A 122924-nucleotide genomic window follows, 5' to 3' on the forward strand; every position below is an offset into this window, starting at 1 on the left:
CTGCCACAGCAAGAACCTCGGGTTGAAGGCAGAGCAGGGGGCCATACCTGGATGCAGCCCAGGTGTCCATACTGGGCTGCCACATGCACTGCACTGTTTCCCTGCTGGTCCAGCTCGTCCAGGGAGATTGCCTGCTCCTGCATGAACTGCAGCAGCCACAGGAGAATCTTTTCCTGAGGGGGACACAAGGTTGGATAACTGGCAGCGACGGGTTTGTCTGGGTGATGACCTGCGTCAGTAGCCACGCCTTGTGCTCTGGTTTCACACAGTGCTGTCTGTCACACTCAGAACCAGCACCTCGTGGAGTTTGCCAAACAAACAAACCACACATAAATGAAACGAATGCAGGAAAAGCAGGCAGGGCCCACAGGGAGTAAAACGAAAACAAACAAACAGACCTGCAAACCATCGTTATTTATACTGAGAATGCAGCAGCATCCAGTCATTTCACAAGGCCAGTATCTTCAGTGTATTTTCAGTGCCGCAGTCTCAGGGCCTGTGTGCACCCTGCAGTTAATGGCCAACTGCAGGGCACTGCTCCAGAAAACTCCTTTGTTGTGTATTTGTTTATTTGATCGGGACCAATGTGTCACTTTCTACAGTTTAAACGTTTCATAAACCTAATGATCCTTTAGTGCAGCCTTTCCCATTGTTGGCCCCTGAGACCCATCGACAGTCCACATTTTTGCAGCCTGGCAGAGAGCTCGGAGGGAGCAAAAACATGGACCAGCTGTGGGTCCCTGGGGAACGGGTTGGGAAACACTGCTTTAGTGAAATGATCACCAGCAGTCATGAGCCTGAGACCCGACCTCAACACCAACAGGCTTACCTGGCCGTAACGTGCGGCATAGTGGATCAGGCTGGGGTGGTCCCGGCTACAGCTGAGCTCAGCGATGGCTTCCGTTTCGCTCACCATCCAGCGCACACACTCCAGATGTCCGTTCTATAGGAAGTTAACCGTTAGCCAAAATTTACAAGGCGCCACAACAGCTGCCTACTGGGTAGGACACCCAGACTCCCCCCACTGTGCCTTGTACCCTTTGGCGCCACCTTGCACTGAACTGACTGGCTACTTTTCATTCAGGCTCCACCCATAAAACTGACCCCACACTCTCTTTAGCTACATCGCACATAAGCCCCACCTCCTTGGCTGACTCCTCCCAACCCATTTGGCTACCTTGATGCCAAGGCCAGCTGGTGTGAGCTGTTCACTGTTGCGCTCACTCAGACAGTCCTCCCCCATGAGCGAGGTCAGGTGTTGCAGGCACTCCGCGTGGCCCCGTGAAGCGGAGATGTGCAGCAGGTTGTTCCCCTCCTCGTCCCGAATGAGCTCCAGGTTATCAGCTGCCAGATGAGGCTGCGGTGCACATGAGGGAATAAAACAACCAGGTACAATCAGGTACCTTATACTTGCACTTATTCACAATCTACAGCTACCCAAAGTGGACCCAATAAAACCACATTAAAGACCTGCTAGAACCACTGGACTGGTGACCAGGTGGTTAAACTGACCAGAAGAGAGATCTGTCCTCCTCGGATGATGCTGATGATGTTCTGGGCCTTTTTGGCATCTTCGTCGCACTCTCCATGAGCCCTGGGGCTGCCCCAGGCACCGCCGCAGTCCGGCAGGGGGAACATCTTAGGCTGACTGCCAGGCACCACGGGTGCTGGCTTGTGTGCTCTGGGTTCCAGGTAGGTCCGGCTAGGCAAGAGCTTCTCCAGCTCGGAGGTGGCGGTGCTCAGCTGGGAGTGGTTGTGCCGAGCTACAGACTGCCGGAGGTGCTCAGGCTCCATGGACTTGGACTTGCGCATCTCTGGACACTTGACAGGCGACAGCACGCAGTATGGGGGCATGAACCCTAAGGTCTCTGAATGTGGTAGGGTAGCGGCTCTACATGCTTGATTTCGGTCGCTGGTCACTGGTGTCCTCTTCTCCGGGGTGACCCTGGGAAGGGTTCCCATTTGCTGGCTGGATTTGATGTAAGGCACGTCCAGGATCTCATCCATGTCCAGGTCATAGTGCTCCAGCTCCCCAAATAGTTCCTCCCCTCCCACGTTCTTGCCCTTGAACCCTTGCTCATCCACTCGGGACACGTTCGCCTGGGACGCCTTGTCAGGGCTATCTTCCTTGCCGCCATCTTCACTCTGACCCTTGCAGTCCGTCTCTGTGTCGGGGACTTCCGGCTGGTGCTTGAGAGGGGACACTCGTTTGACGGGTCGAAACTTGCTGTGCACGTCGGCAATGCCTGTGGGTTTGATTCCATTCCCACCGTGTGAGTTGATCCCACGACTCCAGTTTATGGCCGGAACTGAAAAAAATCACATCAGGCAAAATCGGTGATCCATAAGTATAGTAGTCAGGTTATTTGCATATTCTACATGGAAGGTATTATGGTGAAAAACAATTGTGGTGTACGACTGATATCCTTGCCTTGTCTTTCTTCGCTCTGAGACTCGCCTCTACGACAAAGCTCAGGAATATTCTTCAGAGACGTCACAGAATACTGCAAGGAAAAAAGTGATTTACCGTCTAGGTCAAACCGAACCTGGCAAGCTTTACAAACTCACAGATGTTCTTCAGAAATGTCACAGAACACTGCAAGGGAAAAAACGATTTTTCACCCAGGTCAAACTCAACACTGCAAGCCTGACAAACTCACGCAAGTCAATAAACCAGATGCCCTCACAACCCACTTCCTGCATTTTATACACAATCACTTCCATTTAACTACATGGTCCAAAGGATCAAACCCCATCCAAGATGCCTGGACTTGTATTTCAAGCCTGGAGTTGTAATTCAAGCCTTTATTAAATCCCTCATGGAACCTGAATACAGTTATTTATTCATGCAGAGGCCTCACGTTAAACCCCGATCTCCCTCTATCTAATTGCTGCTTGTGCTCCTTTCAACACGAGGTTCTCTTCCACTCACCGCTAGGTCATCAGTGAAGTCGATCTCATCCAGATCCAGGTATTCAGGGGCGTCCATCCTCTGCCAGCATAATGGCCCGCAAGGTCCTAAGGAGACACAGTCCTGGGTGAGCACAAGCCCACGGCTTGAAGAGAGTCATTTCCGAGCATCTTTGAGAAGGCCTGCCTGAACAAAAGCGAGGCTCGATACACAAGGGTCACCGTCGCACACTGTGAAATCACACTCTGGATAAAACCACCTGCTGAAGACAGAAGGGCTTCTTCCTTTCTGTACAGTCCTGAATTTTGAGGGAAACAGATGTGCGGATTCTGCATTAGTCACTTAAAACATGGTTTTAAAGGCTGAGTTTAAACACAACATTAATAAGGCAGAATCTAAACATGAAGGAAACGCCTTGGGCCTGTAACTATGCGCTACTCTGAGCTTTTTATTACAGCCAATAAATGAGGCCATTTCCTTTTTTTGTAGTCGCAGCGGTGTGGTTGACACGCCCCAAAAGCCTGCAGTCTTTTCCGTCGTCTTCTTATTGCAGCATTATTCAGCTGCTTAGGGAAGACTTTTATTCATGGTGATTTACACAGTTTCAAACCTTAGGCATGTATACAGATGGCGATTTCACCCAAGCTAGCAAGATTAAGTACCTTCTCAAAGGGTACAACAGCTGGCTTCTCTTGGGAACCTTTTGATAAGATACAGAGCCCTGAGCACTATAAGACTGGTAGCTGGTGGAAGGAATGTTTTCTTGGCAATGAGGATAATTCTAAGCTGGGAACATCATTACATTCTATGCCATCAATTGGCACAGCATTATCTGCCGTCAGCCAAGCATAAGCTACACCAACCTGGCCGGGTGGTACTGGAACAGAGGCGATCGAGTGGACCCAGAGCCGGTCTCCTTGAGGATTATATTTTTCCACAGAACCGCTAACTGCTAGATAAGTTAGCAGGAACCAGACCGCCTGCTTCAGACTAACGGGATCACAAATCAATTCAAACTCACACAAGCTTCACCTTGTTCAGCTTTAATATCCCAATCTCGAATTTCTCCAAAAAAAATATGATGTGTGCACATTGTCTGCAAAGTTTTTATGAGACCAGCTAAAAGAAAAGCTGGAATATCACAAACAAACACAAGCTTTTTTAAACCCAAATTTGCTTCATTTGGCTTCACACGTCCATAAAAAAATGAAACAGGGCGGTGAAGCCACGCATTTCCTGTGGAAACTGTATCACTGCCAGCATTGTGTGGCTGCTGAAAACAGGGCATTTCAACAAAAAGAAATTTAACAATATTTATGCCTCAGCACCTGCAATGGGCAGCACTGCCACTCAGCTGGGAATAAAAAGTTTGACGCTACAGTTGGATGAGACTGAGAAAATTGACAGGCGTCCATCTGCTATCAACATGCTCCTCAGGTTAGGCAGAGAAATCCCTAAAACTAGGCCACGGTGGCTCAGTAGGTGGCGCTGTGGCCTCACAACTCTGCTCCATCTTGAGTTTGCATGTTCTCCCAGTGTAGTGTAGGCTAGCTGGTATCTCTGAATTGCCCATGGTGTCCTGTAATATACTGGCATCCTGTCCCGAGTCTTGTGCCCTATTATGCCTGGAATACCGGAATAACTTCCAAGTCCCCCAGTGACCCTGCCCAGGACAAGAGGTCAGAAGAAGGGTGGATGGATGAATTCAATGTGCCCACTGCAATGACATAGATCACGTTGGATTTATGGGCAAAGGCTTTGGGCACACACAAAACAAAAAAAAAGCACAAGTGAAACACTGCAGTGACAGATTAGGGCCCTAACCCTATATAATGCTATACGCACATGCAGATATGTCCTGACATGGTGTCATGTCTATCCCTCATTGTACTGACGAGATGCTTCTTATTACACACCATGAAATTCTGATATACACTCTGTGTAACGTGTCAAGTGTGTGCTGTGTCCCATACAAACTAAATACCAGCAAGGGAGCCATTGTCACGTGTGTGTGTCTTTTTTCCCATAATTCACTTCATCCTTTAAAAATAAGTCCTGGTTTCACTGTCCAACAAAAATTAAACATGTATGCTTTCTTTTTTAGCTCCATTTTAGTGTAGAAGTACCTTGCACTTAATCTGGCTTAAATGGAAATCCAGACTGGTGGTGTCCTCTAGTTAATCTGGTTTAAATGGACAGCACCACAAGAGGTTTACTGCAGTTCACAGAGTTTACATGAATATCCACTCAAGGGGAAACTGCAGTTTAATTTATATGAAATTAATATCCCTGTTACAATGACTAGCTAGTTAACTACACATCCACTAGTTGGTTAACATTTTCAGGTGAGAAATGGCGTTTCCAAAATGGAATATGAAACCTCATTAATCAACACCGCGACCAGACAGTAGTAACTGGACAAGTATTACATTAATTAATTAATTATATAAGCGTGTAATCCTATAACAGACCACAAAATAGACAGTATGGGCGGACAGAGGATGCAATTTACAGCATCATGTATATTCATTTTCGCATATCTGGATACGCACTGCGAATATATAGCATGTATGTATTACACATGTTATATATAAAGTGTGATATACAGAAATACTGCGCTTTATAATATGCGTAGATTTGTGGTGTGTAATATACAGAGACGTGTACTGTACAATAGGCGGAGATCTGTAGTGCAGAATATAGCCCACTGTATATATTCCCTTTTTCTGTCACTGCATTTACTAGCGGTCCAGATGTCCGATACAGCGCTAGCCGAACCCGGGCGATATATTGCTGCACTAGTTAAGCAGCTGGTTAAGGTTAGTTTAACATGCCGAGAGATCAAAAGGAAAGCCGACGGAGACGCAGCCGGGCCTGTGAATACCCCCCACCCCCATCCTTTTTTTAAAGCCCCGTTTCCCAGTAATACTCATAACAGTATAAATGATAATAATAATGGTATTAAGGACGCCGAAATCCCCATCAGCCCCGGCAATAAGGATAATGATGGAGATGGTAGTGAAAAGCGGCCGTGCCCCGGCGGGATGGCCGATCCCCTGCCCGGTGCCTTTGTCTCACCGCTGCCCGTTATCTCAAGAACGGCGCCCGTTTTATTCCTTACAAAAAGCGGAATAAAGCCGCTCCGGCGGCCAAAAGAGCGAAAGCGACTCCGGGCCGGCTTTACCTGCGGTGAAACGCCGATAGTCCGGGTCCCAAGGCGGCCGATGTGCGCCCCCGACGCTGGGCTGGGAGAGTACGGCTCGGTCCCAGTCCGTCCGACCGGAAATCCAGCTGCCGGGACCGCGGTCCGGGAGAGGGTGGGAGAGCGGCGCAGTCAGCTTCCCTACGCCAGTCACCCTGTCGGCCGCTCTAATCTGCGCACCGAGAAAGCGAAACCAGCGCAAAGGCGGCCAGCACACCGTAACGCAAAGTCAGGCAGGCACACAGGCGATTTCCCCCCCTAAATGACATCCCCAGAGCTCAGACTAATCCAGCGTAACCAGTCTATATATATCCTACTTAAGTGCCGCTCTCCATGTTCAAAGTGAGCTATTGCTTTAGGAAAGGGATGTTCAGCCAAGCGTATATGCTTATTAACAGATAACTTGTGTTTTTGGGCTGGTAATCTCACATACTCAGAATCATCCTTCAATTCACCGGCCAAGCCCGACAACTGTGATTTTCACGCAACAGGGAATGCTAAGGCACTTGGCGGTGGGATGATGTTTGATTCTCCTGCGCAGGAATGAGAAGAGGTGCCCGGGCTGGTAAATGCCAAGAGCATTCCCACTTTACGAGTTAAGCATAATATTAACGCATTAAGAGCCAGGTCTGAAAATTTTTCCTTTAAACCTACCCCTACAGTGAGTTTGGAATTAAGTAGGGCTACAGTCAGAGCAAGCACACAGAGCCCCTTAAGTTTCTCAAACCAAATAGGCCTAACATAATTGCACTGTAACACCCAGAGACCCTGAACAGGACAAGCGGTTTCAGAAAATGGATGAATGGATGTACAGTAACATTTCAAATGGATTTCTAATTTATGGAAATCAAAATCAAAAAAGTGTCACTACTGATCTGGGTATTCCAGGTGCAGGAAAGATCACCAGAATGCCTCTTGAAATGCTCAGAATTCTGAGTCCTCAGTAACTTAATGTATCCTGTCCGTCCACATTTGTCTATAGCGGATTGTTTATCACTTGTTTACTGTTTTTTATTACCGTTTTTATAGTCTTACATTTATAGGCACTTGTCTGAAGGATGCATGTAAATAAAAATTTTATTGTACTCTGCACACATAACAATAAAACTTTGAAACTTGATATTAGAGGTCTCCTTATATCTTGTTGATTTTGAGGTAGAAAACTCAAGTGTGCCCCCTACCGATGTAAATGAAACAGTATCATGAGCTTGAATGAGGCCTGATAGCTGAAACCTGGTACATCCAAGTGGAAACAAACACATTTGCTACTTTAGAAACTGAATGCAAACTAAATGCAAAATCAGTTTGTTTCATTCTAAGAAGTGAATGACTCAGTGTTTTATTTGGAAAGGTATCTATGTGGCATTTAATGGTTAAATGTGTGGGATTCTGAGCCACATCGTATACAAGTAAAAGGAGTAAAGAATAATGAACAAAAGATACAAAGTAAACTAGGCCACCTACTGCTACTAAGTCAGACCAAGACTCCTTTCGTAATTAAGCACACAGAGAAAATGCATTCATGAGATTGTAAAGATGTATAATTATCACTGCATATTTATCTGAACACATTTCGAACCAGTGACAGGCGTGAAGCATCCACGTGACACATTACTGGTAGTTTCCATTTTTCTGGCTGGTAATGGCTGAGCTCTGATTCATGTGTTACCTTGGTCACCTAAAGCCAAAAGCAGAAGCGATATATAATCTGACCATGCTGGAGGGTGTGACAGGTGCCACACGGAGAGTTGGCAATCAGGACAGATAATGCAGATTTCTCCCCAATGTACCCAAGTACCTGTGACCACTCCTGACAGAGTATTTAGACAGAAATATACACATCAGCCTCCATTTTACCCTGGCGCTGGACAGCCATCCTGTATAGAGTACACATTTCTCTTTGTTCATTTGACCTTTGTAACACCACAGGTCATATAAAAACTGATACTGTAGTGTAGTGAATTGTTATGGGACTGGCACACCTGATTGGGCCACCCACACTATGATTTCTGCCTCCGCTATTTGGTCTAAATAACCACTAAGCGAATAAAAACAAATTACTGTAGGTGACATACAGATATAAGGAACACAAGTTGAGAGATTGTTTCAAGTTTACTCAGTTTTTCCTAACAGATTGAGATACACAGTAATATATTCAAATGAAGAAAAAGGATCAGTAAGAATGTGGACATAAGACACATTAACATACCATCACGTCCCTCCACTGTGAAATTCACAATCAGCACTATGATAATATTAACATAATACATATTGCGTTGATATGGCTCCAATATTCTACAGCTAACCCTTATTTCTAACTATACAGCCTAAATATGAGGACGATCTACACTATATGCCAATGACTCTGCTCATACCTCTTTTAAAGCGACAATGTACCACAAAATAATGTTTTTACAATTTACCTGACAGAGGAAATCAGTGACTGTGTTACACGTCTACAGATACCTATATGCTGCTAGCGGTCTACAAGCTAAGGATAAAAGAAAGCAGAAAACAGGAAATTTGACTATACAGAGGCTGGAAGTTTCCCCCGGGGTATGACCCCCGTCTCCCCTCACGCCGGCATCCTCATGTTTAGCGGGACAAGCAGAGTCTGGCCCTCCATCCTCCAAGACCAGATTTCAGAGCGTGGTTCACATTTTAGTACCTGAAAGATAAAGAGGACACATCAGAAAGCAGAGGACTGTTCCTGACTGGTCACATGCTCAGCAGACTCAAAACACATGGTAAAGCACTAAGCATATTTGTTCTGAAAGCGAAAGATAAATTAGCTCAATTAGGGCTCCAATTCACCCGGCTGAGCACGAATACATCACATATGAGAGAAAGGCTGATTCATTAAGAACGTCGAATGACGGACTTCGGAGAACTGAGCTCTGTTCTCCGTATATGTGTTGATCACAGCAGGTCAGGGTGGCAGAGGGTAAAGTCATGTGACACAGAGCAGATACTGAGACGGGAGGTGGGGGGATAGAAAGGGACACATGGGAAGGTAGAAAAGGCTCACGGGGAGACGTGACATCCTGAGGTACTGGCATAATTGCCCGTGTAGTAGACCTCGCAGCGCACAACGTTGTTGGAGAAGTCCGACTCCGGGACTTGGAACTCAGGATTGGCTGTGATCTGTAACAGAAGCGGATATGAGGGCAGACTGCCAATCAGCATGTAACCACTTACTCTGGTAGGGGCCATGATGTCATTTATAAGATTTGGAAATATTTTTAAGCTCAGGAAGCAACCCACTTGCCTTATGTAGGGTCATGGGGGTTCAGAGCCAATCCCACAATAACAGGTACCAATAACAATTTGGTAACTCCAATTCTCCTAATCATGTTTTTGAACTGTAGGAGGAAACCCCATGGCAGCACAGGAGTACATGCAAACTCCACACACATGGAGCCATGGCAGAAACTCGAACCCTGAGGCATTAGTGCTAACTGCCATGCCACCCTGATGAGAATAAAAGACATTTATATGTAAAATCCAAAGGCATTTTGATTGTTTCATATTGTGAAGAGATGGAAGGGTTTAAAACTGCCCATGTTCTACAAATTTTACACACTACATAACTCAAGGTGTAAGTGTGTGAGTATATGTAGTATGTGACACACAACAGTGTGAATGGGACCAATGGCCACTGATATTGTGTCAAGACAGTGTAAGGAAGCAGGTGCCTGTGTAACGACGGCTCGTCTGACGGTGCGTGTTGGTCCTTATTTACAAAGGGCCACACTTTCGGCAAGTACGACGAGAACAGGCTGTTTGTACAGGTGACTGGCCTTGAGGATGTAGGTCCCAGGCTTCACGTCTGTGATGTCGATCCACTGACAGTCGATGTCTGCGTTGTAGGTGTCGTAACATCCAGGGCTGAGGCCCTTTAAAGACACAACAACCAATCAGTGAGGGACATGTCAGCTGACCTGGAATCACATGGTGGCCACAGGAACTAGGAGCGTCGTGCATGCAATGCGTCAGACTCTGACACTTTGTCATCTGCGTTCACTACAGATTCATATTCAGTATAACTTCACATTGATTTCTATGTCTTTATGTAGCCAGCTGGTTACTGAGTTTGTCATAAACATTGGTTACCGGTTCAGTCTCGTATCAAATTCAAAATATTGCTTCTCACTTATAAAGCTCTGCATAACCTTGCTCCTTGCTACCTCAGTGAACTCTTGACTCCCCACTAACCCTCTCGCTCTCAGATCCTCTAATAATAATCTCCTTGCTGTTTCACGCACTACACTATCCACCATGAGGATCTGAGGTCCTTCAGAACCATGGCCCCCAGACTATGGAACTCTCTCCCACAATCACTCCATGACTGTTCTCCTTTCTCTTCCTTCAAATCCGAATTAAAGACATTTCTTTTCTTTGAACATTTCTGTACTGTCTCTTCCTCCTATACCGATTACTGATTTTTTTATTTTTTTTTGTGTAAAGCGACCTTGGGATTGTGAAAGGCGCTATATAAATGGAACTTATTATTATTAAACTCTCTACCTGGGTGTGTGCTGTGCAGGCGAAGCGTCTGTAATAGCCTGGGTCACACGACGTGTCCTCCAGGCAGAAGCTGGCCTTGTGTCCTTCAGCTACCTTCCTCTGGGAGCCCCTCTCCAGCAGGTCGTAGCGGCTGAATTGGTCCATGCTGTGAAAGTGCCTGTGAGGTCAGAAACAGCTTTGCATAAATGCTTGGGTGAGTTCGGTGTCTGGGGCTCGTGGGAGTTTTACTTACACGAAAATGTTCTGAGGGCAGAACAAAAAATGATGGGCTCAGAGGGAAGACAAATCAGATTGTACAGGAGGTGGGTCCAAGCAACTAGAGGAGGTGGGACCAACCAATCAAATGTCTCCCACGAGGGTCTAGGGCCCTCTCATGGCTCCACAGTACAACCTGCTGGAGGCAGGGCATCTACAGGTCTCTCCCTGAGTGTGTCAGTGAAGTTCATAGCCAGGGTGTTAAAGGCACATGAGTTTTGATAGCAGACATGGAGGAGGAGGTATGTACTGGTCTTGGGTGTGGAGTGTTGGGGGAGAACTACAATGTGATAAACAAGCCACGTACTGTACAAGAAAATGCGGCTTTTTTCTGAGCCACGAGTTTAAAATATTCTGTTCAGATTTATCATCTCTGACCTCTGTACGTTGCTCTGGAATACAAAAAGTAACAAAAATTCCAGGGAGATTCATGTAACGTGTCTGTGCATAGGAGCCAGGATAGACCACACTGATGTGTCATGTGGCATCGCACAGGGAATCCCGGCTGCCTTTGTCAGAACGCTTCCAGCCTGATCCTGATCCTGATCCTGATCCTGATCCTCAGCACAGCTCCTCCAAGCTCCTGGCATTGAAATGTATCCACCTCTCCGGTAATAAAAGAGCCCCTTAGCCTCAAAGACCCATGGGAGTCTTATCACTTTGTACCCAGCGGCTCACAAACAAATCAACGTGAAGGACAGTAAACCGTCTGCTGGCTCAGGCTTCACTGTCTGTGATCAGAAGGCCACCAGTTCAAATCCTGTCCTTAGCAGAATAGTCACATGTCTATGGCCCCCTTGAGCAAAGCCCTTACCCGCCCCCCCCCCCCCTCCAAAATGCTCCAGGGGTGTTGGATAAATGACTGATCTTGCACTTGGACCCCAAGCATCACTCTCAACTCTGTGTGTGTGTGTGTGTGTGGTGTATATATGAGTATGTATGTCTCAAAGGAGAGAGGAAATTGAAGAATTCCTGTACTTATGCAAATAGAAAATAAACCGTAATTTCATTTTCACCTCATTACACTGAATCAGGGTTTGACCTGAAGCACCGGGACTCACCGGTGACAGCTGTGCCACTCCCAGGCGTAGCGTGGCCGGCTGGGCAGGAAGTCTGCCGTCCCCTGGTTCTTCACACGCTGCGGAAACCGCAACAGCACACGCGTGTCCCAGTCCCTCACGCTGGACCTGTATGCTGTACTGTTAGGTTGCAGAGCGGTCAGTATTCTTCACTACCATCATGGGTGCAGTCTTCAGACGAGATTTACTTTCCCAGTTTTCCTTGTACAATTCCATACCTCCATCAGAAGAGCACCCTGATATGTCCCACGGCAGTTCGATGGGTGGAATGGATTCTGTCACTAAGAAAAGACTTCAGCAAATTGTCACTAAGGCCTCAAAGATCTCTGGTGCTGACCATCCTCTACCTGAATGCCTCTAAATTCAATGCACCATAAAGGTGTCCAAAGGGATATGGAGACCCCCTCAAACCCAGTTCATGGTCTGTTTCAGGCAGACAGCTCATACTGCTCATCACATAAACAACAGCTTCCTCCCCTCTGCTATCAGATTCCTTAACAGTTCCCCCGCTTGTAATCAAACAACAATGCAACATTTGCACCATTTAAACGTTTACATCTGCATCACTAGAGACCCCTGACAACCAGTTTGCACATTATAACTGCATACTTGATGTGATGCATGTTATGTATGATATGTATGTATATGCCTGACATTTCGCTACATGAATTTGCACAACCTGCTGTATTTTTGCATTTACTTATTTCCGTTGCGTAACTTGTGTCTTGTGTTTATTCTCTGTTATGCCCTAATTGTTAGTTTTCTATTGTCCTGGTGTCTCCAGCAGTATAGGAAGCTGAGCCAGCAAAAATTTCCACTGGCCACAGTCATGTGGCAGTTTAGAGTTAGAGGCTGATTGTACAAAAGGAAATAGGACCTTTTCACAAAGGCAGCTCCCGAGTCTGTAAAAACCTGTGTGCTTTAACCCTTTCAATCCCCCAACCCCTACTATTTGTCTTAGGGGACCATTAAGGAAAGGAGATGTGAAGTATGAGTTTACTAAATCCAGGAAAATAAATAAATCACCCCCTCTGTTTTCTTTTGCAATTTTTTTTGTGTCTGTGTACCATGTTGGCTTTAATTACAGCTACAAAATAAATTTAGTAGCGAATATAAAACACGTCACGTAAACCCGGCTCTCTGGACTGATGATAAAAATACATTCGTGCGACTGTTAATTTAAAACTAGAAACAGAGAAGACAGTAACAAAACTAATCAAACTGCAATCAAATGGTTTCTGCTGGCATCCCTCAGAATTACACGCAGAAAACAGACCGTGCGTCACTCTCTCTCCGCTGAAATTTTACTGCTTTTGCACGTTTGCACTTCATAAAATTGTCGTAGAAATGTATCTAATTCATAAACTGTAATTTTATAGATCTATTAAAATATCTAGAAATACTAAAGCAAATGAAAAATAAGACTTTCGAAAACTGCTTAAGTAAACATACGGCGTCACCTCATAACCTTATTTCCTAGGTGCTTCGTTGCCATGATGGAATTCTGGGCAGATAGATCTTATTTATCATCGCATGTAACATCTGACGCACCTTGCCAAGCAGTTCTCCTCTGCTGCGCACCTCAGGTTATACATGGGGACCCTCTGGATGTACGTGGTGGTCTGGATGTAATAAGGATCTGGAACCAGGTCTGGCAAACCTGTGGATCACGCACATACGGAGATCCCGCAGTAAAGTACACTGCATGTTAGTCAGGCGTATTGTTCATATCCCGAAACGCCAATGAAACTTACCGTTTTGAAAAAGTCGCGTACCGTACCCCGGTCTCTGTCTGCCATCAGGTCTTTGTCTGTTATAGGTGTCATGTGTGTTATAATACGGGTTGTTTTCGTCAAGGGATTTGTAGGGGTCGTATGGGTCGTCCGCCACCATTGTATTCTCCGGTCTTAAATTGCTAAACTGGGGGGTATTTTCTCTGCTGGAATCGCTGGTCTCTGGTGATCTCTCGGCATCGGGTCTGCGCTGCTGGGATCTTCTCGCAGCTCCAGCTTGGAACCATTGGCGGCCGCGCACTTGCCCCCTTGCTCTCTGCGGATCTCCGCGACCGACTTGAGAATTTTCTTCGGTTTCATTACTGCTCTGGATGATGACGACGGGATTTGACCGGACCGACCCCGTACTATCTTCCCTTCGCCTCGGTGCCTGTAACTGTGATGCACGACTCAGCAGACTGTGAACCCTGCCGTTGACCTCCCATCTAAACCTTCGCAAAAAGCCGCCGGATTGTGGGTCGCTACGCCGCTCATCTTGTGCATGAACTATTTGTAAAATGCAACTCCATAGACATAAGTGTGCACATGAGAATACAACAACGTCAAAGACAAAGGTTCTCATTTTAAACTTTCACAGAATAAAACAGTGTTCCGTGAAAATTGCTGAATAAATTGTAAATTATAAACAATTAACTTGCATTGTTCAGAGAGCACACACGATAACATAAACTGAAATGAAAATATTTATAAGGTCTGCATATAATAATTAAAAAGTTATAAAAATGCCTTACATCAAAGGTTTCTGTGTTGTCCAAGCAAATTCACATCTAGACCTCCCTAGCTGGCGTGTTGAGCGTGACCAGGAGAAGGGACTGGGTTTTAAAGTTCTGGAACCGGTACAAAGTTATACAAGCGGTTCTGGCAAAAAATGTACCTACGTAACACGCTAAAACGTGAGCACAGCCACTTACTCACTGCGCTTAACCTTGCAAGAGTTCACAGATGGGTACAAATAACGGAGAGCTACAGAAAGTCGCACTGTAATCATGTTAATGGAGGAGTGTGAGCAGGACTGCCTGTCATGTAGCCGCAGTCCACGACGGCAAGCTTCCTGTCACCAAAGGCTTAGACTGCAAAGTGTCATCCATAGATCACAGGTCTAAATTTACACGATATTCATGAGAGGTGGTGCACTGAGAATCATAACAAGTGTAAGTAAGTGAATAAAACAATGATCTTGAAAATATTTATCACTTGGGAAATTAGCCCTGCATGGCCATGCTGTACAGTATATTGATCCTTCATGTACCACATGAAAGACTTGCCTGGGGGGGGAGTTTTCAGTGTAACAGCCTCAGGTGCAGAAATTAAGTGATTAATTCCCATAATTCGGTTTGTGGTCTGCTGTGCCAGGCAGCAGAAGGGGAAACTGCTGTCTATGCGATATACTGAACACACATGGTCCCTTATAACTTGACTTTTAACTTCCACGGTCTGTGAGGTGCAAAAAACTTCTATATTTAAACAAATATCTGCTTGGTTGCTTGGCTACATCAGCCTATATCTAAAAAGCTTAATTTAGCTCCCTGTAAAAACAGGCTTTTAAACCACTTGAGATGGTGATCTTGTTATATTGTGTTGATGGTGATCAGTGTTATACTGATTATGTTCAAATGAAGGAAACTTAAATCATTTGAAATGTCATGATAAAAATCTAGGTATTGCGTATCAGTTAGATTTATTTATTTGCCAGAAGCTTTTGCCCAAAGCGACATACAAGTGAGGCACAAGCACACAGGTGTGAGGAGTCATCTAGGAACAAATGGTGCAAAGCTGATCTTCCAGTGAGTAACCAGAATCAAGTGCGAGGTGTTTGTGGGGATAACAGTGATGGAACCGCTCCTTTAAACCTTGCGTCATAAACAAATGTTACCTAGGAGAGAATGCAGTAAGAAACTCAAGTCTAAGCGCAATATACAGCAACGCAGAAGAGCATCAGTGTCTGTTGGCCTAGTTATGTTATACGGTCAACCCTTCCACATCTGGGGGGTTAGGGGCACAGGCCCCTCGCGATCTGGAAAAAACGTGGAATTTTTTTTTGTCCCCTCGGCAAGCGAAGCACATTGAAAAGATGAGGAATCACTGCAAGATATCACGTGAGAGGCTGCAGTAAACACGCGTGACATCTTACAAACCAGCACTGTACATATATTTTATGCATTTTAGTCACTGAACTTTTTGTGTTTCGTCTGCTGGCCTTTATGTGATGTCTATGGCTTTCACGAAACTTCAAAAAATTCCCATTTAATTTCTTATTGCAACCCCATGATATTTCAAAACCGTGATGGGGAAAGTCCAGGGTCAACTGTACATGCATATCTTAATGACTGCATCTTACTTGATGCTCCTCTCTGTTGTCTTTGTCATAAACACTGAGTACTTGCACAGAGTAACCTTCTCATTTAGTTCATTCTGTCAGGTCACTTTGCATCACAGTTAAACCTACAAAAATCCACACTGTTGTGACTCATCTGATGATTGGTCAATGTTTCTTCTGGGGGCGGGTCCAAGTGCAACGAGTTGACATGTGACTGTATACAGCCCAGGCCTTTTACAGGAACAAGTGGTTTATGCTGAAATGTTGTTTTGCTCTAAACTTTGTTATGTGGTTTAACCTTCGAAAATGTGTGAATAATCATCACAGTTGTGCTTTTGTACAGTGACCCTGAGAGCCCAGAGTTAACGCAACGCAAAAACGTTAATGTAAAACAAAAAGACAACACTAAAACATCAAGACAAAAAAATAAGCTAATTTAATTTTAACAACATCAAACCGACTCACTTAACCATGTCCACCAACAGACTTATTTTTGTCTGTTTATGACATTGGGCCCTCAAGTCTCCTGTTGCGCCTTGGTGCAGGTCCTGCAGTCCGCCATCAGTGGTTTTCTCCCTGGCAGTTCATCCTTTTGGCTTCTGTGATTTTGTGAAACTTGATACCAAACAATTGGACATCTTACACCTAGTGGCCACTTTTTGTTACACCTGCTCCCTAAAGCAGGGGTGGCCAGTCTTATCCGCAAAGGGCCGCTGTGTATGCAGGTTTTCACTGCAGCTCCCTAATTAGATTACTAATCAGAGGACTGATTGGCTGAAGAGTCCTCACACCTGGGTTTGAACAGCTGACTGGCTGGATACATGAATACAAACAGCAGTCAGGGTAAACAAAAAGTACACTTAGTGCTTGACTTGGCAGTATAATAGCGATGGCGAACAGCAAAGATCAATATGACTTCAAATATGCAGTTTTTGTTAGTGTCGTATCTGGCAGATTCAGCCACACTCCTGGGATTTTCACCTCTATCCTGTTTGTACTGCAATTTCTACATTTTACAGAGTATGATGCGATAAACAGACAAACATCCAGTCAGCAGCAGTTCTGCTAATGAGAGAGGTCAGAGCAGAATGGCCAGACTCATTAAAGATAATGGGAAGTGCTCAGTGTAACAATGGTGTGCAGAAAGGCATCTCTGAACATACAGCTCACCAACTACTGAAGTGATTCTGGCAACAAGAGGGAATCCAGCCTGGTACTATGTAGGGGTGCTTAATAAAGTGTGTGTATATGTGTGTGTGTGTATGTTTGTGCAAGCGGGTTTACCTATCCTTATGGGGACATAATGTCACCCTAACGTGATAAATATCTGTTTTTTTCCCTTATGGGGACTGGTTTCCTGGTCCCCATAAGGGAAAACTCTATTTTATAAAAATCGGTGACTGCTATGAAAAAACTAAAAACTCTTGTATTTTGTTAGGTTACTTATGGTTATGGTTAGGGCAGGGTAGGGGACAAGGTTGTCATAGTTAGCATTAGCATTTTTCCCATTGAAATGAATGAGCGGTCCCCATAAGGATATGTTTACCCTACATGTGCGCACATGTGTGTGCACGTTCGTGTGTGTTTGTGTGTGTGTGCCCGTGTGTGGTTGTTACTCTACCTTCCTTGCCAAAAACTGTATTTTATTCATATTTTTACGCCTTAACAGCACTTCCTTGTGAAGTCCCAGCTATATGCTTAACCCTATCACAGAAGGTCCCATATGACCTGCCTGGACCACATCCATCCTGATGTGGTACAGGCCTGTTGTTCTGGAATTAAAAGCATTTAGAGGCCTGCATTTGATGCAGCACCACGGCTTCTGATGCTGATCTACATCCATCCATCCATCCATCCACAACGCGTATTCAGTACAGGCTCAGTGTGTGTTGATCTACATCCATCCATCCATCCACCTTCTACACTGTGTATTCAGTACAGGCTCACTGTGTGTTGATCTACATGCATCCATCCATCCACCTTCTACACTGTGTATTCAGTACAGGCTCACTGTGTGTTGATCTACATGCATCCATCCATCCACCTTCTACACTGTGTATTCAGTACAGGCTCACTGTGTGTTGATCTACATGCATCCATCCATCCACTTTCTACACTGTGTATTCAGTACAGGCTCACTGTGTGTTGATCTACATCCATCCATCCATCCATCCACCTTCTACACTGTGTATTCAGTACAGGCTCACTGCGTGTTGATATACATCACTGTGTGTTGCTCCTACCTACACCTTCCATGCTGCTTGCCCTTTTCATGATGCCTACACACATTCACACGCAGCCTTTCGTCTGACTGCCTGCTTTTGAAAGCCTGAGTGCCGCACGCGAGAGGAGCACACACACACACACACACACACCGCGGCTGCTTCCGTCAAAGTGCGACTCATTTCCCACCTTTTCCCTCTCTGTTCCATCCGCCCTGTTGGGCTCAGTTACATTTTTCTCTGCAGCATTTTCATTTTAAGCAGTGCTCAGGATACATTTCTACACTTTATAATTCTATTGTAATTTCATGTTTTTAGTCTCTTGCTTGATTAATTAACTTTAAAGCCCCCCCCCCAATTAAGAAGCGTGGGCTAAATGCTATATGCTTTCTACACTATCGGCCGACTCCACAGTCATTATGAAGTTGTGACTTGATCTCTGAAATTCATAAGTTTTCACGGTGATATCACCTATTTGACAGTGAATGAAAACATGTATTTGTTCATGGAAGACCATTTAGGAGAATTAATCCTGTAACAGTGTGAATATAGAGGTGCTGAAATACTGCCCTCTATTGGTGGTGCTGTGGTTAAAAAGGCTGGATGTCTTGCCCCATAGAGTTCACTAGGCACACCACCTCATAGCTCTGTTTGTTATTTTTTCATATTTAGGTGTTAGTCTTGACTGATAAACACAAGGCGATGACTTAATGAAGATTAAATGAAGGTAGATTCAACAGTAAAGGAACATTATAAGAAGTACAAGTACTGTAGATGCTCGGTTGGTCAGCTGGCATGCCACATCGTTACTCTCTACTCTTCCAGCAATGGCTGCCCCACCATCCCTGTGAGGGGATTCCCTGGCCAAAGCGACGTCTTTCACGCCTCGCTCTGCGCCCTGACGCATGGCCGTGACCCCGGGGGTCTCCGAAACCCCGGCTCGCTCCTCCCCATGTTTGCGATTCCAAACTGTGTTTCTGAGATGTTTGTTGTTCCATTTCTGGTGCATCATATTTTTACCTTTAAATTTCCCTGCAAACAAATCAACAGGATCATTATTTTGAGAGCGAAATGAAAATAAAAAGTGGTGAAAAACACTCGGCCTTTTAACATACCAATCATGGGAAAGGCAGGGCTTCTAAGGCTGTGCTTTCGGAAATCTGAATCACATCTTCTGTTCTTACTGCAGTTTTCTGCTGCCACGTATCTCCTCTTTCTATCCGACTCTGCCTGATCCAGAGTTGTTTTTTGTGTATCTGAGACTGAGCAAACAGAAGCCTGGGTAACGAGGAGCTGAAGACTGAGCTGCAGTTAGGGCGAGTTTACAGACGGAATCCAGGGGACACCTCGCTACCTGTTTCACAATGTGCCATTTACTATAACGACGGGTTTCATCGGTCACCAGGACTACATGGACTCTTGTACGCTGACAGTCATGCGCCCACTGTCACACTCACATGCTGTCATAGACCATGGGAAGTTACAGATCAGTAATCTTACGGAAGTGCTGCCTTTGAACGGCAAGAGGAAACAGATCAACACGATAAAAAAGCACGCAAGCTTGAAGAGAAGAGACCACTGTGCAGGCTGGTGGTGGTGGTGTAATGGTGTGGGGGATGTTTTCTTGGCACACTTTAGGCCCCTTAGTGCCAATTGGGCATCGTTTAAATGCCATGGCCTACCTGAGCATTGTTTCTGACCATGTCCATCCCTTTATGACCACCATGTACCCATCCTCTGATGGCTACTTCCAGCAGGATAATGCACCATGTCACAAAGCTCTAATCATTTCAAATTGGTTTCTTGAACATGACAATGAGTTCACTGTGCTAAAATGGCCCCCACAATCACCAGATCTCAACCCAATAGAGCATCTTTGGGATGTGGTGGAACGGGAGCTTCGTGCCCTGGATGTGCATCCCACAAATCTCCATCAACTGCAAGATGCTATCCTATCAATATGGGCCAACATTTCTAAAGAATGCTTTCAGCACCTTGTTGAATCAATGCCACGTAGAATTAAGGCAGTTCTGAAGGCGAAAGGGGGTCAAACACCGTATTAGTATGGTGTTCCTAATAATCCTTTAGGTGAGTGTATATAGTGATTCTAGCACATATGTCGCCCTTGCCAAACCCCCCAAATGTGTTTTATTTATCACCCCCCACCCCCCTGGCCAAAGATAAATAAATAAATAAATAAATAAGCACCATTCAGCTCTATCTTTCATTTTTATTACGAAATTTGGAACGATACAAATAATGATAAATGTAAAGCTGATTTTACTAATTGCACTGGTACTGCAAAAAGTCAGAGGTGCGCTGTGTGATAGATTCCCCCGCTCCCCCCACCTTGGGCTTCCAGTGGGGTGAGCCCAGCCCTGCCCCCTCCCCATCTCCTACTCCTGAGAGGTAGCCTGCCTAACTCAAAAACTAAAATCAGGGCGCCCCCTCCAACAAGGTTTATTGACCCACACAGTGATATGACACCATTGGCGCGACATGCAGAAGAGCCATATAAAACCGATGGTGCAAACGTTTCTCGTGCGGGGGGCCCGGACTCCGGCGGCTGCTCGTGTCGTCCTTACCTAAATCTGCCAGTGATATATATATATATAGGGAGGGGAGTGTATAAACTGGCATATCCAGGGAGCCCAGCATTGTATATGTGTGTGTAAACAGACACTCCTCTACTTACAAACTTTCAACTTTACGAACTTTCAGACATACGAACGAAGAGGACCAAATTGTGTTCCTCGGGCTCCCGTTTCCTGTCCGCAACATCATTTTTTTTCTTCTGAGTGCCAATTCCGCCTAGCACAGCAGTGTAGCGTGCGTACTCCCGGCATCGTAGCTCTTTATACTTGCGTATACGCTTAAAATGATGTTGAATAATGACTTACGAACATTTCAAGTTATATCTCGTTCGCAAATAGAGGAGCGGCTGTATATATGTGCGTGTGTGTGTATTAGGTTTAAATGACATTGTAGAGACCAATTCTTCAGGTCCTCACAAAGATTTGTGAATGCAATCAAAAAACTAAAAATGCCGAACGTCTCGTATTTTGTTTGGTTACTTATGGGCAAGGTTAGGACTGGGTAGGGGTTACGGTCGTCATATTGGGATTGAGAATGAATGGATAGTCACCACAAAGATATAATTACAAACCAGTGTGTATGTGAGTGTATGTGTGTGGCATAAAGTGATATATTCAGTGAATATTATTCTACTATTCCATTTTCCATCCTTATCATCTCAGGTCTTTCACCTCCATCACATGCAGGCCTTTATTTGCAGGATCACCTTGTCACCCAGTCGCTTGTGTTGCCTTGATGTGGTTCATATACAGAGAAGCTGACAGTCAAGCTGCTTGTTATTGTTCAATAACAGCTCAGCTTTGAAATATAAGGACAAATTAAAGCACATCTCCGGAGTAGGAAAGCGAGTATCGTGTAAAGATCTGAGAAAAAGGCAGCGACCTGTTTGAGTGTCACTAGGCCCGTTAAAGAAATAGAGGTAGAGAAACACCTGCAATGTGATAAAGGGAAAGAAACACATTTCAATGCAGCCGGAATGGCGGAAATAGATAGTAAAGAGTCTCGTATGAGCTGAGACATTTTCCCTCATCTCTGGTCTCTGGACACTTAGTGTGCTTACCTCCTCTCTCCACTTTCTCTGCGTATGCAGACGGAGTTAGTAGGAAATGCTATTGTGTAAGAATCTAACACATTGGTATTTTGCAGAATATTAAAGTGCTATTGTTCAATAAGTCAGTTTATATTTGTGTTGCTTTTTGGGGTGATATCAACCCCGCCCCCCCAACCCCAACAGCCTTAGTTTATAAACCATGTCAACAACAGTAATTTAATGCAATCCAATTATGAAGTTCTGTCTGGACGATTTTCATTTAAAGAACAGGGAAACTACAAGGGTGTTTTTTTTCCAACAGGGGATTTATGCTCGTGATTCTGCAAGCAATTATATCTGACCTCCATATATTTATATCTGAAAAACCGAAGTCAGCTGGTCCATGACCAGCATTGTTTTCACTTCACATCTGACGGAGTTTGATTTGGGGCCAGGCAGTCGTCCTTCAGGGAGCCACATCTGCTACCGATTAGCTGCGTTTCTTCGTCCGTGTTGCTGGGGCGCTCCACCCCTGGCTCTGCGCATGCATAGCCTGCATATCTGCAGCGGCCCATCCGAGAGGCACGTCGATTATTTCCATGAAGCGCGGCTGCTCACGTAAACACCAATTACAGAGGATGAGGATGAGGATGAGGAGGAGCCAAACTGCCGCTGAGGACGGGAACGGTATTCCAAGCGTGTGAAATCGCTCCAAGTTCCATGATCTTTCTCCAGATGCTCTGGTTTGGACTCTGAAACGTGTGTTTACTTCCTTCAGGTCTTGGTTTTGTTTGAGATGCTACCTCCATGATCCTCAACCCACAGTCACGGCTCCAACCTTCTGCATTGTCTTTCTGCTCTCCTCTTACCGCTGTGGAATCCGTCCCGATCATTCTTGCGGCCCGGTAACACCCCCGAAACCCACTGGCTCTGGCAAACGTCAGCCCAGAACCACGACGGTGCATGTCAACAAGAACAAGGGACAGTGGGCTAAACATAGACGAGAAGTCGGTCTTCAAGAGAAGCACCCAAAGTCACATCTGTTTCAGGAAACTGCCTGCAGATGTCTGATAAAACATCATTAAGCAGGAAAGCCAGACCATGATCTTTACTGAAAAGACGAGCACAGCTTCATCTGCTGCTACGTCATCATTCTATGCCATTGTATTTGGCTGAGGCTCTCAGAACCAAACTTTGACTACTTCATTCAAGGATTCAAAGCCTTTTATTTGTCATAAGGTATACAGTCAGACATTAACCTGCAGTTAAATGAAAGGTGATCAAATCCGCCATAATAAAAATAGTATGGATGGCAGGACTGAGGGCCTATTATTACAGACACCCCCACATCATTCCCACATCACCTTTCGTCTTCGTTACATCACCTTCAATAATAATACATTAAAAATAGAGTATTTTCTTCCATTGATGAGTATAGAAAAAGATCCATCCAAGCTTACTGAGGTGTTAAAGATTTTACTGAACTGGATTTCAATTTGGTATTTTGGTATTCATTTATATAACCCTTCAGCGCACAAAACATATGACCTCCAGTGGATAAATAAACCCGGGGGCAATTCACTGGACACTTTCTGAGGAGGAGCAAAGGCAATTTCAGCCTGCTGGGAAACAGACCCTGCCAGAAATGATGGGAGAGTTTACCGGAGGGGTGACAGGTAAACCCTGACAAGATGGCAGCCCTTATGCTCGAACAAGGGGGCTACAGCTTTCTGACAACATTGCATAAAGCAACCAGAGACCAGGGGTTGGTTTCACGAAGCATGGTTTCTTGCTGTGCCGGATAACTTGTAAGTAAGTGAAAGAAGATGAAGTCAATTTAGGCCAGACTACCTCAAATCCGACAAGTTAGCTGGCTAAGCAAAAAAAAATAAAAAACTTTGTGATCCAGGCCCCCGCATAGTGCCTGATGTTATCAATGGCTGCTCAGGTCTGAATTCAAGAAACCATCATTTACCAGTGCAGAAAGAATTTGTGGTGCATTATATGGGCTGGTCCACTGGCTTTTTGGCTGCCAGGTCATTACTGGGTCCCATTGTGCAGCTTTCCAACCATGGTTCGAATTACGGGGGGTATCGGGGGGTACTGTACCCCCCCAATCAAGACCCAGACCCCCCAAAGAGACAAAAATAGCAGTTGGGGGGGGGGGGGGTACTAACATTTTTCGTTTATTGTAAAAAAGAAAAAAGATAACCTCACCTTGTAGGAAAATTTTATGTAAAACGATTTCAAACACCCCTAATGTGGACCGTACCATTTAAACCACCTCGGCGCTAAAGGAAGTCGGTTGCGTCATTCATTCTAATTGAATGACCTGTTGTCGTGCATTGGTAATTGTAATTAAGTAGCCTGTTGAAGATGTGTTATTTTACAACCTTCATTTATTCGTTTAAGTGTTTCATCTACTAATGCAAGCTGACGTCTTTATAAGTTGAATTACTTACCATTGTCCTTCTGAGGCCGGTACAGTAAACGTTAGTTACGTTAACTAGCAAGATAAGTTACGTTCTCTATTTAAACCAGGCGTATTCGGTGAGGTAAAATCGATCATGGTCATTTTCCAAGGAGATGAACTCCCTATGTTTTCATTCTCATTTTATCATGAATAAATTGTGCCATTCTGAAATTATTTCGCCACTTAGCCTGTGTGGTTTGTTATTAGGCTAATTTTAATGCATAAGAAGATCTAACGTTATGCTCTGAAAAAACATTACTATCAGTGAAACCTATAGGGGCAACGTAAAAAAAACTAGCTAGCTAATAATAAGCCCTATTATTTGAATTTTAGTGGTATTGATTCTGCATTCCACAATTTCATATTTATGGACATTTTTAGAAGCTTCATCTGATAGTCCAGATACTGTTTTGTTAAACATATATTAGATTATTAACATTATATGTTAAACATATATATATATCTTTATATATATATATATTCCCCCCACATCTGGGAGGGCGGCGCCCGAACGCCCCCTATGTTCCAGTCGCCACTGTGGTCATAGAAGTGTTATGAAGGCAGTACCCACCAATTATGGAGGGGTAATTCACACTCTGTTTCCAACCACATGGAAATCCAAACACACCAGTCTGAAATGTACTTTAACACCGAATATGTGGACCTTGTCTAACCTGGTCACACCTTTGTCCTCTTCCGGAAGCTCATCTTAATTTAACGATGAACAAGCACAGATTGAAAGGCTGAGCTTCATCGTAGCATCATGGGATGTTAAGTAACCTGAGGAGAGAGACTGGGCTAGTGGTACAGCCCCCCCCCCCCCACTGTCCACACCCCCTGAGATGTTACCAGGGCCTGCGGAGCACACAGATATACAACCCAGACAATACTGCAAGCCATTCTGCAGTCGTCGTGTTTTTGTGAATCATTCATCATGGAAACTATTCCCTTTGAAACTTTTAAAGATGATGCAGGGAAAAGGCTGAACCATATGATAACAGTTTGAAAATGCAATAATGGCTATGATAAGGAAGTTTAGACTCTCTCTAGTGACTTAATCCCTGGATTTTAAGTGTTCTGCTTGTCTTTCAGCATACAAACAGTACTGTTTCTCTCTTGTTTGAGAGTAAAGAATTTAATCCTTTTCTTGACTGCCAAGTTCAATAAACACTTACAGGATGAAACCCAGGGACTGATATAACTGTATAACTGTCCAATAAAATATGATTAAGATTTAACCACAGTTCCATTTAGCTAAGGGTGATTCGGATATTAATATCCATAGTTTTCAATTTTTAAAGTTTTTTTTTGTGATGCAAAATCTAGTTATCTTTTTGCTGATTCTGACCAAGATAACCACATTCAGCATCTGACATGAAACAACACCCTTCTGTGGCTGCGAGATGAGGTCCTTTCTTCATTCATGGCCATTTGCTTCAGATGACTTTGAAGTAAGAATGTTCACGTGTGGGATTCACTGATTAGAAAAATCATTAGAATGAGACGAGTCACAAAAGAGGCTTTTTTTCTTCTTTTCCTTCCTCGACTCAGATCTCTTATTTCAGTCGCTCTGGGCTCTCATAAAAAGGTAAGACAGTAGAAGACAGAAAGGTTATGTAAAGGAACCTCTTATATCCTTTCTCAAGCTGCATTTTCCCTTGTTCGAAATTAATAGTCCATCATCATGTCTTCATGAAGGACATGGAAAGGATGGAGACCTTCTCCTCAAGCATTTTCTAAAATAAAAACCAGAGGTATTTTGTGACAAAGCTGTGCTGTGGCCAAACAAGTGTCACTGACATCCACTGCAGCCAAAAAAAAAGAAGCAGGAGGTCTTTGGGAACCACAAACCACCACAAGTAGGAGCGAGGTCTCCAAGTCCGTGAGATTTGGGGACGCTTTTGATTTCACGCCAGCCTTAAAAGCTGTTCTTGAAATGTGCTAAATGTACAGAACTTCTGGATGAAAAAAAAACCTGCAGAAAGTGGTTTGAGACTTTTGAGTCACAAATATGAGCTGATGTGTTTGTTTCTTTATATATAGTTTGTATGTATCTGTAGTCAGTAACCTTGACTCAGAAATCAAACCTCAAAATGTTCCTAAAGGCTTGTCTGCATTTCTTCTAACTTTAGCTTGAGGTTCATCTGTAAAGGATTTAGCATAAAGCTCAAAGCAGGCAGTAACCATGCAGACGGTGCTGTTGACTTTAGATAAAATGACACCTGTGTCTTGGCTGAAGGCCTGAAGAGGCTGAGAGCGCCACCTGCTGAGATGTTTGTCCTGCCCCCTTTTGTACCATAACCACATCTCCACCCATCCAAATCAGCAGAACAGCGCCACACTCTGGTCCCACTGGGATGTGCCACCCCTGCTCACCCATGTGGTCAGATCTGGATTATTTCCTGCTGGCTGTTTGCTTTATGCTGTTCGCACGCGTTCCTGCACCATGCATGACCACCAGAAAAATAATCAATTGCAGTTCTGATATTTATATACTGTACGCATTATCTTTCTTTCTTAAATGACTTACCGTGTTAAAAGTAGGGATGCAGGTTGTCTCGTTAAGTTCGGTATGACTTTAGCGTGGAAGCTAAAGGACTTTGCTGGATGGCGGAAGAGGGGATGGAATATAAGCTGTATCTTAACTGTGGATTTGCACACCTGTTGCGGGACTGACTGGGCGATGCAGTCTTGCGTTTGCTGCATTAGACTGTCAAAGCTGCTAATTCTACATCCCATTTCCTTTATTCCGCTCAGAGACCTACAGATGTAATGCTGAAAATGTACAGCTGGATGAAGTTGTTTGCCATAGATATAGGGAAAGAAACAGACAAGAACTGAAGCTCTGGAAAAGGATACCTGTTTAGACAATGCTGAATCTGCGGCTGCTCTAGTGCCTCAGCAGCTGCCATCTGCTCTATATTCATCTAGATCTTTGACTGTAATTATTAGCATCTCTCCCCTATAAGTTTCCAGGTCTGTTGGTGGTCCTGGTAAGGCTTAAACGTTCATCCATCTGTCCATATTTTTGGTCAGGGTGGCGACGGCACCTGGAGTCAATCACAGGCAGCAGTGGGCCTAAATGTTCAATGGATACTGAGACCAAAGGCAGCAGAAGCCAGTTAATTTGTAGTTATTCAATTATGTTCATTTAGTTTGTTCATTTATAGCTTTCATATTTCTTATTTTCATATTTCTTTCTGTCCTTGCTACTTGCTCATCATGTTCTTTGTCTATCTCATATAACTTACTCTCACCAAGGCCATCTGACCCCCCGGCTCCGGGAGTCTATGAAGACCATAGATAAAGGGTCTGCTTCCCTCAGGGGGGGCAGAGACAGACACAGACAGACACTGAACCGGCCGTGCGAAACATCTTTCTGTAACATCTTCATTCTGTCTTAATAAACTGCTTAAGCTTAAGGAACTTCCCTCATCATTCAAATAAAAGAACCTGAGGTTTCACTGAAGAAATCTATCAGTTGGCGTCATGAACAGGATCGGTGAGAGACAAGGCTGAGAGACTAATTAATGCTGAAAGACTGAGGACAACAGTAAAGCACATGTCAACAGAGGTAAGATCTTCTTCCTGTCTTTGGCTGAAGGTTAAATAGCCTCTCTCCTGCTCAAACACCCGATCAGAGAGTTGTTTGATGAAGAAGAAGTAAATGTAACTAATTGTGAGATTTCTCTATTTGTTGTGAGCTCAAAAAAGATAAGTTGACTATAAGGAAGTTTTTCCGTGGCTGTATCGGGATAGAAACAGCATTCTCTTGCATGAGTTTTCCGTTTTACTGTTCGGGAAAATAAAAAACAGCTGTTTACTGTTCGGGAAAAAACAGAAGAACGAAACTGTTTTTTATTTTCCCGAACAGTAAAATAGCTGTTTGACTGAGGGTTTATAGCTTACTGCTGACAGCATGGGTAGTATAACAAAGTTCTGCCGCTCTCAGGTGATTTATCACACAGAGGGTGATGAATTTTTATTGCACTGCTGTGTCAATGTTACGTACAGATATAACATATGAATATGTCTGGATCTCCATAGGATGACCTATCTGTACCTGAAGCTGTCTGTAGGATGATCTCTCTGTACGGGGGGCTGTCTGTAGGATGATCTCTCTGTACGGGGGGCTGTCTGTAGGATGATCTCTGTACGGGGGGCTGTCTGTAGGATGATCTCTCTGTACGGGGGGCTGTCTGTAGGATGATCTCTCTGTACGGGGGGCTGTCTGTAGGATGATCTCTGTACGGGGGGCTGTCTGTAGGATGATCTCTCTGTACGGGGGGCTGTCTGTAGGATGATCTCTCTGTACGGGGGGCTGTCTGTAGGATGATCTCTCTGTACGGGGGGCTGTCTGTAGGATGATCTCTCTGTACGGGGGGCTGTCTGTAGGATGATCTCTGTACGGGGGGCTGTCTGTAGGATGATCTCTCTGTACGGGGGGCTGTCTGTAGGATGATCTCTCTGTACGGGGGGCTGTCTGTAGGATGATCTCTCTGTACGGGGGGCTGTCTGTAGGATGATCTCTCTGTACGGGGGGCTGTCTGTAGGATGATCTCTCTGTACGGGAGGCTGTCTGTAGGATGATCTCTCTGTACGGGGGGCTGTCTGTAGGATGATCTCTCTGTACGGGGGGCTGTCTGTAGGATGATCTCTCTGTACGGGGGGCTGTCTGTAGGATGATCTCTCTGTATGGGGGGCTGTCTGTAGGATGATCACTCTGTCCGTGATGCTGTCTGTAGGATGATCTCTCTGTACGGGGGGCTGTCTGTAGGATGATCTCTCTGTACGGGGGGCTGTCTGTAGGATGATCTCTGTACGGGGGGCTGTCTGTAGGATGATCTCTCTGTATGGGGGGCTGTCTGTAGGATGATCCCAGAGGCCTTGTTTTAGCTTGCAAATGTGCTGCCAGGTGGAACAAAGCTGCCATTTTCTTAAATAATAAATGGCTAATCAGCACATAAGCAAAGTTTAAGCATTTCTTTTAATGAATTGTATGGCAGCCCTTTGAAATAACCAGAGCATTGCACAGTGCCTTGCCGGAGAGGGACACTCAAGATATAATGACTTTTCTAGCCGGTTGCAAGGGAACACCGGCCCAGGCTGCTCCTGTCTATCCCAGCATCTGTAATCACTCAGCTCAGAGGCAGTTCCCAAGGCCCCAAGACCACATTCACAGTTTTGCTATTTATTTTTAATAAAACGTTTTCTTATTCATTTTCAGCCTTTCCATACATTTCAGGCACAAATAGCCTCCTCAAGTGTATTTCGCAGTTTGGTTCATCGACAGCAAAGCCATCAAGCTGAGCTTCATTCCTTGCAAACCAATTGAGTTTGAGATGTGAATCTGTCTTGCATCAGCCAAGCATCAGTGATATGAATAGACTTCGCATGTTGACAAGTTTTCTGGCCAGTCTGTACGAACCTCATCTCCAGGTGATGTGATGCAGATGAACTGCAGCGACACCAAGCACACTCATCCTCCCTCATTCCACAAGTGTTCATGAGCGGGAGAAAGAGACGCTGGCATTGAATATGCTAATTAGCATTAGCGCTTAGCAAAGCAAGGCTATCATGCTATCTGTCTCAAAGAGCAGGGCCTGGCTACATTTTTAATGATAAGGCAATGGTTTCTTGGCAACTAAGGTTACATTTAGCCTGAAAATATGTCCCCCCACCATGCCGAAGTGGATGGATTCAGACATGTGAACATGTTTAAACCTGCCCATTCATAGTGTGCTGATCATTCAGCCATCTGAGCTACAAACAAGGCATCTAAAAGCTCCAGACTTTCATTGACTGACCTCATCCAGCCTGTGTCACCAGTGACAGTCAAGTCTGTCCTGAACAACACCTCTGAAATTGGAACTTCAGATGGGGAACTTGACGTACCAGTCAACCCTTAGGCAGACTCACCGTCATGTAAAAAAGTAAAGGGAGATACAGTACTGTACAAAGGTCTAAGGCAGCCACAGAAAATAATGTTTAGATGATCTTTATGTTGGCATTATGTTGGTTATTATGTCTGTCAAAGTGTCAGCTTAGCCATTTCAAAACTCCTGCTAAAATCACCCCAGTATTTACAGCAACCATACGATACACCACTAGCACACCTCGTACAGCTAATCAATATCTCATTGACTTTTTACACTAATTTAATTAATTAATTAAGGGAGCTGATGGTGAAATTTAATTAATACATGGAGTGGCTGAGGTGGCTCCGTAGAGAGGTCTGGGAACTGAAGCGATGTTCATCTAGCCATCCAATACAGAATAGAAGAAATTTTTCCCTGTTTTTATTGTATTATACTTAATTTGCATATATTCTAATGTTAAACTGTGTTTTTTTTGTTCTGAGCAAAAGTTCACTTACTACTCAGACAAAAAGCTTTAAACATTTCTTTGGCCAGTCTAAGACTTCTACACAGTACAGTATATGAGGAACCTGATTGGTCCCAAAAAGAAACAGAGGATGTCTGGGCATTACTGAACAATTTTGTAAGGTCTTATGTTTTTACAGCAAAACATAAGCGTTTTTTACAGCGTTTTTTTTTTACAGCTTTTACAGCAAAGTCCTGTTTTTACAGCCTTCACCACCCCATGCCAAATTTGGTGCTTAAACATCTATGGCTCTGCGAATAGTTATATTCAGTGATGTGTATATAGAATATGTGTTTATTACTTTACATCAGTGTTTCCCAATGAGGTCCTTAGGGACCCACAAATGGTCCACAATTTTGCTCCCTCCCAGTCTATGGACTGGGAAACATTGCTATAGATCAGGGGTCTCAAACCACTGGCCTACAGGCCAAATTGGACCCATGATGTGTTTTTCTGTGACCCTTTGCTCCTTTTTGCATCAAAGTAGCGACACCACCAGGGTCACGTCTCTCACAGAGCTCTGTTTCATTTATCCACCGGAGTACTGGTTAGGGCCCTGAAAGAAGAACATTATATAAATGGCTCTGGATTACTCATTATCCACTTTGAAAGGCTGCTTGATCCAAGAAAGTCTTTCCAGACAGGAACAGATTGTAAAGTAAGAGCAAGCAAGCTTCACTCTACCAGAACTGGTGTCAAATTATAAACCTACAGGTAAAACACAGCATCGCCGCTGGCTTTTGGAGATAAGGTGTAAAAATTCTACAATTAGCACTAAATCCTAAAGTATCAGCCTAAATCTTCCATCACCTTACTGATATACAATATGAATGTCAAGTAACTATTATCGAAAACCAGCAGAGACACCTAATTGGCTATTTATGCATCAATTACATGTAAAATTACATCAGCTTGCAGAGACAGACATCTCCACTGGGTAAGATGAGGCAAGCAGCAGAACGCTTTGCACAAAATAGTAGCACTTTGGCGATTCAGCGGGAAAGCGCTGCTTGGCGTGAGGGTGTGTGCAGAACGCGAGGCTTGATTTTCGGGAGGTGGGGACAGAGCTGTCAGAGACACGCTGTTCCTCCAAGAAATTCTTTTGCACGTTTTTTTCAGAGCCGATCCGTCTCTTACATCCAGCACTCATCCGAATTTCCATGTATTTTCCAGGTGCCTCTTCATGGGCCGATTGGGAGGAAGCCTATACATTAGTTTTAAAAACACCAAAATGAAAAACATCATGAGTAGCTGTTTCCGAGCTTCACCATGACTTTCAAATGTTATTAAATTTTGATATGTTACTGTAGATCTAAATTTTTTTTTTCACAGCAGATGCTGAAAAAAAGGCACAAAGGAAATGGAAAAGCGATTATCCTAGATGTACTTAACCTGAATTATTCCAGTAAAATATTCTGCATGTGGCATAAAGGTAATCTATGCACAGCCCTCTGGGGGGAGGTAGCAGAGGAGTGAGATCGCACTCTCCTTTAGGAGTGGGAGGATAAAAGTGAGGTCTCACTCCATGATGTGGCCAAGCAATTCCTTTGCATTTTTCCCATGCTTGAAAAAAATCTGCCATTTGAGATTTTCACTGGGGTAGCCGTGTCAATCTGGGGATGGGGGTATCCACTGGGGAGTGTCATGGCAATGGTTAGATCTGTTGACTGGGGGGGCATTGGGCCCATCCATAGCTGCACCCCTGGCTAACAGGCTAATCTTTTTAGCATCATTCTTATCCCACAATGTTACTATTCTGACTATTTAATTGCCAGTGGCTGGGACTCCACACAGTGCAGCTGTGATACAGAGAAATGTGGCCTGTATTTTCTGACACGGACAAGTCTGACAGTCCTGCACAGACGTTACAGTCGTCCTTATAAATCCCGGCAAGCCTGTCAGGTTTTCTGGCTGATAACATGAACCGCTTCTGTAAGGAGACCAGGCTGCCGTATTAATGGCTGATGTTAATGGAAATACTGGTGTGAAGGTAACATAAAGTGATGGTTTATAATCTGTGGTATTTAGTTAAAAACGTGGCATTAATTAATTATTCATAAGGAAAGCTGCGTCTTCATGCTGACTGAAATTTACACAAAGTCCTACTCAAATATGAATTTTGGGAAAAGCAGGTGTTCAACAGAAAAGCTACTTTACTATGATTTAGAGCTGAGATGCTTTTAACCCAGTGTACATGAGCAGATGGTGTTCATTTAAGGAACACGCATGTTGGCTGTGGTCATATTAGAAGCATGTGTGCAAACTGTGTTCATTTTAGAAGCACACGTCTGAACTGTGGTCATTTTACACTGTATTCATTTTTAAAGAACACTTATGGACTGCGGTCCTATTAGAAGCACACGTGTGGACTGTGTGAACACACTACGGTCATGTAAGAAGCACGCATGTGAACTGTGGTGATTTTAGCAGCACACGTGTGGATTGTGTTCATTTAAGTAGTGAATTCGTGGATCATACACACCGGATAAAACCCTACACGACTGTTAAATATTTGAAGGTCCCTCACATTTAAAGTGTTCTGCTATTTCCCTGCAGATCATTATTATAACATAAGGCTTTTTGATCAAAGCGCAGTTTCTGAGGGGAACCTTCTGGGACCCTTTTGAAGTTAGAAGGAGATGTTTAAGCCCTTAAAGTTGGGTCTTCAGACGCCACACCGTGCACAGACTCTCTCTGTCTCTCTCTCTCTCACACACACACCCACGGCAAGGAACATTAAAAGGAGTCGCACGCACTGAAATCACCATTTTACACACAGGCTGAAAATCGATCTGTATTAGAGTGACGTATTAAAGGGGACGGCACACCAATAAAAAAACAAGGGAGTGCAAAGTGGTTGGTAACCGTTAAGTTCTTGTGAGGTTCATCAATCCCTGTTGTCGGTATCTTCAGTTCAAGTTCCTTCAAGGCAGGCTGGTGCTATCTGTGGCCTACAGGAAGGTGACCACTGTGTGGGCCGAGGTGACGGATAGTTGACAGAGCTCCGCGACCGCGGAGCCGCGGATCCAGCCTGGAACAGCTGTCCACGCGCTCCATGGCGGGAGCACGGATGGGATCACACTTCCCATCTTCCCAGGTTCTTCCTGGCAGAGTTTTTCACGGATCACGTATTTGGTTTATTCTCCTTCCTCGTGCAGTTCCTCTATGACTGTCCTCCATAATAATTAATGACATCTTTATATGAAAGTCATATCGTTGAACCATGTTTGTATCAACACGGACCAGCCTGAGATCCATCGGCAGCTCGGACATGGCCAAGGTTACCGTCTCCTAAATACCCCTCTGATTCCCTCGATAAATTCTGTGAAATATCAAAAATACTTCTCATTTCTATTTTAAAATCTCATAAAAACACTCTAAATATATATATATAGAAATAAAATCTGATGCAAATTATTTTAAGAAGTGTTTAAAGCTGTATGTTTCTAATGGAAGTTATCCCACAATCGAACATTCATTTGAAAAGTATAGTGTAAGGGGTTATAGGAAACACTGTGATCCTGTGCTGGATAAGTGAGTATCAGAGACAGATGGATGGTCACATTCAGCTGAGGGTATTAGCTTATGTTAGGGCTTCTCCTGTGGAGAAAAGATTCATGACCTTTGGGGTTTTTTTCTTGGTTATATTGGTATTTATAACGCCTTCTGCGTCCCGACTCGGACCTCAAGTTGCTCCCAAAATACCCTTTGTTACTTTCACAGGCTCAGTGTTAAATGCTATTTAGCCATTTTCGTGCTGGTGTCACACCCGACATGCCTTGGGGGTGGAAGCCAGAAGGGACCACGTGCGGTTTAATCTGCATCCGTCTGTGTGGGGTGGGGGTGGGGGTGGGGCCGGGGGGGCTGCTCTGAGCTGGGCCGCATGCCTGCTGGACGGGAGTCTGCCTAATCCAGACTGCTTCTACTGTACCCGTGCTTAACCCGTGCTGCCAGCAGATAGATGAGGGAAGCCTGGCCGCTCGAGGCAGAAAGCGCCACGCGCACAGCCGGAATATTCCGGGGCTGTGCCACCAACACATGGGGTTTTGACCGTTTAGCTGATTTTTTTCCCCAAATAACCAGGAAGTGAAGTCTCGCTTTATTAACTATTTTGTTAATGCCTGCTCTTGCAGATAAATCATGAGCGGTGCCTTGCCGGATTGTGCACAGGCAGGCCTATCTTATCTGACCGGGCGTGATTATGCCGTTGCTCAGGGTAACAGACGCCCGTCCACGTGGCCAGCGGGTCACAAACGCCAAGGAGGGTAAGAATGGCTACCAGGATCTACCTGGAGAGGCCAGTCAGGGATTTGCTCCCAGAAAGACTGTTCTCCATCTGGGGGTGACAAAGACAGCCAGACAGACTTAAAGTTGACCGGACTCAAACGCGACCTTTCTGGTCGAGCGGGACGGAAGCAGCTGGCAGAGCTGCCAGGCGTGATGCCGTAACGCTGAAAGACTCGCCTTGGAAAGGGAGCACTTCCTGTTCGCAGTTTCAGAACAGGAAGTCGGGAGCCAAGCTCAGAGCAGAGTGACGACTCCACAGGAAGATACATCTCACCTGTGGTCCTGGGCCAAGCAGATCGGATGGAAAATTATATTTATAGGCCTATGAAATGCACTATATAGATTTGAACTTGACAGAGACCTACGAGCAAGTTTTTAAAGGATAAGAAGCAGTCAGTGCTTGGGAGGTTAGCCGTGAATGAATAACAGACCTTGTGTTCTTTTTTTGTGGTAATAATCTGGTTTGTCTGAGTGTTCTCCACGGTCTTTCGGTGAACACGCGAGACGCAGGCTCCCTCGAGCTCTGACAGAAGGCATCTTTTAAAGACGGTTAACCGATTGACGTGCGAGCTCGTCCCACACTTCATCCAGGGTCATCTTACACTCCACAGTCCAAACGCTGTCATACTTCGGCTGTGGATGGGGCTCTGCATGTCAGACCTGGACTTTGCCGTCTCTGGCTGTGAATCGTTCGCTGGTTGCCCCACCCCAGAGGGCCGGTGTCGGGGCACAGGGCCGGCCAACGCTTACTGGCTGTGAGTGGCACTTTCACTATGGACCAGGAGGACCTGCAGGGACAAGATGGAAACACATTAACGAGAGCAGTGTGAGAGAGGACTGCTGGGAAAGCAGCTTGCCTGCCGCAGTCACCGAACGACAAGGTTTGAAGGGAGCAGATTAATGCAGATACACCTGGAGGAATGAGGGCCGTCTCCCCAGATAGGAGACGTGACTCCGTCCTCCAACATTCAGAGATCAGAAGGCTTCATGCATTTCAAATCTGCACGTTTAAATGCGACATCTTTCCACTTGTGCAATTTACTCATAAACGCTGTTACACCAAATGTCTGCCTCCAGAGCATGTAACCAGTGTGAAAGACACGTTTAGGGTGCTGTGTGACATCACTGAGCCAGAATCACACATTTTCCACATTGAGTAGACTCAAGCTTTCCTAAAACATTTCCTAATGATTAATAAATTAAATTAAATTAAAAGAACAAAAAAGGCACATGTCTTAATAATATCTGATTAAGATGTAAGAGAATAGATACACACTTAAAAATACCAGGACTTTCCTACGATAAAAAGCGTACGATCAAACAGATCCTGTTGTAGTGCTGACTGAACATTTTCCCGGCCAATGTCCTCCTCTCGTTACTGGAGTGTCCTTAATTATGAAGTGTCTTTTCTTTTTTACCTTCTGCTTTTTGATTGGCCAGCACTTCCTGTCTCCTTGCCCCTAACCCCGCCGAGCTAGCAGGTGTCACGTTGTGATGGACGAACGACTCGAGGGCTGGTATCAGGAAAACAAAATGGCCTTTATTAACATGAGCGGGGAAACAAATAGGACCACAAGGGGTGAAAATGGGAAGACTGACTCGGGGATGGGCACAGGCAACAGGAGGACTGACGTTAATGATCAGACTGGGGATGGCGAGACAAACAGATACGTCATTATCAAGACTACCGAGGGACAACAAGCAACAGGCACAGCTCATCAGGGTCACACAAGGGAGGAGACAGAAGTGTCACATGGACATGGTGGGCAGGGCATAACAACAGGACACTAACTCATCTCTTTGACTCATCGCTGCCCTGTTCCACCTGTACTAAATTACTCACCCTCCATGTTTTCAGACACATTTACACCTCACGTGTACCACCTGCACTGTCCTACACGCGTCCTGGTTCTTTATTCATTCATTATTTACTTGCTTCTTCGGGAGGGAATGCTGTGTTGGACTTGTTTATTTTTGTAAGTCGGCTGCCCTGGGGGATCAGAAAAGCTCTATCTTATCTTATTAAACACGGATGTTCACTCGAGCGCAGCCCCTAGGACTCCAGGGCTGCTAAGAATGACGTCACAGCGAGACTCATGTTTACCGCCTCCCCAGGCATGGGCAGCGTGTCACGGGCAGCACAGGAAGTCTGCCGAAATCCTTCCTGTGCAGCCTGGGGGGGGTCAGTCTGCCAGGGGCAACAGGAAGGAAGGACAGAGTCAAACCTGATCAGATGTGCCGGGAATACAGGAGCCTGAGACTGAACGTGGCAGCACATTACAGAGCTTCACATAACAGGATTACTGTTCAATGACTACCATGACCCTCAGCAGGTAAAGAGAGATATATGGATGGATGGATGGATGGACAGAGACAGTGTATCCATATTTGGTGACATAGCCAGTTGTGAAGAAGGTTCTAAATGCACGTTCTTGTAGATTGTGCAGGTCCTTTGATGTTGTTTTTCACTAAGAATGATGGTGGAGTGGAGAGACATATAAGGACACAATACATCTAATTGAAATCACCATTCCTATTTACCTCAGAGGTGCTCTGCTATGGTTTTGGGGTTGCAAGGTGTTCCAGATTTTAAGTTCTCTTTAAACTGCTAATAGCCAAAACACAAAGGGTAAGAAAAATAAATTAGACCTATGGGCATAATTAATAGTGAAACTGAGTGTGTTTTATTGCTGGGCCAGATGGCAGTAGCTTCACAGCTGGTATAGCAGCAAGTACTAGAGAACGTAGAGCCCAACTGCAGGTAAATCATAGCAATTGCTTTTAATGGGAGTCATATTAAGATTAATAAACTGGTAAAATGCACCCACCGAAGACAGCAAGGTGCCTGAGTTCCCTGATCTGCCTGAGTAGGTGGCAGGCTCACCATGGTGCAGTAATGGGTAAGAGCTTATGGAGATTAATAGGTGGACTGATGCACCCAACATTAAGTCCGGGACATTGAGGACCTGCGCAGGTGATATCTGGTGACAGATATTAAGGTAAATGTCTTCAGAAACCCATCAAATATGGCTACCCAACTGAAGAGAACAGGGGTAAAATAGGAGCCAATGGCATCTCAACAACCTCTTCTAAAATCATTTCTCTTTGTCATTGGACCGCTAGCTTAACTGACCTTCAATCATCTCACCATTTTGGTACTTTAGTAGTAGATTTAGATCTTCTCCAGGTGCTGTGATCAATCTGGGTCTTGGTAACATGTTATCTGGGGCTTGCTGACCTTCTGCACTATAACTAGGATTAATGTTGGGTGAAGAATCCTACAAGCAGTCAGTGAGAACAAGCTGATTATGAATCATCCCCTTTGCTTTTAGCCAAGGCTGCTGCTGCAGGAGATGTTCTACATGATGAGTATCAGAGAGAATAGATTCTATCTCGCCATACTATGGGGCCTCCTTGGTTCTTGTGTCACCCTGATTTTCACTTTCAGCACCTCACTGACCCGCACACACACCACTTCTTAACAGGGCAGCTTCCACAGAACAGCCCAAAACCAAATCCAGCCTGATTACCTGTCTTCTGGCCCAACACGAGCTGACAACAGCCTCTTTTATCCAAATAAATGCTTTTCAATTCAGCCCATTACAAACCCAGCTGATTATACAGAGATGCAAGTGAGTAAAATTAAACCAAATGCAACTCCCCAATCCCTCAAGTTGTGACTATACAGCTCTGGAAAAAGACCACAGGACATTTTTTTGTTTCACTCATTTCTTAATTTATGGTTATGCGTCTGTGAATAATATATACATTTCTTTTGTAAACTCAAACCTGGCTCTTCTCTGTTTCTCATTGATGAAGGGCTTCTTCCTTGCTTTATGGGACTTCAGTCCTGCTTCTAGCTCTAATATAAACTAGCAGTGCACTTCACACCTGCACTTAATGTTTCCCATTCTTTTTGTAGGTCACTTGATGTCATCCTACGATTAATGAGGCACTGCCGGATAAGTCGACAGTCATTTCTGACATCAGAAAGTCACTTCCTCCCTCTACCTGGCTGGTTTCTGGTCATTCCCAGTGTCTCCTGCTTCACCTTGTTCTTGTGTACTAAAGACTTAGAAATTTTGAGCCTCGAAGCCACCTGCTGCTCAGCGTAGCCTTCCGCCCGCAGAACCACGATTAAACCAGGATTAAAAAATACAGATTTAAAAAAAATATAAAGGTACTTTTTTCCAGAACTTTATTCTGTATGCCTAACCAACAATGATAAACCTGTGCTTAAAGGCAGGGCTCATTCTCAGTGCCTGAGGAAACTACCGTGGATGGACTGCAGTGAGGTGTTTGCTCCATAAGTACCAACACACCTAGGAGACATATGAGATGCATGAAACTGATTGGCTGAACAGAGTGGATCTGAATCAGTAATGAGGCAAAGTTTAACCCACCTCTGGTGGACTGGCTGTGTTCAATACCACTTCAATAATCTGGTTACCCATAATGCACTGTAGCACAATGCCTATCAACAGGTTATAGCACGTTAACTTAACAGCACAGTCTATGTGTCGTGTGGGAGATGGTCTAACTTACACATGTAAGCCAGATTTATAACAAGGTATAAGGCAGAACGTGCTTCACTGAGTTTGAAAGGTACCACTGACATGTCAGACTGTGTGGAATAGAGAACTGCAGTGTTTAACAATATGCATCAGCAGCTCCTCGGAAACCAGCTTCACGCCCCCCCGCTCTGTGCCGTTAATGACATGCATGCCGGCCATCTAACCCTCTATTACTGCAGATGACTAACATCAGTGACGATTCTGAGGCATTCTGCTGAATAAAAAATGATTTACACTATTAAATCGAACACGAACAGAGCCTTCAAATGTTCATTCTTAGCTCATGCACCAAGCGACACTTGAGACTGCTTGCTGATTACTGTTCTTACTGATTATGTGATTGCAGTGGCACTTTGTGTCTGTTTATCACCCTTATTATGTGCATTGACCTGACGTTCACTTTCTCTGGCTGCTAAACATACGGAAACCTGAACAAATAGGGCTTTTGGTCACCAAAACGATGCTGGATGGTTGGCAGGAATATTGTCACCGTGGCTTGTTAGTCACCCACATTAGGAAGTGAAATTAAGTTAAAATTAACACACAAAAGGCAGCTGTGTGTTATAGTGTGCAGGTGTGTCACCTACGCCAAGCTGCCCGAACACGACTCAGATGCTCTCTTGCTCTGAAGGGTTCTCCCGTTGTCTCTCCAGGAGAGGTTCCCCGTGATCTAAAAGAACGTGACGGTTTCTGTACTCGCACACGCACACACACACACACACACACACACACAGGCACGCCTCTCAGCACATGCAGATAACTCAGCAGATAACTCACAGGTTTACGGAGCTCCTGCCCTAAGAGCCTGCAAGTGTTACTACGCAGAAGTATTGAAGGTGGGAGGGACAGAGGGAGAGGATGAACGCAGAATGTTAGCACTGATGTACATTAGATCTTTTTGGCAAGGTTCTGTTTGCTGTTTTGTGCGTACGACTATCACTCTGCTGGATTTCATTCATTGCTGACCGGACTGGCTTCTTCTTCCTGAGAGGAGGTCTACCCTGTCACGGATTCTGGGGGCATATTTTTTCCCAGCATACTTGTCTGTTTGCTATGCACTGCTCAGGTGTCATGTGACCTCAAGGAATGTCCCTGGACAAAGCTGTGCATCCTGATTTGATACGCGTCCCAATGAATGGGATGAAAACACAGCTCCCAGTCGGTCTCCAGATTGGGTGGACGTGAGGAGTCTGGTTGGCGATGAAAGGGCTGGGCTCCCTACGGTGCGCTGAGGTGTCACAGTACCACAGAGTCGAGGCGGTGCTCTTGAATGTCTTTTCTGCATCACTATGGCGTCAACAAGCCCCATCTCGCTAGCGTGAACTCCCCCTCAGCCTCTGTGACTCTCTCGACGCCCCAACATTCCCTGCCTTGCTCTGAATCTCTCACTCTTCATCTTCTCTGCCCCCTCTATTTTACCTCCATCCCTTTTCTCTCTGTCTCCACCTTGTAGTCCTGCTCCAGATTACCCTTCCGTTCTCGTTGTTCATTCCACGTTTCTTTTTTTAACTTTTTTTTCTACGTTTCTAAGATGTAGCTCCAGTTATGACGAATCAAACTAGCTGGGCTTCTGAATCCCCTTCGCGGTTTCACGCAAAATCAATAAATACACAGGATCTGATTATCATATACTGATGCATCATACATCTATATCTGCAACTCTGTTTTAGTCCCTCTCTATCTATTATTTCTGCAATTTGTCTACATTGGACTGGATCCAATAAAATCAGTTCAACTTCTCTACAGTAAATGTATAAACCATGCAAACTATCTAGAAATGATCACTTCCTGCTTCCTGTAATCAGCGTATAAAAATGACCGGATGGCAGCTCTGAAAGGACGAAATTCCCCTTCGTCTTTTCACACAAATTCAAGAACAAAGACTTCTAGCACGAGTATGGCGGGTACTTACCAAGTCTCCCCACGTTCGCTCTTTTATTACTGATGATGACTTATGTCCCTTTCTTTCACCCTTTTTTCTTGGAGAATAAATGAAAAAAAGCTAATCTATCAGTACGAGAATATATCTGCTGTGGCACTGCTGACATTAAACGGTGGTGGTCGTTGTCTTCCGGAGAATGGTTTTCTGTGGTTTGGGGTTGATGGAATGAGGCACGTATGGTGGTTTTGTGGGGGGGTAACCGTGAGCGACGCCAGGACCCCCGTTCTCCAGCGTCCGGCCCGAGCAGGTGTGGGAGGGGCTCAGGTGCGTGTCGGCCAGTTCACACTCCAGAGACAGGTCCTCATTTTGGACGTCGTACTGAAGGTCGCAGTCCGGACAGTAGCCGTGATACTGGACCTTCTCGCTGAAGCGAACCCGCTCCCGCGTGACCTGGGGGCACCTGCTTTTCTCGTGCCGAAGCAGGGGCGTGAGCTCCGCCCCCGCGCTGGACTTCTTCTCCGTGATTTTGGGCACGTGACACTGCAAGTCTCTATTCATCTGTATCCCTGGGAAGATGCCGTTCTGGAGGGGAGCCCCCGCAGCTTTGCCTGAGATCCCTGATAGCTGGCCCTGGCCGTGGTCCTCCACTTTCACGGGGGTCAGGCGTGGTGGGGGCAGAGGGGGGTGTGGCTTCTTCAGCACCGTCAGGACAGTGGGGTAAATGGAGGCGGGCCTCGGGGAGAGGTCGCCGTGTCGCAGCTTGATCTTGTCGATGCTGGAGGCCGTGGTGTTGGTGGTGGTGGTGCTGCTGGAGCTGCTGTTGAGTGTGTCCGTCTTGGAGCTGTCTGTCATGTCCTCCTCCAGCTGCAGGTCCGAGGTCAGGGTGTCGATCTCCTGCACCACCTGCGGGCCACGGTATTCGGTCAATTACACCAGAAAGCTTTTCTTTCATTGTTTCTTTGTTTCCCTTGGGCCTGTCAGGCAAATCCAAGAACATGAACTGAAATAACTTTAACAACAACAACAACAACAACAACAAAAACACTGAATTATTAAAACTGCAAGACTTTTCAACCGTGAATGAGAACTGAAATACTCCATTGAGGATCTCCGGAGTGGAAAATGACCATAAACACAATTTTTGGTACAAAAACAGCCCCAGAGGCATCATTCAACTGACGCAGCTCCACTCCAAGGCTGATGCTCAGCAAGCAGAGCCCTGAATACTTAAAGCTCATCTCCAGCTCCTCCACCAGTTAAAACCAAATATAGCCTCATGTACGGAAGGTGCTAAGTGTGGTAGAAACGAGGCTGACTATATGTGGAACAAGAGGCCATCACCTGGACGTCCAAACCTATGGCGGACGGCAGAACCTGACTCAGGCAAATAACAGGATCGTGGCATTTCAGGAAAGGCATGACTGAAATGTCGCTCCCCTAAGCTACTGCTGAGCATCACACTGAAATGTTGCATCCTTGTCAGGAGAAATACAGGGTAACCCCTGTCTAACCCCCCCTCCCCCCCCCAAAAAAAGTAACTCCCAGGTGACGCGTGTGTAAAGGATTCCTCCTGAGTGGTGATGCTTCCGGAAACCAACGTCGTTCCCCTCCTCCTCCAGAACTCTTCCAGCTGGTTCACACCCACAAGTTATTTGCTCTCACCAGGACGGCCTCACTACTGACCGTGCAAAGAGAAAGAGTGTATGTGGCCGAATGTGGGCACGTGTGTAAAGGAAACGGCCGCCGCTCACCACGAGACCATGTGACCCGCCTACATCGGAACATGTGATCCACACGTATGTCACGTGGACAAGGAACCACATTTGTTAAATTCAGCAAGACAAAAGTCCCTTGGATGTATTAAACAACTCTGTCCCTCAAAAAGATATGCAGAAAAATGAATGTGCAACTGGACGGGAGTGTACAGCGAGCCCCGAGAACAACATATTCCTCAGATTACAAAAACAGGTTAGAGCACATTAACTTATAAAGAGAATTGGGCCCAAAATTATTGTAATAACACAATTCAAATGTGAGTGGCCAGGATGCAGCGTAAATAATGGGCTTGTATCCTTCACACCCAAATATGGTTTAAATTACCCTGCAGCAAACAGTTCTGTATATTTGTGTTAGCAGAACTGCAGCTACAGACATGGTCTGTTTTCAAACACCTGAGTAAATTCTCTAAAAACAGGTTACTTCACAAAAATGAGTGGCTGGACCTCTGACCACAGATGTTATTAACTTAAATGTTGTCTGTGAAAAGGACTTCTAAGAGATTCAAACCTACTCTTTGCAATTATTATAAAGCTCTGGGTTGTCTTCAAATAACTTATTCAGAAACAAAAAAGAAGCATTTGAGTTGATGCTCTGTCATGTTTTCACCTGGAAATTAGTGAAATTGTTGTTATGTATAAATGTCAGTCAAGGTGGCCCATTCACAATGCTCTGATGGACTGAGCGGCGGAATGGAGGCCCAGCGCTACACGCTCCCGGCAACGCGGGGGCGCGCATTTCAGCACTGAACACCGCAAAACCATCGTTCACATTCATTATCCAAGGATAAACGAACATCTTTCTGTTTAAATACAAGTTAAGGTTAAAAATAAGATATCATCTGAACAGATGGCTCAATGAACGGATAAACATGTGACTAGTGACGATTTACCTCCACTCTCAGCGCACTGTACAGCATGTCCAGATTTTATTTTATAGTCCGAATAAACCCGTGAGCTAGATATGTGCTTCCAAATATATAAAGCATGCACAACAACTGTGTCCGGTGTATTCCCTAAATCCGCTTTCTAATAGTTAAAAGGAAAAATAGTGGCTTTCTGTATTGGAGATTTCTAAAAACTCTTATCGTAGGCTATAAAAAGACCACAGGGTTTATTCAACAACGGGCATCCTATTGAAAAGCATTAAAAGCAGCCCTAAGCTTATTCAGTTACTCCTGGACGCAAATTAAACGCGCAAAACGTAACAGCGTCGCCGCACAAACCTCCTTAATTTCTTTTGCCACATCCTTTAAGTCCCCCAGGATGGTTTCTAGATCCTCCACGATGGTCTTGATCTGCCGTTTCACTTTAACTTTGGAGACTGCTCCTTCTGACGTCTTGTTCGCCTTGCCTGACATGCTTCGATGCGGCACGATAAACGCTCAGCGACCGGATCGCAGCGCCGATGCTGCCATGGCGAGGCGGTGGACGCGCATGCTGGCCGAGGCTGTGTCTCCTCCACTTGCACACATTGCAGATGAATGTAGCGAAGCACGGCACCGGACTGCACGCCTGCGCCACAGTCCGTATCAGCATCAATGTTTTTTCTTTCTTTCTTTTTTTTTTTTAACGAAACGTCACCCAAGTGGCGGAGCGGGGTGCGAGGGCATCCCTGTGCGCGCCTCCTCCGTGCGTCCCCAAGGTCCGATGACGATCTTAATGTGCAGATCTCCGGGGCAAAACCCCCGCATTTTTCCTGTTTGTTTATAAATCCGCTTCTTCACATCACCGCTTTCTGAAACTCTAATGTATCAGAGTCAGACGCAGGGGAAGAAAGCTGGACCATCCCTTTATCGCACGATAATGACAGCGCTGAAGCAGGTTAAAGTCCGGACAGTAAAACATTGACATTCTCATCTGTTATAATCACTAAGCCCCACGAAGATGCCGGATTCTCGTTTTATAGTATTTCATAATTCCCACAAATCGCGCCGCATATGTGTTTCATTCTCTGAAGGCAGTGCCAGGAAGAACAATGTCCAAACCAGCAGGCTTCTTGCGTTCATGAGTCAGCGAGGACCACCGCTACTGCGGAAACGGGCGCATCCAGCATCCGATGGCGTCTGCACGCATCGGCCAGATTCGCTCGGTGTATGAATGGCGACGCGGTTCGGAGGTGGACGCACACAGATCCGGAGTAACAAAATTGCGAAGCGTGCACTGATTATAAAGTGGATAAAATCATAAAATAAATAAAATAATCTAAAAACTCACTTCAAGTGACACGTATTCGAGCTGACTTTAAAAAGCTAATGAAAGTTAAAGTTTTCTCCCGTAAACATTTGAGCAAATCTCAAGAAAACATGATAAAACCTAGATTAAGTGTTCATGGTTTATCATTACATGTTCAGTTCTTTTTCTACTAGCATTATGTATTTAGTCAAGAGTAAGTCTGTAATATGGTTGAGAAATAAAACTAAACAGTCATTCACATGCAGAAATTTTAAAATTTTTAAATAATCAAAATAATATTTCATTGTAATTGTGTTCATTGTACAGGCAGTGAAGTTAAAGTGAAACAAAACACCAGTTTTGATATGTGCAAATTCTGTTTCTGGTGTAGATGTGGTCAGCCTAGTATTTTTCTATGAAAAAGGTTTTATGCTGGGCCCACATTGATATAATCAGGTCTCAAGAGGACATCCAATTATGTGCCTTATAAGCATAACCAAGTGAAATTCTCATGGCTCAGGGTTTAAAATGACATTGGAATATCAAGTGAACTGCTTTCGTGAAACAGAATATACTGCATACAAAGTAATGGTGAGTTTTTAACATCCACCAATTGCATGCAAACAAGGTGCACATGCCCTGCTGCTCATATTTTTAGCCTCTCTGCTTGAAGACTTTGTGGACTGACATTCCAACCCCGGTGTATCCCTGCCTTATGTCCAGTGCTGCCAGGAACAGACTCTCATCTCCCATGCAACCCTGACCAAGATGTGTCTGGAAGATCGAGGAATTAGGAATTTAATATGTAAAATTGTACTTGTGGTGGGAAGTGTTTTATGTCATATCTGGTGCATATCTCACAGATTAGCTACCCTAAGTGTGGTCAAACACCACAGCCACACCCACCTAAAGATGAGTACCCTGAGAAATCAATAACCTGGAGAAACTCTAGCTATCTATTACTCTATTTAAACTAAATCTGCTCTATCCTTTCCCAGTTTTGGTTATCTATTCGCTAAGGCTGGCTTTCTGGATCATCAGTTTTTGATCTTGCAGTTTCTTGATTCTGTCTATTTTGGTTTTGACTTCGAGGATGTTCTCTGGTTTCTGTTTACTGGCCACCTAACCCTGCTTGATCTATGATCTCATCCTTGGCTATCTCCATTTCATCTCAGCACTCAGCGTCTAACCCATCTCATCCCCATCTTTCACAGCTAGTGTCCCAAAATCTGTCAACACAAGGTACCCGGAGACCAATCTATCAAAGAGGTAAAGCTCATTGTGTGGAAGACCTGGCACCATGTGGCAGACTGACATCTGCCAGTGTTTCTCTTCTAGATTTAAAATAATTAATTAATCTCTAATTTAAAAAAATCCTTTAGCTATGATGCTGTAAAGACAAACTTTTCTGAATTCTGCTCATTCAAAGCATTTAACAAGCATATCATATTGAAATCCTAGGTTCACAAGGATATGGTGTGTGATCATATGCATTCGAGTATGTGAATTGGGAGGCGAGCGGTTGATATCCTTGGGTGTCCCAGCCAACTCGACCGATTCCATTCAGTGAGAAGGAGCACCGGCTCTATGTCAAGGTCCCCCTGGTGCTCTGAACATCCTATCTTGGAGAATCCTGTAGAGAAACAGCATTTCAGCCGCTTGTACTTGTGACCTTGTTCTTTTTCTTTTCATTACCCAGGACTCACAACTGTAGGTGGGGACAGGCATGAAGGTTGACCACTGAAGTGCGTGCCGAATCCAAGGACTTCATTTCATCACTATGGATCTCCTCAGAGCTCGCAAGACTGCAGTCACCGAGCGCCAGCCTATCCGTCTCACCTTCCATCTTATCATCACTCATGAGTAAGATTCCAAAGTGCTTAAACTCCTTCTCTAAGGTCAGACATACCTGAAAGGACCAATCTGCTGTTTACTGAGACAGTGCCACGGCCTCAGATTTAGAGGTGCTCATTCTCATCTCTGTCACCTCACACTCAACGTTGAACTGCTCAAGTACGTGCAGGTGGTCCTGGATGGATTCGAACAAAAGCAGTCTGTGACTATTTTCTATTCCTGCTACTTCTCCCTGGTGCTGTCTGTTTTCATCTGACACCATTGGTGCATTCCTCTAAAATATGGGACTAATTTTCTGTTGTAATTACGGGTAATCATGCCTGCTGCTGGAATCTGACCGGACGCTGCCTGTTGGAAATGCTACCTTTGCACAATCTTTGGCTATTTTCATTGCACACCTTAAAGGGCAAAATGTTAGAATCGTCTGCCTAACACACTGGACGTGTTTTCCATGCATGCTGTTTGGAGTTGCTGTGGATGCTGGTTCCTGAGGCTAAAGTTATGGCCAGAGTTGGAGTTTCCTGCTTGCACACTTTCCCACCTTCTGCGAGCCTCTCCCTGCCCTTTCAGCATAGTTAGCCAGGACTCTTACCAACCTCACGCTTTGAGCTTTCATCCTCTTTTGTTGGCAGACTCTTGAGAAATGCGCAAGACAATTTGGAATTGTTGGATTTCCAGGTGGTAAACTTAAACTCCCTGACACATCTGGCTATAGACACAGAAGATGCTCTGTTACTCTACAACCCAATTTTGCACCATGAAGGTAAGTGGACAAGGCTATATTCCTTTTTAGAGTCAATTTGTATTTGCATTATGTTTTGTGCATCGTTTGCTGCATGTATGTCTCCCCCTCCTGGCTCTCCCTTGATAATTTGCATAAGTAGTAAGTTTGGAGTTCAAGAAAGTAGGAGCTCGAGTGAGATGAGGGACATCGTATAGCCTTTTGGCCACACACACAAACAGAGAAAAATAAGTGCAAAGCATGCCGAAACAAATACATGCGTTCACACCCACAAACATGCTTTGAGAAAATTATTGCTTAAGTTTATTTTTGAAAGATCTATTGGTTACAGCTAAAAGGAGAAGTCCCTGCTTTCGTTGTAATTATTTTGGTTGGATCAGCAAAAATGGATTTTGCTGTAGAAATTGTGAATCAGAATATCCCCCATCCAAACCTGTGCAGCAATCTTGAAACATTCTTCAAAGTCTTTGCATAAAAAAATCTCAAAATGCTTATACTTAAATCCTGATAAATATTCAAAGCCTTGTCCAGACGTATGCAGGTTTTTTTTTTTTTAAATGTAGCATTTTCTATGTGTTTTGGCCCCTCGTCCAAATGCAAACGGAGCTTTGTGTCAGTGAAAATGGAGCTTTTGTAAAACCCCGTCCAGGGCGAAAGATATTCAGAAACTCCGTTTTTTGTGTCTTAGTGTAGACAGGGAAAACTCTTTTTTTTTTTTTTGGCTTGTAACGTCAGATTGTGCGTCGTTCACTCTTTAGCAGAGCTGGTAGGCTTCTGATTGGCCAACATGGCTTTAAGGTTAGCGTTATATCGCCGCCTGTTGGTTTTGCATGCTCTTGACAGTGCGTTGTAGCGTTTTCATATGGACAGATTTTTTTTTTATATATAATGCAGGAGGAAAAAACACCCTTTTTAAAAATATCCGTGTACGTATGGACGAGGTCTACGTCACATAAAGTCACATCAAGCAGTGGATGAACTCTATCGACTTAATACTGATAAAATTGAGCTCTGCTTATCAGATCTAAGACTCTTGTTGCCAACCTACCTGACGCAGCTAAGCACTGATGTTGATGAAGTTCCTTTTAAACCCACACTCGCAGTTGGTCGGTGTTATTTTTGATCACTGACTCAACTTCCAAATCTAGATTAGTTCCCTTGTCCTGACTGCATTTCCTCTGCCTTCTCTGCGGATACTGAACTCCTACTTTAATTCAGACCCTCATCATCTCCCCTCTAGACTACATGCAATGTCCTGCTTATTGGTGTGCTTTCCAAAATTGTCTAGATTACAGTATGCGAAAAACTCTGCAGTACAGGCCCTCAGACGTAAGCACCCATTCTCTGGCACAACTGTGCAAGAGAGAGGAGTTGACCATTATCATAAAAATCGTGCAATAATATTAATAGATCATATATACAATTTGCAGAAGAAGACTAATTTGTATATATTTACAGTTTCGATTAGTAGAAAAATCGCAGCAATAAGTCGTAAAAAATACTGGATTTTTTAAATCTAAGTAAAACTGGAAAAAAGTGGGAAAATAGTCCTGCTTTTGCAGGACAATACGCATCTGTCTGACGTCCAAAATTGCTGGGAGACAGGCTGGAATACATCACTTCCGGTAAAATAGGGCTCGCGGGGATTTAATTGGGCAAATCTTCTGAAATAGGCCACGCTGATTTAATAAAACTGCTGTCGATTATCTAGAATTTCCCGCCCCTCAAGAAGAAAAAGCGGAAGCAAAACGGAAGTGTAGGTTGGTTGTCAACAGCTTCCTCAGAGTACCGGGTTGCGTCAGTGCGCGTAGCTGTCGTTTGTGAGGTCGATAACCAGCGATTAATTTAGTCATGGCTCCACTGAGGTTTGATGGGAAAGTTGTACTGGTTACAGGAGCTGGAGGAGGTGAGTAATGCGGATAGTCTTTATTCAGTTCAGCAAGATGACGCATACATATTTGATTAGATTGATCCAGTAAAGCTAAAAAGTAATTTGCATTGAGGTGGCAGGTTGTCAGAATGCACCTGCAATTCGGCTTTGAGCAGAGCCTTCAAGAACAAAATCTAAGGAAAACCCGAAGCGTGGTGTTTGGGGAAGTAAGAAGTTACATGAGGATGCACTCTCATTTCAGCCGAATTGCTGCGTCCATGTGGGACAAAGGGCGCCGTGTGTGCAAACTGCAGGCACAGTGTTAAAGTTCGATCGTTATGTAGAGGTGACAGCCCGAGCCAGGAACGCGGGCTAGCATAAATTACCCCCCATAAGTAAATAAAGTTATTAACGTTAGTGTTCAAAGTACGGGCTTTTCTTATTACTGTGTCTTCTCTGCAGGACTTGGAAGAGAGTATGCATTGGCCTTTGCTGATCGAGGTGCCCTTGTTGTTGGTGAGTCACAGTGACTTTTGGGCTGAACTGGGCTTTCAGGTTGGGCACCTGTGCGCAAAAACCGGAAACACGATCGTGTTGTGTTCAGGTGTCAGCAACGCGATGCGTGGTTTCACGTGTCGGCTTCATCCCTGGGACAACTTATGTTTTTATCAGTCCCCATTTGTGTCAGAGTGAATACCGGGGATCATGGTGAATTCTGATGGACCTTTTAATCAGGAGATTTTTTTTTCTTAGCCAAAATATTTCGCTGCGGACACAGGCAAGTGTTACCACAGACACGTGTGTCCGTGCATGGATAAGCTGACCAGCCGTGGTGAATACGTTGGCCCTTCCAATAATAATTCTGATAATGATGATTACTGGTTTTCGTTTCACCCAGTGAATGACCTTGGCGGTGACATCAAAGGGGATGGCAAGAGCTCCAGTGCTGCGGACAAAGTGGTGGCTGAAATCAAAGGAAGTGGAGGCCAAGCTGTAGCGAATTACGGTGTGTAGTGTGATCAGATTCCCGTATCTCTACAGCAATAAAGTGCTGCACCAGGCATTAATAAATTTGGGTGCAGAGTGCTTGTTAAGCAGTAACCACACTTTTATAAAAAATAAAAAATAAAAAAAAATAAATAAAAAATTAATGGTGTTATAAAAAAAAATAAATGGTGTTAAAATAGAATTGACTGATTAGATGTTGCACAATACCATAGTAACTCTGCCTGAAAGTTTGTCCTTTCGAATTACTTCCTCGGAAAGGTATTTATCCAGAGTGTGTCTGGTGTGCGGATTCCTCTCATGAATCACAGAGATGCGGCTGTCTCTAATTGTACTCCTTCTCTTAATCATGCTGTGATTGTAGCTGCCAGCTGTCAGTCTCTGAACAAATAGTTTATTAACAAACGCTGGTTAACTTGCTTTACGCTGTATTTGACGTTTGGCCTGGCCAGGCCTCTATAGGACTTGTGCTATTGCAGTGTATTGTAGCTAAGTCACACTCGGCGGATGATGCAGTCCGTCATGCCTGTATGGTCACGTATAACAGAGAGAGTTAGGGGTGTGGCACATGACCTGTTCAAGAGTGCAAAGATGACAGACTCCCGGCTTGCCGTTTCATTTCCAGACTCTGTGGAAAATGGGGAGAAGCTGATCCAGGCTGCTCTGGACGCTTTTGGGAGGATAGGTACAGTAACAAGAGGGAACCATACAACTACGTTCAATTAAGCTGCAGTTAAATTCTTCGATTTGACTGCATGACTATATGGCTACATTGCTAACTGGTAATACTGTCTTTGGGAGTCTAGTTAGCATATAGTTAACTATTTTTAATACTTTTTTTTTTTTCCAGATATTGTCATCAACAATGCTGGGTAAGTACACATTTGAACTGCCGTTGCACTGAAATGTACAAATACTAAAACAGCTCAAATCTTATTTAGAGCTAATATTCCTAAAAAAAATCTATATTGGATTTTCACCAATGCTAGGATACTGCGAGATCGCTCCTTTGCTAGAACGAGTGACCTGGACTGGGGTAAGGAAGTCTGCTTGTTTTCCCACCACGGGTACTGGGCTTCTGGGGTTGCAGGCATGCGTTACAGGCTGTAGCCATTCCCAACGGCAGGTGGCTACAGTGAGGATTGTCACCCTGACTTCCTCGCCTGTCTCCCCTCTGTCGCTTTCTGGCAGACCTCATCCACAGAGTGCACCTGAGGGGTTCCTTCCAAGTCACCAGGGCTGCCTGGAACCACATGAGGAAGCAGAAGTTTGGCAGGTGTGGTTAAATCGGCCTAAGCTACACGGAAGCCCTCGATGATCGCAGTGACGGTGCCTGTTCATCTGTTAGGGTCCACAATGCATTTCCTTCAGTGTGTGGTCCTGTACAGTCAGGATCTGTGGGAATCTATGGTGCATCTTCTGCTCTTGTTTTGCCCAGATGTGGAGGCTGACCAGCACTGCTTCTCTTGGCAGGATCATCATGACCACGTCGACTGCCGGCATCTACGGGAACTTTGGGCAGGCAAACTACAGCGCGGCTAAGCTGGGGCTCCTGGGCCTGTCCAACACGCTGGCCATAGAGGGTCAGAAGTACAACATCCACTGCAACAGCATCGCCCCCACGGCCAGCTCCCGCCTCACGCAGACAGTCATGCCCCCAGGTCTGCTCCCGTCTCACTCAGCGCTTGCTGTAACTTTATTGCTTTCTCTGCTCAGTTCTGTGAAAGGTCTCCATGACGCCAGCCTGCGGTGTTGGGATAATCCCATGGGGGTGGGGGGATCCCCTTGGAGGTGGCATGATCCCATGGGGTGGGGTCCCCTTGGAGGTGGCATGATCTCCTGGGGGGTGGGTGTGTGGGGGGGGTCCCCTTGGCATGTCTGTCGGGCGCTAAGTGCCTGAGTGACCTGTGCGCTGCATGTTGATTCCATGCAGCCGGCTTGGCAGCTTTTGGAATGTACTGCACAGCTGTTCAGCCTGCAAATCAGGATGGGGGGCCCCCCTGTGGGGGGATGGGCGGAGGTCATTTTTATGCTTTATTCCTGGGGGACGATGCTTCGAGCTGCAGTTTGTACCCAGACCCCTGTAGGGCTGCGCAGTGGAGCATCTCCAGCAGTGCTGCATGCCTGCACTGTCTCAGTCAGTTTCAGCGTGATGCCGTCTGTCTGTGCTTTTTATTCACCATCACATGATGGGGTATTTTTTATTATTTTTTTATTTTTATTTTTTTAAACCCTAGATTTGCTGGAAGCCCTTAAGCCCGAGTATGTTGCTCCTCTGGTCCTCTGGTTGTGTCATGACCAGTGTCAGGAGAATGGGGGTGTATTTGAGGTGAGAGAACGGCACCCCCACCCACCTCCCCACAGAAATTTAATAGGAACATTAAAACCATTACATAAAGGTGATATTCCCATAAATCTGACTGCTGCTTGTTGTTCTCAGGTTGGAGCTGGCTGGGTTGGAAAATGTGAGTGATATCGACAAACTGCAGTATGAGTTACTAGACACGGTAGCTTTTTGGAGTACTGGAGTGTATGAGACTTACCACTGGGAGCAGGTTTCGGGGCCCCAGCTGCTCCAGAACACTCCGGAAGGTGCCTGCTGCAATCTCTCATGTGCGTGCGCCCTTGTGCTCTCGCAGTGCGGTGGGAGCGCACCCCTGGGGCTGTTCTGCAGAGCCGCAGTCAGCCCATGACCCCCGAGGCTGTACGGGACCGCTGGGACCAGATCTGTGATTTCCGGAATGCCGTCAAACCTACCAGCATTCAAGGTGCATATTTGGCAGCTGCTCACCCAAGCACCCCCCCCCCCCTTCCCATGGAATATGCTGAATTGAGTCTTTTTTTTCTCTTTTCCACTGTCATTCCCTTCATAGAGGCCCTCAATACTGTGATAGAGGCACTGTCTGACAAAAATTCTGAGAACCTGGTTTCCAATCCAACCAGCGCTTTCACCTCCACTACTCCAGGGGGCAGCAGTCCTGTGAGTACAGTGGGCTGCACCATGGCCCAGCCACATTACAGCTAAAATGGCTTAGAACACCACTGGTTCAGAAATGGGTTTGAAATGAAGAATAATTTAGCCTGTCCCAGTTTACAAAATATCATTTAAACTCAGGTGAAAATTTGTAAATCAGAGACATTGTTCTAGTTGTTTCTACTTGCTGAAACGATTCACTCTGTCTACAGACAGTCCCCGGGTGAAAAACATCTGACTTAAGGACAACTTGCACTTCTGTACGGACTGCTATAAAACCGATTTAGCCAGAATTCTTAACATAAATGGTTTGTGATAAACAAACACACACACACACACACACACAACTTCGTGATGCTCTTGAAAACAATGTGCGATTTCAGCAGTTCATTGGCTCGGGGTACAGTACTGTATGAGGTTAATTCTATTATTCCTATTACTATTTATAAATGTAAATCATTATCACAGACATTAACTTGATCAAGCTCGGCTGTGAAAATGTGAAACGAAGTGGTGTCTGTCCCCCAGAGATGTTACAAAAGGGCATTGTCGTAAAGTATAATTCCTGCAAATGTACAGACATGCAAGGTACAACCCCATTTCCAAAAAATGTTGGGATGTTGTGTAAAATGTAACAGAATGCAATGATTGCATATATATATAAATATAGTGAATTGAAAATAGAACAAAGACTACATATCAAATGTTGACACTGAGAAATTGTATCGTTTTATGACAAACAGATGCTCTAATTGAATTTCCCAGCAACATGTTTCCAGTCTTGACTTTAGAAACATCGTGTAACCCGTTCGCCCCTCCCATCAGCTGGCAGCCATCGGGCAGAAGTTGCCGGACATATCCTTCAGCTACTCCAACATGCACTGCATCCTGTATGCCCTGGGCGTGGGCATGTCCACCAAGGAGCCCGACCACCTCAGGTTCCTGTACGAGGGCCACGAGGACTTCTGCTGCCTGCCCACGTTTGGGGTGATCCCGTCCCAGGCCTCCATGATGGAGGGGGGGCTCAGCTCCATCCCGGACCTCAACATCGACCTGACTCAGGTGAGACGGCCTGCATCGGGGCGAAACGCAGCCCACACGCACACAGAAGGATTCTGGGTCAAATCCCCCTGATTGGGAGAGTGATTTTGCCATTGGGCCTCTGAGCAATACCTAATTGCTCGAAGGACTATGTGACCCTGCTTTGCCAAAAGAAATGTCTGCCAGATAAATAAAAAATGTAAATGAACTCTTCAAATTGATTTGCAATATGTAGTCTGCATGCAGCCATGCAGTCTGAATCCTGCTGAGACACGCATCGCATTCATGCTTTTCTGTCTCTTCTCCATCCCGTGACGTGAATCCCCCTCCGTCCCTGTCAGCTGTTGCACGGAGAGCAGTACCTGGAGCTCTACAGGCCCTTGCCCATCTCAGGTAAGCTGTGCTCACGCTCCCTGCCGTCTGTCTGCGACATTACCCAGAATTCATGGGGGTCCCCTTTACTGCTGCCCTTCACTTGCAGGGACGCTGACCTCGCGGTCCACCGTGGCTGATGTGCTGGACAAAGGCTCTGGTGCCGTCATCCTCCTGGATGGTGACTTGCCGGCCGTCTCCTAAACGCATCCTCAGATGTCGGGGTGAGCCGCATCTTCTCATACTCCTGCTGGGTCTCCCCTCTCTCTCCATCTGCAGTTCATACGTACCATGGTGAAGAGCTGGTGTGTTTCAATCAGTTCAGCTTGTTCATCATGGGAATGGGTGGCTTTGGGGGAAAGAGGAGTTCAAGCAAGGCAAAGGTAACATCAGACTGCCCCCCCCCATAGCTGCGGCACACACACACTGCCCTGCTGATGCTTGTGTTTTCGCTCACCCCACCCCTCTCCTCCTCCACAGGAGACAGTGCCCCCTCCAACCAGAGCCCCGGACGCAGTGCTGTCTGATGTGACCTCCAGGGATCAGGTACTATTCCACCCACTTCCGTTTGCTTCTTTCGTTGGGTACACGGCTTCTCCGCATCAAGGACGGACAAACGCGTGTGGTAGAATGGTCTCCCGTTAAGGGTGGAGCAGATCTCTACGACTCGCCAGTGCTGACCTTATGACTGAAACGTGTGTGCACACACACACACACAACTCACTGGTGAACCAGTAACGATAACCTCCTGTCTGGTGACAGTGAGACGAAATGCTCTGTTCTGTTACTTGTGTAACTGTGCATGAAGTTTAAAGGTGGGATCACCTAAGTCATGTGCGCTCATTTCCTTGGGAATTGTCCAAAATAAACCCGGGAGATGAGAGCTTTTTTTTTCTTCATACATCGGTGAATCCATATCTGCAGTGTCAGACTCTGTGTTTAATTGTTCCTTCAGTGCCTCCCAGACCACAGGAGTTGAACACATCATTGATTTTGGTTTTGCTTTGAGCTCCAGTTTTGTCCTTTTCCTTAAAGTACAGTTTTAGTGAGCTGGAGCTGATGTTCTGACTGTCCTGTTAATGGTCCTGTATAGAACCTGGCTGTGACAGAATTCTGTCTTCCAGGCTGCCCTGTACCGCCTGAGCGGGGACTGGAACCCACTGCACATAGATCCCAGCTTCGCAGCCATGGGAGGTCCGTGCCTGTCTCTGTCTGTCGGCACTTACCCACTGCCACCAACCACTGAGCCATACTGCGAAATGGCAAGCTGTATCTGAGTCGAACCTGTACCTGTGCCGTCATTCAGTGGGAGTTTCACCACCGTCTGGTCGAGATGCTAGTGTTCAGTGCATGGATTCTCTGAGGGAGAAAAAGTCCATATTCCATTACTCGTCATTAGTTTTGCACATCACGATGTATCAATGCATTTCTGATTACTCAGAACTTTAACCTCCCTCCTATAGAACAGCTTGAACAGAATGGATTTGTAATGCAAATTCATGCAAGCAAATGCTAATTCCACTAGTGTTTGATGCAACACAACGTAGCGATTCTCACAGATGATAGAAATTTAGGAAATTGCACGCAGTACATCATGGTGTACACTGTGTAAACAGTAGATAAGCATCTCTTCAGTTTTACTTCACTGCCTCTCTCCAAACCCGACAATGCCTTTAATGAGCAGACCCTTCTGCAGTGGAAAATCAAAGCAAGCTGGAACTACTTCTATATCTATTGTATAGACATAGAAACACGGTGATTGATCGATTCATTGTGGTTTTTGTTAAAAGAAGACTCTGGGGATTTTCCCAGATAACTTGCTGTGCCAGCGGATTACTTCTATAAGGATGGGGCATCTGATCCAGAACTTATCCATGCAGGTTTCAAAACTCCCATTCTGCATGGACTGTGCTCCTTTGGCTTTGCCGCACGCCACGTCCTGAAGCAGTACGCCAAGAACGACGTGTCCAAGTTCAAGGCCATCAAGGTGAAGCCGCTTTCCACGCCATGACCGCTGTTCTGAGCTACTGGATCACAGATATCAGGGCAAAGAGAAACTTGTAGTGGCAGTAAGAACATGTCATTGTAGAAATCGGCACTAGATCCATCAAATAGTATATTTAGCCATAATGTCTGGGTCTGTGCTGCTCAGCACAAATTTGACATCCTTTGGATTTCAACCAATAATCACAGCTGGTGTACCTGCCATAGAGATTTATGCTGATCTTTCGGGTGGTACTCTGCTGCATCCTTTTAAGGGTAGAACGATGTCAAACGACGAGGCTGCGAGCTGTATCCATAACGTCTGTGTAGATGTGATGACGTGACCTTGTCTTGCTTCCACAGGTACGTTTCGTGAAGCCGGTGCTGCCTGGTCAGACAATCCAGACAGAGATGTGGAAAGACGGCAGCCGGATCCATCTGCAGTGCAAGGTGAGGAGCTCCCGTAGTGCTCACCCAGAGAAGGTAGAGAGGGAAGGCCTTCACATCTCCTCTGGACACTAACCTGCCATCTTGCATGATGCATCCAGGTCAAGGAGACTGGAGATGTGGTCCTAGCGGGAGCATACGTGGATCTCCAGAACGTGGTTGACGTCAAGGTGGACAAGGTGCCAGAGGTGAGGCCTTGGTAAAGTTCTGTTGAGCTGGTGGAAGAGGAGAATTGGCTGGAGTGTACGTCTTTCATTAAACCTATAGGTGGGGAAGCTCCAGAGCGACCTAGTGTTTGCAGAGATCGGGCGTCGCATCAAGGACATGGGGGCAGAGCTAGTGAAGAAGATCAACGCCGTGTTTGAATGGGAGATCATCCAGGGAGGGCAGACCGCCGCCCGCTGGAGTAAGTTCATACATGAATCTAGAGAGCATAGCTCAGGAGAACATGGAGAAAACACGCATGTGGGGCGCTGCATGGCATGTGGGAGGGTGTTTTTGGCAGTCGCAGAGCGAGAATGTGATTGACTGACAGACTATTCTACACCGAAGCTCGGGGCCAAGAGCCTCTACTTAATGATTAACTGCCCGTTGGGTCAGTCACCTTCAGCCGTCTTTCTTCTTTTGGTGCTCAGCCATCGATCTGAAGAGCGGCACAGGTTCCCTGCAGAAGGGTCCCTACAGTGGCAAGCCGGACGTAACCTTCACGCTGTCTGATGAGGACTTCATGGATGTGGTTCAGGGCAAGCTCAACCCACAGAAGGTACTGGGTCCCGCATGTGATGGAGAGCGGCAGTGTCACAATGTCCGGGCACTTTGGTTTGTATGCATCCCTGTGCTTCCTGTTTACACCACCTACCCCAAGGACTCCCCTGGAGACCTGTGTGGGCAGGCCAGGGTACGGCGATTCACAGGCCCCTCCGGGAGCTGCTTCCATACCTGCTTGATAACTCTGCCACAAGCTCTCCTCCCTAAAGGGTGTGCAGAATGGTGGCAGAAGGGTTAGCGAGATGAGGGGCTTAACTGGTGTACACAGGAGCAGGGAGCCCAAACCCTGTGCTGAGTGAATGAATCTGAGACCTTTCAGTGATGGCTGCTGTCTTCATTCTCACAGGCCTTCTTTACCGGGAAGCTCAAACTACGTGGGAACATCGTGCTCAGTCAGAAGCTGGAGGTGATCCTCAAAGACTATGCCAAGCTGTGAGGTCTGCATCCGGCTCGGCCAGCTCCGTCTGTCTGGTGGCCACCGTCTAGCCAGATGGGAGACCATGCACTGCTCCCGCTCGGCTGTACCACGGCTCCTTGGTGCGTTTCGAACCCGGCGAGAGTCTGCTCCCTTTCTGAAGATGATGAAAACTAATCAAATCTAATCAGCAGTTTGTGTTCAGACTTCAAACATGGTTGCCCGCTGTGAAAATTAACTTTTGCCTGAAACTGTAAATTGTATATTAGGACTGTACATTTAACCTGTAATATTTTCAAATTAAAAGCCTGAAGCATTTGAGTGAAGGACAGTGAAGCACCCACCCATGGTTCACAAAACGTCAACTTGCCGTGTTTGTTACATCAAAGCGATTTATTATAATATTACTTTCCTTAATACATTTTGATTTACAACGTTTCCATATTAATTATAAAAATGACTCCCCTCTCCTTCACAGCTCGAGGGCTAAAAGCACTGGAAATGAAACAATCGTTTGGTTTTATTCCGGTTCTTGCCGTGACTCCTTCCTTCCCCGTCTCGGGAAATGGCACCATAGTAAGCAAGGCGGTCTGTCGGATCCCTCGGCAAAGCAAACAGCCAGCAATCTATACATGGTTAAGGTTCATGAAATTAAACCCAGAATCTCACATCCTATGCGTGTCTGGATTTTCCCATGAAATTTCATAATGGGGCGGGCAGGTGGACCTAAAGCATGCTGACTAGGCCGACTCCTACACGGATAACACGGCTCATAAATATCACTGCTATTCCACACACTTTTAAATTTATATGGTGCCTCTACATGAACAGCCAATGAGGTGTTTCGGCAGTCCTAATAGCCTGTTTACTTATTTAGAGTAGGCACAAATGCTTTATCTTCACACCATGGAAAACAGCAGGGAGTCTTGTCTCCGGGGGTCACAATGAACCTTTTAAATGCAGTCACTGAAGCTGAAAAGCCCATCTGGTACCCGCCTTCAGGAAAAGCACACACTTGCATGAGTATCAGTGATCACTGGGACTGAGGCTATGGGCTCTATAAGAGTGAGGTGAAGATGTGCTTCCACAAGTATTCAAGTAAGTAGTACTCAATGTTTCAAATATAGGAGAGAAGGTTCCACAGAGTCCACACGTGGAGCAAGGCTGAGTATATCACTGATCAAATCAGGTGCCCCCTTGCGGGCTAGAGGACAAAGCGCACATCACCCCACGGATTGCCATTGCTGATGCCGAATCGGTCAGGCAGCATGCGCATCTTCATGGTGCCATCGGCGCCGCAGGAGAAGATGTGGTTGGCGGGGCCCACCTCCAGCTGCATGACCCCGGTGCCCAGGTTGCGGAAAAGTGACTGGCGCGCGTGTTCGTTGGGGAAGACGTGGAGCAGCCCCTGGTCAGCTAGGCCCCACACCTAAAGCAGGAAGGCCGGGAAAGTCATTAGCAACGTGACGCTAACAACTCAGAAGGAGGGAACCTGTGCGGTTACCTGGGTAACGGGGAAATTACAGCTGGGGAAAAAATTTAATACAGCCACTAAAGCATGACATGCCAGGACTTCACAAACGGTACCGATGTCAGAGGAACACCTGGCTCACCTTGATGTTGCCCTCTGAGGAGCCGCTGATGAAGCAGGTCTCGGTCGGGTCGACAGCCAGCGCCTTTACGGCTGAGTCGTGGGCCTGGAAGGTCTGCCGCTGGGTACGGAGATTCAGGTCCAGCACACTAATCCAGCCCTTACGCCCCCCCGAGATCAGCAGCTGCTGCCGGGGGGCCAGACAGAGCACAGTGGCCCCCGTGTCGTGGCAGCTAAAGGCTTTGAGACAGGAGGAGAGCTCAACTCAGTGCAATTCACCGACTCGGTCAAGCTGCTGGATGCTTCTTTCAGGTTCTATATGACTTACCATGGACCAGGCTGTTAATCGGGGCAACCAGAGTATCCCATAAGCACACGTTTCTGTGGAAACACAGAACAGAGGTTCTCATGCCGCTATTGTGTCAACCAGGCACGGACCTAACCCTAACCCTAACCCTAACGCTACCTGTTGTCTGTGGACAGCCCAGCGGTGGCAATGAGGGATGATGACCCCACAAACACAAAGTCGTTCGCCGTCTTGTTGTGGCACTGCAGGGTCTGACAGAACACAAAGATGCCAGTGAGGCACAGTTTGGCAGGGGTGCCAGAAAGCACAAGGAAAGGGAAGATCTGCTTACCAGATATGGTTTGGGTGCGTTTCCCGTCATGTTGGTCTGCCACAGGCTCAGGCCCCCGTCTGCATCCACTATGCCAAACTGCATCATGGGAAACATAGCTGTATCGGGCCACATCGGACAACTAGCAGACTCAAAATGTCAATAAGGGGGTGTTCATTTTTAGAAAAGCCATACAATACATCTTCCATCAAACACTTACTTTGTTGCCTTGGTAATTAAAACGGACCCGAGTGACCCTGGAGTTGCCGGGGCTCCTGTAGCAGATGATCTGCTGGGAGTGTCCCCACTCAAACATGCGTACGCTGCCGTCCTGGGCTCCCGTGAGGTCTGCCGGCAAAGTGAGAGAGGGCTTCAAGGCTCCTGCAAATGCTCTTAGGGGAGCAGTTAAAGAAAAGTCACCAAGTCAGAGAATAAACCCCAGTACTTACAGTAAGGTAAGTTGGGGTGGGAGGTCATCCTTCTGACATTGTTGATGTTCCTTTTGATCATCTGTTGAGAAGATCAGATGTAACACCAAAAATCAGTGCTGCTCAAGCAGTCACCAAATTATTCAAAGGAGGAGCAGTGAGGAGGAGAAGCATAGTGAATGCACACAACCTCAACTTTTGTTTACCTAAGATTTTATATGCATTCATTGTGCTACTGGACCAATCAGTGTCCGGCCCCGGTCTGCCTAAAACCAATCAGCTTCCGGGTCCGTCCAACCCTGTCAGGTGGCCTTCAGTTCCTTACCACAGAGGCACCACGGCCTGTCTGCATGCTTCCCAGCCAGGGCATGTTAATAGGGGTTCCAGGGCTGCTGTTGGTGTAGGGCGTGGTGCCATGGGCAGTAAAATCCTCCCGAGTGTGGATCACCAGGAAGTCCTCACCCCTGATGCGAGAAGGAAGAAAACCCCATTAAAGTACAGGTGCAAGACAAAAATTTCCTAAAACAAAGATCCCAGAACACTTCCCTGAGCACCTACCATTATTTTGCCTTCCTTTTCAGACTAAACCATCAGTGTTTATTGGGCTATACCATTTTATTGGTATTCTATATATTCTTCATTACACTCTGGACTCACCCTTTGTTCTCAGTCTCATCATCCACCCAGGTCAGTATCTGAGTGGCCAAGATGGAGGACACATCCAACTCCTGGATGTCATGGCTTGAAGCGATCACCAAGCAGTTACGGTTAGCCTGTGAGGAGGCATGAACCCAGACTCAACAGGCAATTCCGATTCCTTCGGCTACTGCCCTTGAGGAAAGTTTGCCACATACCTTATTGATGGCAAAGGCTGTGATGATATCAGACTCTTTGTGAATGATCCGGGGCCTCCCACCTGGGTATCCCGAATCGGACTCAATCTGTACGGCAGAGACACGCTCAGTCAATTCCAGGCTGCTATTGTCTTGACTCCCCGGAGCTGCAGATTTGGCTGATTTTCAGTTGCCTTCAATTAGTAACTTTTACACCGGGACCAGCCAGGTACACTGACTAATACCATCATAAAAAAAAGCAGAGTCAAGACTATCCCACCCCGCACCCAGTGAAAGACATGCATGTTACAGTCTAATATACTTTAAAGCATAAAGGGACACAGTAAAACCTTGGAGCTCAACACCTCTTAACTAAGAAACCTACTCGGACATCGAACAGGTCTGTTCGACCATTTTTTTCTACCAAAATCTTGGAATTCGATCTTGAACGGTGCAGTCAAGAAAAATCTAGCCGCAACTTGACTGAAACCTCGGAACACAACAAAACAGACATGCTAAAACTTATACGACTCGAGACACGTCTCTGAAGGGTGAAACAAAGGCAAACGACCTACTGGGATGTTCATGTCTATGAATTACTCTCAGTCTCGTGGTACCTCTCAACCAAGTTTGACGTGCGAAAGCTGTGTTCGGTGTGAATTTTTTTGTGCTTTACCTACAGTATTTAGTGATACGGTAATCATGACCCCTAAGAACGTGAGCAGTGATACCAGCAAACCAAAGGGTAAAGTAATGAGAGTAACTGTAGAGCTTAAAAAGGAAATTATAACGAGACTTGAAGGTGGTGCATGTGTCTCTGCTCTCACTTCGGAGTGTGGGATTGTCATTATTTTCATGTTTATTGCTTTTGTATGTGTGCATTAGTTTTATATGGATTGTTAATGCTTTTTATCATTAGTCACGTACGTAAATGAGCAATCATTTGGGGGTCTGAAACAGATTAAATTCACTTACATTATTTCTTACTGGGAAATCTGACTTTGACCTTGACCACATCTCAACTTGACCAGCCATCTGTAAATGAATTAAGTTTGTGCTCCAAGGTACCACTGTGCTTTAAAACCAAGTGCAATTGTAAGTACTGAGATTGACAAATGGAAAGAACCTGTGCAAACAGTGCTGCTTTTAATGTGGCAACTGACTACAGGCCAAAATGGATCCTCACTCTGCTAATTCAGTGCTACGTGAACCCAGCATATTACTGTTAGATGATCTGATCTCTGAAGATTGCTAATCCACTGTTAAAAACATCTAACCTCAATTACACCCTTTGAGAATATTAACATGCATTTCCAACAATTACTCTGATTCGAGCTGAAGGAAGGTAATCTAAACATGAAATAGGTTATGATGAGGTGTTGATTAAAATAATAACGTCATGTGAACATGAGTGTGGGCCACAGCAAAGTATGTTTCTCCCTGATAAAACCAGGCAGTTTTTGGTCTTTCACAAAGTCCATTTTGGCCTTCTCGGTTCAAAAATGTGAAAAGCCATAATTGTAATCGGTGAGAGGTCTCAGGGGATCAGTCACATGATGGCAAACTGCAAGGTCTTATGGGGGCACCTTGACATGCGGGTGAACTTTAACCCCAGCAGCTTTCTGAAAGACCGTACCTGGTTGTGAGAACGCTCTTCTGCCACAGAGTGTGTGTTACTGTCAGTGCGGTCCTCAACAGACTTAAACATTCACGGTGACAAGACAGACAGAAATAGGGTGTGAATCATGCAAGTCAGACTGGAATGCAGAGAATCACTGTTAGCATTGCACTAAGGGTCGATGACATCGTAAATACGTTCACATTCACTAGGTTACTACACAACACTCATTTGACAAATGGCCAGGGTAGACTGTTAACTCTGTTATGGTCAGTAAACACCCCAGTAAATGTTCCAGTGCTAATGTGTAAACATTAGTGTTTCACTGTCAAAATTCCAGTGTTTTACATTAAATCAGTGTTAACCCAGTCCTTGGGGACCCTGAGACAGTCCACATGTCCAGGTTGAGAAGCGATGCTCTAAATGTTCTAGAGCTGTTTCCAGTGTTTAATTGTTCCAGGGTTTCACTGTAAAGGATCCACTGCTTCAAAACTGCTATTTTACCAGCAGCCACTGGAACATCTACTGCAGTAGTTTTTGTGCCATACACAAGCTTCAGGAACACAAAACGAGTATTACATGCTACCAAAACACAGTTAACAAGCATTACCCATAAAATTATGTGATTACATTTTTTTTTATTAAACCATGTTATTTAGCCATGCAAGGAGACAAACGACAAACTATTAAGTCTAAAAGTCAGGGCTGCAGAAGACCAGTGAACCACCCTTCTCCGAACACTCCAAGCATACTCGGCAAGCCTGATACCTCGTTCTGCTCCCTCTTCTTGGTGAAGATGTTCCGGATGAAGGTCTCCTGCACGGCTTCCTGCTTGACCAGGTACTGCCAAAGCCTCCGTACAGGCAGAGCAGAATGATGACTCGACCTGCAGAAGACACAACCACCACCCAATCATCAGTCATTCTTCATTGTGAACAGTTCTCTCTCCAGACCAGCGAACCAGACCAGAACTCAAGAGAGCCAACTAACTTACAAACATCCCTATCTCTCACTGTCCCACACACAACAGGATATTTAATAAAGGTTTTAAATTTAAATGTTACTGTGTATACGCCACAAATATGTTGATTTAGTAAGCAGTAGTAGTATATCAGTGCACCTGATGTGTAGGTTAGTAATTGATGTGTAACCATATTGTCACATGACCACTTTCACCACTAGGGGGCACGCTGAGCACCTGAAAGGGGTGTTTGATGGCTCCAGCAGGGCTTTATGGCGGAGAATGGCCGGCCCCCCTGTGAGGGAGTCGTCCGGAGGCTGGGTTGAGATGTACTGGGGAGGAGGGCCACCAAAAACCTCCAACCTCTTCTGGAGTAGCTGCTCCCAGCGTTGAAGAGTCTTCAACACATTGTGGCACAAGGGGGAGCCTACAGGCAGATCTGCGGGGGCACACCACAAGTCTTACTTTAACACAGGAGGGGGTGGGTCTCTCTCGACCCAGTCCATCAGCTCCATCTCCCCAGAGAAAGCTGCTGGGAGTCATTTGGGTGTCTAGCCCCAATGTTAACTCATCAATTGCATACATTTACTGACCAAGACCCACTAAGTGCATAACTTTTAATTATATCTTCAGCTTTCTTACTATAATTACCTTGGAGGTCATGACCTGCCAAGGGATAGAAGGACTTCAAGTTGACCAACACCAACTGGACCATGGCCAAACGCATGAGACACCAACTGAAGGGAAAGAACAATTACAGTCAACCACAGGCGCCATTGCTCATGGAAACACTAAAACAAACACAGACAGCCAGCACTTACAGGCCTTGTAAAATACACAAACAAGTCACTATGCTACATTAGCTGTGCAGTGGAAAAATCTGTTCACGCAGTCTGAAAAGGCCATCATTTTACATTCTTTTCCTATTCGCACAATTCCTACAATGATCTAGAACTTACTTTGCGAACCCAAATGCAGTTGGCCTCACCACAGTGTGAGGTGAACGGTCAGTGCACCATGGTACCTGTACGAGTTTGCATTGGAATGTTCTTGAAGAGCTGTGTCTGAATCAAACAAATGTTGGTCCTCGTCCTCATTCTCGTCTTCGCTGCCCTGGCTCTCCTCAGAATCATACTCCACTCTGCTCTCCGACGGTGGGAGGAACGGCTTTGGAGGAGGAAAATGAAGATTACAAAAAGCAGGATAGGAGATATTACAGTTCCCGTGAGTATCAGAGAACTGTGTGACACCTCAGAATCTCAGAAAACTGGTAAATGCCTCACTTGCTATATCTCAGCCTTGTGAAAGTCAAGGGGAAGGTGATTATCTTGCATATTTCCTCTCTGGTGGAAGCTGAGCCCATACCTTGGCAATGAAGTAGTCCCAGATGCTCAGCTCAGGGGGAACAAAGTTCTCCTTGAAGATGGAGGCCTCCTGCTCCACAACAGGACTAGGAGGTCCTTGGGCACTCTCCATAGAGGCACTTTGAGACGACCGCAGCCGAAAGCGCCTGGGTTTCCGGTCCAGATCATCGGCCATTGACGACACTAAACCGACTGGAATATAACAGTAACGTCAATGTGGACCCAGCAGAATGTCAGCTGGTTTGTTAATTACTGAAACATCTGTGGTATCAGAACCACAACAGGTATCCTTGATACTGAAACTCATGACAGACAATGACAGTGATCAGATAGATAAGTCAGAACCACCACTCTCCCAGCTCCAGCTGTGGACCGAGATACAGGATGCAGGTGTTCCAGATTCATTAAGCGCCATCTCACCTGAGGACATCCTGGATGGACTGGGCCGCTCCACGACCGGGACACGCGAGCCCCCACCAAACACGGCTGCCCACAGCTTGCCGTTCAGCGGGTGAGCCACGATGCGGAAGAGCTCGTTGCTGGAGTGAGTGGCCAGGCCGTGCACGAAGAGGCTGAGGTAGACCGCGGTCAGAACCTCGCAAAGCAGCACCGTCAGACCCGACTGTGTCTCCTCTCCCGTTGAGCTCAGTAGGCGGATAAGAGCTCCCATGCCTGGAGGGAGGGAGAGTGGGATTCCATCAGTGCGAGGTGTGCCCCCAGCCATATGCTGCATATACACTTCTCAGTTCAATGGATTTTCAAGCACCTTTCCTGGGATGGGCATGTAACCCCAGACTGGCATGTTCAGTACAACTAGCATGTACAGTACAAACCTGGCCCCATGTGATGGGCCCATGAGTCAGCTCACATGTAGGTACGTTTGCCGTATACAGACCTGGCCACTGTGCCGGGGAGGTGTTGGGAAGGACAGCTTCCTCTGTGCTCATGGTCCGCGTTGGCTGTTGTTGGGACAGCAGGAAGCTCTGGTAGACGATGCCTGTGAATTGGTTGGCATGTCTGACCAACACAGGAGACAGCAAAAAGAAAAACTGTTACAGCAATGAAAACTATTCCATTCCGTTTAGTTCTGTGTGCACTTAGAAGGAGCATCTTCAGAAAACAGACTCGAAATGCCAGAGGGGCTGGAGTGGTGGAGAGTTCAAAGAGGGCAACAAAATGCAAGACAGCAAAGGTAACAGAAGGTACGCGGCGCGCAGCCAGATACACGCACAGATCATAATTCTAAAGAATCTGCCGGCATGGCCTTGAGTGACAGATGAGACCTAATGAAACACAGCATTCTGGGAGTACAAGCTGTACTGCAGCAAACTGTCCACCACCTCTACTGCAGGGTCAGGTTACCATGGAAACGGCACTGCCAGCTATTGCTGAAGATACGAGTGCCACGACTCCTGACCCAAATTTTATAGAGTACAGCTAATAAGTCAAACTGCCAATTTGCATTCTGACGGTGTGTTTTCTAGGACTCTTTCATTAACAGTTAACGATTCGATGGCTGCAAGTGATCACACTATTGGGGAGACTCAGCACCGGACGCGGGGAGCGACGGGCAGCACCGGACGCGGGGAGCGACAGACGAGGCCCACCTGAGACTGCGGCAGTCACACAGACACTGATATACACACGCAGACAGAGAGGCTGCCAGGGTGTGCATCACGTAGATCTGGAAGAAAGACAGACCATCAGGGAGGGGTTGAATTCAGAGTGAGCAAACATGCTACTGCAAAAGGCAAACCATACAAGGGTCCCCACCTTGCTGTCGACGATGCTAGGATGTGGGGGGGCGTCCAGAGAGTTGATAGTGTTCAGGATGTCGTGGGTGAGATTGGTCAGGTGCATAATGGGATTGGCCACCACTGTCTTGGCACTGGCCATACAGGCTAGCAGAAGAGGGATGGAAGACTTGGGTTGGGCAAGAACGAGGGCCGCAGAGGGCACAGATTCATCCTGAGGGGGACATAGGAGTCGTCTGGTTAAGTATGTATGCACACACGTTTTTTTTACTGCATTCACAGTTTTTCATGAAATTTAGGTTTATATTGTGGGGACCCGGAAAATGTCCCCATAAACTAAAAGGTAACAGGTTTTACCATACTCTGGGGACATTTGGTCCCCTTAATGTGGTAAATACAAACCCATATACATGCTCACCATGGTTCTACAACTACAGAATTAAGATTAAAAAAAAAAAAAAAAACATCGCAGCTATATTTACAATACAGCACTACTGATAAAAGCCTGTGTAATTCAAAATGCAACAATACACTGTCCTCAAAATAGCAGCCTTCCAACTTGTAACAATATCTAGTGCAGTTAAGGCTTATATTAGATTAAACTGTAAATGCTTAGATTGCCAAGAAATTTCACTCCTGACTGCCCTCTGGTGGCCATAGAGAGATGTGAATGTGTAACATTAGTAAATCAACCTATTATCTTAGCTTGTTAGCATGGTAGCAAGACTGGCACCTGACCTGTTGCGACTCCTGCAGCAGCAGGATGAGCTCCATGCGGACGGACGCCAGGCCCCCGCCGTGCGAACCGTGCAGGCTGCTGTAGCTCAGAAACATGCGCAGCAGCGGCTCGTTCTGACGCAGCCACTGACGTCGTCGCCGCTGCAGCTCGACAGAGCAAAGTGACATCCCCAGCTGACCCTCCGGGTTCTGCACCGACTCGTCCTGGGCCGGGCCCCCGGCGATGCCCCCCGCCACCTCCTCCAGGTCAGGGTTGTAGCTGCAGCTATGCTGCAGTGCAGCCACCTCCCTCTCCAGCCAGTGACACAGCTGGCACCTCAGCCGGCCCCCGTCCAGCTCGTAGCCTGTGGCTAGCGTGCGCAGCTCTGTAGTCAGGATCCTGAGGCAGGCTGTGAACTTCAGCTGGGCCGTCAGGATGTCCTCAGATGTGGTGACCAGGTCCCCCTCGGACTCCGTCACGGACGAGGATTCCGTGTTGTCCTTGGAGATGGCGTGGACACTCTCCGCCTTGACGTTCTTCATGGCCAGACCTGACTCGTCGTCCTCCGACTCAGTGTCCCACTTCAACTCCAGCGGCTCCTCCTGCATGGTGCCTGAGGGCTGGCTCCAGTCGAAACTGAAGGCGGAATCCGACCGGCTATTCGACAGGCTGTCTGACGCCGACTCGTAGCCATTCAGCACAGGCTGGGACCAGTCCAGGTCTGAGGCCCGGTCCTGCTTGGCCTCGACAGAGAGAAGGGAGTCCCTGGTGGAAGGGGAGATGGCCGACATATCCTGGCATGGGGCAGGCCTGGACTTCTTGATGACCTTGGGCATTTTGGAGAGCACCTCCAGAGCCAGCATGGGGCAGCCGGCCTGGAGGTGGGCATAGGCGGCAGAGAAGAAGAGCCGGCGCTCCAGCAGGGTGATGGAGTCGGCCAGGCGAGTCTCAGTTGCCAGGCCCACCTGAGCAGACGACCTGGACTCCGGGTGGCGGAAATGACGACGCAGCAGCAGCGGGTGCATGCGGAGGTAGGTGTAGAAGTTGAACACCTCAGGGGATGGGACTGCAGCCCGGCCTAAAGCGACAGGAAGGCAGCATACAAGAGGTTCATTAAGAGAAAAACTCAAACCTCATCTGGCAGAGATAAAAGGCAGCAAAATAAATAGAGCAGCCGCAGCTTTCTAAATATGCAAAGGTTGGAGACTGCAAGCTGGCTGAGATGCCACTGGCATGCTGGTGGACACGGCCTTACCTTCAGGCTGTACCAGCAGTGTGTCCAGTGCCTGGCTGTAGTCCTCCAGGATCCAGTGAGCCATGCTGCGCAGGAAGGGGTCCTGCTGTATCTGGGCAGGGGCCTCGTGGCCCAGAACATGTCTTTGTAGAATTTTCCTGTAGGTGGAGGAGGCTTCGAACTCAGACTCGTACAGCCGGGAGATCACCAGCGCGAGCTGCAGGTCCTGCATCTTGTCTAGACAAACCTGTTACCGTGGAAACGGCAACATGGATAAATGAGAAGTCACCCAGAGAAAGGCTCAGTTAATAAGTGGAGAACATGAGACATGGAAGAGCTGAAGGCTGGTCTGGGAGTTACGTGGCTCATCCTGTCCCATATGTGAGCAGTTGAGCCAAAGCGGACCTTCATGCAGTACCAGCCTCACCTCCACGGCGTCTTTCAGGGAGCCCGCCAAAAGGAAGAAGGCGACAGAGTGCAGGAAGCGCTGCTTCCCCAGCAGAGAGAAGGCGTTCTTCAGGGCCGCCCTCCTCCAGCGGTCCTCACTGAAGTTGTTGCTGAAGAACGCTGTCATCTTCACGCTCTGTTGGGACCTGGACACAAGCAGAATGCCCTTCAGACTTCCCGCCCTGCCCCTACCCCGCTCAACATCGTGGGCCGCAGACGTGGTATTTACCGGTAGAGCCCCCAAACCACAGCCTTTTTCTTCATGGCCAGGTAGAAGACGGCTGCATCCAGGGGGTCGTTGTTTCTCTGAAAAGCGGCTTTTGCTACCTGTCGAAAACAAAAGGCCACCTCACACCGCGTCTAATACAACCCAGAGAAACTGTTTGCATGGTAGTTGGATTACACGATTACACGAGTCGGTCTAACCCAGGGGTCTCCAACTCCGGTCCTGGAGAGCTACCGTCCAGTAGGTTTTCTATCATACCCGGCTTCTGATGAGCCACACCTGGTCTCAGGTAAATACCAGGAGCAGGTGTGGCTCATCAGAAGCCAAGTGGGACAGAAAACCTACTGGATAGTAGCTGTCCAGGACCGGAGTTGGAGACCCCTGGTCTAACCCTTTCTGGGGCCCAGAGCAAAATATGATTAACCTAGTTGTCATGTCATCTTCCTTTCCATTCTGACACGCAGATCAAATGGGGACCACTGTTGGCCACTCGGTTTGCCTCTGCCTTGGGCTGGCCCTCACTATACGTGAATACTGTGCTGGAACACAGGCAGTGGTAGAAAGTCCAGGTCCAGAAAGTAAAAATCCAGACCATGGTTTTGTTTCAACCAACCAATTGAGTACTCTGTGACTATTTTATACTCAACTGGTTGGTTGAAACAAGATCTTCATATGGATTTTTACTTTCTCAACCTTAACTTTCCACCTCTGAACAGAGGTTTGAAACCAGGCACCCTTGTCGCAAAAGAACCTGGCTAATGAACTCTGAGGAATAGTTGCTGTTCCTAAATGAGTGAACCGAGAGCTCAAGCACAGAGCCGGGTAAGAGGGTCTCAGTGGATGCAGACGCACCTTCTCCATGCACCTGCGCAACCGGCTGCTGCTGCGCAGCCACCAGCCCACGCCCATGGCTCGCAACTCATGCCAAGTGGGGTCGTCCTTCTGCAGGGCGGGCAGCATGTTCAGCAGCTCCTCCTCCGCCTCCGAGTGGAAGGCCCAGGCAAAGTGGCAGGTGGACAGTCCTATGGGGTCACAGAGAAGGCTGGTCTAATTTAATCAGCCATTTAGGCAACGAGGGGCGGGGCTTTGACGCCTCTCACCTTGGCGGACAAGTTGGGCCCGGTGAGCGGGGGGCAGTGATGTCAGCAAGAAGGTGTGCAGACGGACAGCCAGGAGGAACTTCAGTCCACACTCGTCCAGGGTCTCCCCACCTGGCAAATGGGAAAACGGCAAAGATTGATCATGGACATCCAGCAACAGTGAGTGTGCAAGAAAACCCCAAGAAAACCTACCTTGACATTTGCCCTGACTCTCTCCAATGTCTGTGCTGGTGGTGGCAATGGTGTCCGCCAGGGCCATCAGGGACATCTGCTCCATCCGGGTCAGTCCCGGGAGTCTGGAGTACAGCAGGTGGCCTGAAAGCACTTGGGCATGGTCCAGCCCAAAAAAGGTGGGGCCATACCGGGATAGGTCAATCACCTTGGCGGCCTCTTCCCGGTCACCTTCCAGGATGTCTGGGTCGGCCTCTACAGCAGGGGCCTGGAACAGCTCGTTGTAGGTGTCCGGCCAGGCTGATCCAGGGGGACCGTCCCCCACATTGTCAGGCTTGGCCGGGCCGCCTCCATCAGCTGCCAGTAGGGCGTACAGTGGCAGTGGTGGAATGGAGTCGATCTCCGTGTAGTCGGGATTCTCACTCTTGCTGAAGATCTTAGGGTCGCGTGCAGTGCTGCCACTGGCACTGATGCTGAGCGAGCGCAGCCGACGCTCATGCCCATCTCCGCCGTCACGCAAGGCCACCACCTCACCGGCAATGCACTTCACCAGGTGCACCAGGATGGCCTTAGCCCGTTGTACCCTGCCTAGGTCCATAAGGCCCATGAGCTGGGCAGGGTGGTACTGCGGCAGCGTGGGGAACAGGTGGTGGGCCGCCTCAAAGAGGCCGCAGTCCTCCATATCGGCGGGCAGGTCGTATGCCGTCCTCTTGCCGCTCAGCTTCTGGGCCAGGCTGGTCATGGAGCGGGTTAGATTTCGCCGGGGTGGTTGGGGGCTGGTTGGGTCGTCGCCGCCCTGCCGCAAGGCGGCCAGCAGGGACGTGACACTGCCGGTGATGGCTGAGCCTACCTGAGGCGGAGGCTGCCACTGGGAGTATACGTGCATCTCACAGTCCATGCCAACCACCAGGATGCCATCCCTCACCCATGACAAGGACACCGGGACAGGTGGCGAGCCCTCCACCGAGGATACCAGGTCCACAACGCGGAGGAGCACCAGCCTGGAGGAGCCGTCCCTCCAGCCGTCACTCAGGCCCAGTTCCGGTGGTTTCCCCGGGAGGAGTCCGTACATCAGGAGCTTGGGGCCAATGGCCACGGTGAGGATGTGAGAGCCGTCTTCCCTGGAAACCCAGTCCAGATGGACCAGCGTTCTTGTGCCAGGCTCAGAGGAGTCATCGCTCACCTCCTCGGTGCCGAGTGATGCCATGCTCAGGCTCCCGTCAGCCTTGTAGGACGGTGCTTCGTCCAGGCCAAAGGTTTGCTCCAGCATCCAACGAGACCCACCAGTGGATTCACACTGAAAGATTCCCACCTGGACACGGTGACTCACACCAGTGTCCATGGGCCGGTAAGCCACTGCGATGCGACTGGTGTGGCAACAGCTGATCTCGATAGGTCGGCCCGGCACGCTTACCGCGCTGCCATCATCCAGGGCCGTCTCCACCAACAGGGGCCACTCCTCCCAGGAGTAGAGCTGGTCTCCCGAAGGAGCCTGCTCCGGTACCACCTGGCAGCGCCAGAACCTCACCTTGTGGTCAGAACAAGATGTGGCGAGTAGGTATGGAGCCCGTCCTGCTGGATGCAGCGAAGAGGAGCTCAGGTGCCCTGTAATTACAGCAATGAAGAGTCTGTAAAACCCCTCCTCAACACGATATTCATAACCAGCCCCCCTCCGGCGAGCAGGTGGGTGGCCAACCTGCTGAGGGAGTGGCCTGGAGGACTTCCACGCCATCAGGCAGCTGCAGCTCCTCGCTGTACACCCTGCGGGACGAGAGCTGGAGGCGACTGGCGCTCTGCAGGTTAGAGGTATTCATCAGGTTCTTGGGGGTGCTCTGCCTCTCAGGGGAGCCCGGGGGGCAAGAGCTGCTGTCCGGGGGCACGTCTGTGGTGGGGCAGCAGGAAGGACAAATATGCAAGAATGTATCCAATCAGTTATTTTACCGGCCAGTCAGTGGAACCTGTGGGGGATTCCTTTACATGACTAAAAACAGCGCCCCCAGCAGGCTCACCGTAATCAACCCCGTTTTCCAGCAACATGGGGCCGTCGGCCTACATACCCACAGAAACCTGCAGCGCGGAAAGCTGGAGGTGCCACATGTGCAGGAGGGTCCGTCCACTCTGGGAGTATTCCATCACCACCAGGAAGAAGCGCGCAGAAAAGCTGGGTCCAGTGGGACCTGAGGTGGTGGAGAGTGAGGGTTGTCACTGCTGGGGGGGGGGGGGGGGGCAGGTGCTGACTGCTACAGAGGAATGAGAAGAGCTCACGATGGTACCCCACCCTCAGAGTAGGCGGTGGGGGTCTCTGGGGTATGGTCAGGACCTCCGTCACCCAAGATCAGGTCCTCCTCAAATACGTGTAGCAATTGGGTCTTCTTCCCCTGCTGCCGAGACGAAGAGGCAGAAGAACCCAGAAAAAGCAGTGAATGTGGGGTCAGGGTAGAGTAAGCAGCAGCTCCCTCCAGTGGTGGTGGAGGACCAGAGCAGTGTGTGCCCTTTTTTCACTAACCAGAGTGCCAGAAACATGACAGGTGTACATATAAACATATAAACCCCCAGTGTCTATTTGACGTTTATAAAAAAATATAGAATTTGCGCTAGAAAACATCCACCTCCCACACTACTACCAGCAGATGCATCATTTTTGCGCTATAGGTGAAGGGTGACAAGGACGGATCACCGATGACAAAGGGGCCACCGAGCATGTTGGTGCGCGTACGTACGAAGTCCGTGATGGCGTCCAGGCTGATGATGCATCCTGGCCTCGCAGTGGACTGCTGGCTGATGATGCTGAAGACCTCGCCTACGTATCTCTGGGACAGGGGACAGCACGGGGTGTTACGGACGGTCAACACAGGGACTGTAACATGGCGGTCGGGTTCTGAAGCACGGCTCACCGATATCTCGGGGTTGGACAGCTCGCTGAGGAGTTTCTTGGCCTCGATGACAGCCTGGTAGAGCCGTAGGGACTGGCCATCGCTGGCCACAAAGCAGGCGCTGGGCGAGTTCCCATAAGCACCTTAGGGAGAATGGCATGTGCCGTCAACCGTGGCATGGTGCCGAGTCAGCTGACTTTGTTTACCCCAAACTGACACCTGATCCCGTTATGCCCCCACCCCCCTGGCCCCCGGCCACCCTTGCCCCCATGATCTTACCCAAGCAGCGGCTAGGGATCAGCACTGGCAGCCAGGCCACGTTAGAGAAGGCCGAGGTGTGGAGCGAGTTGATCCTGGCAAGCTCTGAAACACCCCCGGAGAAGGACAGGGGCCCAACAGGGTCCACGCGCCACAGGATCAGCTCGCTGTAGATGGCATTGGGGTCTGGAGAGGCACCGGCAGGCGATGGGGGGCCGAGGAGGAGGCCGGCAGTGGGATCCAGAGAGGGGCTGTGCGGCGTATTATGGTGCGACGTGGTGAGCAGCAGTGGCAGCAGCGGGTGGCACGCCAGCCCGTTGAGGTGGAAGCGGTGGCCACAGTAGCGCGACTTGTGCGAGACGCTGAGCACGGTGGAGAAGGCCGACTCCTCCGCGAAGCTCACCGCCCACTGGTTAAGCGAGCCGTCAGCATGCTTGGAGATCATCAGCACGTTGGGCGTGAAGATGCTGAGGCGCAGACCCGCGCCCTTGCCCTGGCCGGAGCCGATGAGTGTGGATGCGGAGCGAGGTGGCCCTACGGGCCGCTGGCGCCCCTGCTGGATGGCCAGGTCCAGGTTCTTGTTGCAGGCGTACATGACCACACTGCGGCTCAGCGAGTTGGCGTCACCCGTGGGGAAGGCAACAGGGATGCGGGACACAAAGGATACCTGCCGGGGGGCATTACCATGGTTAAACTGCTGCCACTCGACTTCCACTGCATCCACTGTATACCATTACTGTGCATTTCAATAATTATATTAACTGTATACTCGGTGTGCCCTCGGCGCCCGCTGTATACTCGGTGTGCCCTCGGCGCCCGCTGTATACTCGGTGTGCCCTCGGCGCCCGCTGTATACTCGGTGTGCCCTGTTACATGCTATTCACTGTAGTGTTTCACTGTATCCTCCACTGATATTCACTCTACATTGCACTGATCATCGTGTTTGTATTACACTGTATATATACACTGCTCCACTGCATTCACCAAAAACATCCACTCTTGTGACCCTGTATCGCTTGCCTTCTGTCTTGTAACTGCACTACACAATTTTGGATTTTGTCAGGTTGCATGATTTATTGGGGATTAAAAAATAAAAGGTATTCATTAATAAAATGTATCCATCTATCCGTCTGTATCTCTTTATCCCTCTTATCATCGTAACTGGGCTACCCTCAGAGAAACTTGAGCCACACTAGAACGGCTCACATCACCCGACTGTACCTGGGCCTGCCGGAACATTCTAGGCTGGTACTCATCCAGCCAGTCCACATGCCACACCAGCAGAGAGCCATCGGTGGGGTGGATGCTGAACAGCATGTCGGCAGCCTTATTCCAGTCCTCCAGTAGGAGCCTCAGCTTGTGATCCACCTGCACGGCGGCCAGTGGGACCCCAGGCCAGGCCCCTGGGTCCCGGGCCGGCCTTGTCTTCGTGGGGGAGTCCGCCGACTCCTCCTCATCAGACCGCTCTGCAGAAACAGGCGCAGTGGCTGAGCATACCATGGCACCATGGCTGAGCTGCCCATTGCCCCCCCCCCCCCTCCCCGAGCATTGTGCCACAGAAGCCCCGCCGCCCCCCATACCCTCATCGGAGCGGCTGCTGAGCTCAGGGCTGCGCTGTTCTGCACTGGCACGCAGCTGCTGCAGATACACCTCCATGGCCAGCGTGAGGTGAAGCTCCTTGTTGTTGAGCCAATGCACAGTGAAGGGGCCCGCCGGCTCCTCGTCGCCAGCCACGCACAGCGAGGATATGGAGGGGAGCAGCGGAATGTCTGCAGTGCACAAGAACACAGCGCGTCACCCGCTGATGACATCATCATCCCTCAGCAACCTCAGGAAGGTCTCAGGGAAACATGAGGGCCCCGCTAACGCTATTACATATAGCCAGTTAGCTTTCACTCAATTCTAGCCAGTGGTCAAAAAAGGGTCCGATCAATATGACCTATGACCTGCGCCATGGCCTTCTAATTGACTGATTGAGTAGTTAAATAAGCTGCTGAGGAAATGAGGCAGGAATGACCCACTCTGATGTGCCAAGCATAGTGTCTGAAGGGGCTGGCGCCGGGCCTTACCTGTGGCCGGGTTGATGCTGGCGGCGATGTGGAAGTGGCATAGGGCGTTGGCATTTATGGCCCCTTTGGCCCAGTGGATGCGGTGCCGGTCTTGCTGGTGCGGCAGGAAGCCTGTGTATGCCGGGTGGCCCAAACATCTCTCCGGGCCCCTCCAGGACTCCTTCAGCTTCAGCTGTATAGTTAGAGCGCCGTCAGTGCCACTGACATGTCCACCAGAGGGCACCCTGTACGAACCCGCCGTGAAGTGTGAACTGTTTACCAGGATGTAGCTTATCACCTTCATCAGACTGCAACTCTCAAACCATGTCTTACACAGAGAAGCACGTAGTCTCTTCAGCCTGGTCACGTGATTTCCAAGCATACATCATCTTACTCAGCGTCACCCACATCTGAAGCCCCAACGACAATGCAGAAGCTGTATACTCGGTGTGCCCTCGGCGCCCGCTGTATACTCGGTGTGCCCTCGGCGCCCGCTGTATACTCGGTGTGCCCTCGGCGCCCGCTGTATACTCGGTGTGCCCTCGGCGCCCGCTGTATACTCGGTGTGCCCTCGGCGCCCGCTGTATACTCGGTGTGCCCTCTGCGCCCGCTGTATACTCGGTGTGCCCTCTGCGCCCGCTGTATACTCGGTGTGCCCTCTGTGTCCTGCATGCATGAGCAAGTTGTCCAACACATGACACAGACATCAAGCCTGACTCACAGGACTGTGAAGAGGTGTGACCCCAGATGGCATCATGGGAGCGAAGTGCTGCATTACCCTAAAAGGAGGCTTTCATCCTATAACAGTGGACTTTAGAGGTAATCAATATTAAGGGTCAATAGAGAAACCTTCATAAGATCCAACCAGCCGTGATTTTACTGCCGTGCTGCCTGCAGCCTCACATAGAAACCCGCGAACCCTACAAAAACCATAATTCACACTCCCTTGTGTATTTATTCTTACAAAGCATCCTTCCCATAACAGGTACACCAATGTGCTTTAATATTTATGAGCTCCATGGTTAGATGCAGGGCAGAAACAACTCAGGGTGTGCTGAACTTTATAGATTCGGTCTGAACTGAATTGGTAGCCTTCTACACCACCCTCTGTAAGTGACCGTTAGCAGGTGAGACCTCGCCCACTGTATGGACAGCCAGTGACCATTAGCAGATGAGACCTCGCCCACTGTATAGACAGCCAGTGACTGTTAGCAGATGAGACCTCGCCCACTGTATGGACAGCCAGTGACTGTTAGCAGATGAGACCTCGCCCACTGTATGGACAGCCAGTGACATTTAGCAGATGAGATCTCGCCCACTGTATGGATAGCCAGTGACATTTAGCAGATGAGACCTCGCCCACTGTATGGACAGCCAGTGACATTTAGCAGATGAGACCTCGCCCACTGTATGGACAGCCAGTGACATTTAGCAGATGAGACCTCGCCCACTGTATGGACACCAGTGACCATTAGCAAATGAGACCTTACCCACTTTAAGGACACCAGTGACCATTAACAGATAAGACCCTGCCTACTGTAAGAATACCAGTGACCATTAACAAATGAGACCTCACCCACTTTAAGGACACAAGTGACCATTGGCAGGTATGTTGCCACAAAATGTAAGGACAGCCAGTGACTGTCAATGACCTTTAGCAGACAAGACCCCACTCACTATAAGGACAGCCAATGATCATTAGCAGATGAGACCCCACTCACTATTAAGACAGCCAGTGATCATTAGCAGTCGTGACCCTGTCCTCTGTAAGGACAACCAATGACTGTCAGTAGACGTGACCCATTCATTTACGATAACAATCCAGTTCGCATGAAAGGGAGGAGCCTCACCTCCAAGGAGCTTCTTCCCTGCATCCCAACGTTGGGGAAGGTCTTCCAGACGTTGGCTGTGGACCGTTGTGCTTCGCCTCCCAGGCTATCCCGGTGACCCCCCGTGTTCCGCGACAGCCCATTGTCACCAGGCAGCAGAGTCTCGGCCCACAGGCGGCACACGCTGTCCTTGCAGCATGTGAGCAGCACGTTGCACACGGAGCCCCTGCAGGAACCAATCAGCAATGAGAAGAAGTTAAGAAATGGGCTTGTGAACCAATAAAACAAAATAGATCTATATTTATCCCTGAAAGGTAATTTTTGTTGTTAAATAGCATTGCAAAAATTCTCTCTCTCAAAACATACCCCCCAAACAGGCAGGTAAACACAATGTAACCGGGAAGTGTGTAGTATAGTCCGGGTGATACTTATGAAGTACGAATGCACCTGTAAATATTGACGGCGAATAATTTAGTGCAGGAGGAATAATGCAGGAGGAACAGGATAGTGATGAGTCAAAGAGAGAGGTTAGTGTCCTGTGAACTGGGCGGGGTTAGGGGCAAGGAGACAGGAAGTGTTGGCTAATCAAAAAGCAGAAGGTAAAAAGGAGCAGGTGAAGAACATGGTCCTGCGTCTCAGGGAGACGGGTCCCCTACTGTAGAAGCTATCACTTGAGAGGACGGGTCTCGTCATTCAGACTGGTGTGCAGTTTGCACATCATCCTTCCCTCCATCAGAGCTTCCAAAGTGTCCAAACTCAGAGAGTGGTGGCTTTCCTGAAAAGTGCGTTCAGCCTGCCAGTCATGAACAGACATTATACCCTCCAGGAAAAAGCACCAAAGTACATGACAAATGTTATGACTGATTAGTAAGACATCCTCAAGAACAACAGTCTATTCCCCGTATTCTTGCGGACTTCCTCTCTGATGTAATGCTAGTCTAGCCTGTCATTGTACTTATAAAAAGGACAATGAAGCTTCTGAATCATTGCATCATTGATGTAAACACTAAAATCACTAGGACGGTGACAGCAGTCAACAGCTCTCTGATCTGCCTGACGCTCAACACCAGGAAAGTAATCAGATCAGGGCAACCATGGCGTAATCAACTTTTATCAACCTGAGCTTCTCTCCTAGCAGGAGGATCAACCTCTCACTGGTCCATAGTCATTAGGGGTATAGGAGCATCCTTTCTCAGGCATGGGTCCTTAGCTATGTGGTTTTCCAGGGGCACGTTTTGTAGTCAAGAAACAAGTTAGACGTGTTGCAAACTTGTCAAACAGCAGGCTTAACTGCCAGAGCCAGTGATCTTCCTCATCTTCCTTCATACCTCATTCATGCGGTTATTCTCTAGCTTAAGTTGTATATGACCATGTGAACAAGACTGTGGTCTGACCGGCCAAGGAGGAGGAGAGTAATGTAACTGTATGCATCCTTCACATTTCCTCGGCTCAAGATAATGTCTTCCCTTGTCTTGTGTAGTGTACTGGATAGAGAGCCATGATCAATAGTCATGCTGGTTACGTCACTGAATGGATCAATGTCCAAATTTACTCTTTCACAGTCATCTCACTAATGTTAGCAACACCATTTATTCCATCCCCTTTCACTCTTCTGCTTCCCCCCCCCCCCCTCCAGTCAACACGCATGGACTGAGGGCCCACCTCACCAATGCTAAAGTCTTGCTTATCTCTTTGGTGAAGCACATTCAGCTACTCAATATTGTCTTTGACTCCTGTTGTTCAGAATCTCATGTTTCTCATAATCATTATAGGCAGGTAGTCGTTCCACCTTCTCCTCTCTCCTCCTCCAAGACTATGGAACGGACACATCTTTATTTATCACTCTTTTAGGCTGATATCTCTACTCCTTATCTATGGCTTCCGTCTTCGGTGTGGTCTTACTGAAGCATTTCTCAACCTGTGCTTGTGACTTTGGGTGTCTCAGCAGGCAAAACCTTACTTCAGAGTGCCACTAAACAGCCCCTTTGTCCTACTTCCGGTCCCAGGGTCCAGTCTTTAACGTAGCTCTTGTACTAGAATAGCGCTGAAGTGGTTTAAATTACAATACAACTCCTGAATGAAAAGTAGACATTTTATCTGGTTTTTTTGATAGCTTAATGGGTCATGGGAGATTAAATGAAGCACTTAATTAGTAATGGCTGATCCACATAGCGCTAATAAGCCACACCCACAGGCAGAGACAGGATTTCAGGTGAGACCTCTTGAGTTCCACGGTTTATGGCCTAGCTGGAACGTTGCATGATCTGATCTTCTGCCCGGCAACCAGACTGAGGTAACCAAAAAATGTTTAGTTTGTTGCATTTTCCGCCTACACCACGTGGGGGGGTTGTCTATCCCCCTCCCCCCCCACACTTCTAATTTTCCATAGCAACAAAAAGGAGCTCGCCTCAGCAACCAGAGCCTGGGGATTGCGTGCATGATTAGGAACGGACATACTGGCTTCACACAGACTGCACCTTAATATGACCTCACTATCACCTTTGTGACGTTTCCTACCTGGGCCGTGAGTCACACGCAGCACCCAACCCACGTGCAAGCTTCTCTCATTCATAGGAAGATGCACACAGGACACAAAAGCTATTGGATTTACTGTAATATGGGTAACAGGCTTGGGTACGAAACAGCGAGGCAATGACATGAAACCAAAAGAAAACAACTAGTTTCCTGACTGTGAAAGATGCAATTAGCAGAGAGGATCAGCCACCAACTGAGACAGACCAGACCAAGGCACACAACACAGTAGACATCTCCTGGCTGGGCGCATCTGTCTGCCAAATGTGCTAGGACTTTACAAACAACCTTGGAAGGAACCAGATCTATTCCTCTGCCCTAGAGGCATGCAAACTTGGGGTGTCACGCTTTGTTCGCACTGCAGGGACAGGGCCTGGCAGTTGGGTATGACGTGGGGTTTGTAAACACCATGGTGATTTAGCAAGGCCTTCAGGCGTGACACAGAGCAAACCGCAATCTGTAGACGCCCCCCAACAACCCGCTTCAGCTCAGAACCACAACAGACAGCACAGCTCTGTAGTCTCTCAATCCTCGCTTGAGATTTACCAGAACAGGCAAATCTCTAATCACTTCTCTCCACGCATTAGGTGTCCAGGAAAACCTACGCAGCCTGAGGTCATACATGCACACATTGCCCCCAGCACCGTCGCACCCTGATCCAGGGAGCTGCGGCCTGAGGGCGTGACAAACACACACGCAGCACTTTCACAGCAGCACGAACATCGAAAATCCGAGGCATCGGTAGACAATCCAGAAATGTGACAATCAGGAATCTATTTATATATACAAGACCATAAACATTACATGTTCAACAACTTTGAGAAAAAGAAAAAGGTTGTGCAGAAAGGCAATGTGCAGGGGTCTCGTAAGGCACGGGTTGGAAAATGACTGGAAGCATAAAAAAACGAATAAACACACACAGGAACAAAGACCCCAACCCGCCTCTCACCTTGGCATGTACTTGCTGGTCTTCCTCCAGGAAAAACCAGTCACAGAGCGTGGGTGGGCCAGGTAGACAAAGGAGAAGTCCGTCTCCCCATAAGAGGCCTGCTCTGGGGGTGTGAAGAGGGCAGCCCCCCCGGACTGCCAGCGGCTGGTGTTATACCACACTTTTACCAAGCAGTCATCCTGCAGGCAGAGAAGCCCATTGTAGTGAGAATGAAGAAACCTGAACTGGCATGCCAGCCCACCTACTTCACTGATGACCTTGGAGCAAATCAGTCTCACGGCTGTGATGGCTGAAAGACAGTCAGTACTAGACTGTACCCAGGAGGAAGTTGGTACTGGTTCCGAAAGCTCAGTGGACTGTGCATGAGACATGAGGACGTCCAGGACTACAAAAGACCCTGTTCACTGAGACCAGGCAGACCTAAACGGGCTTGCTTGAGTTTCGCTTCAAGAAAAGAACTGGCTTACAAATTAGCCTTTTTACAACAATTATATAGCTGAAACCCTCCAACTTTGAACTGCTATCAGGGAATTGCTTTGACTTCTTTAAGCCCTTTAGGATGACAACCAGGCAGATTGTAAGTCTTAGTCCAACGGTCATAGTCAGATGCAACACAAAATGTGACTGAAACAGCACTCACATATCGAGTGCTTAGATCTGTAGCTCACAGCCACACAAATGAAAACCGAAACTGTCAGGGCGGGAGAAGGTTGAAATTTTAAGGATTAAACAATCCAATGCACAGCCTTAAGGCAGAGTCTATATGTGCAACGTGCACTCAAATAAAAACACGTGGGTGAAAGAGCAACAGTTTCAGTCCACGACAGAGCCTAAAGCAAAGGGGTATCTGGAATGTGCTTACCTGGCCAGCTGTAGCGAAGAACTCCCCACCAGGAGAGAACTTCATCAGATGGATGGGGGAGGCGGTCCTATGAAAGTAGACAAGGTAACAGCAAAGCATTGGTGGGGAAGCACCAACCAAACCCACAGAGCAGGAAGGATGAGGGATGATGGCTAGAGGAGCCTGAGATGAACGTCCTCCAAACACCACCAGACCCCTCCCAGCTCAGGTTTTCCAAACTTTCCAAAATAATAACTTTTGCTGCTGCTACGGTGTTAGGTGGGCGTTTACTTGCACTGCCAGATGCATCTCCAGCTGCTCAGATGGCTTCCAAACGTTGCTGGCTCCTCTGCTTCTCCGGGATCCAAGTTGGGACGATCGTTGGACCATAGCTGGAGGCTAGCTGACCCAGTAAGGAGTTGGGTTCCTTTGTGTAAATAAGAAAAAAAAAAAATGGCAGGATATTCAGTGGTGAAGGTCTGACCTCGCTCAGACTCCCACTAGACTCTCGGTTACTGAGGAAAAGCCCCTGGTTCTCACCTGTGGGATCCCAAGCAAGATTTATAGCCGCTGACTTCAGAACAATCTGCCCTCTCTTCTGCCACTGGTAACTCAATTTCTATAGGACACAAAAGCACAGAGAACCCTCAGAAAGAAACGCCATCCATGCGACGGAAAGGTCAACTGGGAAAATGTCAACGCCACGGTGTCACTCCGATACCACGCGGCGGCTCCTAGAAACACCTACTGTCACTTTTTCCTTTGCGTCCAGGATAGAAACGGGTTCAAAGATACAGACGACGTTCCCATAGGACGCTGCCACCTGTCAGTCGGAGAAGGGAAACACAAGCACCACACCTTCAGCTGTACATCCTACATCCTTGCAGCAAAGCACAGTACCACAGTGAACCAGAAATCCATTAGCATAATACACACTTGTACTCATTTGTCTGGCATTTTAATAAGAATATGAAAGTCATAAAGGTGCAGCAGAAAAGTAATACGAGGACCAGCTCCACACGAGTCGCAGGACACTCACAGGACAGCTCCCAGAATCACAGTTTACACTGAAAGACTGAAATCTTAAAATATCCTGATACTGAAAGGCCTGCTGTTTACATGACCGCTGCTCAGTCTGCATCCACCACTCACAGGCTTCTCTGTAAAGTGACACAGTTTGATCACGGACGGACGGGGAAAGAAGAAACGTCCTACCCAGTGACCTGCTGCTAAAATTAGCTCTGCCTACAGTCAGCAGCGAGTACAAGCATCAAGGACGACAGCCTCAGGGGGCAACCCAGAAACGCGACCGATCGGCGCATCCGTAGCGCCAAGCGGCCGCCCGCAGCGGGTTAATGCCGTGCCCCCTCCCACTGGCAGTTAAAAGGATGTCAGTGCCCCCAAGGTTAGACAGGGAGATTTCTGACATACGAGAGAAGACGTTTGCGCGGTGTGGCTGCTTACGGTAAGGCTCTTACTGACTGCGCATGCACAGCTTGCTGCGTTACGGCGTGCAGGCAGTGCCGCAGAAAATTTCACACCTGCACACACTGCGTTAAGAAGCTGTCATCCAGCACCTGTGTACTGAAATCATAATTGCCAGAAAGTGGCACGCTCGTTTTGGTACCGTGAACAGCCTAGCACAAACATCACGGCCGCAGACTCACGTGAAGGGGCAGCAGGCGGTTGACGGAGGCTTGCTAACCAGACACTGCAAATCCACCTCCCCACAAGACCAACCACAGCTCTGTCACACAACCACACGCAGCTTGCTGGGGTAACCTTCACTCTGCCCTGCTTTGCTAAACTCTCAGCAACAGCTGGGGCCCAGCGCCCACTGCAGCACGACTCGCTGTCAGAAATAAATCCGCAAACAATCGACCCGTTCATTAGAACTGGGCAAACAAATAAACAGCCTTCCTGTTGAACCAGTACGACAAGAGGCTATTCCTCATTCGTACCAGTACTGGTCCTGAAAAGGTTTTAGTCATTAAATGTTTCACTGGCTTCCGCCGCATGTCACCAGGTGAACAGACGGCTTAAACTGGACCTAACTGAACCATTCGAAACATTACGCAAGCTCCGCCTGCCTGGCAGGACTTCAAAGCTTATCAAAGTCTATCTTTAAAGACTCCGTGTTAGATTTCACAGGTCCGGCTGAAAGACCTTAAACCAGCAGCTCCGCGTTCCTCACCCCAGACAGCAAGGCTGATGCCTCTGAAAGCTCATTAATTTTAAATACTCAGTTTTCATTCTACATCCTCGCCAGCATAATGAGCTGAACATCACATCTGTAACACCATCTGAAGTGGCTTCCCTGAAGCTCAGAGCTGCGTTTCCAGAGAGATGCCACACATCTCACACTCACGTGTTGAAGTTGGACTGAACCCAGCAAAGTTGTTGGCCACGTTTCCATTTCAAACCACAAGATGGCTTCATACTCCTCAGCTCTCTCTTTGATTGACCCTGGATGGTGCAGTTAACGTCCCAGGCACATAAATGCCCCTGTTCATACAATTCCCATGAAGCAGAACCAGCCATGGGCGTAAATCCCGGGGGGGACGGAGGGGACATGTCCCCCCCAAAAAAATTATTAAAAAAATCAAAAATAAAAAATCGCACTATTGTGAAAAATATATGTATGTATACCTAAAATAATTCTGTAAGTAGAAAAAAAAACAAACGCAAAAAGTGCATTTAGAAACAGTTGAGTTCCCCCTCCCCTTCCTCACAGTGGTTTGGCCAACTGCCTGCTTTCCCAGTTAATCTCACCTACTCTACACACGAATCAGGTGTGTGGCTGCGGCTCAATTAATGTTGAACTGCAGTAAGTAGGGTATTTTATTCACTTTAAATAAAGCGATTCTTTTTAATGTAGTTGATGCAGACTCATTCATAAATTAGTTGCGTCAAAAATGCTGATTACCGATGTAATTTTCCATGAATCTGCTATATTAGCGATTAAAATATCACTTATCTAGTTAACGTTAGCTTGTTTACAATAGCTTGTTGCATAGTGCACTGCAACTAACACGCCAAAGCCGTTTCCCATGCATTGTTTTATTTGTGACGACTTGGCATAATGTTAACTTAACATTAACGGCCACAATTAGCATATTGTTTAGCTGTGCATTTACTAAATGCTACGTCCGAACTGACCCCACTGTATTTTTTTGTTTAATCAATTTCTATTATGCATTTAAACAGTCGTTTAAATTTTATTGTATGTTGATGGCTTGACTGTAAACAACATAACAAACAATGTAATAAATAGTTTTGAAGAAAAATCTGCTTTGTCATTGAACCTGAGAAAAACTTTGAAAATAACCATAATGATGCAGTCTCCATGATAGAAGCAAAGTTTTTCATTGTGGGGACATATCTTTATAAGTACAATTTGACTGTATTATTTGTATCCCCTTCAAACATTGTTCATGAGAAATTTTATATTTATTGTCCCCCCCTACTGTTAAATGAAATGTACGCCCATGGAACCAGCACTAACAGAAAGTTTTCCTTGTTGGACTTGCACCAAAATTTGGTTAAGCCTCATTCACTAGGTCACTAAACAGCTAACTATGCGCTTAACAAGCGGGCACCCAGACAAGCAGCAAGGCAGAAACGAGGTGAAGAGCGCAAGGCTAAGTTTCTTACCAGTCCGCCCTGCAGGGAGCTGTCCACACAGCCCACCTGGACGTTGCCATGATTGGCCCCGGGAATGATCTGCAGGCGCTCGAAGTTGCTGCCCAGGATGATGATGTCACAGCCAGACGCATATGCCTACAGGGCAGGACAGGAAGACTGGAGCTCACAAGAAATCCAACACTGACCCCCACGCTACATTTAGGAAGCAACTTGGATAGACTGGAATTACGACCTTTCAAATGACAACTTTCCTCTGAGTATTTTGCTTGCGAAAGCAGGTTCTGCCTGACTCTGACCTACACTTGCGTTAAACGACTGAAAGGAAGCCCAGAATGAAATGTAACCTAAAAATGTCTAAATGAATAAAACCCAACCTTCAAAACCTAAAACTTCAAAGCTTAAGAAACTCCTATTTTCTGTCCCAGATAACAGCTTCTAACCAGAGAGTCTTGAAATACAGACATGAAGGACACCAAATGCATTAATTTAGTTACCTGCAGGTATGCTAACTAATGATCTCAGCAAAAAAACGCAAAGTGAAAGTGCATTGATCTGAACGGGAAGAGGGGAGATCGGATTCTCTGTCGCAATTAAATGAAAGATGAGAAAGATCTATCCAGATTCATAGGCTGAAATATGCAATTCAGCCTCAATGCAGACGATGTTAATATCGTGTGTATTGCGACGATGTGCAAAAGCAGGCCAAAGGCACGCGTGACATGCAGGGCTATGATGTAAGGCGCCCAGGTCCCGCTCCCGGTTCGTGCACGATGATGTGGCGGCAGAGGGCACATGCTCCTTACCGTGAAGGGCTCATCGTTTACATTTCCCACGGCGAAGCAGTTGTCCCCCGGGTTCACAGCCCCTGTGAGGACCTGGTGGAGATTCATCGTTCTCCGCTGCCTTAAACTCCAAGCTTGGTGCGACGCCGGGTGGGACTAGGCAGCGCCATGCCGGGGACAGCTCTTTGACAGGACCGCAGCCCCGGGTCGTCAGGCCACGGCGGACCTGCGTGGAGGTGTCACTGACTCAGCCTGGTAGGAGCCCCGGAACTCAGGGCCTGGGGATCAGCCCGAATCAGGCAGCTGGGTATTCACTCGGACAACTCCCCCGCCCGGGGCTGTGCCAGACTGACCGAAGGTCCGGACGAGCCACCAGCTGACAGCGTCGGATCCACCGGTTCCACGCAGCCGCTCACATGACACCGGGCCGCCTACTAGCCAGCAAATACCCTCGAACTCCGCAGGGAACGGCGAATTACCTACTGCAACAGGACAGCACAGCTCTCGGTAGGAACGCACCGCACGTTCCCGAAATTACTAACCGAGCGGCTGCAGATCCTACTACTTCTTCAACTATCTGTCGACAGCAGAGAAACAGAGCTCAGTTCGAGGAATTAAAGCTGAAGAGGTGCGTATGTGATCGAGAGAAGTGCCTTGTGGTTATTGTAGTTCAAGAAGAGACGCCTCTTCACAGCGGTACATGTCACTAGACGCAGTGGTTTGTGGTTACGGTAGTTCAAGGAGACACGTCGTCCATATGAACGTCAGTGTGCGCTCAGAAGCAGTGGCTCATGGTTAATGTATTTCAGACTGCAGCTTTTGCCGATTGGGCGGTATGGCTGGTCAGTGCGAGTGAAGTTGAGGAAGTTAGGAAGCAGACTTCTGTGTCATGCGCAATGGCTTGTGGTACATGTAGTTCATAAAGAGAAACCTACAGTTTATTCGTAAGTGCTTTCAGGAGTGTCCCAAGGTGGGTGTAATGCAGCTTCCGATCCGGTTCTGTAGTTACTAGCGAACTATGTTAATCGTCCATAATGCTGACCTATGGATTTTTAAAACAGTTTTTGAACTAATTACCTTAATTTAGATTAAGTTTATTTAGTTCGTATTTGCAATACCAGTCTTCGAGTGCAGTAGCAGAGGTATGTCCTAACAGGCTGTAAAGAGACAAATACAACTTGGTAAGCTGCATTAGAAGGCAGGGGCGTGCAGGGGCATGGATACCCTGGCAGATAAAGGGGACCCAGCACTTTTAAGGGGCTCTGGAATCCATAAAATGATATATAAAATTGGACGGGAGGGCCACAGGTGACATTTTGTCAGGGGCCCCAGAATTTCTTGGTACTCCCCTGACAGGAGATGATGAAAATATTTACTTACACAGACACACCAATCAAAACGACATCCCTAATATTTGAGTTCACACATGCAGCAGTCCCTCCGATGAATCTGAATTCATTTCAAAACAGAACAGGTAGCATAACTTTTTAACAAAATAGATTAAATATAGATTTGGATTTTTTTTCTTTGTCGGAAGGGAGGACCATAAACCACCTTAAAAGAAGAAGTTGGGATTATCAGTATTCATTAGCTCCATCTGTCTCCTGCTCTCAGTTATGTATTGGTGTGTTCTGGTTTATTGGCCCCCCAGCAACCCAGCCCAGAGAAAACCAGATAAGTGACATTTCACATGTAATGTTATGGTGTTCAGCGCTCAAACCCTCCACTCATAAATACAGATGTCACATGACCATATTGCTAAGACTCTCCAACACTGCTTAGCGATGTTAATTCTAGCAGGGTTTGAGAGTGAAACCAGTCTGCTAATCTAGTATCTCAGAAAGAGCATCCAGAATTTTCCTGTTTGGGAAGTGGAGACTTGAGTCAACACGCCATCACCATTAAATTCCAAAATTCAATTGTGGTTGACTCAGTACTATTAAGACTAATCACCTCAAAGAGGTGCTGTAAAATCCACATTGATTTATGATTACAGCACCGCAATGTGACAAAAAAAAATGGGGGAGGGGGGTTGAATGGTACCCCTTGTTCCAGTAGGGTTGTAGAAATTAAAAAGCATGTAAGCATATAAAGTGGAGGCTTTGCACAAAGCCCTCCACAGTTCAGCTGTTTTAAAGTAGCTCTCATTGTGGAAGCATAGAATCACATGCTGAAAGCACAGCAATGGAAACGCATACAGGACTTTTACTCTCCTGAGGACCTTTGCACAGCCGCCTTTGACAACACCAGTTCACCATTTAACTAATGCTCTGTGGAGCTTGTGAATTTCCATTTGATATCTGGATGCACTGGGGGCGTTCCAGGGTCAGTCATGCTGAACCTCCCAAGCTTAAACACAGCAGGGAAGATATAATCTACCAACAAAAAAATGTGGATAGTTGCAGTAGAGATCAGATCCAGTGTATGATGTCAGAGGAGGTCAAACACTGGGAAAATATCCTTAAAATAAAGTGGAAAACAGTGCTACCATCCACATTGCACCTATCTAATAAGAAGGCCATATACCCAAGACACCACCTGTGGGTTTCAGACCACATTTCACATACAAGAGACTTTATAAAGCATTTGGTTGAATATGGTTCTAATTTAGTTGTTTCTCCTGGTGGATATTATGCTTGAAATAATTAGCATTCAATGTATGATGATTGGTTGGCGCCCCATCCTGGGTTGTTCCCTGCTTTGTGCCCTGTGATTGGTTGGCGCCCCATCCTGGGTTGTTCCCTGCTTTGTGCCCTGTGATTGGTTGGCGCCCCATCCTGGGTTGTTCCCTGCTTTGTGCCCTGTGATTGGTTGGCGCCCCATCCTGGGTTGTTCCCTGCCTTGCGCCCATAGCCTCTGGGATCGGATCTGGACCCCATATTACCTTCAATAGGACAAGCGGTTACAGAAGATAGATGGATGGATGGATGGATGATTGTACTACTGATATTTTTTATTTCTAAGTATTTTTTTCTTTTTAAATGATTTATTTGAAGTAAATGAGCTCATAATATAGAATCTGTAAGATATTAATGATATATCATTATTCACTTAGTTTTATTGCATGTTATGGTGTATCTATCTGTCCATCCATCTATCCATCCATCCATCCATCAAATTTAAGCCTGCATGTTCTTGTATTGGTAGTGCTCAGCTTTCATATTAATTTCTTTGACATAATACATCATTAAAGAGCAGTAGCTCATTGGTCACTGCGGTACGCGACTTCCTGTGGTGTCAGTGTCACACAGGAGTTCAGCAGAATGGAACTGGAATGGAACTGCAGTGTGCCATGCCAACACAAACTGAAGTTTTAGCCCTTAGCATGGTGATGTAGCTCTTCAAAGAGAAGTGCAGCCGTTAATCCTCTGCCAGGTGGTTCTCCTACGACAAAGTGCCGAGCTGTACAACCACTTCAAACCGTGACTCACCTTGGCCAACTAAGTCAGCTAAGCAGCCATGTAATGAAAATTATAAGTTGGGTATTTAAATACTTCCTGGACTTAACTCTGGAGTCAGCTTTCAGAGTGACACAGAGAATAGGATATTACTGTGTAGGGGTTGTTTTCAAAAAGGCTGGGCTCCAGTGAGACTGCTCCGAAAAATTTCCCTGCTGCCATTGAGAAACCCATGCATTCAGTCATCGGAGGAGGACAGATCAATGAATGGGTGTGTGTCACATTCTGGAGATACAGGCGTGCAGAGAATTCCTCATGCGGTGTGTCCGACACTAAACCTCAAACCTCACGCTGCTGATTAAGGTCTCATGTATTTAATAGTGAATCACTAGTGATGACTTCATAAAAACAATCCATAAATGTTTTTAGTTATTGAGATGCTTTTCTGGCTGACCGACTCTGTCATGCCTTTATTGTCTTACCTGTTTACCAGCAACGCTATCACAATGTTGTTGCTCTAGTAATCTGACAGCACCAGTGCAGAGCAGACCAGGCTTACCCTGTCGGGGTTTTGTGCAGTTGGTGCTTCTGTACCGGTGGGCACACAGTCTGGTACCTGAGAAAATCTTATGTCACACCTTCGAATAGAGCACTTCACCTGAATTTTCCTAGATTAGTTTGATCTACCTAAGACAAATAAATATAGTTTGTTCAGGTGGCCATTAAAGTTCCGAGCAGATCTGTTTCTTTTCCAAAACGCTGTGCTTAATTTGGGGTTCGAACATTCGATTACGGCAGACAGAGGTTTTACTGCCATCTACTGGTTAATATTGGAACAGTCAACAATGATTACTGATAACGCTAGTCAACAAAGATTGCGTCACAGAAAAACTAAAGGGTGAATTTTCTGTACTTTTTTAAATGCTGATTTCAGAAATGCTCTAAGAATTTTGCTATCACCCATCTCTTTGAGTGACTTAATTTTTATTAATAGTACCTAATTCCTTATTATGAATGTATGGACATATTATTAATGAATGATTTTCTTTCTATTCGCGAACATTTTTAAGAATTTACAGGAGAGTACCGTAAGTCTGTTTTGCCAGAGTCTACAGGCTGTAACATATTTGGACATGTTGAGACAGGAAACTGCTCTCTCTGGCTCTATTTACACTTGGTTTTAAAATGCGTCTCGGGCAATCGGATGATAAGTGGACACCGCTAAATACGCGTGTAAATGATCACCAAGACGCATTGTGATCTGATCACTCAAACCACTTGCCAAGGTGGTCTGGCACGCATTCGACCACATCTTTTGTAGCGTGTGTGTCAAAATGCATTCCCGAATCCCGACAAGGACATATCTGCACACGGCCATTGGACCTTCTACCGGAAGTGACGTAGGCAGTGACAAAATCTGAACATAGGTGGTGAGCTGGACTTTTTGCAGACATGTTATTGACACAGGTGTAAATGGCGATGTGTCTCGGCTGTCCGATTGTGATCTGATTGCCCAAAACGCTTTTTCAAACCAAGTGTAAACATGGGCCATGAAGTCCAGCTTCCTGCACGTTGATCAGTTGCTGGACCCTTAAGAAGAATGTTTCTGAGGCCAAGGAAAGCAGAAAATGACACACTTCTTCCTTTAAGATGAGTCACTTCCACCACGCATATATACTGTAAATATATATAAACCATAAAGTTTGTGTGTCACTCAAAAATATTGTGTGATTGGGAAATTAAATTAAATACTTGAATTAAATTAAATATTTTAATTCAACACAAAAATACTGCAAAATTCACCTATTTTGATTTGTGTGACAAAAAGAAAGTAAAAATTTGTTGACCAGCTTAATTGTTTTACATAAAAAATGTGAATACCAGTGGAAAGGCAATTTATACACAAGAAATCAACCCCAGAAAAAAATGAATCTGAATCATTATAGTGAAGACATCAAATTTTACTCTCAAGAGATGCTTCTGGGGTTCCTGATTGAAAGGCTTTGTGCAGTGGCTTGTGGGATTCACACCTGTGACATACTAAAAGTTACCTTTGAAGCCACTTTTTGTTTGACAGAGAGATGCCAATCTGCCCCGTAATGGCAAAACACAGTGTCCACTGAAACTGAAGCCAGGGGCATAGACAGGCCTTATACAAAGACCTTGGCCAGACTAGACCCAGTGATTTTACTGGGGTGGCAATTTGGTGGGGGGGTCCCTCAGTATATTTTGCCGATGGAGGGTGGTACCTCAGTACATTTTGAGTAGGAGATGCCACGGTCAACTGATTGGTGGGTTGGGAAGCTCCGCTTTGCTGAATGCATCGCCCCTTATTCCTTTTTTATTTTTTGGCAAGGGGTGGCACCTGGGGTGGGCACATATTTACCCGGGGGGGGGATTGCCACCCCTTAGATCCCTAACTGGAACATAGAAAAAGGGCTTCAAAGTTTTTTGTGTAGCAGGCAGGAAGTTCAGGCAGATAAAGTGTTTTCTTTTCTTCAATATTGAGCACAGCTGACCTAAGATGTTTTGTCACAAGATAAGCATGAGAGACATGATTTTGGTCTTTAATCTATTATGATAAAATATTAGTTATGGTGCTTGGTATTGTAGGCATAGGTAAGCTTTGTATAGCCCATCGGAGCACTTGGCCTACGAGAGATTTTATTGTTATATTTCCAGTTAGTCTTAAAGACGGCTCTGCACTGGGCGAGATGCTGGTGGAGGGCAGGATGCTGTCTGCTTTAGATTCATGCTGAGCAACGGACTGCTGCTGAATGCTTAATGTGAGTCAGAGAGGCAAATCCCAATAGAAGCGGATCTCGCACCTTTATCAAAACCCTGCGCCAGAACAGTCTTAGTGATATATCCACAAGAGTGAGTGCAACACGCACTGCTCCCAGATCAGCGGGACGTATCCTGGCACGCAAACACACAGAACGGAAAGCTCGCTTCTCAGGTGCTTTCGCTGCATTAAATTCTGTAGGATCTCGCAGCTCTATGGCCTGGTCATTGCACCACAGGGTGGTCCGACCCGTGACCTCCGACCTCTGTGCCGCGTCGGCGTGCTCCGTCCGCCAGCAGGCCCGTGTCCCGCTGCGGGGCCCGACAGGAGGAGGGTGCGGAGAGAGTATCTGAATCTTAATGAAGTGATGCAGCGTTAAGTAGGACAGACGGCGGCTCCATGAATAATTAAAGCGAGATCCGTTATTGACATCACGGCGGTTTCAGGACCTCCTAGACGTGCCGGCTGCTCCGAAAGCAGTTTGCGGTGTTCCTCAGAAATAGGTCACGGCACTATTAAAGATGTAGCTTATGACTCACACTAAATATTGCATGGTTCCAAAAAGTGCCCCCTCCCATTCCGGCTGCTGGGTGACAGCCCTTTGTTTCTGCGTGACAAGGCACTCTGGGAAATTTGCGCGTATCCGTAGCGACAGAGGCGCTGCACTCCCCCATTTCAGGCTAGTCCTGTCAGAATCCTCTTACTTCTTGCGTGCGTTAAAAAGCTTTCTGAAATAGACCGGTGGCTGTTTTTCTGCTTTCATGCCCAAACTGCGTCCCATTCATCCGCATCGTTCTGCTGTCCAATTAACAGTGTCAACCCCCCCCCCCAAAATCATGCTTCAAATCACAAAAAGCCACAGCGGCCCATTTTACTAGGACGCACTTGCCGCGTAATGAAATGAGGACAATTAAAGCCAGTCAGCTTGAGAAGGTTCAGTTAAAATAAATGCCTGTGGTGTCACCAGTTTAAAAAAAAAACCTCAAGTCATGAAATTTAATGGCTGTTTCTAAGGCGGCTGCTATTCTCCCAGATTCATACAGGGTCCTATTTTGGTGCGTCTTCCTGAGGCTTATCACATGATCCAGAAATGAGAATCCCACAGTGCCCAATATAGGTTTTCATTTGAATAATTGATAGGCTGTGCCGTCGAGTTGCTAACGAATCGGCTTCTCCCGTTGATGTGCATGGATGCTCTGTGCTCACAGTAAGGCTGTGTTCTCTGACCTGTTCCTTATTCCCCACCAAGACCACCCTCCTTATTTTCCTCATATCGCTCATTTTGGACTTGGGTGTTATATTATAGCACTGTGATGGTCACGTTCTCCAGAACAGAGGATGGAGAGAGGATCCAGAGCAAGGAGCTGATCTGTCAGATTGAAATGGAATTGGGTTGTTGCCGCCCCCTCTGGTCCATGAAGGATCTGTTCAGCAGCTGTGAGGCTCAGTCACTTGATCTAAAGGTCCTTTGATTATTGAGTGGGGCGCAGCTGGTGTTGTGGATAAGGGTGCTGCGTGGATGTGACCCTAATGTAGGACAGACCAACCTGCCTTTATTACTATGGTAGATGGGATATTATCCCTGGTGAAAAACACACAAACAAAATAAGTAACAGCGAGCAGCGTCAGGCTGGTAGTCAAAGGGGTTTTAAGGACACTAGAAAGAATCCGATACCCCTTCATGAGGTCTGGCTAACCACTGAAAAGTCTGTCTAACTTTTAGTCTAACCTCATAGGCACTCACCCAGCTTTGTGACCCTGTCCAATAAGAGCTGCTGTTCCTCAGCCTAGCCAATAGGGATGGGCTTTACTCACACCAGGGGAATATGCGGCAGGTAACATAACAACCACTCAGTTCACTTACTGCTCCTTCGAAGAGTTTGCCGGTTGAGCTGGTCCATTATATTTCACTTCACATTCCCACCTAATCCAGACCAGATGTAGGAATTTATAATGCCCTCGTTATTTAGCAAGATTTAATATTAATTAACTTACATTGCAATTAATTATTTAACTTATGTTGGGCACATAATAATTGGAGAGACGTATTGAACATCTGAGCTGTAATTCCCAGTAGGTGAAAGTGCCAGTTTGGACTGGCTAATTTCATTTCATTTCATTTCCGTCTTATATCCTGACCTCATTTCATCTGCGGGACTGAAATGTCTTTGTTCTGAGCAGGAGCCAAGACCCCAAGTAGTGTAATGGTCCTGAATCTGGGCTCATCTCAGAAGCACATTCACAGCATCTCTGGTCTTTGGTAGCCGCAGCAAAGACACTGTCCGTGTACTGTGAGGGCTGCTGGAATTTAACCTGCCCTGATGCTGACGGGGTCGTCGTCGAGGCCGCCGACTCACACGGGGGGGCTGGCTCTCGCTCCCTTCTCCGCCTTCATGTGCATTGTCTGCCGGCTGTGAGCCATTTTGAAAATAGTCCTGATGAAAATGATGCCCCACAGCTGCGCAAATGGGTTAGAAAACAATCGTAAACATTGTAGCGACAACCAGAGCGACACGTCACCGCCACCAGGGGGCAGTGTTGACACACTGAAGCACGGTGCCACGCTTACTGCCTGCCGTGTTCCTGCGCGCAGGCGCCGTGGAGACGGCCGTCGATTTCCAGGTCGCACTCTTTGAGGATGGGAGCAGGTTTTTGGCACCTGGGTGAGGGCATGAGAGGCCATTGACCAACTGAAAGCCAATTTGACTGTGATACAGCAGCAGCCCCAGGGCCAGAGAGATGCTAATGCAATGGAATAATGTGCAATCAAAAGCTACCGCTTCCTCACAGAGCCCAATGCGATACGTGGATTAAAGACGGAGCACAAAATCTATGCTGTGGATGATGTGTCCCTTTGTGTTTTTCAGAGGCCATGGTAAATACTGAGTCGTGCTGCAGTATAATGGCAATATTCACCCAAGACCTATGTCACCCGTGTGAATAAGACCCATGAGCTTATCTGAGCTGAAACATGGAAGAAAGGGCAGCCCGCCGGCTAACTCCGTCACAGCCTCGACCGCATCGAAGCTAATCAGCTTATGGGCCAGACTTTGGGCCGCTTAGGTTGAGCGTGACCCGCTGGCCCGGCCGCTGTTGTTGTTGGACTCTGCCCGTTTCCTCTGACGCCTGTCTGTGAAGAGCCTCCGGCGATGCGCTGTTATGACGAGGTGCTGTGGTGTGCTCGCCTCTCATGGGCGCCCCCTAAAGGCCCCCGCGTCAACATGCACCGAGGCGCGAGAACAATGGCAGGGAATGGGCAGGGTGGGCAGGATTTCCCTGCACATTGAGCACGGCCACTTCCCTCGAGCGCTTCCCAGCATCCTCCAGGAAGACGGTGCAGGTCAGGAGGGGTCAACAGACACCCGCCCCCTTCCCTGCATGTCACCTGCCTCAGGGGTGCTGACACTGGGGCTCTCTGCTTTCGTTCCTGGATTTTAGTGTCAGGGGGGAGGGGGGGGGGGCATCTGTTTGGCAAAAACAAAAAGACAGAACCCCACTAATTAGATTTTGCAAATCTTCTTATATGTCACCAGATTTTCCTTGACTTACTTGTTGCACTGATGCTTTTAACCAAATCGACCTACATATATTATGGATGTCTCTATTTATAAATCTATACAATATTGTAATGGGAATGATAAAATTAATCTCGTGCTCAGTATCCTTATCAAGGTTAAAACTCTGGTTCTTGTCCTAGTACCAGACTCTCTAACTAGTCATGTACTTATTACAAGTCTTCCACCAAAATGTATCTTGGAGACAATGTTTTATACGGCAATAGTTTCCAGCTGCTTAAAGAATCTATGCATGACCAAATATAAATGATCTTATGGTAATATTTTCAAGTGTGGACATGACATTTCATGAACTTTTAATGCGCTTAATGGATCACTGCCTTTACTAGACAGTGACACAATTCAGCATGAGACACTGAATATGAAAACCAATCATTTTAATGTTCTCATTGGTGCTTTCAGGAGTACAAACAGGACTATTTCAGTAGAGAAGGAGCGTAATAGAAGAGGAAAACATATGATAAATCCTATTAAGAGACAGTGACAAAGGACCAAAAGTGACCTTCCAGGATCCTGCAGTAACTCAGATCAAGAAGTTCAACATGCTAAAAATGTCCCAACACAACATGGATGCTACCGATTTAGGAACATAAAATCAACAAATGCCAGGAATTAAAATTAAAATAATATTACTGACAGAAAACCTATGAACTTATAGTGTTTGCAGATCGGCAATTTTGGTATAAACCATCCCAGAATTATCTTGCATATTCATTTACCGCACATCTTGGGCTGATTTACAGCAGCGTGTTTTTTTTCGAAAGCATCTAATCTTCAGTAAATGTGAGGGCTTTGGATGTCTCTGAGCATTTACGCTTTGATGGATCGCGTATAAATGATATTCTCCATTGAAGATCACGGCTGAGGCGGGTGGGCGTTCGCGGGGACATCTGTGCCGCATTTGGAGTTCACAGATGTGAAACTGAAGATTGGAATGGGTGGAGGGGGTTCTTTTGCCATTAAGGAAGTTCAGCAACATTTATCTCCATATACAATACATGCAAACAAAATCATATGGCAGCGTTTTAAAAAGAAACCCAGCCGTCTGAACTTTGAAAATGTGCATGGCGACTATTTAAGGCTGGAAATAAGACAGTTTGGAATATGATTAAGTGACAAGTATGGTCCCTATTAGTGCTTATTCATACAAACGGGATAGTTAGTGATACTGATGTTTTAATTTTTATAACAGCTGTATCTGGCTGAGATGCACTGTGGGTTCGCCTTGGTCTTTGTGTGATTATCTAAGCATGAAAAGGCTTGGGTGTGTTTCAGGAAGCCAGGGAGAAAGGCTTTGGCCGTGTGCTTAAACACATGAGTGCTCCCATACAGAGACACACACTCGGACTGCTTCCCTGTGCGGCTTTTCTGTTCCCCTTTGGTGAAATATTGATACGCAAATGAAAAGTCAGACGGTGACCCAGTTCCATCACGAATCCCGACAACAGCTGCCACGCGTCGTACGGAAAGTGACGGTGAGACAGCCTGAGCTGATCTCTCAGCGGCAGGCTGGCGAACGGTTTCTGAAGATCCGAGCCACGCCTGGCAGGGTCCGTCTGGGCTCCCCTGCCCAAACGTACCCCAAGCGGCCCTTCCCTCCAATTGAACGTTCCCCTCTGAAGAGGGATAATGTTGTCTCATTGATTTATTGATGTGACACTGACTGCCACGCTTGTTTTCCGAGATGTCAAGGCTGCGTAGCCCGCCTCAGCGCTGAGGTGCCCACAGCCTCGGTGGGTGGACGATTTAATGAGGAGCGGCGAATATTTTTACATCTTTTAACAGCTTGGTTCGGCTTCCACACTGACCAACATTTACCGAAAAGATGTAGTGACTGCATAATGTACAGGAGGACGGTTCTTTAGCAGACAACCGGGAGCTGCTGTTGTTCTGCACAGGCTGCCGATTGTTTCTTAGTGTGACGTCACCAGAGCTGCGTAGCCCTTGCTACACGTCCCCCTGAAACCGTTGTCTCAAGAGCTTCTAACGCACACTGAGGGAGCCCTACAGTCCTTGGTACTGAGCCTGGAGCTCTCTGGAAGGGCTTATGAACATCTTCTGTGGCCTCAGAGCTTCCTTCAGCTTCTTCACATTATAAACAGACACTGCCAGCTGACAGATGACTCGGCATGTATACCCAAAGGTTGCAAACTGAATCAGTGTCTTTAATTAAGAAAGAACATTCTCAAGAGAATGTGGACATCAGTGATGAGTGCGTCATCCTCATCTGAGCTTCCTTACGGAGGCCTGACATTTTAAAATGTAAATACGATCATTTACTCTGAAACCGGGAAGCATCTCCCTGTACTAGGCAATGGCAGAGATTTGCTGTGATGAAATAAATTAGCACTTGAATAAGAATCTTGAAAATGGTGAAATACTGTATGTTCTTGATGATACTTTTCAAGTACTTCTAAACAGCAGATAATAAGATGGCAAATAACTCTGATTGGTGGACACTAAAATAGCTAATGCCACTAGTTGGTGGAGACTGAAATAGCAAGAGGCACTGATTGGTGGACACTGAAATAGCAAGTGCCATTGATTGGCATGCACGAAATGACTAAGTTGCTAAGTTGGATCAAATGGTATGTCCCAACATCGTCATGTCATATTATTACATTTTATACAATTTTTACTATAGCCAAACGGTTATTTTTATCTTCAATTTTATTACCACTCTCTATTGTACCAAGTTAAATGTACTAAATTATTAATCTTTGAATGCTTACCACAGTTTGGTTTACCAAATTCCACAAACAAGCCTGTTTATCTGCAAGTTCCAGCTGTGGCTTCTCCTTGGTGTCAATAGCAGCTCGCCCCTGCACATCTGAAGACAGGACAGGATGGGCCAAGACAGGCCAGGACAGGACAGGCCAAGACAGACCAGGACGGGACAGGCCAAGACAGGACAGGACAGGACGAGACAGGACAGGCCAGTAGAGACCAGGACGGGACAGGCCAAGACAGACCAGAACAGGACAGGCCAAGACAGGACAGGACAGACCAGAACAGGCCAGGATAGGCCAAGACAGACCAAAACAGAACAGGACAGGACAGGCCAAGACAGACCAAAACAGGACAGGCCAAGACAGACCAGAACAGGACAGGCCAAGACAGACCAGAACAGGACAGGCTAAGACAGGACTGGACAGGCCAGGCCAGACCAGAACAGGACAGGACAGGACAGGCCAAGACAGACCAGAACAGGACAGGACAGGACAGGCCAGGCCAGAACAGACCAGGACAGGACAGGATAGGACAGGCCAGGACAGGACAGGACAGGACAGACCAGGACAGGACAGGACAGGACAGGACAGACCAGAACAGGACAGGCCAGGACAGGACAGACCCCCACAGACTCCATGCCAGTCTGCGGGTGGGAGCGAGGAAGAGTGAAGATTTTCCAGGAAATGTTTTCTTGGTGGAGTTCCTGTCGGATAGTTGTTGCTGTGATACGAGTGTGCACACACATTTCAACGTGAAAATGGAACACCGAAGACAATCTGAAAATCAGGTCTGCTGCCATTTCCAACAAAAGAATGGCAAATTGTGAAATTGGGTTGTTTCCAATTTGCATAAACCCCATTTTGAGACTGAAATCTTTTGCATTGTAAGCTTTGTAATATATAATTTCTTTTTGTTTTATGTTTAATATAAATAAATATTTTCTATTTTATATATGACTCATTAATAGTGCACACTCTGAATGACAGTACTATTATGCGGTCAGCCAGTATTGGCTGATTTTTTTAGGCTTATGTTATAAAGATATTTTAAAGACATTTTGGCTTTAAGCAGAGCTACTTACTAGCTATTTTATGATTCCCTGATATCTGACTCATCACTCGACATCCACCAAAAGTCTATCTAACAAGCTGGTCCAGGAGCTTCTCATGTTTTCATCTCTGCCATTTGAATGCCCCTCCTCTGCTGCTCCTCTCCCATTTCTGTTCTCAGGTACAAAAACTTAATTTAGCCCATGATCCATTATCTGCTTTTCCCTTGTGTTGTGATTAAAAAAAAATAAAAATTTAGTCTTTCTGGACATTTAGGGATTTTTTTCTTGCGCTTGGAAAAGCCTGTTAGGACCAGCTAAGTGCTATTGATGAGTGTATCTGTGAGAATGATTATGAGTTAATGCAGTCTTATCTGCAGGATCTGGAACCAGAATCCACCAGGTATGTGCTGGGGCCACATAAACATGTCGGGTCATGACCTGCTGGGACCCAAAGGTCACGGTGATGAGATTCAGGGCAGGGCAGAGTGAAAAGTGAGATCCTTCAAAGGAATTCTGACACAGCCCCTCTTCCGCTTTCCGGGCTGGAGTTCCGAGCTGGGATCACTATGCCAGGACCCCTAAGCGTTGAGCCGTGACCTCTAGGTGGATTCTCATGGGACGTTGAGCCGCATTGCTCAAGGATGCCGGCTTCGTTATCGCTCCTAGCAAGGAGTGAGGCGGATGCGGATCACTGCCGCTTCACAGAGATCCATTACAGCATGATCCCAAAAGTAACTTCGGTCCTGAGTCTAAATTACACAGAGACGTGTCTGTGCATAAAGCAGTTTTAAAATTGATTATTTAGAAAATCAAGGCCCATGGGGAAAACAAAGCAGAAGATCTTTTGATATAGCTTTTTATAGCTATAGTTTTCTCAAGACTATAGAGAATATATTTTTGCCAAATGGAAAAATGACAACAAAACCCTTTTATCTTATTTATTATTTTTATTGTACAATGTTCTCATTTAAGTCCCTCAGGTCACCTGACACCGAAAGCCCCATTGAACAGTACAGAAAGTCAGTTAATCCTCTTAAGTCACGTGCCGGATACCTCCAACTCATACAGTAAAGAGGTGATTTTTCCCTGAAAATGAAGCCCTGATCTCCCGGCATCAGCAAACGGCGACAGAATCTGCATCTTACATCCCTATCTCAGGTAGTTTGAACCCCTCTCTCATCCCTTAAACTCCAGCACATCACAAGCGTTCATCGCTCCATTTCATCCAGGCTTTTATTTCCTTAGGACATTTTAATTTGAAAATGTGTAATTCCACTGATTAAAAAAATGAATGGAGCGGTGAGTCATTGAGCGTGTACAAAGTGGCCAGATAACTACAGAAGATATTGATCAGTCATTAGACTACAGAACAGGACCTGGGGCGACAACTCTGTAGATACTAGAACACTGAGTCTTTTTTGTAATAATAACTGTTATTGCGGCTTAAAACAGAGTAGCTTGTCCCAATAACGTGTAGGGTTTCTCAACTAAACATGACAGTAAATTGCTGGTCATTAATTGGCTCTCGACAGTCAAGAAGAATTGCTGCTGAACTGCTTTAATGTATTTACTGTTTAATGCAGCAAAGATTAGTTGCGTGCAGCAAGTACTGCATCCTGCAGGATGTGATGTAAATTAGCTGCCAGTTTGCGCTGAAAGCTCCATACAAAGTTACCAAAAGCTCAGATAAATCTGTAATTTGAAAATCTGCAGCTTTTTTTTTGGGTGACAGATGGAGATATTTGCTGTTGGTGAGATACCAGGAGAAAGAGCTTTTGAGTTTTTCTTTTTCTCTGAATGAACTTGACAGACAGAGCCCCACGTTGTGAAGACAGCATGATAGGTTTAGAGGTCTGCCTGGTTGGTATGTATGTCTGTCTGGATATTGTTGCTGTATTTAGGAGAAGCCAACACTCTCTGCTCTTTGTCCAGAACATTTTGAAGCCATTACACCTGTGTCAACAATGTGTGTAACAGTGTACATGAGTGTGTTCTGTTAGCTTTAACAACTTTATTTTTCCAGCACATGTCAGTCTAAGAGGAACATAACTGCTGCCATTCAAATTCATACAGATTTACAGCACTGTGCAAAAGTTTTAGGCAGTCAGAGGAAATGATGGTTACATGATCTGAAGGATATTATGTCAGTCAAAGTGTGTCTGCTTAGCCATTAAATAACCTCTGCTAAATTCACGCCCGTGTTTACAGTAATCATCCAATACACCCACGTGTTTATTGACTGGAGCAGACCGCGTTTGGGTAATGAATACCTCATACAGGGTTTTAACTAATTAAGTTTATTAATTAATTGAGTTGGTACTGAAATGTAACAAATCCATGGAATGGCTGGGGTGGCCCTGAGGAGAGGTTTGGGAACTGAAGTGGCGTTAATCTAGCCATCCAGCAATCAGTAACTTTTTGGAGAAGGGAAGAAATTCTAGTTACTTTTTATAGCGTTCCAGTTCATTTGCATATGTTCCAGTGTTAGAATGTGTTTTTTCTGAACATATATGCATTTACTACCCAGATAAACAGCCTTACACATTTAATATGACTGCTGCCTAGGACTTCAGCACAGAACTGTAGATCCAATGAACATAAGGGACACAGCGAACAATTTCTTTACCTAGTTTTTATGGGTTATCACTGCAAAGATAAGTTTTCCGCTCAAGCTAAAGTTCACAGATGTCATGAATAGCTTTTAGAAACCCAATATGTTAATAAGCTGGCTACTCAATCGAAGGTGCGTTTTTAATTTTACAAAATTAATTTGATAGATTACTTTTTGAGTAGTGTGTTAGTAATGATGTTAAATTATTAGGGCAAAGCTGAAGTCTGGACACCAGGGATAAATGATGGATGGATGGATGGATGGATACACAGACAGACAGGTGGACAGACTTAATGATTCCAAGCAGAAAATTCTGGAAAATATCTATTTCAGATGGGGTAACATGGGATTTACTAGTAATACCATAAGATTAATGGAGAGCCAGAGAGAATTCCTTAGAAACACCATTTAAATTTAGCAAAGCAAAATACAGAACTATTCAGGAGGGAGATTCTGCAGCAGATCCTGCATTAAGTTTAGAGGGGAGTAAGTCAGGAGGAGGGAGACACTGCAGCAGATCCTGCATTAAGTTTAGAGGGGAGTAAGTCAGGAGGAGGGAGACACTGCAGCAGATCCTGCATTAAGTTTGGAGGGGAGTAAGTTAGGAGGAGGGAGACACTGCAGCAAGTCCTGCATTAAGTTTAGAGGGGAGTAAGTCAGGAGGAGGGAGACACTGCAGCAGATCCTGCATTATGTTTAGAGGGGAGTAAGTCAGGAGGAGGGAGACACTGCAGCAAGTCCTGTATTACGGTTAGAGGGGAGTAAGTCAGGAGGAGGGATACACTGCAGCAGGTCCTGCATTAAGTTTAGAGGGGAGTAAGTCAGGAGGAGGGAGACACTGCAGCAGATCCTGTATTACGTTTAGAGGGGAGTAAGTCAGGAGGAGGAGGGACACTGCAGGAGATCCTGTATTAAGTTTAGAGGGGAGTAAGTCAGGAGGAGGAGGGACACTGCAGCAGATCCTGTATTAAGTTTGGAGGGGAGTAAGTCAGGAGGACGGGGGACACTGCAGCAGGTCCTGCATTAAGTTTAGAGGGGAGTAAGTCAGGAGGAGGAGGGACACTGCAGCAGATCCTGTATTAAGTTTAGAGGGGAGTAAGTCAGGAGGAGGAGGGACACTGCAGCCGGTCCTGCATTAAGTTTGGAGGGGAGTAAGTCAGGAGGAGGGAGACACTGCAGCAAGTCCTGCATTAAGTTTGGAGGGGAGTAAGTCAGGAGGAGGGAGACACTGCAGCAAGTCCTGCATTAAGTTTGGAGGGGAGTAAGTCAGGAGGAGGGAGACACTGCAGCAGATCCTGCATTAAGTTTAGAGGGGAGTAAGTCAGGAGGAGGAGGGACACTGCAGCAGATCCTGTATTAAGTTTGGAGGGGAGTAAGTCAGGAGGACGGGGGACACTGCAGCAGGTCCTGCATTAAGTTTAGAGGGGAGTAAGTCAGGAGGAGGAGGGACACTGCAGCAGATCCTGTATTAAGTTTAGAGGGGAGTAAGTCAGGAGGAGGGAGACACTGCAGCAAGTCCTGCATTAAGTTTGGAGGGGAGTAAGTCAGGAGGAGGGAGACACTGTAGCAGATCCTGCATTAAGTTTAGAGGAGAGTAAGTCAGGAGGAGGGAGACACTGCAGCAGGTCCTGCATTAAGTTTAGAGGGGAGTAAGTCAGGAGGAGGGAGACACTGCAGCAAGTCCTGTATTACGTTTAGAGGGGAGTAAGTCAGGAGGAGGGAGACACTGCAGCAGGTCCTGCATTAAGTTTAGAGGGGAGTAAGTCAGGAGGAGGGAGACACTGCAGCAGATCCTGTATTAAGTTTAGAGGGGAGTAAGTCAGGAGGAGAGACACTGCATCAGGCAGTCATATTTATGATAATGAGTGACATATTATTATAATTATGGAGAAACATATGCAGTTTGTAGTCACTGTATTTGACAACCAGTCATCGTGTAAGGTGTATTACCAAAAGGGCTTCCTGCTTCAGCAGAGGGTTTCAGTTGGTCCATGATAATTTAACCCAAATTGCTTCCAAATTCAGCAGCAGTTTGCCAGAATACTGGAAAATATTATCCTCCCAGAGAACTGTAGTTCAGTTTATCCATATTCATCTGTAAGAACATTGTTCAGCTGAATGTGACTATAAGAAATAACCAAATATAAATCAGAAGACAGGATGCCGAGAAAATTGTTTTTTTGTGCTTTTGTAAAGTGGCTGCAGTAAGGCTTTTTTATAAGCTGACTAATAATTTTAAAGATTTATTTCTTGTACCATTTTGAAATAGTGGTACGAACAAAATACTTATGAAATGTCTGATTTTATACACTTCTTATACTCTTCCAGATTACATCTTCAGCCTCAAACAGTCTATCTTCCATTGTCACCATTTATCAACAGCACTGTCAGCCTGCTTTATAAATGTGTAAAACTGTCTTACAAAGTGGGACACACAGAAGGTTCTGGCTTCATAATATTGGTATTTAATAAAGTGAGACGAAATGCTGAATTTTACAAGATAATGTTGGGGTCTGATGGTAAATGTTTTTAAATATGGAAATGACAAAATGACATTCCATTTTACCTTTTTAATAAATGTGTCACTGCCATAACACATTACCCATAATCCTCTGCACGTTCCCATGCTGTTTATTCGTAGGAGAAACAGTCTGTGAAGGCATCATGAGAGGATGCTGCTTCCTGGTGGAGATGCCACCTTGAGGCGAAGCGCATCCATGATTGATCGGTTCCGGATTGTTCTTTATCTTCACTCCACCATCTTGCTTGGGAGGCGAATGAGCTGTAAGTCATGGCTTTGACAAGTGCAGCTAAACGGTGAGTGAATTATGGAGTCACACTACCAAGGTTTTTACAGCGGTGGGCCACAGCTGTGGGGGAGGCCTCTTGCGTTCCTCGCTTCAGCAGCAGATTGAGCCCTTTTCAGCTTCTTTTTCAGTGGGCACCCAGGATGATGCAGGACTGACTTATCTGATTGTGCTGGACTAGGGCTACATAGTCAGATGATACAAGTGGATACTGCCAAGAGGATTTCCCATGATCCAGTGCAAAGGACACTTAAACACATCTGAGTCGTCTGAATCATATTCTAAATAATTTGCACTACAGTCAGCCTTCAACTTGCGATTTTGAACTACCACGTAAAATCTCTGATCTTTTTCTCATACACAGAGATAAACAATGACGCAATTATAGAAATCTAGAGGTTTTACCACAAAATCCTTGTTTAGTCAGAACCAAGCTTTTCTTAAAAGAAATAAAGGCTTTATATTTATCAGGCATTAGAGGAATTTCTGTAAATAGTACAATCAAAACAAAGCAAAAAATAAAGTTGGCTAAAAACGCAGTGAATCTCCTATTATCACATTGGTACTTAGTAAAGTAATTAGAGTAAATAAGTAGAGAAGCAAATTGGTAAGAAACTTGGACAGCTTGGTGTTACCCAAGTAGGTGAATGGAAAACACACCAGCCACCTATCTGAGGAGACCTCAGAGGACCTCAGAAGGTTTACGGGGAACCTGCAGAGGTTTATAGACTCTTCTCAAAAAGAGCAGGGTTCCCCCAGTCCACAGTGAGGCTAACAGAAGTGGATGACCTTCAGGATGACTCGAGATAATACATATATCATAAATCAAGTGAAAATAAGGCAGCTGTAATGTAGAGAGATCCCACGTTGCATCTGTTGTCATTGTGCATCCATCAGCAAGACCGACTGGCATTCATGGAAGGACAGCCAGCACTGTTTCTAAGAGAACTAAGCCGTCTGTCTGACGCTGTCATAAGATATCACCTGGACAATTTCTGGAAGTCTCTACTCTGCACATACTAATCCAAAACTGACCTTTTCAGTCAATATCAAAAACAACATATTTGGTGACAACCCAACACTTCCAGCTATGAAATTAACCCAGAGTGATTATCTGGGTGTGTTTTTCTTTCCTGTGGACGTGGACTATGCTAAGGGAACCAGGAATTCCGAGGGATTCCGAAATAATTCCTAAGCAGAACTTAGGCTGTCACTCCGAGAGCTGGAGCTGGACTGAAATTGGGAATTCCAGCAAGACAGTCGTCTGCAGCAATGAAGCAAAACTCCAGCAAATGGTTGAGGAGAAAGCAGTTTTGTGTTTTTTTTTTTTTATTGTCTGATATCAAAGTGCTGACTGATGCATCCAATCAAGGTACTGCTTCATGCCAGACAGCCCTCAAATTGAGGTGTGTAAAGATTGGGAGAGAATTTCACAAAGGAGATGTCAGAGGCATTTGTTTCAAGTCTGGAGATGACAAAGGAAAATGAGATGCCACAAGTAATGGATTTAACAAGGTTACATATTTTTGTAAACAAGAATATCCAAGTTGTTGTTTAAAAATGCAGTTTTGTTCAATATGCAGGTTTCTTTTCATGTGCCCTTTTCTCCTAGGAAAGGTTATTTTTCAATGATATATGAAAATAATGACCATCTCCTGTAGGCTTCATAAGGCTTCAATTTCAAGCATCACTGTACCTATAATGCACATAATCAGTAAGGTCAGCTTGAGAACATGTTCAATGATCATACCAGTATTACACTGTCATACTGGCATAGTGCACCACCTCTAATTGGCAGGTAGGATTCATTCTGTTCTTCACATAGCCAGAGATAGTTGGTTGTATGTATTTTTGTGTGAGTATTAGAATCGTGCACCTCGACAACTAAAGACATACTGCATGTGAGTACAGATTTCACATCTCCTGAGGTTTGCACACAAAAAATCCCAGTTATTACTGCAGTTCTTTTTTTAATTGACATATTTATTGTAGGTATTCTTATGTGTGTTCAGTCCACATATCCCATATCCTTTTTGGCATCTCCGAGGCTTTTCCTGGTGAAAGAAGGTGTTTTATTTTTTGACACTCACCGAGCTTCCACACTCCCTTTCCGTGAATAGCGGTATCACCTAACGCCCCCAGGGTTGTGGGATCGAATCCAGGCCTGACTGCGTGTGTGCCTGTGTGTCTTGGCATTCTCATCAGGATGATCCCTGCCTTGAGATACAGGACGGCACCGACCTAAGCGAAAGAAAATGGGTGGATGGGCAATTGTAAACAAGTGAAGACAAATATAGGAACTACCATAAGTAAATGAGCAAAGGGCCCATCCGGGTGATGAAACGCTCCTTAGCAGTCAGCGTGCAGAAGCTGCTGGTGCCCGACCCACAGGAGACGGTCTGCCTCATTCACAGCCTGCCTGAGCTGCGGCTGCCTATTAAAGCCTCACAGACGACTTTGCTAAGCTGCACGGTCACGTCCTCTGCAAGCTCTAAATCTCCTTTACTTTTGTTACATCGTATATCACAGGCGTATCGACTCAGACGGCAGCTCGCATACCCCCCACCCAATGCGCAGCCGGCTTTAAGCAGTTATGTCAATTTTATATATTTAGCAGGACACTAAGTGATGGAAGATTTAGGCAGAGAGCCAACATCCTTGAGCAGTTAGGGTTAAGGGCCTTGCTCAAGGATCCACCAGCAATTTGACTGCCCTGCTGGCCAGGAGTTTGAACCCACAACTTTCTGGAGATGGGCACACACATATATCTAACCCGCTGAGCTACAGACTGCCCAAGCACTTTGATTGAGGGAATTCATGGCATGAAGATTCTCTCTTTTGATCATTCGCTTGTTGAAAAAAGATCAGAAGAATGGGCGACTAAATGAGTGCGCCACAGCAATTCAGACTTTGATTTCTTATGTTTTGACTGAATTTATCTGAAAGGAGAACAGTCTTTTTGATTATTCTCACACGAGATGTACTTGTCAGTGCCATTTTCTCCAGCTGCTTCTGCAAGTTCCTGTCATGTGCCCAGTGGCACCAAACCTTTGTTTTATGCAATTTAAAATATGATCATTTGATCTTTTTACCTTTTATCTGTAATGCAGCACAGATCAGTCCTAGTAGCTGGTCCCCTGTCCAACAGCCTTTGGGCGGCAATGATTTTTCATTGGATAAAGTCAAGAAATATAAAAATGAGCTAATTGATTCCCTGCTCTTGTGATTGTAAAACACATAGTTACGATTTGTCGTTAACACATTGTTTTGTATTTCGTACGGCGCCCTCTATCCCTTCTATTAAACTGTAAAAGCTGGTTAATGGCTGCATTCACTCTCCTGACAGATTCTATTTATGTTTAAGTCTATTTACGGTTGAAGGTCCTTTGTTGTAACATGGGACAGAAGGTACATATTGGATGAAAAATAGTGACTCCTCTAGAAGCTGGTCCATCAGTACTTTGGGCTCGGAGTTCTGCCCATAGGATTAAGAACATGCCCTTGGCTCAGCCTCTGGTTCTCCTGTACCTCCAGGACTTAAATGATGGACAGCAGAACCCAAAAGCAGAGTTGGACTTGGAGGCACGTAGACAGGTCAGATGAGCGGAGGACAAAGCTGGGAGATCAATCAGAGGACATGGGAATGAAGGGAGGGTGATAGAGGCACAAGAGGTTGGCATGGTCATTACCAAGATGCATCAGGTCTACAGTGAGGGAGGCGGAGCTGCTTCTGATTGAGAACCAGAATTCACTGTAAAGTGGTACCTCAGTTCTCGAATTTCTTGAAAGTCGAACAAACTAGTTTGACCTAGAACTCGATCTGAATATCAGAAGTCGAACCGTGAACGCTGACCTAATATAAATTGTACGCGCCCGGAAATGAGTCACACCGAACGTCTCTGAGCGGAAACAAAAGGTAACGCTTCAGTGTCAGCCTTGCATTTGCTGTAGTAGCAGCGCTTGTTGGTGATAATGCTATTTTATTGAAAATACTGTATCAGGTAATACACTGTACTTTATATCATTTTGTTAGCGATTGCTCACCAAAAAGTTACGTAATAGTTGTACAAATGTTACAACCTAAAAGTTTGCTATTCACGAACAAATGAACGAATACAGAGTAATAATAAAAATAAACAATGGACCGGATTCAAAGTTTTTATTGTCATGTACAGACTACAATGCAATTCTTACTTGAATGCCTTCTTCACAGACTGGACGATTAACCAAATAAAGCAGCGCAACATTACAGTAACTAACAATAAATAAACCACTAACTTACGTGTACTATTAGAGCATTTATGTCATTTATTTAAACTTTATTTTACCAGGTAAATTAACTGAAAACCAGTTCTCACTGTTTTACGTGAAATTCGGGAGAAATAGCAGATTACGCATCGGAACTGCCTGGGATACAAACGTCATGCGTGTAACTAAACTCTTCAGCCAATAAGGGCAAAGGTGTGTCATCACGGAGGCGTCTCCAGTCTGTGCAGCCGGGTGAGAGGTCGCAATGCATCTAACCGTAATGCATTGCGTCAGGATCAGAAATTCAGAATGCGTTGCTTTAAGCCAGCGCTGTAAGCTAGTCGAACGCACCCAATTACCGGACTGGGGAAACAAACTGAAACGCGGACTTAATACAGAGGACTAATGACAACAACCAGAAACAGCTGATCACATGGGGATCCCACACGAGGTTAACGAGGGGGCGTGGCACACGGAAGGAGCGGACGATCGGGGCAGGACAGGGGTACTGTTGGGATAAGATCTTTATCGTTTTGGAAGCCATTAAGAAAAAAATGCTCTTCTTGTTTTATCCTGTTCATTTTGTGTTTAAATGCTAAAAAAAACAAACATATTTAGGTGTAATTTTGGGGGGCCGGGAACCAATTAATTGGTTTTCCATTATTTCTTATGGGAAAAATTCGATCAGAACTCCAACTTTTTAGGATTCGATCCGGAGCCGGAACCGAGGTACCACTATATTGGCCACAGAACATAAATTAAGAAAAAATAGAATAAGTGGAAATTAAAAAATACAGTAAAATAGTGCTGAACAGAGAGTGAGCCACTTTATCAGGCCAGAAGCCACGTGACACGAGATGCCTGTTATTACCGTTCAATTTGTTCTTGTCTGTGAGTGTTTGAGTGCTGCAGGGGGCGCTGGGTTGGGGGTGGGTCACTCAGACGGCCGGCTACGGGGGGTGCTAGGTAGGAGGTGCGAGCTGGGGGCCCTCTCATTCAATTGGTCGACGCAGCTGTTTGGGGCCCCACGAGGCCCCGGACCTCCTGATGGGTCCTCAGATGGTGCCATTAGCGGGCCGATTCCACTGCCTTCATCTGTCGCTCTCCATTATGGCTGACAGCATTATTAACGTTCTGAGACGTATCCGTGGTCTGCCCTCCATCTTCCATATCCTGGGCTGTTTGGACACATCTCAGCCCTCTGGGGGAGAGGTCTACAGGCCAAGGAGCAGCCAGCACCAGGATCCACGGGCCTCGAGTGACACATGTAGCGTGTCAGTTTGGCTTTCCACATTCATTCTGTATCATCTACACTTCGTGTGTCATCATCTATTTGGCGCAACTGTGCAAGTCGAAAATACTTGAAATTGAAGTAGGAAATTCAAGCACCTTGCTAATTTACTTGCAAATGTATTTTTGAAATATCAGAACCCCAGTATGCTGAGTTTATAATTAAATCCGCAGTTGCCGTGTGCTCCGTCCCCCAGCTGATTCTCCTGTTGTGACACCACAGCACAAACACGCATTTAATGCGCCGGCTGCTGATGCGGATGAATGGGGCTTTAGCCTGGGCGCTGGCGGGAGCCTTCGACTCAAATCTCGGGTCTGACATACAGTAGTAGCCTGGGGGGGCGGGAGACAGGGGGGGGCGGGAGACGGGGGGGGGGGGGGGGGGTGACGGGACGGAATAACATGGGTGAGTAAGGTGAACAAGTGAGCCTTCTTGTTGCCTAGCACCTAGCCCGGGAGTGAGGTGTGCTGTTATGCAGTTCTGTTTGAGCATTGCTGTTGGGATATGTTTGCCGAATGTGTGAACTAATATTAATATGATATTAAAGCAGACAGTACTACATAGTATCACAGCACCGAGCTGCGAAGATGTCAATATTACCACTGGAACTGCAGTTATAGATGAATCGTAAATGATTACGCTGAATAATATAAGCTGAACTTCTGTTTAAATTAAAAGGTACACTGCAGTCTCTAAATGTGCCTACTTGATTAAATGTAATGAGCTTTAATAAGATGTGTATGCAACAGGACTAGTAGCTCCTGGTAGTGCATCAACACAGGCTCAGAAATGAAGGGAAGTCAGAAAACACCAGTGTGGGGATATTTATAGAGGATGTAAGCTGTGTTAAGATCAGTAGGATTCAGATACACCTGGAATTCTTCAAGGACGGGAAATTGTTTTGATTTCCGGGAGCAGGGGAGAGGTGTGTGATAACCTGAGAATATTTCTTGGTGTCGCAATCCTCCCAGAGACCAATTAGCCGGAGCAGGTAGCACGACACCTCAGCGCCGAGGCAGTGTCATGGAGGATGTTATTGCGACGGGAAAATGACGCTCGCTCTCTCTCTCCCTCCGTCTGCATGCCGGGACGCGCCTGTCCACCTCCGACATTCGCCGCGACGGACCTGTGACCAAAACTGGAGGCTGAGTGGGTGCCTTGCATTGCCTGAAAAGCGTACAGCTGTAAGCCTGCAGGAGAGGCAGCGTTGTGATGCGATATCGCATTATGTGAATGGGGGGGGGGGGGCTGTGTGTCAGACGTGTCTGCAGAAGCTGAAGGGTTCATTAAGATTCGCTTGTAAGCTGTCAGACGCTTCTTTATCTGCAACGCAGATACATCACAGATATTTTCTCAGTCTGACAGCCATTAAAACACTTTGGAAAGTGACAAACATCTTAGAGAACTAACGACGGAGCAAAGTTTTAAAAATGAAGAAGTTTTCACAGAAGTAAAGGTGCAGAAATGCTAAATTTTGCAATAGTTGGGTGACGACCTGCCTGGCATTTGAAGTGCTCCGCTTAATGTGATATTTAGTCCTCTTTATCGTGTTCCAGCAGCGAATTCCTGCACATTTAATTCCATAACCTGCCATCTGCTCTCCAGGGAATGAACTCCTATGTCTGTCAAAGAGCCAATGTTAAAGTCCCTCATTAGGAATTCATGATGTCATAAGGAGGCAGGACCGCCCACAGAAAGGATGGCCCAGTGTGTATTTCTGCCCCATTGATCTTGGGGCACATGCCGGGGCCACCTGGGTGCCTCCACAGCCACCAGACACATCGAAGGTGTCAGACAGCATCCCCTGGGTGGGGGTCCTATACATCAGCCTCACCTGAGGATCACACAGAGGTGGCGAGGTCAAAACATAGTTAGCGTAGCATCTTTCACAGCAGTCTGGCTTCCACAGTGTCCATAAGGGAGAAAGTGTGATAGATATTAGCGTGTTTGTAGGACAGATATGCCAGCGGCTCCAGGGAACAGGTCCGGGGTGACATTGCTGAGAGGATAGTGAAGTAAAGTCTGTTGTGGGTTCAAAGGGTGGAGAATGCCAGGAAAGTGGAGCAGCACAGCCCAGACGAATAGATTCCAGCGCGAGGTCGAGCCTCCCCGTCCCCCCCGGGGCTGTGATCGTGCCCAGGTCTCAGTAACTAAACAGCTGCTGTCGCCTTGCAGCATTTCGCATGCGGACCTTTGAATTACATCAAAGCGGGCCTCACATCTCATGCTTTCCAGCCGCAGTCGGGGGCAACAGTCCGGCGAGATCCCACCCAGTGCAAAGATGGCAAATATTTCATGGCAACCTAAAGGGTAGCGGGGGGGTCCTTTGAAGCTCTTCAAGTCTTCAGAAAAAAAAGCTGTCCCTCTTCATGTGAGAGCCAGGCAGGGCCGGGGAATGAAGCCCTGCTCCCCAGAGAAGTTTGAGTTATAATTTAGGAGCAGAACCAGAGGCTGACAAGTGCTGCCAGGGTCTGCTGGACACTCCGAACCCAGAACTAGGGAACCTCAGCGCCGGCTTTGGTTCCGCCCAGAAGACAGGCAGGATTTACCAGCATGAAATTGCCGCGCCCATCTTCCCCCATGCAGACGTTGTGATTAATAAGAGAAATAATCCACCCTGACTTTTTTGACATTTTCTGATACGAACATTTCCCAGGGTTTTTGATGTGCTTTGGTGTCGCCCACAGCTGTGTGGATATTTAAAGAGCAACACAGGCGCTGGATTTCACTCGGGCGTGGACAGATTGCACGGAGCACAAACACACTGGAGGAAATGACACAAGGTGCAGAGAGAGATCGCCGGGTTTAGCCGCAAAGCAGCGGACTGAAAGGCACCTGTGTGCCTCCCCTCCTGACGTGGTGGCCGGGTGTATTAAATCCTGCTTTTGCAGCTCAGTGACGTCCCCCTCTGGAGAGCCGTCGCCCTGAAGCACCTGTGCAGGACCTGGAAGGTGACACCACACCAGGTTGGTAGAGGTAGGGGGGGTGGATGGGGGGGGGGGACTTGCCATCCGTTGCAGAAAGTGGGGCAGCTTGGGGATGCCAGTGGTCCTGCACTGGAGGACCTCTCTTTCTGAAGCCACCCTCCCGGAAAATGCGGAGTGTTTCTTTGAATATTTAGCCTCATTATATGTGACACGTGACACGGAAAGTCAAACCAAGCTGCAGAATTCTGGCCTTTAGTCAGAGTTCACCGAACACAGATCCATTAATCATCAGTTCGGAATTCTGAAGAGCACTTTCAAACTCAATGACCATCTTCCCAGTGATGTACATCATTCAGTCACACCGAAAAGGTTTATTGACGTGACTCATTTCAGGCAATCGGCTTGTCTGTGTGACACTGATGCGAAACTGATTATCAAAGCATCACGGCGTGACATGTATGTAATATGACACATACCAGACTCCCACTCCTTAGGGTCCTCTCCTGTCCAGGCAAATAAATTACATATAGGTTAAATTATTACATTTTTAAATGATTGAAAATAATATTTGTTTTTATATCCAAAAATCTCAAATAAATGGACTGCAAGGTCATTTCACTGTATTTGTTTGAGAGGATGTTAACTGATTTACCATGTCCGTAGCTGCAAGGCTACTTCTACAATAGAAAACTGCCAATTAATGATAACATTTTCAGTGTTTCTTCACTTTTTCCATGCCCTTCTCAATGTTCTCTATATCACTTTTCATCCTGTAGTCTGCTGTAATGACTCTTTAAATAGCAATAGTTGGTCTCTTTATGACGCCAACCAGGAAGTGACATCATTGATGGAAGGAATGCAACAGCACAAAGATCAATAAGTGATACTAATGAGTTTCATGAATTTTGTGACAGTTTGGTTTGTTTCACTCTACCGCATTCAACCCTTTTTAGGTAAAGTTATAGAAATTAATATAATAAAACACCTTTATTATCATTGGGTAGAAAGCAGGGGTGTGGCTATGGGTGGACAAGGTCAGCAGAATGCAGCATCAGCCATTTACTCAGCAGAATTGTGGTTAAGGGGCCTGACCAAGGGTTTGAGGGTGCTATGATTAACCTGCTGGCTATGGGATTTGAACCAGCAACCTTCCGGACACCGGCAGGAACTCCGAACCCACAGGGCCGTAACGTCAACATTTCAAATGATTTTTTGAAAAGAATATCTAAATTAGCTTCAGCTTTTCACCTTTACGTTAGTTCACTATCGATTGCTGACTGGGCAGTGGTAACTTAAGCTCTCGATTTCCGCCCTGCTATAAACCAAACAGGACGTAAACTTCCTCCAAACAAAAAAGGCGACACAACTTAGGGCTCACCTTGAAATCCCTTTGTTTGTGATTTAATGGTAAAATAAAACTGCCGTACCACTATTCCTGCAGTCTTTCACGTCGTTTATGACCCAGCTACAGTACATGTGTGAACATGGGACAGTGTCACATCTCCTGGCCACCCAAGGTTGCCTGGGGCCGCATAAACTCCCATGACAAGCTGCTAAAAAGTCACCGATTCGCTGTACATCCAAAGTTTATCACCATGTCTTTGACTCCTTATTATTTCTGTAGCTCTTTCCGGCCTGGAGGTGGACGGACGATGTCCCCCTCCCTTCAGGGGCAGGTCAGCCTCATCCCAGCCCCCTACCAGGGGTGGGTGACACGGGCCAAGCCAATTACCATACTCCGTCTTGCAGATGAAGACATCAGATAGGCTGTTGATGAGGATCTGTCATCACCTGCAGATGAACGAGATGATCAGACTCAGGTTCAGGTTTCAAATGAGTGTGTGTTCCATGTATTTTAAGTTACTGTGCTGAAGATCCTGCCCCCCTAACACACACATAGAAATGTACTCATATCTTTGTGAGGACCGACTATTCATTTCTATGGGCAAATCCCCAATCCCAACAATCTCAACCTTAACCCCTACTCAGCCCTAACCTTAATGATAAACAACCAAATGAAATACAAAAACTTTTGGTATTTTTAATTTTTTGATTCCATATAAAATTGAATTTCCACTTGTAGGGCCTGAAAAAATGGTCCCCACAACTTCAAAATAACAGGCTTTTATCACATTGTGAGGAGATTTGGTGTGGTCCCCACAATGTAATGTATATCTGACCCCCACACACACACAGACAGACACGTCATGACTCATGTACAGTATATTTCCGAGTAAGTGATTTTGTGTCTGATAAGCCAATATAAAAATGTTTTATCTTTATCTGCGTGAATCACACACAGAAAGCACAACTGCTGGACAAAGCAGCTGATTCTGCACTATTAAAAAAAAATCCCTCCCGGTTGGAGTATTTTGGTTCGTTGAAGCACACAGGAAGACTACTATGTGTGATGAGTCAAAGTATTTGTGCAAAAAAAAAACAAAAAAAAAACGCAAAATTGGCTGTTTTGTATAATTTCCTTGGAGTTCTTTCAATTTCTTTGTGCAGCCACGACACTCAAGGAATAGAAGATCACCACATCATGTGACTTTTGTATGAAAAGTGGGTACAATGTTCGGGTGCGGTAAGAGGTTCGGATTCGTTTTGGCAGCCATTTTGTACTTCTGTGTCAGATGGGTTGGGGTTGAATAAATCATGCAAAACATGTTGATTCTGTTGATATTTCTCATTTTTTTCTTATAAATATAGTAATGCCTTGAATCCTGTATCCTTTCCCATTGAAGCGTAACAGCCTACAGGTGTGTAGGAGGGTCTGGAATGGAGCGTGTAGAGAATACATGTGTGCGGTAACAGCTATGTGCAAAGCGACCTTGAACGTGATCCATCCATGAGCGCACCACCCGCATATTCCTGTTCCACCTTATCACGAACCATCCGACCACTATTCCTGCAGCCTTCTGTCGTTTATGTTTGTTTAGACCAAGGTTACTACGCCCCCGAGAAATGAGGGCCAGTGCCACTAATGTAGAATCAGCTCAGTGTCATCACCTAGCTATTCTGGTGTCTTGCATGAGGAGCCTTGCTCTTTGATACGCCGCTGTGAAAAACTACTCAAAGCAATCGTAAGAATCCATGAGACATCTACCTTGTCCTTCTTGAAATGAAATTTATATGGGCTATTTATTTGGGCTATTTATATGGGCAATTGCAGATCTTATTTAAAAAGTCACGCTAAAGCTGAACGACAGAAACTGACACCCGCCCTTGCCTTAATAAGATTGTAAAACCATTCTGTGCATTGCCAGGCGTGGAGTAGCTCATTATGTCAGGGACCCGTGCTGGAAGGCCGTGGGCTTGGATCCTGTGGTTGGCAGAATAATCACATCACCTCTGGGCCCCTGAGCATGGCCCCTAACCCTGAACTGCTTCAAGGGTGCTGGGTGCCGGCCAGCTTCCCTCACTAGTAAGTCACTTTAGACAACATCGGCTGCTAAATAAATGTAAATGAATGTATGTGTACAGCTGGGAGAGTATCCTTGTGTTTACGCCTGTGGAAGAGAAGCTAGCCGGACCATTTCACCAGGGGGTTTATTAAATGTTTATCACATCTCATTTTAAGAAAGCCTACACCCTTTCGTAGTTTATTTCATTTTCTTTTTCAGCTCAGTTACACATCGTAGCTTTGCGTTAAACTGTTATATTAACCAGTGATGAAAACAGTTTTGCAGAAACTGTGTTAAATGTCACTTCTTGTGGTCACTGACGTGCTTCATGGCGATACGTGACACGAGAGGAGTCCCACTTTCGCCGACAGTGTCGCCAGGGATGGTTTCGCCACGACATCCGGTCTCTACGGCGATGCAAAGGCAATGAATGGGGATCAAAGGACGAGCGCCGATGCACAGGCTGAATGAAACGCTGAGCGAATGCGTGAGTGGGGCTGCATCCTGCCACGTGAATCTGTGATACCCCGCGGCACGCAACACGAAGGTGCCAAACATGTGACCACATATAAACAAGCTCGAGACAATCTGCTCCTCCTTTCCATTTAGTGAAATGTACAAGGACTGATGCCATTTCAAATGAATACAGACGACGATAGTCCTTCACGCAGGATGTAAATGGCTCTGATTTTATTTTCATTGCAGGATTTATTTGTTAAGTAGTCTGCTTTCCGCAGAAAGCCTTTGGAGGATATACTATTCTGCACTTTGTCCATTTATACAGCATGACATCTTCTGAGGCTTTTAGCGTAAGTACCTTTTCTCAAGGACACAATGACAGTCCAGATCCCAGCATAAACATTTATGTTGCTGATGCCCACTAAAATTTGTGGGATGGATGGCTTAAAGTGAAAGTCAATTGCCGTGGAAATTACTCATATTCACCTTAATATTCTGCTTCATCATGACGTTCCGTCACTGAATAATTACAGTTCAAAAGTCACTCAGATGTCATCTAATGGAGAAATGCAAGCCTATTAAATGTACAAAACCCACTGCCTGTGTGGTTAAATGCTACCATGGACCAGAATGATACTGTGACATTTCATTTGCAAGATAAAGGAAATATTTACAGACTTGCCACGGCAGATAACATTACCCGTTATATAATAATCAGGTCGGACCTCATGAAATATGGAACACTGTGGTTTTTTTTTCATCTTCTGTAAAGGCTGAGGGGAGATTCTGCAGCAATAGCAAAAAAAAAATGAACGAGAAATGAACCTGTATTTACACACACACACACAGGTTTGTAATTATATCTTTGTGGGGACTCTCCATTCATTTCTATAGGGAATGACGATCTTAACCCCTACCCAGCCCTAACCTTAACCATAAGTAACCACACAAAATATGAGATGTTTGGCATTTTTAGTTTTTTGATTGGTTTGATTCACAGATCTTTGTCGGGGCCTGAAAAATGGTCCCCACAACGCCAAAAAAAACAGGTTATTATTACATTGTGGGGGACATTTGGTCCCCACAATGTAATGTAAACCTAATCCACACACACACATAGGAGATGGCACAGGATGCAGGAGCAGAACACAGCTGGGCCACACCTCTGCACCTGGACGCATCTTTAGACTGACAAATTTGTCGTCCCGCTGATGACAGATTAAGGGTTTAATAGGTTTACGCAGCATTACTGAACAGAACGACACAGCCACTCAAGACTCTGTACCTTTTTTCCAGGGCCTCTCTGAGCTCGACGCAGCCGCCTTTTTGTAATTAAACTGAAATAAACCAAATTAACAAGACATGAGCTAAATGGAAAGTGTGCCCCCATCACCGCCCAGGGCTAATTACTTCACGCCATTAACATCCATGCAGTACAGCAGGTGAGGAGCGGGATTCCAGGCCAGCCTCCTGTCCTCTTCACATTTTTAACTATTTATGCGTTTCCAGATGGCACGGGCCACACAGACCATACAAGCAAACTGAAACGCAAAGATCTGGCCCAGAGCATTCCGGAAACATGCCGAGTCATCGTTCCCTTCCTGAGTGACAGTGGGCAGGGCAGCACATCAGACACGAGGGACACGAGAAACGTTAGGAAGCTTCACCGTAGACCAGAAAAACTGAACTCGGAAGCTGGCTGAGAATATCAAAAACACCAGCATCCACCTCAGACTATGAGAAGATTAAAATTAGAAAGTGGGCTTCATACACGGGTTTTGTCTCCGGGCCACAGTGCCATAATGTGATCAGAATGGAACTAGAGATCAGCTCTAACTCTTCCCTGCGGAATACACACATTACATTTCCAAAGGTAACCCTTACAGCGTGTAATGTAACGGCGTGAGCCAGTCTCTGGGAATCATCAGCAGTACACCCACTGTCGCCGGCCTGCAGCAGATTTGCTCGGCCTCAGACAAATGTCCTACTCTGAGCCAAGCTGATCACCTGCACCACAGCAAGACTCCAAAGGCAACGTCTACCATCAATGATACATTTGGTCTAACAGTGACCTAATTTATCAGCTGCAATATTAAAAGTATGCAGCTGTTTTTTTTTAACTCTAAAACATTTTTCATTATGACACCTTTATTTTTTGATGGAAAATACAGAGAAAGAAGGTGTTTGATCAATGAGTTTCCTTTAGCCTAATTTGCTTTGGTATTCGGAGTATGAGAGTGTGACACATAGACTAGCCTTAGGACTCAGAGAGGGCATTCGTTTACAGGCACCCAGAATACTCAGCAATACTCCCCTTCATTACTTATGGACCACAGCAACACATTCAAGCTCGTTTGTGGGCGAGAAAACCGTCCACTGCAGTGACTTTAATTTGCAACTATAAATTTAAAGCAGTGTTTCGCGAAGCAAACAGGAGTTCTGTGGCCAATTAGGAAGAACTGAGACCTCCCAGGGATCCGTTTGACTCCTCACTCAGACAATAAATATTGTGCCATTTGAGATTATATAAAAAGCGATATTTTTCATGGTTCATGGTGGTGCGAATCATCATCTCACCCTTTCGATATTGTTAATCCTAAGTGATAGTTATTATTGCTATATAATAATTCCTTTGCTTTCCTAAGAATGTACTCTGGATACTGTTAACTGATCTGTTCCTTTTTAAGATTTACCCATGGTACTAACTCCTGCAGTGCCTTCCCGAGCTGACCTCTGACCTCTGTAGCAAACGTCCTTGCAGTGTGTGCTTTATTTTTTTGTAGCACTGACCCTGTTTGTGTCTCACCTCCGGCTAAGGATGGATCATCACGCAGGTTGGTCCTGTGCTGTTAGCTCCTCTGGTGATGCTACACTTCATATCTAGCAATGCTGGAGGCTTAGATGATGTTGAAAAAGAGTGAAATCAACCATGACTGCTTCACAAAGAGGTCGTGCTTCTTCTAAAAGGCAATTTAATATCACACACCTTTGTCGTTTTAGATATATGTCTCTGATTATCCAAAATCAAATGGCTTTGGGATATTTTTCCAGCTGGGTTAAAGCTGAGTCCTATATTTGTTAAACCTCTCCTAGATTCTGCGGTGAATTTTCATGTAAAAGTAATATATAACTTTTCAATTGGTCTCAGATGGTCCGTATTACTCTCCAGTAGGACTAGTGGAAAGTCATTACAAGACAGACCGCAGGCATAACTGTTTATAACATAAGCAGGTCATCTATCCGGAGCACCATCTGAAAACCGTTCAAAATGCAGGTGGGTTTCTAATAGAAAACTAAACAAGTCTTATGGTCAAATTTACCGTGAACATACGGTGTATTGGAGCTGATACATAGATTTGATTAGCGACATAACGTAACTTATTTTTAAAAACAGCCGTTCCAAAGACACCACTTGTTATCGTAAATTGATTTTGGCGACGCCTAACGGGGAAAAGCACTTGCTAAATCAATGAATTAAACAGCAGCGATACACATTAGGTGAGGCCGGGAAATATTCGGTGATGACTGAAAAAAAAACAAAGAATCATCAGTCTGAGCAGGAAACCAATTCTAAAGATCAACTGCGCAAAGGTTTTACTTAATACTACCCAAGTGACCACGAACTCCAAACCGAGTCCCTAACATGACAGCTACGCATTCTCCAGTACGTACCCTGACCTCATGCTACTATAAATAAATGTACAGCTTGACATCTGAACAACTGGGTTTAATTAAACTGGGTTTGCCAACTTTTAGGGGGTTTTAAGGGGAATCAGTGTCTGCTGGACCACCGGAGAAGGACGTCCCCTGGTGAAGAAAAGGAAGGTGTGAATTGGCTCGGCTACGTGGCGTCCCTTCGCTGTGTAG

General features: G+C 46.3%; 5 protein-coding genes and 1 long non-coding RNA gene across 11 annotated transcripts in view; 2 read left to right on the forward strand and 4 right to left on the reverse strand.

Moving 5' to 3' along the window:
- The window catches only part of sncaip (synuclein, alpha interacting protein), a 12221-nt gene extending 5601 nt beyond the window's left edge, over window positions 1-6620 (reverse strand). The window contains exons 1-7 of the mRNA XM_023836729.2: window positions 6096-6620; window positions 2933-3018; window positions 2432-2504; window positions 1513-2309; window positions 1178-1357; window positions 830-943; window positions 48-173 (exon numbers count right to left, since the gene is read on the reverse strand). Of these exons, the coding sequence (XP_023692497.1) occupies window positions 48-173; window positions 830-943; window positions 1178-1357; window positions 1513-2309; window positions 2432-2504; window positions 2933-2989 (1347 nt within the window). The 5' untranslated portion in view covers window positions 2990-3018; window positions 6096-6620. The remainder of the gene's footprint in view (window positions 1-47; window positions 174-829; window positions 944-1177; window positions 1358-1512; window positions 2310-2431; window positions 2505-2932; window positions 3019-6095) is intronic.
- Window positions 6621-8206: 1586 nt separating this feature from the next.
- On the reverse strand, window positions 8207-14589 carry LOC111856535 (protein-lysine 6-oxidase). 2 transcript variants are annotated; one of them, XM_023836572.2, is made up of 7 exons: window positions 13729-14586; window positions 13526-13634; window positions 11957-12094; window positions 10641-10797; window positions 9914-10009; window positions 9142-9257; window positions 8207-8781 (listed from the first exon to the last, which is right to left on the reverse strand). In XM_023836572.2, exons 1-7 carry the CDS (start codon window positions 14327-14329, stop codon window positions 8775-8777), a joined length of 1224 nt encoding a protein of 407 aa, XP_023692340.1. In that variant the 5' UTR covers window positions 14330-14586; the 3' UTR covers window positions 8207-8774. The 2 variants fall into 2 exon arrangements, with proteins under 2 accessions (XP_023692340.1, XP_023692342.1); XM_023836574.2 differs by lacking the exon at window positions 8207-8781 and having other exon boundaries at window positions 9138-9257; window positions 13729-14589.
- A 13204-nt stretch (window positions 14590-27793) lies between these two features.
- Window positions 27794-48099, forward strand: LOC111856623 (uncharacterized). Of its 2 annotated transcripts, none has more exons than XR_011985136.1 (3): window positions 27794-27978; window positions 47181-47344; window positions 47968-48099. It is a non-coding gene; the product is annotated as an uncharacterized lncRNA (long non-coding RNA). The 2 variants fall into 2 exon arrangements; XR_002841177.2 differs by lacking the exon at window positions 27794-27978 and adding an exon at window positions 37293-37408.
- On the reverse strand, window positions 34655-45419 carry prr16 (proline rich 16). 2 transcript variants are annotated; one of them, XM_072706276.1, is made up of 4 exons: window positions 44533-45419; window positions 41562-42434; window positions 36494-36589; window positions 34655-35863 (listed from the first exon to the last, which is right to left on the reverse strand). In XM_072706276.1, the coding sequence occupies exons 1-2, from the start codon at window positions 44665-44667 to the stop codon at window positions 41697-41699; spliced, it is 873 nt and encodes a 290-aa protein (XP_072562377.1). In that variant the 5' UTR covers window positions 44668-45419; the 3' UTR covers window positions 34655-35863; window positions 36494-36589; window positions 41562-41696. The 2 variants fall into 2 exon arrangements, with proteins under 2 accessions (XP_072562377.1, XP_023692505.1); XM_023836737.2 differs by lacking the exon at window positions 36494-36589.
- A 1719-nt stretch (window positions 48100-49818) lies between the features above and the next one.
- Window positions 49819-59273, forward strand: hsd17b4 (hydroxysteroid (17-beta) dehydrogenase 4). The gene is made up of 24 exons (XM_023836736.2): window positions 49819-49983; window positions 50410-50463; window positions 50846-50953; window positions 51578-51637; window positions 51803-51824; window positions 51942-51988; window positions 52144-52228; window positions 52426-52613; window positions 53190-53281; window positions 53393-53417; window positions 53592-53720; window positions 53826-53932; window positions 54752-54988; window positions 55309-55360; window positions 55449-55520; window positions 55619-55722; window positions 55820-55885; window positions 56464-56533; window positions 57220-57326; window positions 57686-57772; window positions 57871-57957; window positions 58037-58175; window positions 58405-58532; window positions 58884-59273. The coding sequence occupies exons 1-24, from the start codon at window positions 49929-49931 to the stop codon at window positions 58971-58973; spliced, it is 2211 nt and encodes a 736-aa protein (XP_023692504.1). The 5' UTR covers window positions 49819-49928; the 3' UTR covers window positions 58974-59273.
- Window positions 59274-59326: 53 nt separating this feature from the next.
- LOC111856546 (Dmx-like 1) lies at window positions 59327-88430 on the reverse strand. 3 transcript variants are annotated; one of them, XM_072706241.1, is made up of 44 exons: window positions 87793-88430; window positions 86999-87124; window positions 84093-84167; window positions 83885-83963; window positions 83636-83771; window positions 83366-83432; window positions 82504-82682; window positions 79044-79248; window positions 77215-77386; window positions 76726-76914; window positions 76367-76611; window positions 75167-75812; window positions 74909-75030; window positions 74735-74824; window positions 74293-74392; window positions 74072-74191; window positions 73711-73896; window positions 72036-73619; window positions 71844-71954; window positions 71596-71765; window positions 70747-70844; window positions 70498-70663; window positions 70092-70317; window positions 68857-69914; window positions 68138-68332; window positions 67972-68048; window positions 67260-67381; window positions 66785-67036; window positions 66366-66556; window positions 66025-66167; window positions 65652-65737; window positions 65238-65439; window positions 64808-64925; window positions 64058-64120; window positions 62443-62529; window positions 62246-62361; window positions 61914-62052; window positions 61610-61670; window positions 61381-61508; window positions 61182-61259; window positions 61010-61101; window positions 60872-60924; window positions 60566-60783; window positions 59327-60381 (listed from the first exon to the last, which is right to left on the reverse strand). In XM_072706241.1, the coding sequence occupies exons 1-44, from the start codon at window positions 87877-87879 to the stop codon at window positions 60157-60159; spliced, it is 8883 nt and encodes a 2960-aa protein (XP_072562342.1). In that variant the 5' UTR covers window positions 87880-88430; the 3' UTR covers window positions 59327-60156. The 3 variants fall into 3 exon arrangements, with proteins under 3 accessions (XP_072562342.1, XP_072562337.1, XP_072562352.1); XM_072706236.1 differs by having other exon boundaries at window positions 74293-74395; XM_072706251.1 differs by lacking the exon at window positions 64058-64120 and having other exon boundaries at window positions 74293-74395.
- Between the last annotated feature and the right edge of the window lie 34494 nt (window positions 88431-122924).

This window comes from Paramormyrops kingsleyae, chromosome 2 (genome assembly GCF_048594095.1).
Source record: "Paramormyrops kingsleyae isolate MSU_618 chromosome 2, PKINGS_0.4, whole genome shotgun sequence".
Lineage (NCBI taxonomy): Eukaryota > Metazoa > Chordata > Actinopteri > Osteoglossiformes > Mormyridae > Paramormyrops > Paramormyrops kingsleyae.

What these genes read in the sequence shown, in the direction of transcription:
- LOC111856535 (XM_023836572.2), bottom strand. Translation starts at nt 14,329, where the DNA reads ATGAGAACCTTTGTCTTTGACGTTGTTGTATTCTCATGTGCACACTTA. An exon ending in GAGTGGCACAGCTGTCACCG is followed by an intron (nt 10,798 to 11,956) that starts GTGAGTCCCGGT and finishes CTGACCTCACAG; the next exon opens with GCACTTTCACAGCATGGACC. An exon ending in CCTGCACAGCACACACCCAG is followed by an intron (nt 10,010 to 10,640) that starts GTAGAGAGTTTA and finishes GTGTCTTTAAAG; the next exon opens with GGCCTCAGCCCTGGATGTTA.
- prr16 (XM_023836737.2), bottom strand. Translation starts at nt 44,667, where the DNA reads ATGTCAGGCAAGGCGAACAAGACGTCAGAAGGAGCAGTCTCCAAAGTT. An exon ending in TGGCAAAAGAAATTAAGGAG is followed by an intron (nt 42,435 to 44,532) that starts GTTTGTGCGGCG and finishes CGTGGCCCGCAG; the next exon opens with GTGGTGCAGGAGATCGACAC.
- LOC111856546 (XM_072706236.1), bottom strand. Translation starts at nt 87,879, where the DNA reads ATGAATCTCCACCAGGTCCTCACAGGGGCTGTGAACCCGGGGGACAAC. An exon ending in ACGCAAAGGAAAAAGTGACA is followed by an intron (nt 83,964 to 84,092) that starts GTAGGTGTTTCT and finishes TGTGTCCTATAG; the next exon opens with AAATTGAGTTACCAGTGGCA. An exon ending in CAGCAGCCGCTCCGATGAGG is followed by an intron (nt 76,612 to 76,725) that starts GTATGGGGGGCG and finishes CTGTTTCTGCAG; the next exon opens with AGCGGTCTGATGAGGAGGAG.
- hsd17b4 (XM_023836736.2), top strand. Translation starts at nt 49,929, where the DNA reads ATGGCTCCACTGAGGTTTGATGGGAAAGTTGTACTGGTTACAGGAGCT. An exon ending in CTCCAGGGGGCAGCAGTCCT is followed by an intron (nt 53,933 to 54,751) that starts GTGAGTACAGTG and finishes CCCTCCCATCAG; the next exon opens with CTGGCAGCCATCGGGCAGAA. An exon ending in GGAGTTCAAGCAAGGCAAAG is followed by an intron (nt 55,723 to 55,819) that starts GTAACATCAGAC and finishes CCTCCTCCACAG; the next exon opens with GAGACAGTGCCCCCTCCAAC.